This window comes from Aulonocara sp. 'chitande type north' Nkhata Bay, linkage group LG23, assembly GCF_057382095.1.
Source record: "Aulonocara sp. 'chitande type north' Nkhata Bay isolate Kocher_YH1m ecotype deep benthic linkage group LG23, A_spYH_male_GT1.1, whole genome shotgun sequence".
In the NCBI taxonomy this organism is placed as follows: domain Eukaryota; kingdom Metazoa; phylum Chordata; class Actinopteri; order Cichliformes; family Cichlidae; genus Aulonocara; species Aulonocara sp. 'chitande type north' Nkhata Bay.
Genome location: NC_141365.1, coordinates 12,860,530 through 13,002,059, shown reverse-complemented (window position 1 = coordinate 13,002,059; position 141,530 = coordinate 12,860,530). Strand labels below are relative to the sequence as shown.

General features: G+C 44.0%; 7 protein-coding genes across 19 annotated transcripts in view; 3 read left to right on the top strand and 4 right to left on the bottom strand.

The window, feature by feature from the left end:
• The window catches only part of slc35a3a (solute carrier family 35 member A3a), a 7,937-nt gene extending 7,618 nt beyond the window's left edge, over window positions 1-319 (bottom strand). For 2 of the 3 annotated variants that reach the window (XM_086284286.1, XM_086284287.1), the window contains exon 1: window positions 1-319. This exon is cut by the window's left edge. The gene's annotated coding sequence lies outside the window, so the exon portion shown is untranslated. The other variant, XM_086284285.1, reaches the window with a different exon arrangement.
• A 1,828-nt stretch (window positions 320-2,147) lies between these two features.
• Window positions 2,148-43,164, bottom strand: notch2 (notch receptor 2). Of its 2 annotated transcripts, none has more exons than XM_086284282.1 (35): window positions 42,575-43,164; window positions 31,672-31,753; window positions 19,296-19,570; window positions 18,417-18,624; window positions 18,144-18,277; window positions 17,656-17,778; window positions 16,980-17,213; window positions 16,349-16,504; window positions 16,078-16,266; window positions 15,725-15,838; window positions 15,486-15,599; window positions 15,167-15,400; window positions 13,638-13,748; window positions 13,325-13,517; window positions 12,938-13,083; window positions 12,598-12,711; window positions 12,359-12,478; window positions 12,091-12,243; window positions 11,632-11,860; window positions 11,291-11,492; window positions 10,776-10,929; window positions 10,407-10,591; window positions 10,166-10,298; window positions 9,682-9,933; window positions 9,471-9,583; window positions 8,008-8,528; window positions 7,587-7,919; window positions 7,339-7,481; window positions 7,031-7,238; window positions 6,746-6,830; window positions 6,507-6,660; window positions 6,119-6,432; window positions 5,891-6,038; window positions 5,574-5,671; window positions 2,148-5,275 (listed from the first exon to the last, which is right to left on the bottom strand). In XM_086284282.1, exons 1-35 carry the CDS (start codon window positions 42,645-42,647, stop codon window positions 3,824-3,826), a joined length of 7,497 nt encoding a protein of 2,498 aa, XP_086140408.1. In that variant the 5' UTR covers window positions 42,648-43,164; the 3' UTR covers window positions 2,148-3,823. The 2 variants fall into 2 exon arrangements, with proteins under 2 accessions (XP_086140408.1, XP_086140410.1); XM_086284284.1 differs by having other exon boundaries at window positions 16,078-16,263.
• An 8,836-nt stretch (window positions 43,165-52,000) lies between these two features.
• On the bottom strand, window positions 52,001-58,208 carry sec22bb (SEC22 homolog B, vesicle trafficking protein b). 2 transcript variants are annotated; one of them, XM_086283280.1, is made up of 6 exons: window positions 58,188-58,208; window positions 56,341-56,484; window positions 54,681-54,790; window positions 54,384-54,544; window positions 53,209-53,355; window positions 52,001-53,078 (listed from the first exon to the last, which is right to left on the bottom strand). In XM_086283280.1, the coding sequence occupies exons 2-6, from the start codon at window positions 56,413-56,415 to the stop codon at window positions 52,924-52,926; spliced, it is 648 nt and encodes a 215-aa protein (XP_086139406.1). In that variant the 5' UTR covers window positions 56,416-56,484; window positions 58,188-58,208; the 3' UTR covers window positions 52,001-52,923. The 2 variants fall into 2 exon arrangements, with proteins under 2 accessions (XP_086139406.1, XP_086139405.1); XM_086283279.1 differs by lacking the exon at window positions 58,188-58,208 and having other exon boundaries at window positions 56,341-56,544.
• A 4,313-nt stretch (window positions 58,209-62,521) lies between these two features.
• On the bottom strand, window positions 62,522-67,630 carry npl (N-acetylneuraminate pyruvate lyase (dihydrodipicolinate synthase)). 5 transcript variants are annotated; one of them, XM_086283116.1, is made up of 12 exons: window positions 67,493-67,630; window positions 67,194-67,276; window positions 66,954-67,027; window positions 65,709-65,796; window positions 65,478-65,535; window positions 64,567-64,642; window positions 64,382-64,474; window positions 64,124-64,269; window positions 63,989-64,035; window positions 63,814-63,898; window positions 63,680-63,719; window positions 62,522-63,590 (listed from the first exon to the last, which is right to left on the bottom strand). In XM_086283116.1, the coding sequence occupies exons 2-12, from the start codon at window positions 67,271-67,273 to the stop codon at window positions 63,448-63,450; spliced, it is 930 nt and encodes a 309-aa protein (XP_086139242.1). In that variant the 5' UTR covers window positions 67,274-67,276; window positions 67,493-67,630; the 3' UTR covers window positions 62,522-63,447. The 5 variants fall into 5 exon arrangements, with proteins under 5 accessions (XP_086139242.1, XP_086139244.1, XP_086139243.1 ...); XM_086283118.1 differs by having other exon boundaries at window positions 67,194-67,294; window positions 67,493-67,625; XM_086283117.1 differs by lacking the exon at window positions 67,493-67,630 and having other exon boundaries at window positions 67,194-67,484.
• Window positions 67,631-68,499: 869 nt separating this feature from the next.
• Window positions 68,500-79,681, top strand: edem3 (ER degradation enhancer, mannosidase alpha-like 3). Of its 2 annotated transcripts, XM_086281508.1 has the most exons (21): window positions 68,500-69,726; window positions 69,815-69,860; window positions 69,976-70,076; window positions 70,211-70,250; window positions 70,519-70,631; window positions 70,771-70,924; window positions 71,755-71,889; window positions 73,018-73,123; window positions 73,313-73,410; window positions 73,820-73,945; window positions 74,028-74,111; window positions 74,324-74,407; window positions 74,688-74,812; window positions 75,138-75,309; window positions 75,403-75,548; window positions 75,659-75,803; window positions 76,134-76,325; window positions 76,537-76,702; window positions 76,923-77,108; window positions 77,446-77,493; window positions 78,436-79,681. In XM_086281508.1, the coding sequence occupies exons 1-21, from the start codon at window positions 69,638-69,640 to the stop codon at window positions 78,792-78,794; spliced, it is 2,715 nt and encodes a 904-aa protein (XP_086137634.1). In that variant the 5' UTR covers window positions 68,500-69,637; the 3' UTR covers window positions 78,795-79,681. The 2 variants fall into 2 exon arrangements, with proteins under 2 accessions (XP_086137634.1, XP_086137635.1); XM_086281509.1 differs by lacking the exon at window positions 77,446-77,493 and having other exon boundaries at window positions 68,507-69,726.
• A 457-nt stretch (window positions 79,682-80,138) lies between these two features.
• LOC147301348 (uncharacterized protein C1orf21 homolog) lies at window positions 80,139-111,371 on the top strand. Of its 2 annotated transcripts, XM_086281511.1 has the most exons (7): window positions 80,139-80,416; window positions 93,727-93,802; window positions 95,000-95,129; window positions 106,317-106,399; window positions 107,428-107,495; window positions 108,366-108,426; window positions 109,811-111,371. In XM_086281511.1, the coding sequence occupies exons 3-7, from the start codon at window positions 95,039-95,041 to the stop codon at window positions 109,853-109,855; spliced, it is 348 nt and encodes a 115-aa protein (XP_086137637.1). In that variant the 5' UTR covers window positions 80,139-80,416; window positions 93,727-93,802; window positions 95,000-95,038; the 3' UTR covers window positions 109,856-111,371. The 2 variants fall into 2 exon arrangements, with proteins under 2 accessions (XP_086137637.1, XP_086137636.1); XM_086281510.1 differs by lacking the exon at window positions 93,727-93,802 and having other exon boundaries at window positions 80,149-80,416.
• Window positions 111,372-118,828: 7,457 nt separating this feature from the next.
• colgalt2b (collagen beta(1-O)galactosyltransferase 2b) lies at window positions 118,829-141,329 on the top strand. 3 transcript variants are annotated; one of them, XM_086282868.1, is made up of 13 exons: window positions 118,829-119,137; window positions 130,710-130,820; window positions 130,944-131,061; window positions 132,093-132,227; window positions 132,316-132,520; window positions 133,800-133,919; window positions 134,250-134,323; window positions 134,582-134,688; window positions 134,992-135,124; window positions 136,403-136,530; window positions 136,668-136,874; window positions 137,485-137,551; window positions 140,166-140,293. In XM_086282868.1, exons 1-13 carry the CDS (start codon window positions 118,902-118,904, stop codon window positions 140,169-140,171), a joined length of 1,647 nt encoding a protein of 548 aa, XP_086138994.1. In that variant the 5' UTR covers window positions 118,829-118,901; the 3' UTR covers window positions 140,172-140,293. The 3 variants fall into 3 exon arrangements, with proteins under 3 accessions (XP_086138994.1, XP_086138993.1, XP_086138991.1); XM_086282867.1 differs by lacking the exon at window positions 140,166-140,293 and having other exon boundaries at window positions 137,485-137,645; XM_086282865.1 differs by lacking the exon at window positions 137,485-137,551 and having other exon boundaries at window positions 118,830-119,137; window positions 140,166-141,329.
• The last annotated feature ends 201 nt before the right edge of the window (window positions 141,330-141,530 follow it).

Genomic DNA, 141,530 nt, shown 5'->3' with positions numbered 1-141,530 from the left:
CGCTCAGTTCGGTCTTGCGCTGTCCGCTCTCTGCGGCTCCTCACACGGACAGATGGACACGGTGCTGGCGGATCACCACAGCTGTCAAAACAGCAGCTCAGGTCCTGGCGTCCATTGACCCGCACCGGATATCAACCGCCCGTTAACTTTTCAGCACGCTCGCACCGACCAATGCATCACGACCCGCCATCCCGCTTAAAACGTCCACCAGAGGAAAGAGTAAATTGCACGGGGAAGAAAACTCCAGCCAGGTGAAGATAAGATCCCGGACGACTTCCGCGTTAGCAACTCTTCTTCGTGTTCTCGTCGTTTTCGGGTTCGTGTGAGACTCTGCCTCCTGCTGGGCTGACACGGAACAGCACCTCGGCAGGATAAACGGGAGAAAACTCCAAACAGAAAATATCTGACTCTATTATTATTATTATTATTATGCATTTAAACGATTTGCATTTTCAGTAAAGGTTTTAAACTTCTGAAGTTAATGAGATGGAACATTTTTCTCAATGCCTGACCATTTATAGTGCATTTCAGGGTCGCGGAGGTGGGCTGGAGCCTATCCCAGCTGCCATAGGGTGAGAGGCCAGGTACATCCTGGACAGGCTACCAATGAAATAAACTACAGTATATACATAGAAACACACTGAGGCATGTAATAGAATTTAATCTGTCTCCTTGGAAGGATTCTTACATTAGTAGGAAGCAAAAAGACTCCTGACAGTAATGTATCTCCTGGACGAGATTTGGTGCGTGTCTGTGTGTTTAAGTGTGGTAGGGTATGAGTTAGTGTGTGTGTCTGTAAGCCATAAAGGAACATGCAGAAAGCGAGTGCATTTCACATAACCTCCCGACTGCACGTCTGGACTGACATGCAGTTGGTCTGAGGAAGCCAGAGAACCCACACAGACATGCAAATGCCACACGGAGAGACAGACGTATAACACAGAGGAAAAGAAATACACACTTAATATCTTACAAGTTTTACTGTGACCTACAGACGTCCACAGACCTCTGCAGGCTCTCTAAATCTGTCTTTACACCAGTGATTATGTCACCACCACTGAGATCTTCTTATTTAAAAGCCTATTCTTGGTTTGCATTCAGCAGAGAAATGTTGGAAGTTACAAAGTCCCAGGATTCACTCATCTGTCCCAAAGGTTCGCACTGAATTCAGGTTTGCAGCGCCTTCCTCGAATAATCTGCAGTCAACTAAAACTTCAGGAATGTAAGGTGATTATAGATGACTTGGATGCAGTAACTTCAGGCCGTGTTAATATTTCTTTTGTTTAAGGTATTCATCCTTTATTGACAGTGCAGCTTACACATTTTGATTGTTTCTGTGTTTTATTTTCATATCTTGTACTTGTTGCATGGATTTGTGCATAAAGTCTTTTTGTTCTTCCTGGTTATATAAAATTCAAAATGCTGTATTTTGTGTTTATTATCTGATGTTTGGGGCCCTGTTTATGAGCATTTCACAAATGCCTCATTTACATGCAATCGTGTTTTCAATCGATCTGTGTAACTGTAAAAAGCAAAAGTATTATAACTTAATTATCTGTAGGCATTGCATGTCCACTTCCCTGCCTTTGACCTGCAGAGCAGTACCCAGAGACACTGCTGTAGTTTCAAATGCAGATTTAAAGGACAGAAATGACTCAGTTTGGCTTCTTTGGTGTATTTATGTAGTGATGCAACAGTACATAAATACATGTGAATTATATGAAAATACTCTATCCAAATCCCAGGCACTGTTCAAACCTTTGTGCTTTATTGGCAGTACAACGTCTGCACTGTGCGTCTGAGGAGGGATTAAAGAGCATCCATGTGTGCATAAAGAAAAGCACTGTATACACGTGGCTTTAAGTGCTCAGTAGGAGCAGAAATGTGTTATATGAATAGCATCCATTTACCGCTTACCAAGAGGATTCATGCAGATGAAGCCTGAATCGATTAGGACAAAACAATAAAGCCTCTGACTCAAGTTTAACCTTCAGAAATGGCAGATTTACCAGGCAGAGCGAAAAACACGATGCTACATCTACCAGGTCTAACATGGAGGCCCTAAAAAAAAAATCCACCTGCAAATGACACACCTGTAAAAACCTGCCGAGACACGAAGATGCTCCAGGACAAGACAGCACGTGCACTCGTGTGTGGAGATCTTGGCTTTATTTCAGTAAAGCATTCGTTCGATCATTTGTTTTGTTTTTTTAATCCAACAGATTTGATCAGTTTTAGTTCTACAACACACAAACACGGTAACAACTACTTCATATTGCAGGTATATTACGGGCTATTTGGTTAACAGAGAAGAGTACAGTAAACTTAAAAAAAACATTTTATATACAGAATATAGACATGACCTCATAACCTTGCATATGCACTGGAGCTGCTGTGATTCATACAAAAAAAAGTTATCTGATGCCTGAGCGCCCCTACATTCGTACAAACGTGGATTTGGGGAGTTTTCAGGCTGGGTCTACAAATACAACTCTGCAGAAAGGTGCAGCTTTTGTGTGTCTGACTTTTCAAACAAGAACAACAAATGACAAGTTTGGACACAGGTTTCATATTTTTGGCTGAATAAAACAAAATTTGGTATGTGAGATTTTTCTGAACGCTGAACGATTGTCCTTTTTTGTTTTAAACACAGCAGCCACATAAAAGCTCAACATCGACCTTAAGAAAGAAGACAAGTGACTTTCTCCTTCTACGCACGATTTACGACCGTTAGAGGTGCGGAGACGCAATGATTGTAGCTATGGTTATATAACTTTGGAAGAGACGCTATTTATAACAGAGGCACTTTAAAGACGTGGCGATTTGCCTCGGCGAGATTCAGAATTATACAGGAAGTGTGCACCGTATTCATATAAAAACAAAACAAAAGACATGCTAAGCTCAGATATAACGAGCAGAAGATGCTCGGAGTGTCTGTACATTTTCATATACAACATACTGAATCTGGTGACAAACTAATGTACGCTTTTCAGTATTAATTACTCAAATACAGCTGTACCACCTGCAGAGAGACAACCGCACACTCTCATTACACCACCCGAGGACTGCAGCGATAGCATGCAGGTGGAGCTCCATTTTCTGACCTTTTGAAGTGTGCAGGCAGATATTTGATGTTTAGCAGATGTTACTTTCATCAAACCTCTGAAATACTTTGAAAACTTTCACATGACAAGCGCAGACCCATGCAGCACCGCCCAGCAGGCCTCGCCGTGCGTTTGCTACATGCACTTGTTGTTTTTTCTGATCGTACAGCAGCCTCTCAGTGCCGCTCCCCTTTAACCCAGCGAAAGCACGAATGCAACAAACGTGGTTTTCCTTTGAGAGTAAAAATATCCACTGAATATGACCCATCGTATTAAAGTGAATGGTTTCAATGAGGTGTTAGTACTGGCAGGTTTATTACACTGAACAGAGACGGACGATCTCAATGCAGGAAGTGCCCAGTCTTTTCTCGCCGGTCTTTTTTTAATCCCGCACCAGCTGGTCAGAAGCTCCTCGATGATCAGTTTATGTGTTTGGTGCCAAAACATGAAAAGTCTTGATCCAGCCAGCAGAGAGCAAAGGCTGCCTCACTGGACTTAGAAGAACTCGATCAGAGAAAAACTCCAAAAGACTTTTACTCAAAAATGTTTAAGAAACTATACACAGTCTTCTGAAGTACAAAGAGAAGATAACATAAGAGGTGATTGATTATTATAGAAGAATAAGGGATTAAAGACAGACGTGAGAACGTACTGATTGTGTTACTATGAGTACACAGAAGCCCCAAAGTCAGTCGGTTTCTGCTTTCTTCCTCTTCCGCCTACGCAAACACCTGCATGTTTCCGAGCTGAGGCTGCTGAGACGCTTGCGGCATCTGCTGCGACTGCGGCTGCAGCTGCACCTGCTCTGGAATGTGTGTGTGGTGTGATGACGGCAGTGTGTGGTGGGAGTTCCCCAGAGGGGTGGGGCTGGTGGTGACGTCAGACCAGTCCGAGTTGGAGTGCGGGGAAGAGGAGGACCAGGGGTCGGGGGATTCCGGCGAGGGGGTGAGATACGGGTGCTCGCTGGGCGGGTGGGCAGAGTGGCTGGGCGTGGTGCCCTCCGAGCCCGCTGTGGTGTAGCTGTGCTGCGATGGAGGCGTTGGGTATTTATCCACCGGGCTCTGCATGGTCGGGTATGAGGGCAGAGCCCGAGACTGGCCCTCGATCCCTGCGTGGCCTCCGTGGCCGACAGTGTGTGGGTGCTGCAGGGTGTGAGGGAGCCCGTGAGCCATGGCCATCTGATCAGAGATCTGGTATATCATCCCCGGGGTGCAGTGGAGGTGCCCCGGAGCCTGCTGGGAGTGACTCTGAGTCTGGTTCTGACCCTGGGACTGCGTGACTTGCACCTGCCCCTGCTGAGGCTGCTTCAGCATGGTCTGGCCTGCTCCGGGAGTCATCATCTGGAAGGTGACGATGGGTGGCAGCTGCTCCCTGGTCACGGTGACGTTCATGGGGGTCAGCCCGACGCTGCAACCCTGGCCGTGGTGCTGGGCCATGCCGGGGTGGGATCCCGGAATCTGATGAGGAACCAGGCTGAACATGGGGCTGTATCCGTGTTTGTTCATGCTCACCCAGGTCTGCTGCTGTCCCAACATGTGGCTGACAGGGGGCAGCATCTGTCTGGAGGTGGGGCTGCTCAGCAGGGGCGGGGAGTTTGCCGTGGTGGAGACGGCAGTGGAAACGTCGCCTGCGTAGGAGTGAGGAGACTCCAAGGAGTCGACGGGCGACATGGTGACGGAGCTCTCTGGAAGGCCTCCTGCTGCCTTCACGCCATTGGTGCTTCCTGCTGCCGTGCCTCCTCCATTTCCTGCTCCCACCCCAGCACTTACAGCTGCCCCATCTCCTCCTGCAGGCTTCTTCCTTCTCTTAGCCTTCATGTCTTTCATTTCTTTGGGCCCTCCACCAACACCTCCTACTTTTGTGCCCCCGCCCCTCCTGCTCTTCTTCCCCTGTGGTCCAGGGCGCATGCCAATGTAGCCTGCTCCATTTGCTCCACACATAACAGATGAGTTTCCTCCTCCACCCATGTGATTAGGCCCATTGTGGGGACTGTGAACCAGATTGTACTGATCCAGGAGACGGACGATGTCGTGGTGCATGCGTTCTTGAGCCGTATCGCGGGGAAGCCGATCCAGATGATCAGTGATGTCGCGGTTGGAGTAGTGGTCGAGGAGAACCTGTGCCGCCTCGAAGCTGCCTTCCCGGGCTGCAAGAAACAACGGGGTCTCCTCCTGAAAGAAGCAAAGGGAGCGGTAAGCACAGCGTAAGGAGCTCCTATTTTAATACGAACAAACAGGAAAAGCAGGACCAGATCCACAGTTTGTTTACACGGTCAGTTTAACCCATACAGGGTGTGTCCCACAGCCGACACAACAAACACGGAGCAGCTTTTGAAATCTTTGACAGATAGTAGGGAGAAAATATGTTTCTGCAAATAAAGTCTGATATTTTTTCTTTACAGCTCTATTTCATAACTGTCCTTGTGTTTGTTGTGATTTATAATCAGCACATGAAAACAAAACATCTCACCTTATTGTCTTGCATGTCACGATTGGCTCCGTTCTTTAAAAGCACAAGTGTGGCCTCCACATTATTGACTGCAGCTGCCCAGTGCAGAGCAGATTTACCTAAAATGATGGGAAGATGAGAGAAGAACCAGAGCCGCATTAGCTAGAAAACTATTATTACTGCTAAAATTACAGCTAATAATGTAAACGCAGCAAGTCCCTGTGTTGGGATATGCTTGTCCTGCTAACATACTACATTAAAACTCACATCCTTTAATGAATTTATTCACACATTAAATACGAAAAGCTTCAGACAAAGAAGAGGATTAGTTTTCTGACCGTGGTCGTCCACAGCGTTGATGTCAGCGTGGCAGTGGATCAGCTCTTCCACCATGCCCTCCACAGCCAGCCTGGCCGCCAGGATCAGTGGAGTTGTGCCATCATTCATTCTGGCGTCCAGCTCCGTTGCACGGTTACGGATTAGAATCTGAAAGGGTGCAAAGACACAGTGAACAAAACGCGACTGGCCGTCACACTGATCTGCACCAGATCGCAGAGGCGTCTCACCTGAAAGACTCCCTGAGCGTCAGCCGCCACAGCAGCGTGCAGCGGTGTCCTCCCCATGTTGTCGTGGGCATTTGGATCTGCTCCGGCGTCCAGCAGCCTCTTAGCGGCGTCGGCCCTGGCGTAGCGGGCAGCCAGGTGAAGAGCGGTTTCTCCGGTACGATCGGTCTGAGCAATCAAAGACGCGCCCTGAGAGATCAGGTCCGAGATGACGCTCGGTCCCGGTTCATCTCCGCTCTCTTCCTCCTCTTCTCCATGCAGGCTGCAGTCCGGGGCGGCACTGCGCAGCGATGCCAGCATCAGCGGCGTGAAGCCGTCTGAAAGAGTGAAGATTCATTAGCGAGACAGATTTTTGAAAAATTATCAAATCTAAAGGTTTTTGTCCCCCTACCGGGTCCCTTCACATTAACGTCCAGACAATCAGTGTCCAGGTCGGCCTGAGGAGGAGTGAGGCTGATGTCAGCAGCTTTGCGATGCTGCAGGGTCCACTCTCTTCGATCTACACCTCCGTCCAGAGCGATGGGCAGCAAGGGCTTGTCTTCAGTCTATAAAAAGCAACAGATCTCAGAGTGAAACTCACAATGACCAAAGCCTTTCCGTATGCGCCAAACGTCTTTATTGTTCACTTACTCTCGGTTTCTTGGATGGAGCCTCGTCTTCCAGCCATCTCTGACTCTGACTTCCATCAATCATGCTTCCATCAGTCTTAAAATTCCTGATATAGAAACAAAAGCAGCTTTGAAGACAATGACTCTCATCCTGCTTGTATCTGTGTCATACTCTATGGTCCCCTGAAAGCTCATTGCGGTCATTTCAACAACAACCTTCTTGCATTACAGCATATATTTCACCTGAGCACACTCAACCTCTCCACCTTGTTTTACGCACACGGTGTTCATTTGTACGTGAACTCACTTCATATCAAAATCATCCTGTCCAACAGGCTCTCTCCTCTTGTCATTTGTAGCAGCCATGAAGCCGTCAGGCAGCCACAGGACGCCGTGTTTGTGTTTCCTTTTGGCTGCTAGCATCCCGAGCACCAGGATGAGCAGAATAACAACCACTGCCACTCCAATCAGAAACATCAGTGGTGGAGGTGGAGGTGGAGGTGGGGAAGAAATGCCTGAATGGTACAAAGACAAGTGTAAATACAGAGGTTTTAGTTTGAAAATGGATATAAAGCACTTATATTCCATTCATTTCTGAATGACAGATTTACTTACTGTCAACAGACACTAGAGGGTAAGGGAGGTCAGCCTTGATGTGGGCTGCTGCAATGAAGGAAGCGACTTCTTCTGTGCTTGAAAAACAGTGAGAGGGGCTCTGGGAACATTTGCGGTTATCTATTTCCAGGTGCACCTCGGAGCTGTGCAATTAAAAGTGAAATTCAGTCGCCGGTAAGCAAGAAATTTGTGATTCATTTGGCAAAGAAATGCACAGACAAGAAATTACGCGTCTGTCGTATCCTTACCCAATAACCTCCTTGTGCAGCTCCCGCTTGCTTCTCTGGGCATGTTGTCCCAGTCCCTTTGGTGCTCCGAAGTACGGCAGAACCATTGGTTCGTTGTTTTCGTTCAGCTTCACCTGAACGTTGGTGTGCAGCAGAGCTCCTAGGTAGCGCAAGAAGCCCCTCAGGTCTCCCAGCAGCTCCTTAGGCTGCAGGCGGACCACGAGAACCAGTGTGCCGCCCGCAAAATTGGCAGGAATGTCAGAACAGTCCAGGCCGTCCCAACTGCAAGCCTCCGTATTGCAGCTCGGGTCGCAGATTTTATTACCATAGTGGTCCGCGCAGTACCGGTCGTACCTTACATAGAAATCACAATCAAGAACAAGAGGTAAGGATTTGATTTTAAACACATGTTTACAGAAGAGTCAAGGGGAGAGTCACATACTTGCAGGAGGAGTTTGAGGTTATTTGGCACTCAAAGCTGTCAAAGAGGCAGCCGGGGTTGTCACACTCCTTATCGCAGCGCCCGTTCTTAAAGAGATCCCAGCAGGGAACAGAGGCCTTGCAGTTTGTCCACGGCTCCCTCTGAAGCGAGCAGTCCCCTCCGTCCCACCGACATTCATGGTTGTTACACAGATCGTCACAAACGTTGTCTCCTGCTTGCCTTTCACAGTCTTCGTACGGACAACTCCGGGGCGTCGGCGTAATCTGTCTGTTCTCGCAGTATCGTCCGGAAAAGTAGAGCGGGCAGTGGCAGCTCAACTGGAACGGGTATGCCTGGTCTTTCACGCAGGTTCCTCCATTTTGGCAGGGCAACGGACATCTCACCTCGCAGTGTGGCCCGCTGAAGCCCGACCTGCACTGACAATACAGATGGCCGGACGCTATCTTCACACACTGCCCGCCATTCTGGCATCCTTGTTTTGCACAGTCCTGCATTTCCCCACAGTCCAACCCGGTATAGCCCTATAAAACACAACATGCTGTTTAGGTGTGATAGTAAGGCAGTAGATATTACTTTATCAGGCAAACTTTTACAACAAGCATTTAGTTTCTCCTACAAGACTGTTGCTACTCTACTGTACCTGAGCCATGGTGTGGCCCTCTGAAGCAAGCATGAGAACAGACAGGGAGCAAGAGGTTAGTGCAGAGAAAAAGCACGCACTGACGTTCAGGCAGAAGAACGACAAACAGCCAACCTGCTGTTATGCTACACGCCACAGATGTGACAGTTGCCGTGGCCGTAGCTACACGGCAGCATAATCAAAGACAATCATTAACATTTATATGTTTTTATAGGCTTTTTTTTTTTTTTTAGACAAACTAGCTTATGAAATGTGACAGTGTCATCCCTCACCCTGCTCATCCAAGTACAGCAATACTTATATATGTGTAGAATAACTGATCTGTAGCCTGTGGTTACATTTCTGGAAAAACAGGCTGTATTATGTTCCTGCTGGTGTGTGAAATGAAGAGCATGTAGAGTGAAACATGAAGTTGAGTCATCTTTACAAACACAGCATCTCACCACTATCATGAGTAATTCATCCCATTATTCATTTTCTACACTGGATCAGTTTCAGAAGCTGAATGGAGGTAACCCCCTTTGCCTTTTACTGTTCCCTGCTGCTTTCTGCATAATCAAAGAAATATCTGGATTTCTTTATTAAAAACAAAGAAGGCTCGTCTTTCTCTAGCCTTATGGCTGCCTGCCATTTTCCATTTGCTGTTATCACCAGCACTTACAGGACAAACTCATGGAGGAGTGTTTAAGGAATAAGAATGAAACCAGTAGTTATTAAAAGCTGATGAGCACAACGGGCAAATAACAAGAGCTGCAAAGGCCGTATGAGGGATAAAGAGGAGATCGCTTACATTAGAAAACAGCCAGCTTTAAAGAGAACTTACACGAGGACAAGAACAGCTGTAGCCGTGCACCGAGCTCATGTTCATAGAGCAGACGCCTCCGTTGCGGCACGGACTGGACAGACAGAGATCCACCATGGATTCACAATGACGACCTGAGGAAACAAACACATTTCGTCCCCTTTTTAAAAAAAAACAGCAAAAATTACTTGTGGTGCTGTTGTGTTGTTTTCAGAGGTTAATGTGAAAATACCCGTGTAACCAAGGCGACAGCGGCACTGGTAGTTATCGACCAACTGGATGCAGTCAAGGCTGCCGTGACTGTGGCAGGGTCGAGTCTTGCATTCGTTCAGATCCCCCTCGCAGTGGTCACCAGTGAACCCCGCCGGGCAGTTGCACTTGTAACCGCCCACACCGTCTTCACATTGTCCTCCATTCTTACAGAGAGGCTCCAGAGAGCCAGGCTTGGGGGCACAGTCATCCACGTTAAATTCACACTGGAGTCCTACGACATACAGAACAGACAGCATTTAATTTGCACTCAGTTTTATTTTTAGATCCAACAAAAGAAACTTTTTTTGAAAAGTACAACATCCAATCAACATTTCCTTTCCCACGTCAAGAACAACTAGAGAAGCAGGAAAGGTTATCCTCAAACATTAGCATCACTTTCTGTCCATACTTTAAGTTTAAAGCTTCCTCAGCTGTTAAACTAATCTCCTATTATGTGCACGTACCGTGTGTTCCAGGTGGGCAAGCGCACTTAAAGTGATTGATGAGGTTGATGCATGTTCCTCCGTTTAGACAGGGCTTTGAGTGGCATTCGTCCACATCATACTCGCAGTTCACCCCCTGGTAGCCTGGTTTACACTGGGACAATGAAACAAAACACAGAGGTTAGCTCAGTTGTTTGCATATAGAACCTAAACATAAAACCTGCCAACACATGCACACATATCAAGCTGAGAGTGCACTTACTATGCATTCATACGTTCCCTGATAGTCCTTGCATGTAGCACCGTTGCGACAAGGGTTTGACTGACACTCGTCGACCATGTCTTCACAGTAGCTGCCTGTGTATCCTGGCTGGCAGTGGCACTTGTGGGCATTTCCCACATTCTCACACCGGCCAGCATTCTTGCATACATTCTCCAACTGCAGACCTGCAGCCAAACACATATGATGAGTTTACCGTGTACAGAGGCAGCCTACTACAGTGATTAAACTGTAAGCAGGAAGGTAACAAAATCCTCGGGCTACATTTAGTATTTTAAATTTTCCTTGCAATAATATAAACAGTAGGTCATTATCACTCTTGATATCTCTGCCAAAAAAATACTTCCTCACCTTTCCTGGCGGCAAAATCCTGGCACGACTGGTTGGGCACATCACAGTAACGTCCATACCATCCAGGCTGACAGTGGCAGGTCCAGGAAGTTGCTGTCTGTGAGCAGGAGCCACCATTATGGCAGCGCACCTGGCTGCACAGGTTCACATAGTTCTGCATACAAAAAGAAGGTTTTGAAAACATTTCATAAAAACAAACCAGCACAACTCACAGCCCCTTCGATGACATCGACTGTTTAAAACAAGACAGCAAATATGAGAGATCTGAGTGCACGAGGCCGCCTGTCGTGGCTCTACAGAAAGCAATGAAGCAGCCTCCAAGTAGATGCACCAATGGTATCAATTTGAAGCTCATAAGTAGCTTCGTTCTCAAGTTATCACATTCACAAACTTGGTGTCAACGCTGCACCCCAGCGGGGTAATGACAACACCCCATTAGCCTTTTAAAATGTGTCAACTCTCCTTGTACCTACAAAGGAATTACAGAATTATGCAGACCCACACTGCACACTTACCTGGCAGTTCTGTCCACTGTATGCCATGGGACAGGTGCAGCGGTAGGTACCCAGACCGTCAGTGCAAGTGCCTCCGTTCTTGCAGGGCTGAGAGTCGCACTCGTTCTTCTCATACTCGCAGAATTCACCGTAAAAACCCGGATGACAACGGCAGGTAAATTTACCGATGTCATCAATGCAAGACCCGTTATTGAGGCACGAGCTGGACGGAGGAAGAAAAAGAAAACAGGGCTTTAGGCGGGGAAAGTCTTTAAAATCTACTGATGCAGAAATATGTATGTATTCGTACTCAGGTCGCACATATTGGGAGACAGCATCTCTCGTGTCGACAGGGCGCTTACCTTTCAGTACACTCGGGGATGTTGTTTTCACACAGTATGCCGTTAAAGCCGGGTCGGCACTTGCATACAAAGCTGTTGACGTAATCCTCGCAGGAGGCGCCGTTTCTGCAGGGATGGCTGGCACACTCGTTAATCTCAACGTCACAGCGCTTTCCCTCAAAACCTGGGCGACAGTCACAGACGAAACTCCCGACTTCGTCCCTACAAGAGCCTCCATTCAGACACGGGTCTGCAGAACACAGACGAGAGGAGGAACAGGCTCACTAAACCAGTTACTGAATAAACAAGCACACATCTGAGCACGGCTCAAACTGTATGAGCACCTTTGGCTTTTATGAGCTATTATTAAATAACCGCTGATGGTTATTTATTTTAAACGTCATTAAATTAAATAAAAGACTGGTGGAAGTTACGATGATATTGGATCCAAAGACAATAAAGTGACCAAATTAAACTCACTCGGTGAGCAGTCGTCAATGTTTATCTGGCAGTTGTGTCCACTGTAGCCAGACAGACAGTTACACATGTAGCTCCCCAGGCTGTTTATGCACCAACCGCTGTTTCTGCAAGGGTTGTTCTTGCACTCGTTTACATCATCATTGCAAAGCGCACCTACGCAAGTGTGGACAAAAACACAAAAAGCAAAAACAATTGGAATGTAGTTCTAATATTACGGCTGACAGCCATCATCAAGCACACACACAAATGCATGCCGACGAACACATACCTTCCCAACCGCTAGGACATCGACAGGTGAAAGAGGTGTAATCTGGAGTTGGATGGCACACACCTCCCCTTTTACATGGATGGGAGGCACAGGGAACTTGTTCCACCTCACAGTGTTTACCTATTTTCACAGAGATTTGTAATAATCAAAACATGCATATGGAAATATTCTCCAAAGAGATATCTAGACAGCAGCTTAAAATTGTGACATTACAAGCGAGTAAATGTGCCATCACTGACCTGTGAACGGCAGACTACATTGACAGGTGTAGCCGTTGTCTAGATCTAAACAGACGCCTTGGTTCAGACACGGGCCAGATGCACATTCATCAATGTTCTTCTCACAGTTAATACCTGATCAAAGAGGAGTCAACAATAACGTGTCAGACTTGATGTTTCGCTGATATCGGCAAAGTTTCTCAACAGAAACAGAGTCTGCTGAAACTGGAAATTTCTCTGAGCACAGGCATTTGACACAGGCACGAAAATGAACCTCTGCACTGTGCATCAATTCAGAAAGGACTGGAGGAGATTTTTAAAATACTTCTTATATAAAACGAAAGATCGCGGTGGCGTTTACCTCCAAAGCCAAGTTTGCACTGACAGGTGTAGCCGTTGTGTCGATCCACACAGGAGCCACCATTCAGACATGGGTTTGACTGACACTCATTCTTCTCCAGCTCACAGTGCTGTCCTTCCCAGCCAGCCTGACACTCACAGCGGTACCTTCACACAAAGTAAAGATGTCACAGTAACAGCATTAGCGCCTGCATATATATATGTGAAGAGATGTTACATTTAAAAATGCTGACAAGCTGGAAAAAACAATGCCTGCATATCTATCTGAAGTAAGTGCAAATTATCAGTAGTGAGAAAATTAATTGGATGAAATTCCCACGATAATAAAAATGACTGTATCTTATCCCAATAATGTAAAACACAAAACACCAGTATAGACATAACTTACCCGTGTTGCTGTTCGACACAGTGACCGTGCTGACAAGGCTGATGAGCACAATGGTCTTTACCAGAGAGGCACAGAGGGCCGTGGGTGCCGGGTGGGCAAAGGCAGTGGAACCCGTTGATTTTGTCTTGGCAGGTTCCCCCGCTCAAACATGGATTTGACATGCACTCATTAATGTTGTCTTCACAGTTTAATCCTGTTAGAGAACAAGTTAAAGGTAATTAGTAGCATCAAAAGGGCACGTGATGATTTCAGGCCACTTTATTCTGCCTCAGCTTTGAGGCCTTTTATACATGTTCATGAGGCAAAAACGTACCTGAATATCCCGGGGTGCAAACACATTTGTACTTGTTGATGCCATCCTGGCACTTTCCATGAACGCAGGGGTTGCTGGCACAATCGTCCTCATTGATCTCACAGTTCACACCTGAGCAGAAAGTACACAAAGACAAATTCATGTCGTGTAACAACAGTCGGGTTTAAGAGTTTATCCTTTCACTAGAATATATAAAAGTGGCACAATAAAATAATCTGATGATTAATGCGAGTAAGGAGTTGCATTAGAGGAAAAGTCGATGAGCAGCTGTTATAAAATCTACGATCTTTGAACCAGCTGGCTGTTGTGACTTAGCCTGAGACCAGTTTTGGGACGTCCGGCACACCCAGAAGACTTCATGTTCTGTGGGGCAGCCTTTGATCACAAGTATATATGGATTTTAAAAAGCTAAACTGCTATCAGGTAAGTTTGTTTATCGTCCTTTTACTTGTGGTCTCTATATGCCCCTCACACTGTCTCTTCCGTGAAGCTCTTCTTCACCACAGTCACCGACTGCTTGCACGTAGAGGACAGACAAATTTTAAAACTAACTTGGACAATGCAATCATTTTGCTCTTCACAGATACTGTACTGGTCAGTACCAAAAACCTTGTTCCTTCCATTCAAATGCAGATAGACAGAATGTCAGTTACCACCAGAGGGGGTAAGAGACCAAAGAAAAAAAGGAATTTAGCAATATGTGAGAAAATATGACCACACACACACACACACACACACTATATATATATATATATATATATATATATATATATATATATATATATATATAAATAAAACTACACCACAGGAGTGCTTTAAAGTGTGACATCAGTGATTAGCATTAGAGCAATGATGATTAAATGTGAACAGAGCGAAGGAGAACAAAATAACATAAACACTTTGAGAAGAGGGGAAGTGACAGAATGAAGCCTGAATGCAAGACTTCAGTACCAAGCCTTGGGGTGGTAAAAACACAATGAAGATCTTACTAATCCAGAAAGCAACGTTGGTTTAACCGCCTGACCGAGACTTGTGACTGCTACACTGAAGAGTACTGTAGACTTCAAACTACACGAGAGGCTCTAGATGTGAGGGACCGGGATCTTTTCATTCAATTTAAACAAGTCACCAGAAGACTCAATTACACGACGTTGGACTTAAACAGCATTTGTGAAATTGATTATTTAGAAATGCTCAGAAGCACAGTTAGAGCTCATTTATACTTCTAAAAATGCTGTATGAGGAATGAGAACTAAAACTGTTCAGTGTGAACGGCTACTGCTGCAACTACAACTGCCATTAAGAGACTAACAACTATTTTAACCGTTCTAATGATTACATTCCTTTGTACTTTGGTGACCACACTATCGTGTTTCAGAATGACTTTTCATCACACTTGATTTTCTCTCAAGCTTTTCTCAATGAATAACGTCACAGTGTTTGTTCCACATATCACATGACACAATTTCTATCACATTGCACCATTAAATGAGATTCTGGAGAATCTTTGCAGCACACTCAGTACTGACCTGTGGTTCCAGGTAGACAGCGACAACTGTAGGTGTTAACGAGGTCAATGCATCGTCCTTGGTTCTGACAAGGGTTGCTGTGGCACTCGTTGAGCTGGATATTACAGATGGAGCCGGTGTATCCAGGATTGCACTTACAGGTGTAGGTGGCAATACCATCCTGACACACACCGTAGTGGCATGGATCTGGCTCGCAGTCATTGATGTTCTCCTCACACAGCAGACCGGTGAAGCCTGGGTAGAGGGGAATTTCTTACTCTCTCAACTGACTTTCAGCGACTACTTTCTGGGTCAAAAACATGTTGCAATTTCCGTTTACCTTCAGCACATTCACAATCGTATCCGTTAGGTCGGTCGATGCATTTGGCTCCATTTAAACAGGGCGTGCTGGAACACTCGTCTATGTCTATTTGACACATGTCCCCACTGAAGCCTAGAAACATAACAAACAAAATTAATATATTGATAAGATTCATTATAGATTTAGTTTTTAAAAACAGGTTCAGTCGGCAGAAATGAGTCAGGGGAATGCACTAACACAGCTGAAGGTGTACCAACCTGCTGGGCACTCGCAGATAAAGCCGCTGACCTGATCGAGACATTTGCCTCTGTTCAGGCAGGGCGAGCTCATACACTCATCCACCTCGAGCTGACAATGATTCCCCTCATATCCTGCACAAGTACACAGAAACAACTATACAATTTCGCAACAACAAAAACACTGAAGGTCATGGGTCAAGGACACAGAGCAAACTTTAAGTGGATGACACTGCTGTTATTTACTTTAAGTTTTGTGGTTAAATGCAAAATGACCCGTTTCTGACTATAAAACAGAATTTTCACGTGTGTCAATTTTCACATTTTGCTGTGTTAAAATATAACATTATTTTAAAAAATTACAAGAAATTTACCAGGCATGCAAATGCAGGTGTACTCTCCGATACGATCCAGACAAGTGCCGTCATTCTCGCAAGGGTTTGACGCGCACTCGTTTATGTCTTGTTCACAGCGTGGGCCCGCGTAGCCTCGAACACAGTTACAGGTGAAGGAACCATCAGTGTTCACACACTGCCCACCGTGCTCACAGGGGTTGGTGCCTGCTGGTAAACAGCAGAGGTATATAAATAACAGCAGAGAACAGAGGCTGACAGAGATTAAAGCTTATTTGCTGAGAAGACTCACCTATGCTGCACTCATCTCTGTCGTTGTTGCAGGTGGGCCCAATATATCCAGGTGGACAGTTACAGTTGAACATACCAGTAATGGGATTGGTGTCACACTGAGAGCCCTCTCTGCAGGGATTACTGATGCAGGCATCATCAAGATGGCAGAGCAGACCTGAGGGGAACATTACATCAAATCGAATGAGTGAAAAAAATAAAAGACTTTAATGCAAACTATGGTGAGACAAAATGTCCCTGGAGAGTCTCCTGCACATGGTTATATACCCGTTTCAGAGAAAAACAAAGTCAATGCAAATTTGCTACTTGGGGGAGGCTTACCTTGCTCTAACGCCAAAACCGTACTGACTAATCAGCAGGGTGAAAATGCAAAAACATATTCTATGGTATAATTAGACTGTTTTACAGAGTAACAGCTCAGTTTCATTTCCGTGTGAAATATTCTTTAACAACAACAGAGGCATCATGTGCTTAGAAAAACATCAGTTAAGGTTAGACGTGTTCCACAGAAAGCAGCATTTCTCTGAAGTACCAAAGAAAGGGTCAAGGACATCTATAGTTTCAGTACGAACTCATGGCACCATTATTTACACTAGAGTTAACGTTGTACAGGGTTTCGTATGAACGCCCACCTGTCTTTCCGTGAGGACACACGCAGATGAAGGATGCAACACGGTCTATGCATGTGGAGCCTTGGCTGCATGCAGCTGTTGCACAGTCATCAATGTTTTCAGAGCAGTCAGGTCCACTCCAACCATTGACGCATACACAGACGTAGCCGCCAGGCAGGTTGCTGCAGGTACCTCCGTTCTGACAGGTGTTTGGCTGCAGCCGGCACTCATCCACGTCCTCTGTGCAGTGCTGACCTGTGAGGGGGGGATTTAAAACGAACAGGTTAATCCTTTGCCTGCCACGTTACAACATGCTGAGCTTCTGACAGAGAACCAAAATACATAATTTTTCCTCATAGAGGGACTCAAATGTTGTAATTTTGAATCATTAAAGCACCATTGTTGCTACAAAACTCAGACAAGCCCTAGAAAGCTGCTGCCTGCATATTCACTTTGTAAACACAAGTGCTGTGGATGCCACGCAAAGGTGTTAGGAGAGTTAGCAGTCCTCAGAAGTGTGTAGAAAACAATCAAACATAGCCAAAATGTCAAAGAAATGTTTTTAAACAGTTCAAACAATCTGCTATGGATGGAGAGGTGACGTTCCAGACTTCAGGTCATCTTCAGCCACAGATAAGAGTGGCACATATGGAAAATGTTAGTCACACATAAATAACTGCACATGAAAGTGCCTTACCAGTCCACTCTGGAGGACACTGACAGTTGTAGGTATTGACCCCATCCATACAGGTTCCTCCATTGGCACACTGGTGATTGGGGCAGTCGTCGATGTTGTTCTCACAGTTAGTGCCATTGAAACCTGACGTACATGAAATAAATACATTTGATTATTAGTGGTTTTAATGAAGTGTTGATTTGGGAAGACAGTGAAGCATAATGCTCTAGTATGCCGTCCTCTAACAACGTCTGGTGCTATATAAACATCACGTGTGTGTATTTGTTGTATGTATCCGCTAACTGTAGCACTCTGACAGTGCTGCGTGTCAGATATGACAGAGCCAACAACATCAGACTATTTGCACCCAAAACACCATAGTGTAACAATTCAGAAACACTAACCTACTTTCATTTATACATAAATAACAGCTGTGGTAGCACTTTTTTTTTTTTATGATTTTATTTCATGCTTCTTCTTTTTTTAAATTTCGGAAACTGAAATCCTACCGGGAAGGCAGTGGCATGAGTAGGTCATGTCCAAGTTAAGCTGACAGGTGCCTCCGTTCAGGCACGGTGAAGGCGAGCAGGGGTAGTACGAGCTTTCACAATGTCGACCCGTATACCCAGGAGTGCATAAACACCTGCATCAAAGGCAGAGCAGGTAACATCTTAACATCATTTTCACAAATTTAAGCAGAAATTAGAGCGACATCATTTTGATCAGCGTTTCCTGTTGACGGTGAGCATTTTTGAATTTGGTATCAAAAACTAGGCTCTTACTTGTAGGAGCCGTGGGTGTTGACACACCGGCCTGCGTTCTGGCACAGGGAAGGCGTGTCTTCACATTCATCTGTGTCATTGAGGCAGCTAGGACCTTTGTAACCAGGAGGACAGGAACACGTGTATTTGCCGCTGGAGAGAGCGCTGCACTTTCCATCGTTGGCACATGGACTAGAGAGACAGCTGTCCTTGTACTCACAGCGTGCTCCTGAAAGACGCAAAAGTGCACAAAGAGCGGAGATTTAGTGGTCACTGATCAAGAAACGCAGCCTAAAAATCAGAAGAAAAGCAGCGTGCAAACTTTCCACGTTCTATGTTTAGTAACTAAGGTTCAGAATTTTATTGATATCGTTTGATTTCTTGAATATAAAAATAAATCACTGATAGATGATTTGGGGGTGTCGGGACTAACTTGTGTTGACATGTATTTTGGTTTGTACTTCTGGAGTAAAAAGAAAAAAGGAATTGAGAGTTAGATCTAATCATATATTTCACAGCAAAGTGTGACAGGTGGAATGTATAATGAAAAAATAATAACACATCTGTATTTGTGTGAGCAAAGATATAATGAATATAATTAAGGAAGCTTTGAAGTGGAAATGTGTAATAAATCTGTTGTTTTTCTTGAAACGAAGCATGATGTTGGATGTTCATGAATGCAGCATGGATGAACAACTAACATTTAGCTCTTTGGATCTCACTTCCTATTCAGCACAGCGGAGCTATGAAACTCATGACTCTCAGAGGGTGGTGACGTGATTAGAGATTATTAATATCTTTCAGAGACCCAAAAGTTATAACTGGTTATAACAGTCATACGGGCTGTTTAAAAATGCATCAGGCTCTTGAAAGAGCAGAGACGATCAAACGGGAGCTTACCTGCCCATCCTACTGGGCACTCACACTTGTACTCGTCAAGCGACAGCAGCGTACAGTGACCTTGGTTCTCACAGGGGTTGTGTGGGTAACACGTGGAGTTCTGGGTAGTTTGGCAGTGCGGTCCAGTAAAACCAAGAGGGCAGGAACAGGTGGCACTACCCGGTACAGGCACACCAAGTGACATGGTCACAGTGCAATTCCCGCCATTCTGGCAGAAGCCGGGTTGACAGGGATCCCTGTGCTGGCAGTACTCCCCCAGAAAGCCGGGAGCACACCTGGACACACATCAAAACACAAATCAGTGATGGAAGAGGTTAAACGCTCAAAACTAAAAGCTTATCGGCCTTCAATACAGATAATACAACAAACAGATGAGCTTAACAAGAAGACAAATAAGCATGTGAACCTGACAGCGCAAACAAACAAAACAAAAGGGCGAGTTTCACTCAGGTGGATGTAATCCACCACATCAGACGACTACTACTGAGAGTACTGATAGAGCGCTGAGGGTAACAGCTGTATAGGAGTCATGTAGCATGCATGCGCGCGCGCGCACACACACACACACACACACACACACACATCAAAGAAACAAATAAACCAGCACAAGTAAACACTACTGTCTAATACACTGTCTTTCCATTTCTGTATAATGATCTACATAACAGCATGCGGGAAACCACATCCCTTAGTAGGAGTATTAACAAAATGTGTGGCTGTACATAAAGAGAAAATAGCTTTTTAGATGCTTCAGACTTTTAAAACTTAGTATGCACCGTGCATGTTTAATGCCTTTAACCCAGGAGACATGTAAAGCCATTTTGAATGGGGTTTTTTTTGTGTCTTGACAGACTAACTCTAAGATAACTTAACTTAAGGAAGTGCTCTAGCCCCAGAGCTGTTTCCCCATAAACCCCACTCAGAAAAAAGGCAGAAGCTGGGTTTGGTCAAAGGGTTAAAGTGGGGTCATTCATGACAAAGGAGAAGTTCAGAAGCAGAAGGATGTGAGGTGGAGTTATCTGGAAGTTGTTGACTGCAGCATGGCAGAAACTGAAAACAACAAGTGGAAAGTGCTAGCAATAACCTGGACAAAGGGCTAAACGATACATAACAGACAAACAGGCAACAGTATGGGCAAGAATGCTTGACTTATTTAAATTACCACCACATTTGGTCTGCAAAATGTGTGTGTGTGTTTTTTCCTCTCTTCTTCACCACCCCTTTCTTTCGATTTCATGTTTTCTCCTTTTTTCAGTAAAGTGATTCAGCTGCATGCCGAGCAGCGAGGAGAAAAAATTACAGTGTTACGCAATAAGTCAGCTAGGCATGTTATCAAAGACAATGTTCCCTTCGTCACTTTCTATTCCTCTGTTTTTTTCAGTCCCACCCACTTTCACTTAGCACTTCTCCATGTGTGACAGTACTTGATCATAAGTGTTATTCTGTTGCTGAGAAGAAAAAAAAAGTCAGACAGTTTCCTGTGTATGCTATTTTTCATGTCATCTTCTTGCGTGTGACAGACACACCACCTGGGGACTGAGGGGAACAGAGCAACCCGCTGCCTCTTACTGAGGCCTCTAATCCTGCCTCCCCAGAGGGGCTCAGGTAACACAAAAAGGACAGCAGAGATACACCACCGAGTATCCAACACCACACATGCAGAAACGTGTTACTAGTTTTTTTCTTTTAAAAAGAGAAAGACTTAAACATCCTCGACAATTTCAACTTAAAGGATGATATATAAATGGAAGAACTACAGATTTGTGTTGTGACCCACATAAAGATCGGATGACAGTGTAGAGGGGAATTACTTGCACTTTAGTATCACAGTCTGACTTATTTATTGCTGGCCGCTCCACCCCAAGGCAGCTTGAAGATATTAGGTTGTGAGAGCATGGGAAAACAGGAGAGTCATGAATCATGCCACATAAAGTCTCACAAATCAATCGCATCTGTGAAACTTCTGGCTGGTATAACATGTGAATCATCCAAAGATGACAAACAACATCTGAGAAAACGTTCCCACTCAAACACTAAACGGTTCACAAATGCAGTGCACAATAAGTTCGCTGTGTACACAGATTTTAAAAATATACACTAAATTGAACATATCAAGCAAAACACTCATATATTTTTTTAACTGAACTAATCCCAAACTACACATAATATAAACACCTGAACTGTCCACCAGAATTATTAAAAACACATCAATGAGCCACATAGTGCTAATAATCACCCTGTACCTTCATTACAAAAATACCTGTGCACTCATGAGCCCAAAACATAAAACATTCACTCGATTTGAGACAAACTTTCAGTGGATTTGCTGAACAACAGCGTCAGAATAAAGCTGTGAGTATCATATGGTTATTACCGAAAGAGAGAGATGAACAAATTCCCCTTTTGTCTTTTGTTTGCACACACTCTGTTTTTTTATGTTTTATTAATTGGGCAGATGAGATAATAGATTAGCGTAGTAGTAGACAAATTAGGCATGGCCACCCTGTCCGTCTCTGCTGCAGTATCAGTGTGTTTGTACCGCGACCCCTACACGCTCCAAAACACATGCCTTCAAACAACACACACAAAAACACACAAACAAAGAGACGTCCCTCCCCGCGGCCTGCTCGCGATATCACAACAAGGCGGCCGTCCTGGGAATTAGGACTGCTCTTTCTTCTCCCAGACAACCTCTCCGCCCACCTCTCCCAAAGTAATGACACGGCCGTCTGCCCTCGGACATACATCACGTTAGCGGGCTGTCACACAAAGAAAAGCGTGTCCAGATTAATGCCAGGTTTATGTTTCACTCTGAACTTTTTACACATCTTTACTGTTAAAACTTGGGGGTGATACGAGGTCCAGGGAAATCCAACACTTCTCCTTTAATGTAATCGTAGCCCAGTTTGAGCTTTATTTAAACAACTTTGTTAACCACGGGTTTGTTTTATACACTGATGGTGGAAACAGCTTATTTTAAAATGATGTGAATTTGCCAATAAAAATTGTACCACCGTCTTTGGTGACATGTCATCACTACATATGTGTCAAATATGAATATTTTCACTAAGTATGCAGATTAACATGCCAATCATGACTACTTCATGACTTGTCATCATGGAGCTAATCAAAATGGTTTTAGATGGTTGAAAAAGCCAACTGATTGAACCACACAGGTTACCAAAGAGAACCACACACACAACCAGCGATTAAACAATATTTCCTGTTTTTCTGCTTTTCTTTCATTTATCCAGAATCACACAGCTTCTATATTGAGATACCAAAGTTATAGAGTGCTATGTAATTCCCAGCCCTGCCAGGTTTAAAGCTCTGGCCAAAGGCTGGTCTACAACTTCCACTCCAAACTCAAACAGGGTTGTGTGTAGATTGCGTACAGGCTTAAATATGACATAATGCACCACACATTTCAGCATCATGGAGGTTTCAAATGGCTCTTAGTTCAGTACACAAGCAATATTTGTTTGAAAATTTTTTAACCCCCACACAAGTGATTTGCCTTTTTTGTGAAAATTCCTAAACAGGGATGACGCATGGTGAGTTCTATTAAATTCAACTGGTGCTATCTAACCAGTGTTGATAGAACCAAATGCTATAGCGTCAGGAAATGTTACCCTGTCCTTCAGGTTTCACTGCCACAGAGTGCTCATTATTAGCCCCTGGCTGTTTCACTTGAGCCTGAGGCAAACAGACAAGGCTGTGCATGATTCCCATTATTGACAGGGAGTGGTGCCTCGCTGAGAAAAAGATAATAACGCACTGACAAACGGGTTCTGTCCCTAAAAACACAGACCGCAGTGTGAGCCTTTGACAAATTTCCATATGCACAACAGAACATAGTTAGGGATTAGGACACCTTTACTAACACGGCGAGCTCTGCTTTCATGAACAACACAGCAGCAGCTCATTAATGGATTCTTTGTTTTGCGCCACGAGGCCTCCGTCCCTCCTGTTTTCTCCAGCTTTCCCCCTACTCCTCCGAGTTTCCTGCAGCCCTTCTTTCCCTGTCTTTCTCACTCCTCCAGATCTCATTCTAACCCACTCTCGAGGTGTCAGGTTTCCACAGCTGGTTCACATTAGCACCCCCATCCTGTGCTCGCTCTCGCTCCCTCCACTCCTCTTCTTCGTATTCTTCCTCCTCCTCCTCCTCCTCCTCTACCTCACGCTGACCTCCGTAGCCGTGAGGACTTCAGTGAGCAATGAAGGCTGGACTGTTTCTCACAAACTCACGTAATATCCCCCACCTCCTTCGCTCCTAATCCCTATGTCCTGAAATCGCCCAGGCTCTAATTCTATTTTCTTTTGTGGTAATTCCCCTTCTCCTACCTCTCCACCTTCAAGTATACAACCTCACCACCCCCTCTTCTTCCAGACACTATTATAGTCCCAGCTACACTTAATAACTCCATCATGGTCCCCCCCCCGCGGCCATCGCAGAGAAGCTGTGTGAGAGAGAAAAATGGAGCACATAAACCAGCTCACATTTCAATCCCTGGATCACTCCCTGCTTTGGCAGAGTATAGGTGGCCTATTCACTGCACTTTATTCGTGTGTGTGCACGCATGGATGTCACAAGTAAAGTACAGAACATGTTACTGATCTCGCTGCTGCTTCTGTGCAAAAATACCTCAGCTCACAAAAGAAGCAGCGCTGCAAGATTGCTGAGGGATTAAAAAAAAGACAAGCTAGCTATGCAGACGCTTACAGAGGGTGTTTGTGGCACACAGATCAGACATTCAGACTAGAGCTGCAACTTTATCACAGTTTTGAAGGGAGGTGAATCCAAATGCTGAAACTACAGTCCAAGCTTCCCAGTGTATCTGATAACATTATCACAGTTTTCCTGTATCAACATGCATCACAATACAGTAAAAACTGAACTGATGAACTCTGCTGGTGATTAGAGCACAGCAAACGGTTTTTATTTAAACTTTATTCACGACCTTGACGAAGGTTACAAGCCGAAACACATCGGTTAAACATTAGAGTTGTTCTATACGCTGCAAGCGCTGCTGGAGCTCTGTGTACCTTGGAAGTAGGTGAAGTTATGCTGGAAGCCTCTACAGCTCTTCTACAGACACAGCCAGGAGTATAATGAGTAGTATACTGAGTGAGCTTCCAGCACATATGCTGGAGGGGCCATTTGCCCTCTAACTGAATGATAATGAGTCTTGTTAGGACTTCGTTTCCACTGGCACTCTGCAAATGCAGTGTGTGGACAGGTCTTTCCAGCAGAAACCTCTGCACATAGCAGAGAGCCTGTTGTTGAAGGGGAAATTAAAATGCGCTTAAAGATAGATATTAAGGTTGAAATATGAGGGGAGTAGAAACCATGAATAGCTCCAAAATTGTCTTTGCCACACGGGCGGGGGTGGGGAGGGGGTGAGGCAGATGTAAAAGTTAAAAAGAGGAAGCAGGATTAAACGAAGAGGCTGCACCGAGGTGGAAGTAAAAGACACAAAGGTAATGAGAGAGCTAGAAGGAGAAGGAGGCCATGCAGACGGACCAAAAAACATCGACGAGGACTGAGCAAAGGAGTGCGGTGCAGGGTGGAGTCATGTGGTAAAAATCGCAGGCTGTGTTTAGAAACATGTCCAAAAAGGCTCATCTGAGCAGCCGCGGTACACAGAACAGGACTCCCTCTGTCTCAGAGTGCTCCATTTACCGATCTCTCTATGTTGTTCTGTCATTATCCTGATTCTGCGGTCGTTTAAAGTGTATTCTCCGCCAATAGCTCTGCCGGCCTGAAAAAGGTCCATATTTAGATCTACGCTGCACACAGTCAGTTTAGAAATGAGAAGGGGAAAAGTAACTTCAGGTTAAAGCTGAGGGAATGAGTCTGTGCAACCCTACTTAACACAAATTATTTCATTTTATTGTTATTTAATAATAAATAAAAACCAAACATTTACTCAAATAAATGAAACCTCACCTAAAAAAAAAAAACCATAAAAAAAACCCCAAACTGGTTAAAAATATTTTATCACAATCCTGGTGATTTTCCTTTGGGGTAAAGCCAAACCTCTTTTTGGGGGGGACTTTTTGTACACAGGAAAAACCCAGGACATTTTCCAGATGAAGTCATCCCTTAATTGCTTCTCTAACAAAAGCACAGTATTTGTGATTTCTTAATTTCAGAAATCTGCTTCAAACTTCCCACTGGGACACAGGCCGGGAATAAAAAAAGTCAGAGGATTTCACTAACGCCTGTCAGTGATTGATGACCGCTGAACTAAAAGCAAAGTCAGATTGAATTTCGCCAGATGATAACGGCTGCTTTTCTTTGCTGACTGCTGTTTGTTTCCGCAATAACAAGTGAGGAAAGTCACGCCGGCTAGATCCTTTTCAACACATTGCGCGTATGGACAACGTGTAACCTTATGACAAAACTGAGGTAGTTTTGACCTCACGGTATTGCACGAATGCGCGACAGAGGGCCACTTGTCACCCTACTGTATGTGGGTTTATGGTCTGGTTGCTACATTCCCCGCTGCTTTGTAAGTCTTCCTTTTTCTGAGTGAGAGGTTTGAACCTCCTTACGGTTTGCAAGCAGCAGCAGTTTATATTTTACACTGATCACACTGACTGCACACTTTCTTGATTTGATTTCGGCGTCCCAAATCATGGGACTATCAGCTTTTTAAAGCCCACATCATAATCTGATTATCTACTCCCCCCACTTGCTCACACACCAGACGAAATAAAGGAAAATGTGATGACAGTGGTTCATACTCTGTGATAAGTTAAAACAATGCTTTGTTGAAGCCGTGAAGCACGTCTTGTGACATTTTTGGGCCTCTAAGCACACACTCAAGGGCTGCACTGAGCTTCATTTTGACTATCAAATATTAAATCTAAACTTCAGACCTTTCCATGGGTGCCAGCATGTGAACTTGCCCGGGGCTTAAGGTGCCCTAGACTTTTCTGAGACACACAGACAGAGTACGTGTACAAGCACACACACACACAAAGAAACTCTTATCACTATGGCTCCAGTCTCAACCACATCTACAGTGCTGTTAGCTCGGCTGTGGGAAGGAGATAAGTCCTGGGAGAGCGAGAGTGGGAAATCACTGCTGTGGGTTCCAATCTCCAGCTTGAGGGTTTGTTGATTTTAGTTTGGATCATATGCCTAACGCAGTTAAAATCTGTGTGCGCCTGATCGAGGAGCGTGGTTTGGAGGAGTGTAAGGGTGAATCAGAAAGGACTGAGTGGTTTTAAAACATTACTTATTTCCCACATTTTCTCTTTGTCTCTATTACCCAAAAAAAAGTTCATGTGAGGTAGCAAACATTAATAAAGCTCTCCAAGCCCACAGACACAAATGGGAGATGATGCAGGAATTACTAAATAAAGCCAGTGGGTGAAGAGCTCAACAATAACAATTCTGGAAAATAGTCTAAAAAAATATTCAGCACTGATGCCATGGAAAGATTAAGAGGCCAAATGCCATCTAGTAAATCCCTGAGGTAGTGGTAGGGACTTGGGATAAATGAGTGACAGTTTGATGAAGGAGGCATAGCAAGAGGGAAATTACACTCCCCTCTTCACTCTTCCCTTCCCCCCCTCTCATCATTAGTAAGAAGTTGTGCTCCGAGGTACTACTCCTCAAATTACCTGAAAAGAGACATCCTCTTTTGTTTAGGCCCTCTCGCTTCCTCCGTCTGCCCCGCGGGCTAATTCTACCTGTCAGATCAAAAAGGTAGCAGGTCTACACAACACACTAACGCTCCCCTCACCTTTAAGAAAAGGTTTGAAATGTAAAGGGGGAAGAACAAAAAACAGAGAGAAAAAAAGACTAAAAAGGAGGGAGAGTTCATCAGTTTGCAGCATGACCCAGCGGAAGACACGGATTATGTTGCGGATGTAAAATACCATAATAATGATGATCTGTGTCGTCTTGATCTTGCTTGAACCTCTCAGGTAATAACTCCACTGAGGCCCACAAACATGACCAAGGTTTCTGTTCTGTTACCAAATATACTTTCAGGTAACATCCATTTACAAATGCCTATCCGGGCACACTGGCATGCACGAATCTGCACAGAGAATTACTCATGGCTTTCACACCCAAGCTGATGGCTTGTAGTGTCACCGGTTAGACAGCTTCTGTGCTTTTTTGCACCCTGCCCTACATGCCAGCCAACGGGCCTCTCCCATCCACTTTGACTTACTCTCACAGCCATGTGCACGTTCAAGACTCATGATCCAAAGAGAGAGGGGGTAAAAAAAATAAAAATTTAATCCTAAGACTTTTCAGATGTTGCGTTCAGCAACTACCATTATTTTAAACTGTATTTCCTATAGTACAGCAAAAATAAAACTGTAGTTTTCTTTCTTTCTTTTATTTTTTCTCCACTTTTTTTTCTTCTTTAAAGCAAAAAATATTGGACAGAAGGAATTTCCATGACTGCAGCATTTCTATACTTTCCAGAATTAAGAGGATGTGCAGGATCTCAGCAGAAATGAAGCAAGCTGAAAAAGTACTGCACGTGCAGAGAGGAAGTGTGGAGGTTCAAGTATTACCGTTTCACTCCATGCACATTCACTCTTTCAAATAAGGTGAATGAAGTTAGTGTTGGGGAGTAATGGAATACCGGCATTACGTATTTAAAATACAAAATATGAGTAACTGTATTCCGTTACAGTTACCGTTTAAATAGGTGATATTCAGAATATAGTTACTTTATTGAAATGAACGGATTACACGATGGTCTTTTTCTGTTTCATATGTTAGGCTATGCACTCTGTATTTTCGGTAATTCCACGCTGGTGGAAACCCAAACAAAACACACATCAAGGGGCCCATGTCACTCCTACTTGTGGCCCGCAAAATGATGTGAAGAAATATTTTTTAAAATTATCATTCAAAAACGTATTTAATATGAAGGCAATAGGCAGAGTGTTACAGGCAAAGCCCTAAAGAATGTAGCCTCATGGGCAGTGTAGCCCGTGCTGCAGGGAGAATGGACTGCCATACCAGTTATATATGGCAAGGAAGGGAGAAAAAGGTGAGTGGAAAAGTACGAGTTGTCACTGACCAGAAACGCGAGATGGAAGCATGTAAATATAATAATAACCACTGAAGCCAAAAAGAGAGCCTGACGAGCCTAGTTGTAAGTAAGCTATTAAGACTCGACTGTACACTGTGTTTGTGTTTTCCTCCGAAACAATAAGTTCCGTTGGAGCAGCCTTTCAACGCCTTCCTCTGTCTCTCGCTAGCAAAGTCGACCCAGACAACAAAGTAAAGCTAGTTTTCGGCTACGAGCCCGACACGAACCCGGCGTATTAGCCAGAGGTCCCTTTACTACGGTTTGGAGCCGCGGACCTGTTTTATATACGCGCGGAATAGTTTTCTATATGGGATCGCGTCAAAAAGTGCAACTTTACCTAATATCCACCTTACTGTTACTCATTTTACATCAAGATTTTAAAATCTAGTTGGTATTGGTATGGTGAGTAACCTTCAATAATAGTAATAAATCACAGAGAGCAATAGTACATTCATGTAGTTGTAAAAAGCATATTAATATATTCAGTAATCCAAAGTATTCAGAATACATTACTCTCACTGAGTAACGTAACGGAATACGTTACATTTTGGGGAATGTATTCTGTCATCTGTAGTGGAATACATTTTAAAAGTAACCTTCCCAACACGGAATGAAGTTTATAGTTTCTCTCCTTCTGCAGTAAAAAACGATTAATCATGAGACCCTTTCAGAAACAGTTGAGAGCTTCGTTTGCCCAGTTTAACCAGAAGGGTTTTTCAAAGTTTCGTGTTATACCAAAGTACGTCTAGAAGCCAGTCTCCCGTAACAACCTCTTGACATGTATTCAGAGAAGTATTTTTAAGCCATAGTGTATGGGAAATAAATAAATAAATAACATGATGAAAACCACTAAGGACTTGCACATAATGTGTGCACAACGTTATAATCATGATGTAGGAAATGTAGAGTTGGTTTGCAATATGGATACAGTGAGGGAAATAAAACTATAACACTTAATTACCTACATCTTTACTACAACAATGAACAGATATGGCTGCTCCTACAATATTGAAACTCTTTTGAACCTCTACTGTATTCATGCAAAGACAGGACTGAGTCATTTGTATCAGGATTCTGCTTATAATTGGCTCTTTGGGAGCAAGTGCAGGCCAAATGTCCTCTTTGCCTTTAAGGAACTCACACACAGATTTCTATTCAGGATTGTTTGAGTGTTTCTCTCTTGTAATGTCTCTATATGTACTACCGCAGCAGTAATAAAGTTATGACAATTAAAGACAGGTTCACAGCTACCCTTTATGTCTCTTCTGTAGAAACTAACCAGATAAGAAATTTTACAATATCACAGCTAACACAGAGCATGAACTTAAAAGAACAGCTGAAAGGAAATGATCGGGTTTTTCATGAGCCACACACTCACACATCCATCCATTACTCGTCCATGCTGCTTGTGAAACTACAGGAAATGCATATTCCAAAAATGTTTTCATGCAGTGAAGAAACCAAAACAAATATTTCAAGTCCTTCAGCAGCACCCAGCATGAGTCTGTCACATTAATTATCTGTTGACCTCGGTCATGATCCATGTGACATAATTAAGCAGGTCCAAGCTAAATAGCCAGAGTGACTGTTTACTTACAACCAGCTGCCTTTAATACACTGAGGAGACTAATAGGGACATAATTAGATTTTTTGCACAATGAGCCTTTTGACTGACAATACAACACAATTGCGACCAGAAAGCCTGGACAGAGGAAAGTGTGTGCCTTTATGTGCACATAAGTGTGCGTGTTGTTCATGTTTGGCTTCAGACAGAAAAACTGTCTGACTACCTAATCAGTAGGCCTGTTCTCTGTCAGCTGACTTTCTAAACTGAGAGACTTCTCTCTTTGTCTCTACAGGGCAATGTTCCTCTCTCCAGTTTAATCTTATTGTCAGGATCACTCAAATCAGAGGAAAGAATACCAACTCTGTGGTCAGGAAAGGAGAAACTTAGCTGAGGAGGAATGGTGAATAAAGTTGTAGAAGTTGTAGAAGAAACGTAAAAATGCTAATATTATAACCTGCAACCACAGTTAAATAGCAGTAAAGTAATAAACAGTATCATAAAAATAAAACCTAAAAGGATGTGGTCAAGCCTTAAAAGGCTGCAAATGATTTAAGATACACATGCCAATGAAAGGCAGCAGAAAGGACAAATTAAATGAAGCCGTATTACCCTCTGTGCATATTAACGACAGTTCTGAAGTTGGTTGGTTTTGTTTTCTAAGCCTAGTTTGTAAAAATCCACTGATCACCACTATCTAGATGTTCTTCCTCCATCTGAGAAATAAACTAAAAACAGCCTGTCTTTAGATGTTAGATAATATTTCGATGTAGCAATATCTCCTCACATCCCCTCTGCATGCGTCTCTTTTCTCATTAACACAAAGCACTAACAAACTAGTGTACACAGAGATTGGCACCTGTGCAATAATTTGTATCTGTCCGTGAAGCAGACAGGAAAAAAAAGGTCAAACACATTAAGGAATGTTGCTTTTGTTGTCATCTCTTCTTGCACAAGTAGCAGTGTTTAAATTCCACAAACTCTGGGAACAGACGCACAGCAGGATTCTCATCACATTTAATGAAATATGATCAGCTTCAAGAACCAGCGATGGTGCATGTGTGTTTGGAATTTGGCTTGGGAGTGGCAATGCAATTAAAAAGACTACACAGTCTTAATTACAAACTACCCTATGCTGTCAGAAAGTGGAAGGCTTAGCTCAAGCGGCCCACTGGACTCCTTTACGTTGTGGGCCTTTCTCTGGTCTGATTACACCACGGCTACGAGGAGACTCATTCACAGGTCGTTTCAAGCTTCAGTTTAATTTTTTTGTCCTCGTTATTCTCCTGTAATAAAAATGTTACCAACCTTGACATCCCACTCAAATCAAAAAAAACAAAAAAACAAAAAGGTGCGCAGTAAAATGTGTTGGCAGAGCCTGGAGCGATCAATTCTACAGAAACACAAGAGAGAGTAACAAAACCCCTGAAATGTCCCAGAAATAAAATCTTGGAGGTGGAAATGTGTGTGTTGGTATTGTTCCCAGTACTTTGTCAGACAGAGCGGTCTTTTATTCCCCCAGTCGTGTCTGAGCAAAACCTCATGGTCCCATGAATAGGCTGGGGTTGATCTAAAACCCACTTTTTTCCTGCCTTTGCTTTCACATCCAACAGTCCCCCCTTATGAGGCATGTCTACTGCTGTGCTCACGCTTTTTGTTGAATGTTGTTAAAGTGTGTGCAGCATGACTTAAACTAAAGGTGTAGCTATGTTTGGTTGCAGGCCCGGCCAGTAGATCTTACCTGCAGTACTCAGTGCCATTGCTGAATTTCAGGCATGTAGCGTTGTTTACACAAGGTGCCTTATCATCCACACACTGCAGGGCTGCAAGAGACAAGAGCAGAGTTTTAAGACCAGAAAGGCACTTCATATCCACAACACTTTCTAAATAAATGCCAATGCTAAGCCAGACCATCCACTTATAAACCAATCTGTGTTGTCATCTATCATGCATGTGCAACATCTTCATATTATAAGAGTAAAGAGCATCAAACAGTTTTCTCAGTGAAATGCGAACTTTTGTATAGGCTGAAAATAAATGTTCTAAAATCTTGCCAGGTAAAGGAGAAACATGTCTAATCCTCAGTTTCCCCCAAACCCCAGTCATATCCCCAGATATGGTACTGGTACTCTAGGTCAGTGGTCCCCAACCCCTGGGCCATGGATCGGTACCGGTCCGTGAGTCGTTTTGTTCCGGGCCGCGAGAGTTGAGGCCCGGGTGCGAAATTTATGGTTTTCACATTTTTTATCGTTAACTCTGTTTCCCCTCAGTCTTTTCCTGTGTTGTAGTTGTGTGTCTTTTTTGAAAGAAATATTCACACGTTACCATAGCATCCAGAGAGCATTAAGGGGCAGAAAGGAGGATGTTACTCTCAATGTTGTTGGCGCATTTCAGGAGGACGTGGTGAATAAGGGTACACAATTTCACAGTGAATTCGCAATTATTATTATATTTACAAAATACCACAGTTTTTGTCTTGGTCGTATCATTTTATTTTGTTGTATTTATCTGCGACACCTTAAAGGCCGGTCCGTGAAAATATTGCCTGACATTAAACCGGGGCACAAAAAAAGGTTGGGGACCGCCGCTCCAGGCAGCATATGCACTCATAACTCTCCTTTGAGTCATTGATGAGAGAGTCAGAAATACTTTGTATGTGAGGGGATGGGGGAGACCGAGGAATAACCGGTTTGCAAAACAATGTGACTGTGGTTTTTTTGGACCATGGGAGGCAATTCTTCCAATTAAATGAAGCAAGGATCAACATAGAGGTTCCATTCAAAGAATTCAAATTGAGTAATTTCACAGTGAAAACATTAAAGTGTTATCCTGCTTATGTTATCATTTTGTTTGAGAAGGCTGGCACGGCTGCTGCTGTGAAATCACTTTTGTACCTTGGCCTAACATTAAACCTTTATACAAACATAATGTAACTGTAACATTAGCATACTACTCAGTAAGCATCCTAACATTTCAGTTTTTATCTTGACAACACAATATAATGTTACCGTTCTAAATAAATGACCTACCACCATGGCAGCGTTTTGGGGTTTTTTTGTTTTTTTTTTGGTTTGTTTATTTTTTTAATGACTTAATGTCTCTCTCTTTTTTTGAGGAAGGAATCACTCAAAAACATGACTGGGCGTTGGCAGGACTCACTGAGGTCGTCCCAGCGCCACCTCTTACCATAACCACCCACGTCTAATGGTTGAGGCAAACCCACTCCGTCGACGAATGTCCACTCCCCTTCTATGGGGGTATTTTTAAGGAGCTGACCCAGATGTACTCTAAAAGTGTCAAGAGTTTTCCATTAATACCATAACTATCACAACTTTGAGAAAAAACAAGTTAACAATTAGCTGTACTGCTATAACTCTGTCAAATGTGTTGGTACAATGATTGGATTGCTGTACATAATTTCATCCATGACTTCCTGTTTATGACTGTGTCTAAATACAGAAATAAATAAATGACGTGACAGCGAAAAATATTTTCGTACACATCAAAGAAGTAGCATTGTTAAATGACTCAAATGTTCCTCAAAGGTGGGGAGCCCCAGCTTCGCTTGCACTCTTTGAAATTCAAAAGTGAGTATTTAAAACTCGTTCAGGTTTCTCCCCATTAAATGGTAACACCACCACAGATGCACACTCTCCCCTGTGAGGGAAACCCTCCAAGCAGAACTGCAATTTTTTTCCTTCCTGCCCTGCTACAGAGACATAAGGCGGGGGGCTTGCAACTCATCTCTCCAGCTATGCGGAGGCAGTCTGAAATCAGGCAGTGGTCACAGGCACACAAAAATGAGCGTTGATGAAGACAACAAAGACCATCTCTCTTCACACTAGTGAGACACTCATAACCAGACACATCAGCCATTGTGCAGCCTTCGAGCCGCCAAAGACACATGGCTGAGGAGGTCTTCATGCACACCACGGCAGCCCATCATGCCAGACAGAAGTGTGGTGTTCTCTGCCTTTATTTGCAAATGTGATATGCTAGCTAAATCAAGGAGGTCATTGTTTAGCATCTGTAATTAATTAAGCAGAACTGTCATAAATTATTAGAAGCACTTGTATAAATGTTTCTTAGCACTTTGCTTCATTTATAGTCTCACATGTTTGGTGGTTATACGATGCATCCCCACTCTGCAGAACAGAGCTCTTTTTACAAAACTGAGGGTAGGTCAGCTGATTTAGAAGAAACGCCAACAATGTCTTCACAAAACAGTCATTGCATTACAGGAAGTGCGCTCAGCAGTGGTGTTATTTCCTGAGTCTAGATTAATCACAGTGTCACTCAAGTTAAAAAGCCACGAGGGCAATAATGACAGCTAATCCTGTTTACTATGATTATTTTATTGATAAATTTGCACACAGCTTATTTGAAAAGTGTTGTGCATTCACTGTCTGGTCCAGGAGACTTATGCTTCAGAGTGAGGCTGATGGACATAGCACATTAGACACGGGGATATCGTACATAAACCACAGTGAAATTTATAATCCCAGCAGGCATGCACACACACATGCTACCCACGATATGCACACTTGCACAGGCATCCACTGCACTTCAGTATGAGTTGATATCAGACTGCTGTTGCTGTATGACAGACCACAGACTATATCGTGCTATTTTGGGACCACTTCTGTTGACACACAGCGTCTGCGCTTGCCCTGGTTAAAAATCATGCATACATATTAACACAATGAAAATAATCCACACTTATGTGGTTAAGACATGTTAAGTCATGTTTTATCTGCTTTTATAGAAATGATTACAAAGATTTCCACTTTGCTAACACCGGATACTAGTCCTCTAGCAGATAGCTTTACTGTGTTTTGCTGGTTAGTTCTTTAGTTGAGTGAATAGAGGATGATGAGCTGAGAAGACGGGTGTATGAAGGCAGATGGAATGAAAGAATGGAAGTATGAGAGCAAAGACCGGAAAACTGTGCTCTCATCCCCCGACTGGTTTGACGAGCTTCCCATACAAGCTGTCGTAATGCCAGATGCAATGATCTTACCAGATTTGGGACAGCCTGCCTCTTATTACGCCATTTTAAAAAGCGCGCACACACACACAGCTGAATTACCCACTACACAGGTTACCAATTCCCGGACGGGAAGGTTGGAAAACAGTTTAGCAATCTGTTTTTCCAAAATAAAAACAATTGGTTCACACACATTCATATGACTGATGAGTGTATTGTAATCCAGACTGGTAACATTGTATCCCTTCCACCTAGTCGTTCTCACACTTTACTATCAATGATCCATGGACAGGAACATTTCCCAGGAATGAGAGCCTTGATAAGACTCGATCGACAAAGTCAACAGTGAAACTACCACCAGATGTGGTGAGCTGTGAAGGAACACACAAGTTACCTGACTGAATGCTCGTGATTATTTGGATCCTTGGAACAAAAGCCCTTGTTCATTTTCTCACTTGCTGCTACCTTATCTTCAAACTGTGTGATTTTGTGTGTGTGTGTGTGTGTGTGTGTGTGTGTGTGTGTGTGTGTGTGTGTGTGTGTGTGTGTGTGTGTGTGTGTGTGAGAGAGTGAGTGTTTAAAGAAGACGGCAAAGCATGAGTGAGTACAAAAGCAGATTTATAGACTGTGCAGTGTGATAAGACTGAAACAGAGCTGTGAGTGATCCCTGGTGATGGAAGCTGACTCTGTACAGGTGCCTTTGCGAAGATTATTCTTCAGACTGTCCTCATGCTTTTAGCATGTTAACATCATTGCACACTCAAAACTGTAGGAGGCTGCACAGAAATAAGTTGCATAGAGAACATTTAGTTTTTGGTGTTAGCCATTTCAAACATTTCAGCTTAAAGAACAAAGCTGATTTCTCAACAGCAGTGCCAGCTGTCTCAAAAAAGGGTAACGTGCACTCTGGATGTTGTTACTGTGAACTGAAACTTATTCAATTGAATTCTTTGAACAGACCTGGATTCTGGTCTGGTTTAGCTTTGCTAAATCTAAGTAATTCTTCCACTGGTTCAAAAAACACGATAACATAATTTACCTGTTGCCTTTTGCAAATCAATTATCATCTCTTGGTATTTTGTGCACACTCTAGTTGAGCACATGCAGTGCTGCAGCAAAAAAATTTGCATGTTGATCCAGGCATCCGGTTTTCATCAGTAACAGTCAAAAAAGAGGCTAATAAATACACACGGACTACTACAAATTCACTTAACCTGGGAAAAACAGCTACTTGTGCCCTTTCACGGGGTAGATAAAAGCCAGGTTTGTGGATTTTAGAGGCTTTTATCAACCATGAAAGGAGCTCATCCATAATTGAACCAGCTGTGATTATAGTGGTAAACAGGATGTAAAAAACCCCATTTCACAATTACCTGATGTCATGATGTAATATAACTCTGTCAGCTGTCAGGTTTTTTTAAAGTTGGCCCTGTACCAGTAAATCTGTGTGCTGCTATGTTCTAAAATAAGAAAACTCTTGCCTTTAAAACTGCACTTTTAGAGTTTTCAATGTACTTAGGGTGCTGAGAAAAGGCAAGCTCATCATTGCTGACACAGTCGTCTTTTAGTATTATTGTCACCTTCAGATGACACTAATTAGTCTGTTAGAAGCCTTTTTCAGGCACTGGCAGCATTCTGTCACGGTGACACCAGTCACGATGGTGAAGAGTCAGACATAAACACAACAGTGGCCAAGGGAGCAGTGATACAATCGGCGCTTATTACAGTGGCAGCAATCACCAGCATTGGTGACTCTGGCTTGACTCTGGTGGAAGTGTCACAAACTTTTTGAACATGAGAATGCCACTACGAGCTGTGGTCACACAATGTGTAACACAGCCTCCAAGAGAGAAATCTCACTTCTGGATTTGGAAATAGTGAAAATGTTTGAAACACAGAACAATGTCTCAAATATATTAGAAAAGTAGAAATGTAAGATAATAATATATTAATATACAGATATTAATGCCATCAGGACATTCTCCAAAACAACTGCTTTTGGATATTTTTTTTTAAGTGAGCTGAGCAACTCCCACAGCAGACAGTCGCAGTCGAAATCAAAATGCCCGTCTATTACTGTGACAGCATGTAGTTCAGGGGTGAAAGTGACACTCGCACTGGTGTGATGTGCGGTTGATACACTCTCCCCATATCACACCACACACTATGTGGCAACCTAACAGAGGAGCTTTGTAGACACACTGCTGCTGATAAGGAAAAGACAGAAAAGTAAGACAGACTGTACAAGCAGGACACTGAGCAATCACAATCAACCTTTATGCTCTGCACAGCTTATACCACACGTCTAAAACATGTTAAACAAGACATTTCTCAGTGGTTATGTCCAGCAGGCTGTCGAGTTCAGAATGCACTTGTGGAAATTCTCAAACCGATGTGTTCTTTTAAGCTTCCTATATTTTCATGTGAAAGCCCTAAAAGCTAAAAATGTTGAGACTTAAATGTAATAAAAATCTATGTAAAGAAAAGCCTGAAACCACAGTCCAAGTGGAGTCTGGCTAGTGGTGCTCACTTTATAAGTCACCATAAAAGGTCCCTAAAGAGCTCGTACGAGAAGAAGGAAGAAAAAGAAGACGAATAGGTAGTGAGACAGAGGGAGGGAGACGAGACGAGACGGAGTTTGAGCTAATAGCTGTGGATTGATATGGGGAAGTAATTATGAAACTGCAGACAAAGACACCACACGAACGAGTGTCCCAGAGTACGGGCAAATACCCATACAGCCGAGGGCAGGAAGTTGTTCGCGCTGAGTGAGGAAGTAACCCCATTTCCTGGAATTGCTGTACAAGCCTCCATATCCAGCAGGCCAAGCAGTTGTCATGGTAACGTGCAATAAAATACCCTTAGCTCAGCATGTGCGGTGGGAGACAAAGCACAAACTAAACACTGTTACCCTTAGGGAAGCTTTACTGGCCCACACAAACAGTGGCGATAGCGAGCACACAGACCAAGCACGGCCTTCAAGGCTCAAGTCTTCCAGGTCCCCTTTAGACTGAGGGTGGTGTCATACAGGAAGACACAGTAACATGCTTAACTGGGATGTCTGGAGCTGATCTTTAGTATTTTATCAGGAGAGATTAAACGCAAGGCTATCTGTAATAAACTACTGAGGACTACATCCAGAGCATTGTTTAATGCAACTCTGACCACACCAGCTGTCCCAAAACTTTCACTGCAGTCTGTTAAATCACTGAAAAGATTTCATGAATCCATTCATTAGAAACGCATGGGTGAACCACCGACTAGCACAAAGTATTTAAAGTAGTCATTTGCTTTAATTGATGAAAATTAGGTTAAGATGGAGGACAAAAATCCTGACTGAGGTCAAGATATAGGGGGAAAAAATGATTCAGTAATTATCCCACTGACCAACCAACTGCCTCGCTGCTTTTTACTGCCTGGAAAAGTTGGACGAGCCTCAACTGAGCATACGGAGCAGGGCCGAGGTGTTTTTGTACAGCTGGACAGCAGGATACAGTGCTGGATCGCTTTCTCAGCGTGTGTGTGTGTGTGTTTTGAAGGGAAAAGAGAAAGAAAGAAACAAGGAGAGTAATCCAGACAAGACAAATTTAGGGACTTTCCCTCGATCGTTCAGAATCTAATGGAAAACAATCTGACCTTGCTTCCCTACTTCTACCACTGTGTGCAAACTTAAAATATACATTTACTATATGATAAGTTATTTTAAAGCTCATCTTTAAATGAAAAAATTTGCATTTTGTTTAATTAGGTATTTTTCTAAAAATACGCTGCTTACTATGTGATTCCAGCAACCGGTTGAGAGAGTGCATAGTGAGCAGACTGATTTCTGAAGGTTTGAAAGCAAATGTTTCCCATACTTAAATCGCTCATCTGTTTGAGACATCCTTCGTTACTTTTGGTTTCCTGATGTACCAGATGTTTTCAATATGTGATGGGTCTGGACTACAGAGTAAAGCTCCTGGAAAACTCGAAGGATGTGATTTGGCACCGTCTCGCTGAAACACGCGAAGCTTTTCCTGAAAATAGATGCAGGCTGTGCGGTGAACCTGTACATCAATCAGCATTAATGGTGCCTTCACTAACGCACAAGTTACCCGTGCCATGTGTAGTAATGTGGTAAAGATGCTGGCTCTGTTTAATTAGTTATGAGCAGTTCTGCTGGTGCTGTTCCTTATGTCAGTTTTTTTTTTTTAAACTGTAGTGCATGTTTAGCTCAGACCGTGACCTAAACACTCCATTGGTGTTCAATAACTCGAGGTGAATTTTGGTTAACGCCGTCTCCCATTTCAGAAGTAAAACTGTTTTGTTTTTTTCATGTAATTAGTGCATAGGTGTAAAGATAACAGTTACCTGCGGTTGATGACTCGCTACAGCACTGCTAGACTATCAATCGTGCTGGTGGAGAATTCACAAACTGAACACTGGAAGCAATCACAGTAACAAGTTTCTGATTAACTGAATATTAAACACAGGACTGAAACTAATACTGTGGCCCGTTACGGCAAAGCATTTCTTTCTGAGCTTTTCCGTGTAGTTTCCGTCTGCCTCCGGTCTGATGTGCACCACTTGGTTCATTACTCCATGCGCCCTGCCTGCCTGTCTCCAGGATTACGGGGCCACATTGGCCAAGGAATGCAGGCCGCAATAATTCCCTGTTAATTTGCTAACCTGCTCAACAGTGCAGACACAACGCTTTGTAATCCCCTCGACTTTCAGAGCCACAAACTCTGCCTGCTATAGTAATGGTGCATGTGGTTCACGTAGGGCGTGCACAAAGCTTCATTCTGGTTTTTGCCTGAAGTGTATTTAATGTGCGTGGATCAAAGTCACTCAGACAAAACTGGTTTAGTAGGAATTGGTGGTTTGAGCAGTGCGCAGAACAATGGTGTCAAGCCCATTACTAGGACTTTCATCTTGACTGCTAACCAACTTCAAGACCATAACCACACCAAGTCTATAGATTTACATCTATTCTTTGGAAAGATAACTAGAGAGAGAGGCCACATTCACTGCATTCGTGCATGTAAATGCAAAACCAAATATATGCGGAAGACAGTGCCCTCAGAAGTTCCCACCGACATGTGTGTGGTTATCCAATTTTTTTTTACTACTACATTAAACAAATAACGTGGTGGCAAAACACACGAGGAAGAGCTGTGTAGCTACATGACTAACTTAACTGTATGCAATCTGAAATATGACCACAATAAAGCGATAGCAAATTTAGCTTACTGAGACTGTGTGAGAAAGTTGGATTGTGTCACCGACAGGATGCTTCAATTCACTTTATTAGTAACACGACTACAGTGAGTAGGTAGGGCAGGAGATTAGCAAATAATGAAAAGCTGTGGGCTGGTCAATAAACATCTTTGTCTTCCCTGCACTGGGCACAGGCTGCTGCAGATAAATCATATTTCACACCAGGCGGCAGCTTGGGTCAGATGCAAGTAAACCGCGGGTGGTACAATCGCTGCTCTTTGTCAGCGTGTATGTACAATACAATACAAACGCACACGCAAATAGATACGCACACGCATAGTAGCAGTCTGCCGTTTGCACTGGGCAAGCATTTGCAACCATCCACATGCCCGCAGCACAGGGGCAACACTGTGTCGTGTGCCACAACAACGGCACCTACGCTTCCTCGAGAATGAGAACTCTCTGGCCCCGACCGAGAATAAGGTCAAACCTTTGCGCCTTTCCCCAGACTGAGCTGTGATTCGTGCTCTCCCGCTTCTCATTAAAAGCTCTCAACCCACAAACGTTTGGCAGGCTTTCATTGTGAATTAACTAACCTGAAACCACCTTCGTGCTATCGAGACGATCAAAATCTTTTAACGTGTCATCCTGTCACATGAATAGCTGACTTACACGCATCAAAGGATGCGGCAAAGACAGCATCCAGACATTATGCAGCTTCATTACCAGCAAGAAACGAGATAAAAAACTAGGACGATTGACTGTGGTGCAAACAGCGTGTGAGAGAGAGGGAGGGAGAAACAGAGAGGGAGGGAGGAATGTCAAACACCAACAACATTCCTGTGCTTCTCCTTGCACTGCCTGCAGCACTTTTACATTGTCTGTCTTCCTTTTGTGTAACTTCACTGTTCACAAGTCACCTATAATCCATAAAAAACCGTGAGAGAGAAGAGCAGTGTTGGAGCTCTGGGCTGAAAGGTTAGAAAAACATGTGGGACAGAAATCAATTCCCCCGCCTTTGTACTCTCTTTATGTAAAGGATGTAAAAAGAGTACAAAGGCCAGCAGGTTATTTTGTATTTTCATGGCTCTCGGAGCCACCACTGAAACTAACTAAGCAAAGAAAGAAAAAGAAAAAAGAACACACACATCACAGTAAAAGCCCAGAAACAATCTCCAGTAATCACAAAACTTCATTCATTAAAAAAAGAAACACCAAAGGTCAAGGATCAGGGTCATCTATAGATGCAAAACATAACCACAGAAGAGCTCAGAATGAAGGTAAACCCATCTAACCCCAGCCACATCCCTGTGATGTTCACCAATGAGCTGCATCTTATCTTAACCAGACGATGCAGCTGTGTTTACATACACAAATCATTGTCAACAAACCTTATTTCAGTTATATTTAAAGCATTACTGTTTTCTAAAACAACAGTAAAATACATTTAAATATAACCTGAAAAAAACTGGGCGATGCCAATACTGTTATGTCGTTGTTACCTGGGTATCACTTTGACCAAACCAGCAGGTAATAAGTTCGGTAACTGCGTTTCAACCAAAATGGCATCACTGTCTGTTTTTGTGGTAGACCTCCAGCCAGAGTCATTTTGCTGCTTTAAGCCAAATAAAGAGAGACTTTAACTGCTTTTAAAGATAAGCGAGTGGCCAAAAAACAAGACGAATTTACTGGTTAGGAAAAACTGAATAAAAGACAGGTGTAGGGGATGCTGATATTACCATTTATACTGAAAAATGTACATCGATGTATTTTGCACGTACATTCCTGGGAACTTCATTAACATTTTCAGTTCTTACACACAACCGCACTGTACACTCACATGACATTTAACCCCCAAATGCTGAAAAGCGTATTACCGTCAGTGTGTGCTGACACAACTCTGTTAATTGAGCAGTCTAAACAAGATAAAGTGTCCATTTTGAATTCTTTCTCCAGCGCTCGGTGCTCAACATCTGGGCAGCGGTGCGACACAGCCGTGCGTTAGGCCGTAGTACCCGCATTAACTAAACCATAACGCCCTGAATTAGGCACAGGGGAAGAAGTTGGTCCACATGGAGGTGTGAAGCCGTTCTCTTTATTTTAAATCTAACGAATACAAAGTCAGCGACCATGAGCACAGGAGAGTCCACTCAAAGTAAAAGGTACCCAGCGTGTGTCTCAGAAGGCCACGAAGGAGCCCAGAAAACCCCCACCAAGTCACCTCAAACTTCGATTAAAACCTCTTCCATAGCTTACCTCCGATCTAAAGCTAGCCAAAGGAAAACTTTATTTTTGTTTGTTTATTTTTTTAAAGAGTTAACAGGTTAAAACTGACCTCACCTAACTAGCTAGTGTAAAGAGATGCTAAGTGTGTCCGCAGATGCAGAGGCAACGAAACGTGATGGCAAGCGGCCGGTGACTAAAACACACCACGGTTTCGCCACAGCGCCAAACTTACCTAAAGAGACCTGGATGAAGCAGAAGACAAAGGCCAGCGACTTCCCCGGGGAGAACACGGGTATCTGCTCCATTTTCTCTGTAAAATCCACATAAGGTCGCCAGCCCGAAGCTGAGCTGTCTCCCCGGAGGTTCGTCGCTTCTCAGAAAGTTTGGCAGGAGATGGCTCAGGCGGGAAAAAGCAGACTTTCCAGATCAGCCGCGGACTCTGAACATGTCACGTTTTTTCCCCTGTACGTGTTTAACGACCTGTCTCATTAAAACCGTTTAAAACTCACATAAAGTTAAAGTTCTGTTGTCGCACACGGCAGCGACTCGCTCCTCCACCTCTCTGCGCTTACTCGAGGCACGACCGCAGAAGAAGCGCACCACGTATCCTTCCGCCGGACGCCGCGAGGGTCTATCGCGGAGCTTTAAAAAGACACTAAAATACGTTGAAAACACGGGGCTTAAATCCAAATTTAGCTTCCTTATACCACAGGGAGAAAAACAGTGTCGCTTGATATTTGTTTTATCTCGGGAACGAGACGGGAGGAGGGTTTAGATGTTTTTCGCTCTCAGCGTCGCCGCGGCGGAGGAATTTTTTTTCTCATTTTTCTACTTCTCTCGAAGTCTGCTCTGACTCAAAATTAACCCGTTCAATGATTTCTTCTCTTTTCTTTCTCCTCCCCGGGTGCTGCACGTTTTTTCCAGGTACGTCTGTGAACGCCCACACTTAAGCAGCGCTCTTCGTTACCGTTGCGGTTCTGCCCGGGCTTAGCACCTCCGCGCTTTTCAGGTGTTTTTGGGGAACAGAAATGTCGACTTAAAAGGTAAAACATCGAAGACTGAATGTGGATCAACAGTGGCTTCTAGTGAGCTCCAAAAACACTTTTTGTTGCACGCCACCCTCCCTCATTTTAATAATGTGTGTCATAACATTTGAGGTGACTTTTAAAAAGAAATATACGAGCTTGTTTAAAATGATTTTAATTTTACAGCTCATTTAAAATCAATATCATTGGACAGAAAGAGCTGCATAAGAAGCTACAAGTTTTACAGGTACACAGATAGCCAGGCGCCTACATGTTTACCTACCACAAGGAAAACATTTGAAAGCCAATAAATGCTTTGGGGATTTCAAACTGTTGCTTTGTTTTTCTTGGAAGCTTCATCACTCCTCCGTGCTCAGACAGGCCCATCACACTTGCTTTATAACCTGTTAGTGATCACAGAAATCCCAGACTCATTATCCCCTATCAGGAGGAATGATCCAGGTGTAAATCACAGGCTCATCACAATAACAAAGCAGTGTCTCATCCCAATGATTTGTTTGTCTTTACACCCCATTAGAGAAATATTGCCAAGCCTCCTGCTGCCACCAGCGGCCCTTTGTCCTCTATTCAACTCTGCTGAAAGGCCTGGAACCAGAGGAGAGCAAATTGATCTCCTCAGGGGTCCGTACTGACAATGCCTTTGTTGCTGCGGCCAATGTCAAGCTCTTGCTCTCCATGCGTGGTTGGCTGTCAGGTGTTGGCACGACAACACGCCGTTTGGTCAGAAGCTGTTTTTATTGACAAACCCCGTCTCACGTTTGCTGGTTCTTCTGCATTCACATTTCTTTCATTATGTCACTAAAGGCCATTAGTGAAATCCAGAATTTCTTATAAATATCATATGTCACATTAAAGCTAGCAGTGATATAAATCACATGAAAGGTTCACTTTGTCTGCAGCTCTGTTGTCCTAATGACGTCACCCCAGATGTGGGCTTCTGTAATTTAGGAAGGATGGAGTGAGAAAGGGTGTGGCTGTGCCTCATAAGCAGAAAACACTGATTGGTTCCTCCTTGCCATTACTCTGAGAAAAGAATGCGTTAACACACAAGTTTGGCATGATTTCAGAGAAAGCAGTAAAAAGCGAAAGAAAGCTTAGCCACCCTGATGTTTTAAACCACATTTTCTGAAACTAATCAGCAGCTCCAGCCTCAGGTCGCTTGTTTATCAAGAGTTTACCAGGCAACAAAAGACTGTAGTTACTTCGCCAGCGCTTCAGCTTTCATGCAGCACATTTCGGACCAACTTTGTGAGTATTAGTCTTTTGAATTTTAACTACCCTTGGCCTGGCTCAGAGCCACGAGGCCCTGCCACATTGGTGAGAGACACTTTCATCAGTGTTTGGGCTCTTCACGCCGATTTGAAACTCATCCGTCAAGGGTGACTCCAGCTGTCGGCTTGTAAAGCTGTGCTGCAAACAGGGGACAGATAGTCATGACTGATTATTCCAGGGACAGCCTGTGCGTGATCTTGTCCACTCCCCTTAACCATAAACATGCCATCTTTCCCGAGCGTGACAGCCATGTGAAACCAAATCGGTGCCTGTTATTCAAGAAGAGTGTTACACTGCCTTTATGTTTGATGGTGGCAGATAGTATGAAGTGTGTATATGATGCCTTTCTATAATTAGTAGAGGCAGGCATCGATACGCTTTTCATTACTCGGCTGTGGCAGCTGATTTGCTTGCATCAACAGTTGTGCATAGCTGAAGTGGTTCCTGCATGTCAGTTCTGGATGCTTCTATATGCTTCATACTTACTGTGTAATTACATTATTGAGAACAGCACTCTTAAACCTCAGTGCAGTCTGTAAGCTCCGCTGAGAGTGTTGACAAGCTGGCATTTTGTGCAGGCTTTGATGAGATGAGCCTGAACGTAGGTATGAAGCTCTCGTGACCTCTGTGCCTTTGTTAAGACACATGCACATTTGCACAGGAAGCATCATTTATCTAATGTCATCTTCACAGTATAAGCAGATCTAGTGGACAAGAAGCTGAGGGGGTATATTTAAGGTTGATTATCACCTGACTGACCCACTTTGACTGCCATAAAAGAGACAGCCTGCAGACAGCTTTACGTGTGTGACATGCGTGCCTCCAGACGATAAAAGACCTGTGGATATATTGTCTTAAAGGTTACAATGAAATCGTCAGCCATGAGAGCGATCCTTCAGATTTCAGATCTCCTTGATGGAGATTGGCCACTCGTCGGGTCAACAAGATAAGACTCCACATGGTATCTTATTTACAGAGAGATATAAATCTGTTAGAAGGGTTTCAAAATATTTAAACATTGTAAATAATTTTACTGTGTGAACTTGAGGTTATATGATCGAAATGTCAACAAAGAGGCAGATAATGCCCACGTAAGTCGAAAAGGGTCTCAGATCAGCATGGAATCAGTGTAATCATTTACTTGGTGAGACATGGGATTGCCTAGAGAAAGTAAACATACCAGTGGAAGTTGTTTTTGTTTTTTTACTGGCTTCATTTTGTTGTAAAATTTTAAGATGGGGACATCTTGACAAGCTCAACATACTAAGTGTAATTTCACAAACACTCGTAATCACTCAAAACCGATTTATTCTGACTAAACCACTCATCAAGATAAAGCTGAGGCTTCATATTTTTTCTCATTGAGCTGATGAATCAGTTAGTGAGCACACGCAGCTTAGCTGTTAGCAGTCTTCAGCTTTGGTTTCGAAGAACAAGTTATACTAGTGCAGCGTTTGGCAGTGGCTGACCTGCTATTCTGTGATCAGCTCTGTGTGAGAAACTAAGATAGTGTGTATGATCAAATGTGTGCGTCACAGCGTTCCACGGCGGTCAAAGGTGGAGAGTCAGAGAGTGCGAAGTCACGATGTGGCCGAGCGTGATGTGGGCAGAAACTTCAGTTTCCGACGAGAGGAAGAGGGTGAGGAAACAGGTGATGAAGGAAAGGTGTGAGGAGGAAGGATGCATGCACGCGTATGAGAACACATCTTGTAAGTTGACCTGGGGCTCTGGCAGGATCAGGTGGACGGGAATGTGCTGTTGCGTGTGGATGGGATCCTCCCGTGAGCGTCCTAGCTCACCCCACACTAGCAGGCTATTTATATTGCACTGTGGGAAAATAACAGCCCCAGCAGTGTCATCTGGGCCCTGCAAGGTTTATATTGCCTGCCCAGAAGTACACGTATATAGCACCATTCTTCCCAACTCCCCAAGTCACAAAGAGCGGAGACAAACTGGCATATTAGCTCTATATGTAAGCATTATTGAGTTGATTTAACTCAACTCACGAAGGACAGTTTTTCTGTTTCTTTAATGCAGCGAAACAAGTTCACAAAGACGAGGGTTTGCAATGCATTTGAGAAATACTAGTAGGACACATATTTAGAGCACTTTGATAGGATTTTAAATACATCCCCGGACACACCGCACATGCACATGAATTCTCACTTGTGGAAAGCAAACAGCCCTCAGTCTTCTAAAACGGGGCTTCTGGGATGAATATAGTTTTACTGTCAGCTGCAGACAGTAAGAGTTAAACAAAAGCAGGCAATCACGGAGCAACTGCAAGGATCTAACACCTTAGCCACAAAGAAGCACAGATTGGAATAATATTTGAAACGTTAGTATTTGTGTAGGTTGGTGTTAATTTTGACGCCTCCTACAGTTTGCACTTCAGAAAGGCGACGGATGGAAGTACAACTGAAACGAATGTAATCTGCTGTGGAAAAAATATAAAAATGCTGTGTGACACTGCATTAAGCTCACGCTGAAGCACTGGGATTGAACCAAAATAATGATATCACCATATCACTTTTATGTAACATAACTGTGAAATCTTTATAAATGTAAAAGTATTTTAAACGTCAGAAACAAACCAAAAATAAAAGTTAAAGTTTGGACCTCTGCAACCAAGACTCTGTAACAACTGCACCCGTTATGCTGCTGATGATATGTTGATCTGAGAGAGGTCTCAGGGAGGGCAAACTGAGTCCGAGCAACTCCCACCCAAGGTCGCCTAATGCATTAACACGTAGCACACAGGGACACGCAGACACACACAGTAATGTCAGAAGGAACACATAGACACACAGGCACCTAAATCTCAAACCTCATCCGTCATGTCCCGGTCATCCAGGCCCAGGGGTGCGTGTGAGTCAAACTAATCTAACATCCAACTAACGGGCTGAAGTAACCAACTCATACTCTGCGACAGCATATGTTCACAAGAAACATGGGTTTTGTTTGTAGGGCATTTTCTCCACTCTGAGTGTACAAAATATGCACAGACCATATTATTTTTGAGTTGAAGTGGCATGCTGAAAGTTATAGTGAGTGCAAAACTGAGTGTGTGTGGAATATCTTCCAGTGTTCTGTGCATCATAAAGTCACAAGCCACTAAAAAGCAGGCTTTCTCACAGTCACAGCTCAGGACTGCATGCATGCGACAATAATATCCGAGAGATGAATGAGAGTCAAGAAGGGACTGAGATACCTGTGTACTTCACAGCACATCATCATAAATCATTTTTAATCGCTACAATAATTAATTGACATTAAATTTAACATGGCTGAGCTTCCTCTTTTTTAACCCCCCACTCCCGTCTTTGTTTAAGCCGCATTTTTATAAACCTAAAAGGCAGTTTTAACACTCAGGATAAATATTTTATGCTCTCAAAAGAGAATTTACGACTCATTTACAGGTTTGCGCTTTTTCTAAATGGACGTGGAGTATTATCGTTGGGAAGATGTGAGAGCTCGTCATTGGTCTACAATAAGGTGGTAAAGCATACACGGAGTGGAGAGTGGGCCCAGCAGGTCCACGCTGACCCCCTGTGAGAAGTTCCCGGTTCCCAGGACCCGGTGTGTACGTTTGTAGGGCAATAACTCATCAGGCCCCTTTACTTCCTCTTTCGGCCCTCTGCGTTTTATGACCCGCTCCTCTGCTGTACAGCTGCTCTCTCTGCAGCTTCCCTCTGGTCTGATTGGTTAAGACGGGAGTGTGAGGCAAGAGGATGATGGGGAAGAGACTGGGATGAGGTGGGAAGTTTGATGGAATATGTTTTATATTATGGCCTTTAGAGGTGACTAGCAGGCACGTTATGAGAGTGAATTCTGCTTTCACTTCATTACAAACTATTACTATTTGATTGACTGGAGAAATCAGATTTCCCAGTTCTTTTTAATTGTGAAGGACGAGCCTTTCTGTGTACTCTGAATGTACTGACTATATCTGAACAAATGTTCAACAGATCTCAGAGAAATTCTGTGCATGTATTTATAATAAATAATGAAGGCTGTAGCGTCACAGTAACATTTCATAATATAGCCTGTGACTAAGTGCTGAGAGGTGGGACACACCGTGACAGGTCATCAGCCTGGCGTTGGGCTAAAACAGAGACACAGACGACCGTTCACACTCACTATGGGGAATTTAGAATCACCAGTTGATCTAACCCCACTGATTGATTCTGGAATCTTCCCATCCTCCTGTTAGTGATCCTCCATCTATATGGAAGATAACAACCTTCTGAACAAATTAGTAGGTGGAGAAGGCCCCTACTGGCCCATATCTATGGGGCTGATTTCTGCCAACAAATGCCCGTTGTATGGACGGATAACATCTGAAGTGGGATCACTGAATGTGTTTGGATTGTGGAAGGAAGCTGCACAAACTTCTTCAAGCTCGGGACTCCCTCGCTGTGAGGCAGGAGTGCTAAGCACTGCGCTACCATGTGTAATTACAATGTAAATACGGTACTTAAAAGTAGGCAGGCTAGAATAAGGGAGTAACAAGTCAGGTTTTTACAAGAAATAATTATACTGGAAGTAAATGTAGGCAGTGGAATGTAATTTAAAGTAACATGTAAATAATGCTACATGGTGCAGAACCAGTTTTAAGATAAAATGAATGCATTTTGTGTTAAACCTTTGGTCAAAACAACCAACCAAGTAGATGGAAAACAGGAAGGAAACAATGATCATGAAATGACTATATACCTGTGCAAGAACTGGGTCACTGAAAGCAGAATGATGTCTGGATCCAGATTAGTTTTTGATGTTTCTTCAATAACATCAAGAAAACGTATCCTGTTTTTTCCCCCTATTTTCATAGGATATGTATTTCTGATGACATGACATAAAAATGTCAGAGTTTTTCCCCCTATTTTGCAATTTGTAAAGGAACCAAAAAACAAAAACAAAACAAAACAAAACAAAACAAAAAAAGATCCAAATCAATTGAGAAGTTATTCACTCAAAGCTGGGCTCAGCATCACTGCTAGTTATAGTTTTGTGTTACTCTGCTAATAACCAGCCAAACTAAACACAAAATATTTCCTTGGCAGAGATAGCGATCAGGTGTTTGCATCAGGTAAAATGATTAGGTTACTCTGTTAGAAACATGACTGAAACTTTGGCTGTCTCATTTTTCATACGCTACAATCTCTTTCATTCTGCACAACCCTTGAACAAACTAACTAAAGTTAAAGGTCACATTTCTTTAATGCCCTGTTTCTTTAAGATCACTAAAGTCTCGGGAGAAATCGAGAGTGGGTGGACGGTGTCTTAGTTCTATTTGTGTCTTTGACAGGAAATTTAATCAAGATAGGGCAATATGAGTCGACAAGAGAGCACAGAACTGATAAAAAAAAAGTCAGATCAGTTGAAAGAACTGATCTTTCAGCATGTCTCAGTTGTGTGTGTGTGTGCGTGTGTGTGGTAAAGTCAGACTATGTGTGTTCTGTACATGTGCCATTTTCCTGACCTCTGATCACACAAAGTATTTTAATCCAATCAGCTTCGTTTTCACATGACTGTCACACACTCACTGCTGCTATGGTAACCTGGAGAGGAAGGAGAGAAAGATAGAGCAATGGAGTGAAAGAAGAGAAGCTATTCTCTCTCTGAAAACTGTGAAAGGGACGCACCTGCAGAATAACACACACACCGTGTTTCGTAGTTCACCTGTCTGATGCTCGCCTTTAGGTGCATTTAAATAATAATTTATTAATTTTTTTAAAAAAGTCTTAATTCTGAAGAAAAAGAGTGAACGCAGAGGAAGCGAGAACGCATTTATGTTAACGTGGTGACAGAGTATCGGTGGCCAGCAAGACATTTCAGTTAGTGTAAGTGTGTGATGGGAATCCAGATGCAGTGCAAAAACCACGGCTGCATCGCTGCTCTGGCTTCTGGTGTGTTTTCGTGCTTGTTTTTTTTTTTTTTTTTTTTTGCAAGTTTGGCACATCTCAACTTTTAGATAAACTTTAATGTTCGATTATGCATTAAACACTGAATGTAGCTTGGGATTTCTGGCAGAGAAGATATGGTGACAATCACGAATAAACAGGACACGATGAAAACTGACAGGGCTGCAAAACCAACAGTCAGAGCAGCGTAGAGAAGCACTGAGACAAAAGGGCTGTGATCGTTAATAAAGAAAAAGGGAAGAGATACAAAACAAGCATCTTCAAGCAGTTTTAGTGGAACATGATTGCTAACAAAGATAAGTTAATGGCAACTGAGGCCAAACTCACAAATACCCACTTCCCTTGAGAGGTGAAAAGGTTAGTCTGTGCCCTGTGGTTTGTGTTTGGCACGCTACTCTGCTGCTTCTCTTTTTTCTCTTTCTGACATTTCCTGTTTTACCTCAAGCTCAAGATTCTGACTAATGCTCTGCTTACGCTGCTATACGTTGTTGCATTTTCAGGTCCGTGCAAGCATAGCTGTCGAGTTTTTTTCTTTTTCTTTCTTTTTTTCCACCCCAAAGGCGTAACCTGTATTTTCCCCTCAGTTTTGACAGTAACCCATGATTTAGAGCTCGACTAACAGGGGGACACCAGTCGCTGAAGTTTATTTCAGGACTGAACTCGGAACTGCATCAGCGAGCACAGCGCTCCACCTGCTGGCCATGGGTGGTATCGCCAGTCTTTGCTGGTGGTTGCAAACAGCTAAAAACTTTTGTAGGTGTGGAAATTTAAGGTTCTCCAATTGATAAAGAAAGAGAACGTTTGTCACATGCTTCATATACAGCAATGTCCAGTATCTAACCTTCAAAGTCACTTGATCGCCTTTCTTTCCCATTCTGATGCTCATTTTGAACTTCAGCAGGTCACCTTGAACACATCTACATGCCTAAATTCAGAGTTGCTGCCACGTGATTGGCTGATCAGACAGGTGTGCCTTATAAAGTGGCAGTCATGAGTACACAAACCACATGATCAAATCTCACGCCACTGTTGACTCCATGCATGCTGCTTTACCATGATGACGACGAGCTCAGCTCAGTGTTCTGACAGACCGAGCGCCTGAGTGTAAAAGACTTTATTCATAGAGAGAAGACAGAACAGGAAAAGAGGCGGGTTCCTTTCCAGCTGAGAGCGAACAGCGGCGACTCTCAGCTTTAAATGAAGTCTACAAATTTTACAAAACAAAAGGAGCCTGCTGAACTTCAAATGTCTCTGAACGCCTGCTTGCAGTCATGGTGGCGTCACGCGGCTGAGGGTTACCAGACTGTACAACAATTATTGGGATTAAATGTAATATTCCTCATCACCTGAAGTTACTCAGTATTTGAGATAGAGATTAATATATACCATATAATATTCAGAATCAAGACGCGCACACATGGAGCTTTCATTTATTGGAAATATTACAATTTTAAAGCCACTCTTAAAAAAAAAGGCAGTTCTAAGGGCTAAAGCTGAATATAATAAAGGCCACTTTTACATGACATGAAGACTTCCTCATCATTGGACCTACTCCTTATTTAACCATGCAAACATTAATAATAAGCTTTTAAATATTAACCTTCAGTGATCCACCGAGCACAGTTTGTATTTTACTCAATAATTATTGTACAGTCACTGATTGGCTCACCATCATCCCACACGTCTTGGCTAATTAAATCAGGTCAAACAGCGTCTGCAGGCTTCCACACAGTATTTAAAACAAACAAACAAAAAAAAACAGCTGACTTGGATATCTTTTCCTATTACGTTGCCGGGGTGATTTAACATCCTAAAAATATTAATGCTATGTCTTTGAAATCTCTTAGACTAATGGATATGCTGTGCATCACTGCCATGATTATTTTATTAAAGGAAGCGCAGGAAAAAATGAAATTAGGTGGACAATCAGCTGCTCCTGTTACAGCACAACACAGCTTTGAAAACTCACAAAACTTTTCATTTTTTTTTGCACGCACACACACACACACACACACACACACACACACACACACACACACACACACACACACACACACACACATTCGCACATCATCTGAAATCCCCGGCTACTACGAGAGCATTGTTGTGTAATTGTTATTAATAAAACTATGTACTATGACATCATTTATATTCAGAGCACACATCCATGGACAGGCGAGGACAAAATGGGCGGTGGCATGTTTGTAAAGTCTTATTAAGAGCAGGAATCCTGTGTTTTTAGTCGAAGTTGACAGCTTTTCTTAGTGTCTGCAGACTCTAAGCAGCCCATTTTCCCACTTCGGCACCTCCTCCTCCTTCTTCTTCTTCCCTTTCCTCTCTTAGAGCCACCAGAAGCGTACGTAGACAATGAGCATGATGAAAAAGACACCTCCAGCTGCCAGCTTGGCATAGGTGGAGCGGGTATTCAGATACTTGGCGTCGCTTCTGTACTTTTTCGACAGGCTGGACAAGTTGCTGGCCTTGGAGTCGAGTGCTGTGAGGAGGAGAAAGCAGAGGGAGAAAAAAGTAAAGGGGGGTTGGGAAGGAGCAGGATAAGCACAAGCGCGCAGAGAAAACTCCCATCACGGCTCCGTTTGACCCGAACACAGATGACAGACACTCACCGGAAAGCGCCTCTCCTCTCTGCAGCACCTCCTCGATGTTCGCCACCATGATCCTCTGTACGTCCTGCAGTTCTGTGTTGATGCTGCCCAGATTCCTCCTCGCTCGGCTGTCGATGTACGACTTCTTGGTTTTTTGAATGTAGGTGTCTGAAGAGAGAGACAGCCCACAGTTATTTCAAGCTCTGTGTGTTCAGTTACTTCACAGCCCTGCCTGTGACAAACACGCTGACTGCCAGGATCCACTTTCCCCGGAGGACTAAAGTGGATTTTTATTGAATTTCATAGAAAACACATTTCCCAGCTTTGAATGAGAGCAGAGAGACTGCTGATGCTGACCTATTAAACAGATCTAGTCGCACAAGAGCCGATCCTTTTCTTCCCTTTTAGTCCTCTGATAAATTCCTGTTATCAGTATTTTTCATTTAAATTTAAGTGATTCAGAAATGTTTCACACACAGACTCCTTATTAAAAACCCAGAGTTTTGTAAACACTTTTTTTGCTGCTCATATTTTGGATACTTTGTGGCGACCGACTTGTTTTTAGAGCCACAAACACATCAAGCGGCTCTTAAGAGGAGTCGCAGTTTCTGGCACCTCAGTGTATTCAGCCTGGAGGTTTCTGTGTGGTTTCACAATGATTTACACCCTGAGTTCATCTGCAGGGAGGAAATAAAAAAATCAGCCCCTAGCACCACAACTTCACTGAACATATAAAATATTAATAGTCACCAGCAGCAGAAGCACATAAGCATGTGTCAGCATCTTAGAAATAATCAGAGAACTCTCTGTTAGTCTGAAACTGCTTGGATGATTGGTTTTCAGGTTTCTGCTGCCTGCTCTGCTCAGTATGCAGCGTTGCATACTTACATGTAACCATCACAGCTAAGTGCCAAAACCCCCTAACCTAAACCTCGTTCTAAGTTTAGCCCTAAAACCAAGTCTCAATCCTCAAACCTGCCTCTGAAGGGGTACAGACGAAGGTGAGACTTTAAGTTCCACATAATCCGATCACTTTGATGGCTCTCACAAAGATAGCTGGACATGTTTTTATCGGATTTTTCTTATTTGTTGTTTGTGGCTTTATGACGAGCAGTCATAAGAGCACAGATCGAGTGTTTCCTGCACAGGTTTAACATGTAACCCGGTTTATACTACTACTACATGTCTTTTCTTACCAAACTCAATGAAGGAGTAAGGCCGGGATACTGTGGGGACCTTCTTTCCGTGCTGCTCATGAAACTCTGCCTGGAGGTCTTCTAGGTAAGCAAAGGCTAGCTTCTTGGGAAAGCTGGCTTCACAAAGCACCAGGTAGCACACTCCCTTCTCTATACAATAGCTGAAAAAAAGCAACATAAAAATGTACTTTGAGTGGAGCATGAGGAAATGCACTGAAAACATCTATCCGTGTGTGCTTAATTCCTCGCAAACCACGAAGAGACGATTATTTTGAGACAGTTTGGATTCTCACTCACTGAAACGCCATCGAACCAGCCTCTAAAGTGCAGCGTGTGGGGCTCTGCTCATTGAGTTTCCTGAAGAGCTGCTTAGCTTGACTCTGATACTGCTGAAGGTCCCGGCCCAGCTAAAGAGATGAAAAGCATAAGTGGTTTAAAAAAACTAAAAAAAACAAGTACTGATATCGAGCACAGAGAACACAGAAATTAATCAAAATCTGACTCGTATGCAGCAGAATTAGAAGCAAATGTGATTATTTTACCACCAAAAGAAATGAAGGCAACGTAGATTTGAGCACGTTATGTATCTGAGGGTTTTACAGACATACTCAGACAGCGGCGGGACGTTAAACGATGACACTAGTTTACAGATAGATAATGTGGTTGTTTGAGAAACACATGTGATGCTGAGGCACAGAGCGGAGACGCAACAAACCTTTTCACTTCCCTTCATGAAAGCAAACAAGAGAAGGAGGAAAAGATGTTAGAGTCAAGGCGAGCACAAGCATAAAGGTTTTAAAAGCAACAACTCATGTTACAAATGGCATCCATTTGAACATTTCAAGAAGTCCACCAACGTCATCAGGCATATTTCATCTACAGGTAATAATAAAATGTGGGGAGTGGATTCTACTTCACTGGAGTCACTTAGTGTTAACCAGTGTAATAATGAATGATAGGTATAAAGTGAGTCAGTCACTTACTAACTGACAAATAACCACGTCAGTTTCCAGCCTCCCCACCACCCTGAGCTAGATGGGCATATTAGCAAATAGATGAATGGATGGATGCTCGATCTTTCAGCCATACATCAGTACCAGCCTGGTGACGGTCTTATATTGTAAGACCCTACAATAATAGAGAGAAACCCCAGTAATCAGATGACCCACTATGACCAAGCGCTCGGCGACAGTGGGAAGGAAAAACTCCCTTTTAACAGGAAGAAATCTCCCACTGAACCGAGCTCAGGGAGGGAGACAGGACAGAAACACGCTGTGGAAGAGAGCCAGAGATTAATAATAATAACTAAAGATTAAATGCAGAGGGGTGTATAAAAACATAGTGAGTGAACTAAGAAGCACCAAGTGCATCATGGGAATCCCCCAGCAGCCTACACCTATTGTAACTAAGTGAGGATTCAGGGTCACCTGTTCCAGCCCTAACTATATGCTTTATCTTGAATCCAGGAGAGGGGCCTGAAAGCTGAAAGGCCTGCCTCCCATTCTACTTTTAAATACTCTAGAAACCAAACGTAACCCCCCAATGCGAGATCGAAGTGCACTAATGAGGTGATATGGTGCTGAGAGGTCAAAGTTTCATATCTCAGTCCTGAACTTATGCGATGCTGTAATGACGTGAAATAAAAAGCTGTGGCAGAAGCGGTCTGATGACTCAGTCGCTTCAGGCAGGTAAATAACGAGGTGGACAGGTGGACAGGCCTACAGCAGGACAGGCCTACAGCAGGACACCTATCAGCAAATCAAACGGCTCAATTAACTTTCACACGCCAAACCAGAAAGTCATGGTGGGGGTGGTGCCGGTGCCCCCTCAAACGACCCACATCTGGATGAAAACAAGCGCTCTAAAGGCGGACGTGACAGCTGGCAGCGGGTTAACGTTGGCTAGCGTGTCACTATAACATTAGTGCAGGATACAAGCATTCACTAATAATCCTCACCTGCTCGTCCTCCTGCATGGAGGCGGCCAGCGGCAGGCCGTCAGCCAGCCGAGCGATCATCGTCAGCAGCACCATCTCTGCGAAAAGCTCCGCTGCTCAGCACACACTGCAGGCTCCTCGAAGCTCCGTTTGACAGGCTGAAAACTGACAACACCGCAGCACTGACGCTGAGCTGGCCGGAAACGCTATAGCTTTGTGTCACAGCTAAATCCCGCCGCGGAACCAGGCGGACAGACACAAAGGTTCCGCGTCGCCGTCCCTGATACGAAACTTATTAATTTCAGGTATTTGTTAGAATATAATTACGACAATCTTATATGCGTTACATTAGATTTTGTTAAGTTCAAATTAAAATTTGCTGCTTTATCTTGTTTTTCTTCTTTTGGCTGCTTCCGCCACAGCGTGTGGTCTGCTTTCATCTCCTCCGTCACTACATCCATGAACCTCCTCGGAGGTCTTCCTTGTTTCCTCCTACCTGGCATGTAGCTCGCCATCACCAGTGTGTGAATGTGTGTGTGAATGGGTGGATGACTGGATATGTAAAGCGCTTTGGGGTCCTTAGGGACTAGTAAAGCGCTATATAAATACAGGCCATTTACCATTTACCATTCACCATTCACTCCTCCTCCCCTGCACATCCCCAACCCATCTCTAACTCATCTTCCATCACTATGTCTGCTCCCTGCACCCTCACCTATCTCCTTCACATTTACACACGCGTATTCTGTCTTACTTCAACCAGTGTTCATTCCTCTTCTCACCAGGGTATACTTCCACCTCTCCAGTCTCACCTCCACCTGCCCCCTACTCTCACTGCAGATCTCAATGTTGTCTGGAAACATCATAGTCCACACAGATTTCTGCCTCATAAAGAATGACATTTCATGAATAACAGTGGTGAGGTGTATGGTAGGAGTGACAGATGGGGTTAAGGTGGGGGTAGGATTATATATGGGATCTGCTTTGAGCTTCTTCTTGTATGCAGTGGCGATGAACAGGCTGACAGATGAGGTCAGGAGGAATCTCTGTGGACTCTGATGTTTGCAGATGACACTGTGATCTGTAGTGAGAGTAAGGAGCAGTTGGAGGAGAGCCGGGAGAGGTGGAGGTTTGCCATAGAGAGAGGAAGAAGAACCGAGAAGTAAGACAGAATACATGTGCGCGAAAGAGAGGGATGGTGGAAAAATGGGTATGCAAGGAACCGAGGTAATGAAGGTGGATGAGTTTAAATACTGTACAAGACAGGCGAAGCAGAGAGTGCAGGCAGGGTGGAGATGAGTGTCGGGGGTGATTTGTGACAGAAGGAGAGCAGCAAGAATGAAAGGGAAGGTTTCTGAGATGGTAGTGAGAACTGCTGTAATGTTTGGTTTGGTTTTAAATATCGTAGCTGTTGGTGGATGTCAGCTTGGCAGTTCTGTTCTTGTAAAAAATGAACATTTGTATTATAAAGCACTAATGCTCTTATAATGAGTATTAATCCAAGCAGTTTCCATGTGCCTTGGCTCGATACAAATGATTATTGGACAGAATGATGTCACATTTGCTCCGCTTGTATTTTACAACATTGACTCGGTGGACCTGACCTGTAGGTGCAGGTTTAGATAGCAAACAGCAAAAGCGACTTTTTATCATTATGAGTTAATTGCAAATGATATTATTATAATTTTAAATAAACTTTAAAGAGATAAGAATGACCACATTGCAGCATCACTCATTACACAGTATTCATTAGATAGATTGTTTTCGTCTGCAGTACATCCGTTCAAAGTATTTTTAGGACTGAATTTAAGTAATATTTCAAAACCAGCAGCAGTGACCGCGAGAGTTTATTTACATGTATCACTCACCAGTTTCATGACTTTAGTGCTCTCACTTGTGATGAGAGGGAGTCATGCTGCATGTACACAGGAAGTCTGTCACAGCCCTGAAATAACAGAGAAGCACAGAGTGACCACAGTTTTTTCCACAGAACAGTTTTTCATCTCTCCTCTTGTTTTATGGAGGTAAAACATCTCTGATAAGGTCATATATGAATCAGATAAAATACCACAAGTGTCTAGTATTACAGTTTAAACATGTTTGTCCTCTCTCCATTATTTTACATTCAGTTCTGTCTCTCATCTCTTTTCCCCTCACTTCCCAACCAGCTGCAGCAGATGGCTGCCCCTCCCTGGGTCCGCTGGGGTTCTTTCTGTCCCCCTCTGCCAAGTGCTTGCTCATAGAGGGTCCTCTGATGGCTGGGGTACTCTCTCAGAAATCTTAGGTGATTTTACATTATGGTTTAAAATGCTTTGAGTGAACAGTTATTATCAGCTGAACTGAATTTTCCATTTGAAGCAGGAAACAAGTTTACCAGTCCAGCCAGTATTCGCTACACACTTACTAATAAGTTCCCTGTCATGACAAGTAATCCAGAGACCACAATGAAAAGACAATGCTTAAAAGAAAGTGATGGCAAAAGGCCTCAAAACCATTTTAAACAGCATAAAACTCAAACTCTAGCCAGATGTGGTTAAATGACAAAAATTAGTCATGTTACTGATCCCGCACCACAGTTTCTCCTGTGACTAATCCAGTATTATATTCAGTCTTCTCTCAGCTGCTCCCTGTATGGGTCGCCAGATCAAATCACCTGCCTCCATCTCACCCTATCCCAGCATCCTCCCCGGTCACATCAATACTCTGCATGTCCTCCTGCAGCTGCATCTGCATCGTCATCATCTCCCTCTCAGCCTTGCCTCTCTGACTTTGAGCTGTCCCTCTGTCTCCAAACCAAACAGCAGGTCTTGCTGTCTGTTGCTTTGGATAGCTCAGGCTCACGTAATTCGATCTCATTCTTTATCATCCACATGTTCAATTTGGCCACAATGTTATGGATGCCCTTCCTAACACAATCCTCCCCCCTTTATATGGGCCTGGGACTAACGCTAGGAGTGTCTCGGTGGCGTGTGGCCCCCTTGTGGCTGGGTTTGGTTATTGTATACAATACTATTTACAATTTTGACCAAATACAAATTGACAGTTAATATTTAAGGCGTAAGCAATATTTTCCTGAAAGATCGGCTTTGAATGCAGTTTAAAACTTTAGTTTACATCAGCAGTTTAAAGGAGCAGAAGGCAAATCTGAGGGTTGGTGTGTAAGTTAAGAGAGGAAACTTTGTCAAAACTGTAAGCAGTCCAGATAGCTGAGATCTATAATGAGCCAAAGTCTAAAATGTTTCCAGTCAAATGTAGTCACTGATTTAGTCTCTAACGGTGTGTTTTAGCTGAATGGGCTTTACGTCACTTCACATCTCTCACAACACAGCTTAAGAGAGACAAGTCAAAGGAGCTTGCAAAGAAAAGCGTCTGGACTTCTTTAAGTTACTTGAAGACGTTTCACCGTGAAACGTCTTCAATTAACTTAAAGAAGTCCAGACGCTTTTCTTTGCAAGCTCCTTTGACTACGATGACCTGGATGACTGAGAACCTTCACAGACTTAAGAGAGACAAACACTGGATAAACACATACGTACTGTGTCACAATGACCTCATGAAGTCCTCCTTGTCTGATCTAGTTTTTCTTAGCACGCACACATTCCTCCCAAAGGACTAAAGAATGTGCTGACTGTGAAACACAAAAACCAGTCAGCGCACTTGTGCCTGATATTCTTAATGATTTGAAAGTACACAAATGAACACGCATAAGCATGCTGAGGATGAAAAAAATGCAAAATATTCCAAAATATCCTGGATGGGAGATGGTTAATTCAGCAGCTGAATCCACCGGCAATGTATTTCAGTCATTTGAAACAAAACTTTTAAAGTTAAACTAAGCGAAGAAAAAATTATTTTGTGTGTGTGTACTGGATTAAAAATAAAAACTAGACAGTTGGTCTGAGAATTGCAAGGTCTGCAGCGTCCGCTCCTGGCATTAAACCATCTGAACTGCCTTCACAGAAGTTCTCACACTTGATAATCATATTGCAGTGCATTTGATCAGCAGCACCAGGCCGATACCCTCTCGGGTCCTATGGACGTGGTGACCGTGTACTCAGTTTTCCACAGTTAGTCTCTACTAAGACTAAAAGAAACATGATCAGTGCTAATCAGCAAAGAGATAAACTCCTTTATTAGTAATAAATGCCTGACTGTTATAGTTACAGTACATTTCCCTTTTAAGACAGAAAGTAAACAATAATCAAAAATAATCAAGGCCTCATTCTTCTCATGTGTTCAATGCTCCCTTTCATCATTAGGATCTTTATAGTGTCCGACACCTTTTCATTCAACAGGTCATATTACTTAACTTCCGTCTTCATTATCCTGTCTCTCACGGATACAGCTCGTCATAACTGTCATTTTCAATTTTGTATTCAATTGAAGTCCATTTTGAACCTCACAATAAGTCGAGAAGTGAAGCAATGATGCCCACTTTTTAACTTTTGTACTATAAAGAGATCATTTCCAGTTGTTATTAAAATGTCATTCCATGCGTCTTAAATAGGAGCACTGACATGAGTCAAATCAGCTTCAGTCATGGTTTCAAACAGTAAGACCAGGATAACACTGCTGATTTGTGACGGTCTCCATTCTCACAAATGTAAAAACGGTGCTACATTTTCTACAGCATCATTTTTTCCATATTACATTAAAAGAGCAAACCTTTGAAGTCAGTGGAGAATGCCCAGAAAAATACATACGCTCGCTACAAACACATCATGTGGCTGTCAAAAAACAAAAAAGATTTTTACTTCTGCCCTGTTTCGCCTGCTTACACCTCGAACATTAAAGGTTTGGTAATGTGAAACATCTGGTTACAGAGCAGCTGAAAAACACTCCTACATGAGGGGAATAACTGATTTTTTTATGTTAGTGTGTTACAATGTGATGTTCTGCTGGTAAACCGCAGGTCCTAGTACACAAATATACTCCTAAAAAATGGCTAAAGATACATAAACAAAAAAAGCTTTCCAGGTGCCTGGAGCTTCTGATCGAGAATGTGGAGGATGTGTCAGAGCTGTTCCAATCCAACGAGGCTCGTCTCTGCAGCCCACTGCTGGCCAAGATCCAACAGCTCAGAGGGCTCCTGTTCACGCCTCACTGTGTTTTTCTGGCATAGGTTTAGCCCACTCAATATTCAGTCTATAATGTTGTAGTTAAACAGTGTATGACTGGAGTATTTTATTTTGAATTAAATTTTTATTTTACTCAGTACATGGCAAAAGTTTGGAGCCACCCCTTGTTTCTTCATATTTTGCTATGAAATTTTGAAACGGGTACAGCGATTGTTTCAAACATACATGGAAAAACAGCATATAAGGCAAAAACTGAGTTTGTATGTTTAGCACCTTTATCCTTTAGCATAGTCTGAACTCTGAGCAGCTCTCTGTCATCTCTGTGAGGATCTTCAGGAATCGTTCTCCAGGCTTCTTGGATGTTTCTACCTCTGAGCTTTGATTGAGAGCAATTGATTGTGGTGACACTCCTATAGTGCTTAAAATCTGGGACTCACCACCAATTGCTCTTAGAACTGAAGAAGCTTCTCGGATGAGAGGTGAACCGTCTTCAAGGAAACTTAAAGAAGTTCAGACACTTTTCTTTCCAAGCTTCTTAGACTACGATGACCTGGATGACTGAGAACCTTCACAGACATGACGAAGCACCATCTCGCTGGTGTACCTCTGTACTTATTGACAAAATAATGAACTAAACTGTCAAATTTGGATTCTTCACTCGATCAGACCTGTTTACACTGATTTTCAGTCCAGTTTCATACCTCCGCCATACCCTTGTTTCCCTTCATTAAGCACGGCTTCCTGACAGTCGCCCTTCCACTGAGACTAATAAGGCAGAGATCAGCTGGAGATCCAGATCATCTCTCAGGTTCTGTGTCAGGTCTTTGCTGGAGTATTTCATGTTTTTTTTAAGGACATGACTTTCAGATACTGTTCATCTGCAGCAGGTGAGACTTCTTCTGTCCACTTTGCTCAGATTAGTCGACTATCAAAATCGTCGATGACTAATTTAATAGTCAACGCGTCGTTTGAAGCTTTGTAGGATCCCAAAAGACGCAGGAATAAGTAATAGGATTTAAGTGTAATAACCGACCAAAACAGAAAATGCCAGCACTGCATGTATAAGGATGCCAGCTGCTGTTAAACCCGAAGAAGAAAAAACTGTGTCCCAGAATTCATAGCGCGGCCTTGCTCAGTTTCCAACATTGGTGGCAGCTAGTTAGTTTTAATACTACTCTTATTATTCTTTCTGGGTCACAAAATAAACGTTTAACATATTTTCAGTATTTTATTTGTTCCTGAGTAAATCGGTTTGGCTGAGATTAAAATTATAGTTTTAAGATAGCTGAATAAACCTCAAGCAGACAACTGATTATCAGAAGTGTGAGATGCTCGAGAGTATACTCCGGTGTCCTGTTATATTTTAGATAGCAAGGAGCAAGGAGTTTATTAAACTCCACTGAAACAATCTGCAAATTTCATTTAAATTCAATAAATTATCATCTTGTCTTTATTTTTTAGTTAGCACATACCTCAAACACTTAAAGCTGTAAGCTAATGATAGTTATATAAGAGCAGATGCATGCTGGTGCAATAAGCTGTACTTGTACGTCCAGTGGATGCATGATCTGATTAGTCGACTAATCGCAAAAATAATCGGTGACTAGTCGACTATCAAAATAATCATCTGTGGCAGCCCTAGATTCAGCTGAACAAATTATGTGCCTAAAGATCCAACTTAACATTTATTCTCTGTTGACACATCGCTGGTTCATTCCCTGAGTTAGGAACCTTTTCACACTTGAATCATTCACATTCCTCTGGAAATGCTCAGGTGCAAGGACTGGATCACAAGTGAGTGAATAAGCAGCTTTCTGAAAGCCTCGAGAACTTAAAGATTACAAGAAAGTCTGGCTCCTTGGAAGGAAAATATAAAGGAATGAAGGGTGGCTCAAGACTTTTGCACAGTCCTGTATAATGCCATGTTCACAGTTAACTAATACGAGGACACTTAACACAGTTGGGTAAAGACCTAACAATATGGAGAAACTCTTTGGAGAGAGTCTGTGTAATCTATTATTGGAATGAGGGATGTTCAAGCATGTTCAAGTTATTCAGGAAAGATACTGTCATATTTCTGTTTGATGGCCAGAGCACGAGCAGCTGGACATGTCATCACCGGGAGACGAGGGGGTCCCAGATCCAAGCCCGACAGCTCGTTCATCAACTGTTTATTTACTCCCACATCAAAACCTGTCAGCAACAACAGCACATTATAAAATGCAGGGAAAAAAAAAGACACCATTAGAGGATTACTATGTCAGTGCAAAGCTATCACTTACCAAGTTTGATGGCAAAACTCACAAGCTCCTGAATCTTGAACTGCTCGTAAAAATCAGATTAAAGATGTACAGATGTGAGCAAAGTGGTACAAATGATCAAGGACACACAGCAGCGGTAGAGAGATCAGCAGTACCTGTATCGTCCTGGCTTGGACGAGGTCGCCGGTCTCGAACGCCGATATGAGCTTGTTGACGTGACATCCTACGTAATTATATGTGCTGCGTGCAGAGAAATAAAACTACTGAGCATAGAGAAGGAATAAAGACAGAGCATCGTGCAAATGAAAAGTCACACACACACATACACACCTGCCAACTGCTCCATGGACTCCCATTACCAAAGCTCCTAGAAGTTGCTATTTTTTTAAACGAATTACATTTTTTAGGATAGTTCCATGGCTAAGGTTAAAGTGACAACATGCTACAAAAAGAGGAAAGACTGACCTCGTCTATGCCATAGAGGACTGACCAGTGAGGCGGAATGTAACTGATACACTGGCCCAAGTCCATCAGGTCACTCCCAGTGAACTTGACGCCTCTAAAGGAAGGGATGACCTTCTCAATACCTTCTATTAGTTCTCTCACGTTCACTGAAGAAATAAAACAAACAGGAAAAAAAAAAACCCCCAAAAAGACCCCACATTATAAAAGACATATAAAAATTTAAATGGTTAGAAATGTCCAAATCTCAGACTGCCTCACCGTTGACACCAGTGACTGATGGGACATGATAATAATAGAAGGGCAGAGTTGGAGCAGTTGAAGCCACTTCCTGGAGAAAGGTCCTCAAAACATCTGAAGCGGGGTGACAAGAAAAGAGATGCATGTTGTCATGTATGAAATGTGTTATTAATGCTGCAATATGCATGTCTAAAAACATCACACACCTGCACTGCTGGGCTTGAAGAAGGACGGAGCAATGACTGCTATACCATCGGCCTCAATCTGTGCTGCATGGTGAGCCTGGAAGAAGGACAATGAAAGATGGGAAATGAATGGATTATCAATTATCTAAAAAAGAAAAGAAACTCCATTAGATATTAATAACAAGGCAAATTATTACCTATGACATTTGGATATTCTGAATAGATTTATAATCCCCACAATAAACGCCATTGCCTGATAACATCTGACTGGTCACGTGATGTGTGACATCATGTGCTCTGGAGACTTTACACCAGGCCTCACAGTCTGCTCTCTCCTCTCCTCCTCACTGGCTGTTTTTTCCTCTTTGACACACTCGCTCAGACTTACTGTGCACTCAGGCCTTGCATGCACGCTCATGTGCTGACAGACACACACGCACATAAGTTTGATTTGTTGACCTCTTTGTCAGCCTCTTTTAAGCAGGGTTGTGACACAATGAACGGACCTCTAACCCGCACCAAACAACATGCTGTTCTTTAACTGACATGTGACTGTCACACAGGACGTCATGTGCCAGATTATTCGCTGACTGGGACCAGATATTTCCTGGACTCGGCCCCCTGCAACACAGTGACTGCCTCACATTTCAATAGCTTTACCATTTAAACTGAACACATTTAATATAAAGTAATATAGAAACAGTGTTTTATTTTTACTGCAGGCACATGTGGTGCCTGAACACACCGCTAATATTAAATCTGACTTATCTGATGGCCATGTTGTGTATACCTCAGGTTAAGGCAAGGCTAAGCCTGCAATACTGCCTGACTAGGTCAATGTGGCGGAAACTCCACTTTAACCCTGTGTTACTAAATTTAAACATATTTTCACACAGGAGCTCGACAGAAAATGGAATCATGACATAACTCACCAGTTCTTGGGTGTCTTTAAGACTCAGGCAGCCAACATGAACAATCACCTGATCCATCCTGTGGAGAGGAGAACATTTCCTCAATATCTATTTTTTAACTGTATACTTATCACTTTAAAGCCCATGGTGACTCTAGGGAATAGCTACAATGTGCATGTGCTTGTTCGATTGTTTCTTTGCGTAATTTTGGGGGGTTTTTGAGTAAAAATCCAATTGCCTGCGATGACTCACTTGCCCTTTGCTTTTCGACACCACTCCTCAGCCAGGAGCTTCCTCTCTTCCACACTGAGAGACATGCTCTCACCCGTGGTGCCATTCACTGCAAGCAAAGAAACGTCTGTCCAAGATCCACATCACTGAAACTTAAATCTCAAGATTCTCAGTCTTAAAAACCAAACAAGATCAAAAAGCATGTCAATAAATAGACATAAAAGGATGGCGTAGCCTATAATAGTCTAGCACAGCCCACTTGCCACCGCTTCAGTAAAGGATAGAAAAACTGTAAGAAATGAAGGAAACCGCCACGGCGAACCAGTCATCGTGGAACTTGTGCCACAGACTGCTGACTGTGCGATAATTCACAGCACAAAACTATTTCAAGTCTAGAAAGCAGTGGTGCAGACAATGATGGGGAAATTAAATAGAGCTGGAAGAGCATAAAAACACAATGAGGTACAAAGATCAGCACAAACATCCTCTGCTGACTAAGCACTCACAGAAAGTAGTGTGGAAATGAGACGTTAACACAGGAGAAGCTCAGGCTGAGCTATAGTGATTCAAAGGGCTTTTGGTGAAGTGGAAAATGAAGCGGTAAGCATTTCAGAGTCACGCCTGGCTCACGGGGAGAGCTGTGCAGAGGAAAGGGCAGGACCTTGACATTGTCTAAACTTTTCTCCATGTATGTGCCACCAAAAGAGCCGCAGATAACAGTCGGCACTCGAGACGTGGGAATCTACTTCAGCTTGTGCAGAAATTTCAAGGATGAGTGTCTGAACTGAAGAAGAATGCTTAAACTGCAAATAACAAGCGTAAAGACCAATGTGCCCTTTTTCCAGGAATATTATTACACGGGGAAGCAATGGTCTTCATTAACAGCTCACAGCAGCATTAAAAAGGCACCCTGTGGAGGTTGGTTTCCTCGAGGAACAATGGTGCAATAACGGCCTCACGGCACCTGGTTTTTAGTGTTTTGTGGACTGGACACAGCAGGAAAACTGCAGAATAATCCCACCAATCAGATTACACAAAGGGATATTCAAAGGTTGAGACTGAGTGGGGTTTCTTTGCATGTTTCACTCTTTTCTCTGGGCTATTTTGCCTCCAGCCACACGTCACTGCAAGTTCAACAAAAACATTGCATTCATAATCCAGAGTTGATTTTTGCGGTAATGAATCATGCAATATTAGAGTTGATTCAGGTGGGGATACAGAAAAAAAACACAAATATAAAAAGAAAGAATCCACAGGTAAACTTACCAAACACGTTATTTACACCTTGCTTCTCTTTCAAGTAGTCAATATAAGGTCCAATCACTGATAGGTTGATTTCACTGTTTTGGGAGAATGTGAAAAATATAGACCTACACATGTGGCAAATAACAATACCTGACAACAGGTGTGTAAGATGCCCGTCCCTGCGCCTCCCCAGTTTCAATACATCTCACACACTTTTACTGAACAGACACACAGGAGGAAAGAGGCTTCAGATCCCCTTACCCTTGACTGGTGATCGGAGTGAATGTGGCTGCAACAAGTCCGGTGAGCTTTTTGTCGGCGGCAGGAGCCATGATAGACATGTTCTGGCATAGAAAGGCACACTGGAGTGAAACAAAAGAAACACCGCAAAACAAACAGGCGAGACACAGCCTTTGACATCAGCACACTCACAAACTTTATAATACACCACAGAGCGCTGGGGCACGGTGTGTAAACAGAAGAATGGCTGTAAACTGATATACTATGAAAAGGAAATTATGGAGCATCAAAAGCAGTTCCAAAGACGATCTCCAGCTTACCTGCACGGTCTTTCCTTCTGGGAGGCGCTGGCATAGGTTTTAGTTTTAAGGGAAGTGGATCTCTGGTTATAACTTGTTTTTTTGGACAGGGATTTGCTGAAATGCTCGTCACGTGAACATCAAACAACTAAACGTCAATGGACATCGCAAAGATTCATGGGAAATGTAGTTAGTTGGGGGGGGGGGGATTGGATAACAAGTAAATATGAACTTTATCCGCTTTTATATTAAAATATTTCAAATTAAATACCTTCCTCACCTTCACGCACACACATATCGGACAGCAACTCTGTTGCTTGTGAAGCTCGCACACAAGAATTTCACTCACATGTGCTGTACCAATGTACCTGCACATGTGATGTGACAATAAAAGTGATTTGATTTGATTTGACTGTTTTTTTAATGTATTGATAGGACTGAATTTACTCAGCATTCATGGTGCATTCAATTTCCATCAGGATATTTCTTAATTGTAGCGCTACCAGCGCGTACAGAAAAGTAGTAAAAAGTTAGAATAGATTTTGTATGTGGCCATACAGTTACGGGACAGTCACATAAGTAAAATATCTAGTTTTACAGGCGGGGAGCAATAACGCTGTGCCATACAAGCAAAAGTTACTAATAGTAAACAAAGAAAACATAATAAAAGCAGGAATTCACATAAAATGACAGATATTTGGCTGAATTTGTTTCGTCTGCGGTATTGATAATTATTAGAATATTGTTGTGTTTTTTGCCTTAGATTAAACGCCGTGATTGCAAATTTAATCGCTGTGATTGTACTTTTTCTGAGCTTTCATGAACGACACAGAAGTGCAAATTTATTTTGTGTTCCTCATTTTTGACTGTCAGGTAGCTCTCCCGCCTCGTTGTGTAACCGTCATGTTACCGGGGGTGTAATGTGTGTAACTCCCATACAAACATCATCAGTATGCTATGTGTTTTCTGCCAGGCTGGTTACTGACTCGGAGTTACATTAAATCCCAACCGATAGCTCTTTAACTGCATCTCTGAGCCTGACCGAAAGTGCTGCAGGACAAATAAAACCTACGACCACACCGCCTACTCTTCCAGGAAGCGGATGTTGTTGACGTTTTCATCGTAACAGCATCCGGTTTTTTGACGGCAGCTAGCTTGGGGAAACACAGCCGTACAGCGAAATTATCAACTTAATCGCAAAAAACACGGAGAAGATACCCAGGAAAGGCCCGCTGTTCAGCGATGGAGAGGTGTTTTTTCGACCCATCTCGTATTCCCGGGTCGCCCGTTGTCACCTGCCCGGCTAGTTAGCGCCGCTCAGCTAATTAGAGACCGACAAGTGCTCGGCTTCTTCTGAGTAGCAGACGATAGAGAGCTGTCAAGAGGAGGAAATCATTAACTCTCCTGTAGTAAGCTTTTCATCTAACAGGCCGGGCGATAGCCGGAGGTGTTGCCTTAACTCTTTAATTTGTTCCAGGCTGTTTGAGGACATGAGTTATAAACACAGATAAGGCATGGACTGTTAACTCGGAACAGTCTGGTTTGGCTCACATTGAGTTATAAAGATCACCGGGAACCGTTATAACGTAAAAAAAGAGAAGCTTTCCCAACATTTCCCACTGGTGTGTTAGGCGAAAACATCTGGAAAACAGCGGTTTGGTTTCCAGCTGGATTGGTTTGGCACGGCGGGGTTTCGTCTTAATGGGGTTTTAAATGTAACGTCAGGGTTTTCCATGACAACGTGTCACACATCCTGTGTAGAATCAGCCCAGGGAAAGTAAACAGGTGTGACACGTACAGGGACCCGTTCCCAAGAGGTGGCGCACATTTCCACTACAACCAGTCGCTGGCACATACTGTCAGCTAGGCTTAAATATCTGGTTACTTGAACTCATTCCTGCTTAGATATTTACCTGTAGTTTCAGCTGTGGACGCACATTTTACCTAGTCACTCCTTGGGGTCTACACCGATAGAGTCGAAGTAGCCAAAACTAACTCTTCGTGCTGTTTTTGAGCATTGCTCATTAGACATTACCTCACAAGGAAAACTAAAAAAAAAAGAATGATTGGGATGGCATAAGTTAGTTTGTCAGGGTGGTCTCAAAGATTAGATAGTGTACTTTTAGGTTTGTATGCATTTAGCTGTAATCTTCCCAGCACACCGCAATGCCACTAGTACTGTTATTATTGATGCTGTTTGGAGCATTATGTAGCCCTGGACAGGCCATGTCCCGGGAGGAGAAGCAGAGATTGAAGTAAGTTGAAGAAAAAACACTCATGCTTTTTCCTCATCTGAGCAGATGTTATACCTGCTGACTTCTGTCCGTTCTGCTTTTGTTTAAGGAACCAAGTGGTTGAGATGTTTGATCATGCATATCAGAACTATATGGTGAGTAAACAGAAGAGCTGAGTGAGGTTCATTATTTATTTGTTCAAATCTGCGAACACACAGTCCGGTCAACAGCATCAGCACTTTGTCTAAAGTGTGTTTGTGTGTTTCCCAGGACCATGCGTACCCAGCTGATGAGCTGATGCCTCTAACGTGCAGAGGACGAGTCCGTGGGCTCGAGCCCAGTCGTGGAGACATAGATGATGCACTTGGCAAGTGAGTAGCAGGCTGCCTTTGTTATGACCACAGCAGTCCGAGGCGATTTACTTACCTTACTGCTTTGGAACTCGTCAGGAAGTTTTGTCTGTTTGTGTCACTCTTGATAAACTGCTACGATTTCCCCCTGAAAGGTTTTCGCTGACCCTCATCGATACTCTGGACACTTTGGTGGTGAGTAGGCTTTGTTTGCATCTGATGTTTATTTGTTTAATGAAAAATAGTAAATGAATAAGGATCACAGGCTGTGTAGAACAGATGATTCCATATGCTGTTTTGCTTAACAATTAGATCGGAGCACTGTGTCTAGAGTCCTTAATACTAAATATAAATTCCCAGTTAGGTATTTCTGGGATTATTTTTCTTTCCAGTGCATTTCATTTGATATTTAAACTATGTGTAATTGAGCCCAGTTTCACAGTCATCCGTTTCTGGCTTGCAGCTTTTAAATAAGACGACAGAGTTTGAAGACGCAGTGAGACGAGTCCTGTCAGACGTGCGGCTGGACAATGACATCGTCGTGTCCGTCTTTGAGACCAACATTCGAGTCCTCGGGTGAGATTGGATTAAATTGTCTTCAGATAGTTAAGGTCAACAAATACAAGCCCGTGCACTGTCCCACATTTAAAATGATAGGATTGCGTTGTACTAAATTCGCTGTATGTGGATGCTGTGTGTGCGTGCGTCTGATCAGAGGTCTGCTGGGAGGACACTCCATGGCCGTGATGTTGAAAGAAGGAGGTCAGCACATGCAGTGGTACCAGGATGAGCTCCTACACATGGCCAAAGACCTGGGGCTTCGACTGCTGCCCGCATTCAACACCAGCAGCGGCCTGCCTTATCCCAGGGTGAGACAGAAACACTTGGGCGGAATTACAGACTGTATGTAAGCTGATGTAGGCTTGACCCCTGCAGGTCGTAGAAGTGCAGGTATGCAGGGTCTCCCTAATTGAGGCAGTGTCCTGCTTCCTGCCTCTGGGCAGTTACATTTTTGTTTAACTTACATGCTGCATATATCCTGTTGAACTGTGGTTGATCTGGGTAGATTGGCTGTTTTTCTGCCTGGCAACAGATTGGGGGGGGTATGGCAGCAGGGTATGGATCCTTTGATGAAGTCCTCAGGACAACGCCATGAGTACCTTGTACTGACTGAATTCCTTCTTGCAAGAATAAAGCCAAAAGCCAACTCTAGCATTGTTACTTCTTTTATTAAATGCACTAAATGTCCACAGGAGGTTTCCAAATGTAGTTTAAAAAAAAAAAGGGGTGTTATTGATGTTCTGCGGCTTGGAGGATAGCAGCAGCTCGCTCCTTGTTCAGTAAGAAGAGTGCAGGTCATATGTGACGCAGTCATAGAGGCGATCCACGTTTGTGCGATGGAAAAAATAGAAGACTTGCAGAATCTTTAGTAAAGATGTTTTGTTTTATGTGTATTACAAAATAAATGTTTGAGTTTATTCACATACAGCAAACAGTTACCTGCGTTTGCTCGGGGCATTCTTTCACTTCACGGCTTCATGTTTCCATTTTCTGCTTCGCTGCTCCGCTCGCAGCTGTCACCGCTCCCCGATGCAGACGTTCTCTCGGCCGACTTGTTTTCATGCAAATCCTCTCGCAAGATCAAACGCGTCTCTCAAAGCAGAGTTTTAATGTTTTTCTTTTCCTTTCCGATTGACAGGTGAACCTGAAACATGGCGTCAGGGGGCCCGAGACGAGGACGGGCACAGAAACGGACACCTGCACAGCGTGCGCAGGAACCATCATCCTGGAGTTTGCCGCTTTAAGCCGTTTCACTGGGGACCCTGTGTTTGAGGTAACACGCGGCCGGTCGTATGATCACGTGGTGCAGCGGGGACATTAGCACTCAGCAAAGCATCACGAGCAACACATTTCAGCAGTAATTTAAAATCGGCTCATCTTTTTCCATTATCCGTTTTCTTCTGCTGATCTAGTTCAGATTGAGCTGTTAGTCTTTTTAACATTTGCAGTCACTTACACACCACATGTCTCTGTTTTAGTTGTATCGCCTCACCGTTTCTGCACCTTGAGGCACTTGATGGCTGTCTGAGAGCTCTTATTGTGTCTCAAGCAGCCACACCCAACATGCAGTTTAAGTTTCATTTGAGATCAGTTTGCAGATCCTTGCCTTTATGAAACCACCCTGTTATGTAATGATATGTAAATATTAAAATGCCACGTAGTGTCTCATATTTACAGGTGAGATGTCGTTCTGTTTTTTTCTTGTTTAACATGTACTTTTTTTACAGTGCTCGTATCTTAATGATGATACACCGTAACCACCTGTGTTTTACCCCCCGCCTGGGGCTGCACATATTTATAGTAACTGAGTAAACTCAGCTCAGTCACCTCTTTTTGAGAACAAAAACATCTTCCCAGTTCCCTTTTTGCTGTTACACAAGTGCACGCAGACTTGAAAATTGCTGTTTGTCATCATTTCTGTTCATTTCTGCGCTGATGTTAATCAGGAAGCACCTGATGGTGTTTCTGTTTCATTAGTTTGCCGTGCAGATTTTTGACCTCGCATAAAGTCACGTCATTTTAATGCCAAGTCTTGTTTCCTTTAACTATTCTAGTAAGCACATCGCCATGTTGTCATTCAGCTAAATATGCCTTTATTTATCCTCCGCACGTGTCATTTTCCTTTTTTAAAAAGCCGCTCGTGGAAATATAATAAAACGAGTCACATCAGGAAATATTTGCTCTGTGTTTAGTTGTTTTTTTGTTTTTTTTTAAATCAGCGTTATTCTGATTACAGGTATTTTTCTTTGGCTTTCTCTGTGCTCCACACTGTTTCAGTTCCTGGCAGCAGTAAACTGCTGAATAAGCACAGAGTCAGTTTCTGTAATCCTTCAAAGAGTGCAGAGCTGCTGCAGATAGATTTTTCCTGGTCAATCGATAAAGCACCCTTCCCTTATCACAGGCCCATGCCCGGAGAGCTCTGGACTTTCTTTGGGAGAAGAGGCAGAGAAACAGCAATCTGGTGGGAACCACCATCAACATCCACTCTGGAGAGTGGGTCCGAAGAGGTGAGAGAGCAGGTACAGGGAGGACTTGTGACTGAGGAAGAGAGAGAAAGACTGGGGCAGTGTTTGTTATTAAAGGAAGGAAATAGGAAAAGTGATTTGAAGTACGGTAGGATCTTGTGGGTGAACTAGAACTCTTGTGTGTCCTCTGACTCCTCTCGTCTTATAAAGTGATGATTTTGTGTGTTCCAGACAGCGGAGTCGGAGCGGGAATTGATTCGTATTATGAATACCTGCTAAAGGCCTACGTCCTCTTGGGAGACGACCTGTTTCTGGAACGGTTCAATATTGTAAGCGCGCGCGCGCACACACACACACACACACACACACACACTTTGGTGGAGTAATCTGATGCTTCACTGTGTGAATAATAGCATTTGTCACAATGGCATCTCCCTTATGAAGCAGCGTTACAGATTTAAGATTGCTCGCTTGAGCCGAGTCCTTGATCACAAAGGTCGCTGTTCGTGTGACGCTCCTAGAACATTTTGTTACCCAAGAAGAATAGTTTGAACTTTTTTATACATGACAGATTTCTGTATTTATCTTTTCTCTTCTCACTGACGGGACTGGAAACATGCACACACCTGCCAAGTCACACCAAAACTGGTCACAGTTTACAGTTAATAAGTAATAAAACAAAATGCAGTCTGTTCTGTTTATCTTAACGGTTGTATCTTCTTTGCGTGTCCCATTTAGCACTACGCATCTATCATGAAGTACATTAGCCAGCCTCCTCTGCTGCTGGACGTCCACATCCACAAACCTCTGCTTCCTGCTCGCACCTGGATGGACTCTCTGCTGGCCTTCTTCCCAGGGCTGCAGGTCAGATTAGATCACGTGAACTCGAACCATTTGCTGGTCGTTTAGCATTTCAGTAACACGACTAACATTTCTTATGTCCCAGGTGCTGAAGGGAGATATCCGGCCTGCCATCGAGACTCATGAGATGTTGTACCAAGTTACCAAAAAACACAACTTCCTGCCAGAGGTAGTCTGTCACTGTTGGCTTCATCTTCTCAGTGAAATTTAACCACTCGGTCAGATAACTTCACGTGACTTGTGCTGCCAACTAAAACAGTTTGAAACGAACAAGCTTGCATTTATTGCTACACTGCTGCATTTTCCCTTCATCTGTCTGTCCTATTTACACTGCTTAGCACGAGTGCGCTGACCCCTTTGTCCTTCTCCGGTTGTCCTCAGGCCTTCACTACTGATTTCAGGGTACACTGGGCCCAACATCCCTTGAGGCCTGAATTTGCAGAGAGCACCTATTTCCTTTACAAGGTAATTTATCAAGTAGTGTGACATAATGCAGGCATTCTCATTTCACAGTGCCGGATTAATATCATGCAGTAGTTTATGCTAAGCCTGCTTTTTCTACTATGTTTCTGACACATCTCAAGGTGCATGAGAATGTATCTAGTTTGTCAGAAATGTTGTAATAATTAAGCACCCTTCAACATACAGATCACTGATATGTGTTTCTAGATATGCAGTCTCATTAAAAATCCCTGATGTGCTCTCCTTGTGTTGTGATCACACTCCTGCCCTCTCGTTTTTCCAGGCCACAGGAGACCCTTACTACCTGGAGGCAGGTCGCACCATTATGGACAACCTCAATCGCTTTGCTCGTGTTCCCTGCGGCTTTGCAGCAATGAAGGATGTACGGACAGGCAGCCACGAGGATCGGTGGGAACGATAGACTCCTTATTTGAATGATGATTGTGAAATCAGGCACTGTGTTTAGATATGCTTACACCACATTAGATTTGCATACAGGAGATAATGCATGGGCAAAACAAAATGTTATCACATTCGATGGTGTGCCATCATTTAATCTTTGGATGGGGATTGTGGCAAAAGCATTTTATAAACTACACTGGGAGAAGATAGAAATCTGGTGAAGGTGTCTCCGATTGCTGAATCAAACATGTGCATCCATGTCGCTGTGCAGTAAGGAAACTTCTTTGCAGTTCCCAGAAATTAAAGAATTTATTTGGTCTTTTTTCCCCAGAATGGACTCGTTCTTCCTCGCTGAGATGTTTAAGTATCTGTTCCTGCTGTTTGCTGAACTGGACGACATACCGTTTGACGTGGAGGACTACGTCTTCACGACTGAGGCACACCTGCTGCCCCTGTCTCTCTCCATGGCCCCTCACTCCTCGCCTGCTCCCTCAAATCGAACGGTGACGAAAACGATTCCACTGTAACGAAACTTTTAGAAAGTGATGAAAGCATGGACACCTTTTGATTTAAACGTCTGGTTCCTGATGTTTCAGTCAGATGAGGAGCTGGACGACTCAAACTTTGACTGGACTTGTCCCAATACGCACCTCCTGTTTCCTGACCCTGCCTTCCCTCGCATCCTGAGAGAGCCGATCCGTAGTGCCGTTGATAAGAGCTGCCCGCGCCCTGCCCCTTACAGGTATGCACGCTAAACAGGTTAAACCGGGCTGCCAGTAATGATCTGTTTTCTATAGTCGCTCACCTCTTCTGTCTTTCATTTTCTCTGCTTCTTCCCATGCCTCCTGTCAGGGAACCTGGTATGGGCCGTCCTCCCCTCAGGGCTCAGGACTTCATGGCAAACAACCCTGAACATCTGGAGCTGCTGAGGAGGATGGGAGTCAGTCTCATCCACCTAAAGGATGGCAGGGTTCAGCTGGTCCAGCATGCTACACAGGTCAACACCACACAACCCAGATGAACAAACACAGTATCCATAGCTGAGATAAGTGGGTTTACTGCTGCTTCTCAGCTGTTTCACTCTGAGCATTAGAATCAGAATAACCAGGTTTAAGAAGCTCTTTACGAACCGCTCTGACCACACAGTCAGTCTCTGGAAGCAATGGGGGAAAAATATCTTTTAAAATCTGAAAATATTTCTTTATAATTTATAAGTAATAAATGCAGAAGAGCATGTGCGCATACAAGATATCCGACATTTTGGGCCAGATGACTTTCACAGGTCTTTTCATCCTTTAAACGCTCTCTCCCGCTCTGTCGCCCGCAGGCGGTGAGCGCAGTGGCAGCGGAGGACGGCGTGCGGTTCATGCAGGAGATGATGGAGCTGTCCAGTCAGCAGCAGAAAGAGCAGCTGCCTCCGAGAGCCATTCAAATCGTCTCTCATCCATTCTTTGGCAGGGTGGTGCTGACCGCCGGCCCGGCACAGTTTGGCACGGATCTGTCCAAAAGTTCCACAGGGGTGAGTGGGCTCGCCAAGCTTCGGGGTTACAAGTGGTCACTAAAGGGTCCTTCTGTTGTTTTTGTTTTTTGTAAGCGAGGCGCTCACGTTTCCTCTTCAGGATCACAGATGGAGAGACGAGTGCTTGCTCGCAGAGCTCTGAGATACGTGCTGTTAGTGTCGGTCTTTGTTCTTTCTGTAACTTCGCCTCTTTTCCGCCTCGTCTGTGCAGGTGCGGGGCTTTGTCACTGTAGCCGAGCCCTACAGCGGCTGCAGTGAGATCGTTAACGCCGAGTACATCCAGGGTCACATCGCTCTGCTCCAGAGGGGTCAGTGCATGTTTGCAGAGAAGGCCCGGCACATCCAGAAGGCTGGCGCCATTGGAGGCATAGTCGTTGGTGAGCGCGAGCAGCAGATGACTGCTCAGTGACTAGATTAGCGCTCGACAACCTAATTATCTCAAAGACAGCCAGCCCAGTAATTTCTGCTCACAGCATCGTGATTAAACAGCAAAGCAACACTTTTCTGACCAGATTGACGAACAATAAGTTCTTTTTATGTTTCATATAGAAAAACGAGCAGCTGTTTTAAAAAACAAAAAAACCCATATCATTGCAGACGATAACGAGGGCAGCAGCAGCGACACAGCTCCACTCTTTCAGATGGCGGGGGATGGCCGCAGCACCGATGACATCACCTTGCCTCTCCTCTTCCTGTTCCACAAGGAAGGCAACATCCTGCTGGAGGCGCTGAAGGAGTACAGAGAGGTGGAGGTGCTGCTGAGCGACAAAGCCAGAGACAGAGGTGTGACACTCTCCCTAATGGTTCCTCTTTGTTCCTCTCCACTCGGTTCGTGAGACTCATCACGTCAGTGTGCTTATTTATGCCTCCGCTGACTGAGCCTTAACGTGGCTTCATAAAATAAAGATGGGCTGCAGGGATTCGGGCATTATTTGAAGTCTCAGAGCTTGTGGCTTATTCCAAAACCACCCACTTGTTGTGGTTATAATGGGAAATGGGGGAGGTTTGCATCCTTATCGCTCTTTCCCTCCTTTTCTCTGTGCTGTGTAACGGTGCCTTTCTCTCTTCTCTGTCCTGCTTTCTTCTCTTTCTTGCATACTCTGTCCTTTTTGATGGGCAGCGGCCATATTCAAAGGTAAACCTCTTCCTGGAAGCCTGATCGAGGGCAGTAAGTATGCGCTTTTTTTTTTTTTTTTTTTCCTCTCTCTTCTTTAATCTCTGTTTTTCCTCTTTGTAGTAATGCTTGACGGTCTTCATCCTGTGCAGTCTGGCTCGTTGCCTCAGGTTTCTGTTTCTGACTTTCACAGAGAAGCTTGGTGCAATCACAGAAATGTGTCATTTGCTATTTCCTCCCTCGAAGAGTTTAAGTCATAGCAGCCTTTTCTGTCTTTGGTCATCATAGGTTTCACAGGAAGGCAGGACAGTGACAGGGTTTGACCACACTTATCTGCTTTTACTTTGATATAAACAGCTGTAAAAACAAATCTTTTTAACGAATCCTGAACAGTTTAAAGAGAGGCCGTTATTATGAGAATGACTTCCAGTTGTACATCTGCACCGTAGGAGCGGTTGGGTCTGAGCATCTGCTGTGCACTCTGCAGACCCTGGATCTCAGATCCTTTGATTAACGGCGAATCTGTGCCACCACAGAGCCACTGTGACATCATAATGACCAGATCGCCTGCACCCATCTGCATCTGAATCATGCAAGCCTCTGGGTTAGCGGCAGTCCTAAACGGGCGCACTCGTTCCTTAACTCGCTCACAATCTGCAGCTGAAAAAGCGGCTGCATTTTTAGAAGAGGTAACAGACTGAAAACGCTTTATCGCTGACCAGATCTGTGTCAAATTCACACTGCATCCGTCTGCCAGGTTCATTTTCGCAGCCGACTCTCAGTTTAGTTGTGGAGCTATGTGAGGAAGGTTTTATCTTCTGGGAAACATGACTCACATTCAGCATCATGCTGTTTTAGTTGTCAGCCTCTTGATGAAAACGGTTCTATTTTTGACTGAGAATGGTTACCAGGAGGCATCTATAGATTGCAGAGGAGGGAGGGGAGGAGTGTTTGTGTGTAAAGCTGTTTCGTCTCACGCCCCTGCTTCCTTTTCAGGTGCAGATGTGCAAGAAAGGGAGGAGGACTGCTTGACTGAGGCAACGACTCCCACCTCACACGAACCTATAGGCCAGTCGCAGATGAGCACGGTGGAGCTAGACGAGAGTGCTCCGGAGGAAGTCAGTCCAGTGGATGAAGATACTAGTCCTGCAGAGGAAGTTAGTGCACCAAAAGAGGAAGTCAAACCTGCAGAGGCGGAGCCGGCTGTGGCTCAGCCTCAAGAGGACAGAGACTCGGAGAAGGAGGAGAAGCCAGAGGAAGACACGGACTCAAGCAGCCAGTCGGTTGACGAACTGCTGGCTGATTGGCGAGAAGACTTGGAGGCCTTCAAGCAGATGGAAAAGGATGAGCTCTGACAGACGTTAGGTGCGTTCTGCCCTGTGACTGGTCTGATCCCGCTACGGGGAGCGACCGCGAGGTGTCACGTGTCACCGGCCTCAGTCTTATGAATCAAAAGGAAGCTGGGGATGATGCATTCTCTTGCCCTCGGCAAATGGTATCGCGAGCCAAGGCGACCCACGTACTGTCTCTGGGCCATAAGGGAGTTGTTTTTAGGTTCTTACACTTTCTGTTTTATTTGTCTGAGCAGATTCTATCTGATGGATTATGACCATGACATGGACCACACTGTTTCTAACTTTGTCTCACTTTCCACTTCACATTACTTCACTGTTGTTCTCTCTATGCATTTCTGACCACTTTAACTCAGTGGCTTTCTCACAAATTAACCCACTGACCAATCAGTTTTATTTAAACGTGTTCATAGGTTTACTTGTTTGGTGGTCTCGGGCCTTATTGTATGTACACGTTGACCACAGTTGATGAGGATTGGTGATGGATAAGCTGCGGGATCACCAGGCTTGATATTGCTGAAGGCTTTACTAAGTTGCGTGTCGGTGTAAATATGTATGTTGACTGAAATTACTACAGGGCTGTTTGCTCAGGTTCTGGTTCACACCACAACAGCCTCTGGACCATGTAGGGTGAAGCAGACACACCCTCAGCAGCACGACGGGATGGATAGCGGCGCCACAGGGGGGCACTGTGGGATCTGCAGTAATAAGCCAATAAGTTGACAGGGTGAGAATAAATAAAAACGAATGAGAGGAACTTGCTGTCTGAACACAGAGTGCTTGATTTAATAAAAAAAAAAAAAAAAAGTCAAACAGAAGGTTTAACAATGTCGCTTTCCTGTTTTACTGCACCGGACTGTTCTCATGTGATTAAAATGTTCCATTATTTTTATCTTGTTTGAGAGGAAATGATGAACACATGCTGGCTTTTGTGGAACAAAGAGGCAGGAGATGTGAAAATCACTTCTGTTCCGACAGAGGTTTCTGTGCAGTGGGCGGACACCCCCATCAAATCACTCGAGTCAATGTGACAGACGTGTAATTGGGAAATTGTCAGTATGCGCCATGGTATTACTGTCAGAGTGATTCAAACCCTGCTGCAAGAGTGCTCATCATATTTAGCAGAAATATGTATTTAAGTCTGTTTTTGTCACTTGAGTAGAAGTACAAGTATCTGCTGAACCGATCCCATGTTTACACTCGCTGGCGGTTATTTTAATCCGGTGCCAAGAAATGAAAACACAGTAAAAGTACACGACAGCGGTAGGTGAGTACTCGGTACATTTCCAGCACTTTTGTTTATGTGCACATTTACGTGCGTGTCTCATGAATGCGAGCGACTCTCCTGCTGTTCAGCGCCTTCGGAGCGTTTTTACGCAGCGGTGATGTGCAGCTCGGGCCCGGCGCTGATTGGTGGCTCGGTGGGGCACTCCTCAGCAAGATGGCTGCATTGCTGCGCGCAATAGTGGCATCCTGGTGAAATGACGCAAGCCACAGTTTACGTTCAGTCCTCGCGGCTCCGAGCCTGAGCTCTCCAGTCTCCATAGCGCAGATCCCGCCCGACACAGCCGGAAGACCGCCCGACTCTCCTCCTCCACCGGACCGAGTGGAACCGGTTCATTTGAGTAAGTAGCAGCGGGGATTGCCTGTTGATGTGTCCCAGAGGTGCGGTTTGTCCTGCTGTTCGTGGACTCTTTTGTTGTTGTTTCCCGAGTGTCCGTGATTACCGGGCGCTCTCCTTCCTGCACACTGTCGATGGTTTCTCGCTGGCGGGGCTGGCCGTGGGGCTAACGACGCTTTGTTTCTCTGTTTCTCTCGCTCGTTTTTAACTATCATTGTTGTTACTGGTGGTAAAATCCACGAGGAGCCCACACGGAGCTGTGTTCCTGTCTCGCGTTTGGACTGTGTGAATGCGCTCGCTCGCTCGCCTTGGACAGCGTTGGCTCGGCGCATTTCAAATTTTCCACACATCCTGGCGGCTGTGCCAGGCTGTCCCGCTGCTGGGAGCCCGTGTGTGTGTGTGCGGGGGGAAACACTCCTCACAGGGAAGAGCAGCTTTGGTCGAAGCTACAGGCCGTTAACCTTTGTGGAAATGAAACTATGAGCACACGCACACAGCACTGACTCCCCCTGTGGGGAACAAAGCTCCCAGTGTCTCCCTGTAGCACAGCTGGACACAGCTGTTAAGCGGCTCGAGCTCCAGGACAGAGCAGAGCTCTGTGGCCGGCCATGGGCTCACACCTCTGCTGCTGCTGCTGCTAAACCTGTGGTACAACTTCTGAGCTGCCTTCTGTCCACAGCAGCCTTTTGGCCTGCGGGGGAACGACCTGCTGATCGTCTTTGTTCCTCATGACTGCCTCAGAGGAAGACAGAAGCTGCTGGATTGTATGAACAAAGTCACAGCAGCCAGGATTACATCTGATACACAGACCATTTGCAGCTCATTAGCTCAAAGTTACCGAGTCTGTTTCAGATGGATCCTTCCTTCCTTCCTCAGACACTATGAAGCACACCGGATCGCCAAATGCACTTCAGAAGTTTCCAAACCGCCTTACTGGCTGCTGCCTTTAAATGTGCCATATGGTCATTAGCTACTGTAGACTACAGCGTGCCATCAGCAGCAGATCATTACACCCTTTGGTGGCTGTGCAGCTCTGGTGTAGCCAGACAGTTAAAGGGGACAGCATCCATCACCTGCAGCTCCCATCAGGGCCAGACCAGCAATCCTGTGGGTGGATGTTGTGGTGCCCCTCCTGACTTTAGCCTTGTTTTATCTCCATCTATTTGCCTCTCTCCTCCACACTCCCTCCCTCACTTGTTTATCTGTTACTGTGTGTGTGCTTGTTTCTCACATATGCCTTTCTGTTTCCGGTGGCTGAAATATAAACGTCTCACTCCTCCACACTCCTTCTCTTCCTCTCTATTCTGAGTCCTCCTGCTTCTTCCTTGTCCACCTGTGGCCTCCTCACCTTCAACTGATTAAAAGCGATCCAGGTGAACACACAGGCGCTCATAGGGTCATCCCGCAACACCTGTCGTGTCATCTTGTGGGGAAGTGGAGGGTTTCCATGGTTACCGCAGGATGTCTTCTCTGTCTGTGGGTGTGGGAGGGAGTTCCCGTGACTGTCTCTTCCATCCAGTTTGTGTTCGCTTTGCGGGCATTGTGTTCTGTGGGAGGTGCAGCTGAGTGCTGTCAGCTGTGATAAGGTAGTCTGTATTGCAGTGTGGAAAGCACAAGGTCAGCACAACTCAATCCTCCAGGTTCACTGTACCTGTCAGTTTGACTGAGGGCGTCGCAGGCTGATTAGGTTTTCTACCCGGCCGAATAAACAAAGTGCAAGAAGCAAATGTTGCAATACTAAGCCCAAAAAATCCGCACTTTGTCATTAGCCGCCGCTGTGCTCCTTCTGCTCCGTGCATTCCTGTTTATTTTGCATTCGGTGTGCAGATCGGTGGACGAGGGCTGTTTCTGCCACCGGTCTGTGTGTGAGTAGGGATTGGCTGAGTGGCCTGCACACATGCTTTCTGTCACACGACGAAGGGTCCTGTCTCTGTGTCCCTGCCTGCGTTTACAGTTCAGTTCGTGTTCAGAGTCCAGCTGGGATGGAGACATGGGGACAAACTACAGTATTGATTTTGCTTTCCGTTTCTTTTTCTTTTTATTCGCCTGTTTTCCAATCTCTACTCTAGTTAAAGGGTCGCTGCCGGGGTCTCAGCTGTGGAGCTGTTAATGCACAAGTAGGTGGTGGTGAAAAATTATATAAAAGGTCAGTGTTTTGGAGGAGGGGGGTTCCTGTTGGCTGTATACCAGTTCCATCTTCCCATACTATGACACCCTTGTGTGGCTGTTAATGCTCAGTTAGAGCACTCAGCTCTGTTATTAAGCATGTATGAACTGAGCCATGGTTGTTGGAGCCCAGCTTCCAGTACCACCAGCAGACATCAGGGCCAAGATTTCAGCGTCTGTCTTCCAGGCTTCACAAGATGGTAGCTGATGGTTATCTGATGGATTAGACTGTTTACCTGCGAGTTTACCTGTGCTCCGTAGCATTTGGACTACAAGCCGAACCCAGAAAGCTTTGTGTACTAAAAATATGGTCTCTCACCTACAAATTCTGCATATTGATGTTTGGAGTCTGTGCATAAAGATGAGAGTGCAGGTTGGTTTTACCTTTCAGCAAAACCCTAGTTCCTGTTTAGTCTAAGCATCTTGTGCACAAACATATCTGGAACTTGCTTGGTTGTTCAAATATAACAAATTCATCACAAGCAGAACTACGTGTGGCAAAACACTTATCCTTCACATGCATGTCGTCGGCATCACCGTATTGTAAATCATAATAATGTCTTTCTGGGTGTCTTTAGGGTAAACTGCTGGAAGGTTTTATAGCGTGTGTGTAGGATAATGGACCGACCAAAAGCACTGGTTTGCATCTGAAAGAATAACATTGCAGATGCGATACCAGCCATGTTGAGATTTTAAACACGGGCTCGTTTGCAGCCACCTGAAGAGGCGAAACATTCAGTGTGTTTTTATTCCCACACAAACAGTCGTCTGAAGGGTCTTGGCCAGTCGTCCTGCCAATTATGCAAAGATTCGTATGCGTAATTTCTTATGACTATTAATGCGGGCACGGTTTTAATTGTGTGCCTCGTGGGTTGGTTTGTTGGCAGTTCAGATGGATCTGGGTAAGAAAACATAAACACGTCTGACCTCGTGTGCCTGCTGTGTTGGAGGAGGCCGACACCATCAGCTGCGCAGCTGTCTGTCAGCAAACGTGATCAACAAGAAAATCGGTGATGTAAAAACATAAACCACCTGAATGTTCGGAAAGCTCCCGGCCCAGACGGCGTGTCTCCTGCCACCCTCAGACACTGTGCAAACGAGCTGGCCCCAGTGTTTTCTGGCATTTTCAACTCCTCACTGCAGGCATGTCATGTGCCTGCCTGCTTCAAGTCCTCCACCATAATCCCTGTCCCCAAGAAACCTAGGATCACTGGACTAAATGACTACAGACCCGTGGCTCTGACATCTGTGGTCATGAAGTCCTTTGAGCGCCTAGTTCTCTCCCATCTCAGGACCCTCACGGCCCCCCTCCTGGACCCCCTGCAGTTTGCATATAGAGCCAACAGGTCTGTAGACGACGCCATCAACATGGCCCTACACTTCATCCTGCAGCATCTGGACTCCCCAGGAACCTACGCCAGGATCCTGTTTGTGGACTTCAGCTCTGCCTTCAACACCATCCTTCCAGACCATCTCCGAGACAAGCTTTCCCAGATGAATGTGCCTGATCCCATCTGCCGGTGGATCACTGACTTCCTGACGGACAGGAAGCAGCATGTGAGGCTGGGAAAGAATGTCTCGGACTCCCGGACCATCAGCACCGGCTCCCCTCAGGGCTGTGTTCTTTCTCCTCTGCTCTTCTCCCTGTACACCAACTGCTGCACCTCCACCCACCAGTCTGTCAAGCTAATCAAGTTTGCAGATGACACCACCGTTATTGGGCTCATCTCTGACGGGGATGAGTCTGCCTACAGGAGGGAGGTTGAACGTCTGGTGTCCTGGTGCAGCCACAACAACCTGGTGCTGAATGCCCAGAAGACAGTGGAGATTATTGTGGACTTCAGGAAGCACACAGCCCCACTCCCCCCCATCATCCTGACTGACACCCCCATCACCTCTGTGGACTCATTCCGCTTCCTGGGTACCACCATCACCCAGGACCTGAAGTGGGAGCCCACCATCACCTCCGTCATCAAGAAAGCCCAGCAGAGGATGTACTTCCTGAGGCAGCTGAAGAAATTCAACCTGCCAACACGGACGATGATGCAGTTCTACACTGCAATCATCGAGTCCATCCTCACCTCCTCCATCACCGTGTGGTACGCTGGAGCCACTATCAGGGACAAACAGAGACTGCAGCGTGTTGTGCGCTCTGCTGAGAAGGTGATTGGCTGCAGACTCCCATCTCTGCAGGACCTGTACACCTCCAGGACACTGGGGCGTGCAGCTCGGATCTCAGCTGACCCTTCTCACCCTGGACACAGTCTGTTTGACCTGCTCCCCTCAGGCAGGAGGCTCCGGTCCATTCGCACCAGAACCTCTCGCCATAAGAACAGTTTCTTCCCCTCTGCTGTTGGACACATGAACAATAACCATATGACTGTTCCCACCACTAACACATGACCCTACGCTGTGTCACTGCATCATTCCATGTTTGGCACTGATCACCACCTGCACTCATGTATATATCTTTCTACGTAGCACTCTTAATTCTTATTCTCATGTATATATCTCATGTATAGCTCATGCACATATCTTTCTACGTAGCACTTTTAATTCTTATCCCTACTTTTATTTTTTCATGTCTATTTAAGTGCTATTTATGACACTGTTTGCACTGAAGCACCGCAGCAATTTCCTAATGTTGTAAACCTGCTCAACATTTGGCAATAAACCCCATTCTGATTCTAGAGCTCTACCCTTAATTAGCAGCAGTACTTTTACTTTGGAGAACCTGCACCCAGGATGGAAAATAATATTCAGCTATAGAGAAGTGCAAAAATTCACAAGTACAGCTTTTAAATACTGCATTTAAAAGGTTTACTTCATTACTTCCAAACCCCTCACGCTCCCTGGATGCTGTTAATTATATCGCCGTCATGTCGCCCAAGAATTTTCCCCCATTACTTTTCCATCTTTCTCCTGTTTCTGCTGTTTTGCTTTGAAATCTTGTCAGTCAGCCACCTTAGGCTCTGACCTGCTTTCGCCTCAGTCCCACAGAAATGACTACCTGCCTTTTGCTCTTTCAGGGAACTGAGTGCTACTAACGCCAGCCATTTGCAGGCCTCAGAGGAGACATTTTATCCTCTAGTCTAGCCTGCATTAGTTGAAATCATTCGTTTCTCTATGGCTTGATTATTTTTACCTGTACCGAGATACGGCTTAATGCAGCTCACGTTTCAATTAGAGTGCTTAACTGCTCTTTCTTTGCTCTCTCTCTGAGTGACAGCACTGAAAGGAAATGGTGAGAGCCGTGCAAACTTCTGTGGGCCTGTAGTAACAACACTGGCCTCTTCCCAAAAATACATAAAAGCTTGTCTACAGCTTACTCCAGCTTCTTCACCAGCACATGCCTCAGTTCTGCACAATATGCCTCTCATTGTCAGTCACAAGGCCGGGCTTAAGTTTCACTCAGCAGAACAGGGTCCCCTCTGTTTCCACGTCCACTCCTCCACCCATGGCTGCTTGTCATCCTCATTACTACAGTGAGAGGAAGAGGAAAGAGCCACTCAACGGCAGACGGTGAAAAAGAGAGAAGAGAGGCACACAAGCAGCAGCAGAACACTCATGATGGACCTTTACTGTCCACCGGCCTGTGTGTGTGTGTGTACGTGCGTGTGTGTTGGCATGACTTCCCAGGCTTGTCAGGCTGATGGAGTGCCTAAAGTGGGACAGGAGGAGAGGTGCAGCATTTGCTGCCTGGCTAGAGTAAATATTATGGCGCACTGGCCCACGAGTTGCCGGCACTGTGCTCTGTCACATAGAGATGCAAAGACACGCTCAACACGCCGCAGCTCGCGATTCGCCGTACGAGTCATTTGCAGTGACTCCAGGTGGAGCGTTTTGATTTTTGAGCCGAGTGTTTATTAGGTCAGCTGGTGCAGTGTGTTTGCGTTCTCACTATGAGTTATGCAACATGACTAGTACATACGAGATGATTTGTCAATCAGATTTTCTCACTTAGTCATAGATTTTATCACATAAGCTGAACTGAGGGGGTTGAGTATAAGATAAATAAGGATTTTTAAAGTGTTAATTATGCAGAGCAATATTTTTTCCCTCAGGGAGCTTTACTGTTTGCTTATTTTAGCTGTACATACTTTTTTCTGGAGTTGTCCTCTATCATCACATACAGAAGGATGAATAATTCAGAGAAAATTGTGAACTTGTGACCCCTACAGTGAGGGATCCAGTGGCTCTGATATGCTGTGAGGACTCTTTCCTGGCATGGATCGAGGCCCAGTTGTCCCGTGGTGTTCTCAAATTTTTGATGACAGAGTGCCAAGTTAGGGAGCCAGCATATGACCGAGTGCCGCAGAGAAAACATCCAAACCTCAAACACTTGCAGGTGTTTATTCCATATTCAGAGGATAGACTTGTGGTGGTTTATAGCTTCATGTGTTGCCATATTTCTTTGCACCGGCTGTATTTGGGGTGTTATGGGGTCTCTTGAGGACAGAGCAGAGCTGTGAGCGAATGAATGTCGCGTATTGTTATCTTGTCATGCTGCTGCGCTCCATGAAATTGCAGGGGAAGCCTATGATGAAGCACTTTTTTGATCTAAAAGATTATGCCTCAATCTACAGTGCACCAGGGGTCATTGGATTGTTTGAGTATGAAAATGATGTGAATCATGTTGCTGGCTTTACTCAACCAAGGGAAACAGTTACTGGCTCCATCTCACTGGAGTAAAAATAGGATGGCAACTTCCTTGTGACTAGGAAAAATTGGTGGGTGGTGACTACATTGAATTGCTTAAAGTCCAAGGAGTTACTCCAACCAACTGGTTACCGTTCAGCTGGTTGTATTCTGGCTATAATCATGTATAAAAGCAAGGCTGTCACCATCCTGCAGCACCTACGTCACTATTGGAGGACAAATTTCTAAATTTCTGTCTCAGCTCACGGAAGTTAGGCTGGATTCTGGATCTAAGTAGTTACTGTGAATTTGTGTGCATTTAGACGGAAACAGATTTGATCTGTTTATCACAGTTAAATGCTGCGTCATTGCAGACTACATATAATTGTAAACTTGACTCCATTCAGCCCCAAACAGATATCAGACTGACTCTATCTCATCCCTGTTTTATCAACGTCTTGATGCTCCAAGGTTGTTTTCAAGACGTTAACTGACACTGAGTGGTTGCAGATCTGGCGTCCACCTTTGAAACTGCAGTATCAGAGGCAGCGACGGTGACGCAGGTCACACAGGGCGCGCAGTCGCAGCTCCGGTTTGGATAAAGGGGGAGAGAGGCTAGTTGGCTGATGATATCAGTAGATGTTCCACCTGAGAAGGCACCATTAATGCTGAATGTTATACACATGCTGCATTCCAGATGAGCTTTTGTGTTTTCATGGAAGTCCTTAATTATGTCAGCCAAGACTGCATGTATTACATCATGACCGCTCTGAAAGTCCAGCTGCCCACGCTCGCTGCACGTCACCGAGGGAGATGTGCTCCTTGCAGTAAACTCAAAAAGAGCCTAATGATATGTTGTGTTTTGTACTATTTTCAATTAAATATAGGCTTTGAGCCGTTTCAAACCACTGAATTCTCTCTTCTTCTTCTTTTTTTTTGTTTTAGATTTAAAGCGCATCCAAACCTTTTTTGTGTTTTTGACATGCAGTTTCTAAAGCGTAGCTCAGCACTCAGCTGTGAAGATGATGAAGCAAAGATAGAAACTGTCGCTGTGTCGTCACAGGTGAGGCTGCCCTGAAGTCACTCTCCCTGAGGCTTAAATGGCTGCTGAGCGAGCACTTCCCCATCACAGCCGGGAGCTTTACGGTGGGAACTGATAAACGTACACGTCCAGTTCACGCACAGAAATAAACCCGTTAAACAAAAACTCTCTGCTATGCTTCAACCAGTTTTCCGCCTTTGTTTGGCCCGTTTTTCAGGCTCTGTGGTTGCTTGTGCTCCCTCTGGCACAATCTTGCATTTGAGAAACCCTTGCACTGCACACTACTCGGTCTGTGTGCACGACCTGTGTTTGTGCAAGCATTCACATCTTCCTCACAGCGCTTTCTGAGTTCCTCCTTTAACAAACTGACTTGTAAAGGAGGCTTGTTCACAGACCTGAGGGCAGGTCACGTCCCACACCAACATATGCAGGCATGGGCAGGCCTCTGTGTTTGCCAAATAATTTTCAGGGTCTGGTTATTTGCCATGTGTTAAATATACAACTTGGTCTGCATTTAAGAAGAGCTCTTTGTATCGCCTGGCTCAGGATTATTGTTTCAAACTGCTTACAATTGGTTACGAGGTGAAACAGCAACAGGAGGCTCTGCGCCAAATCTGGGGTAAGATCGGCTTGAATGACGCAAGAGCTGCTAGCTGACATCACAACTTCTTTATCTTTAAACTGGGTTGCCCCTCTGTTTTGGCCCATATGCTCATAATGAATCTTGAGCATCTGGATCCAGAGGCGGTCGTGTGCCAGTTGGTGTTAAGAACCTTTTATCCTTTTCACACACTGGATGTTTATCGGGCCATGTTGGCTCACAAGCTGAGCCAACATGGCCCGTGTGTGTATACACTGAGTTGCCAGGCTTGTCCCATTGACACACTTGAGCATCTACAGAGCAGCTCAGTCCTGCTGTCCTGTGGGTTAAATCAACACTGGAAAAAACAGAGCTCACACACTGCAGAACTCCCAGTTTTTACTTATTTATTTGTAACACGTCTTCAATAGGTAAAAATTGGCTGAGCACATTTTTTTTCCGTCTCAACAGCTGGCCCACACTGTGGTGTGGATTTTTTTCCCCGTATTTAAATCAAAGCTGAGCAACGCCCCACTGTGGTTTTGCACGTGGCACAGAATAGCGCATTGGGCAGAGCTCAGTACTAACTCGGGCTGATTCCTGCTGGAGTTGCCAGTCCTAAAAGTGTATGCACTGATCTCACTGTACAGTGGAACACGTGCAAACGTACAATGCCAGCGCGGCTCGTGCAGCAGCACAGTGGACGAGCCTTTGGTGGCTTTTTGTCGAAGCGTTTTATTGTAGTTTGTAAATTAAACTGTGCAGTTCCCTCAAAAAGCCATTTACCTGCACTTTGCTCTACATAAAGAGGTAAAAATTGACTTAATTAAAAAAAAAAAAAAGGTCAACCAAAAAACAATTTTCACATTTGCATTGTTAATACTGATGTGTTACAGTGGCGATTTAAGACATATTTTGAGCAAAATGCACGTGTTTAGAGGTGGAGGTTTAAAGCTGGAGAATCAATTCAGATTGGTATCTCCATATTTTGTGTGCAGATTATGAATTCTTTAAAGTATTATTATTATTATTATTATTATTATTATTATGAAGTTTGATTAAATGTGAAATTCTGTCCATGTAGGCAACAACAAATGTGTGATTTTTGATGACTTATCACAGCTAATTGGTGAATCATCAGCAAACAATGGAAATGACCCAGTTCAATGGCAGACTGTTGGTAGACTATTGGAAGTCTGTTGGCAGACTTGTAGCAGACTTCTGGCAGACTGTTGGCAGTCTGTTGGAAGACTGTTGGAAGACTGTTGGCAGACTTTTAGTAGATTGTTTGCAGACTTGTAGCAGACTTCTGGCAGACTGTTGGTAGACTATTAGTAGAGTTGTGGCAGACTGTTGGCAGTCTGTTGGAAGACTGTTGGCAGACTTTTAGTAGATTGTTTGCAGACTGATTCTGTCTTAGCAATATCTCAGTAGGTTTGGCAGCAAAAAATAACCGAAGTGAGATAACTACACCATAATAGATAAAACAAATACTGATAAAGTTGAACTTGAAGGACATAATATATATTGTTGGGTGTCTGGTGTTCAAACCTCTACATGTGTTTCTGATTGTGCAGCTCTGAAAATATATTATCTATGATGAAACCAACACTCAACCCTTCATGTAAGCATTCCTCATTAAAACCTGCCAAAGATTTTTGTGATGCTTGTGAGAAGACCAAGTGTTAAAATGAGCAGAAGTCTGATTTTGAAAGGATGTGACTTCTTGAATTATGCGCCACTGAAGAATGTCTGAGCCTTTGGCCTTGGTGTTATTTATTTATAGGTGTGTTTGGCTGTGTAATAGTCTGCCGTTCTGGCTGTAGCTTATATGCATAACCCGAGTAATAGCAGCTTGGCCTAAGGATCCACAGCCTAGCATTATCCCTGCACACAACAATAGCTCTGGGAGTGCTAGGTCTATTTTAAGCCTGCTCCTACTCACAATTTGATGTTTCAATACACACAAATCAAAGCCTTCAAACAGATGCTGCCCACACACTAGAGACCCTTTGAAACTTCACGTCTATCACGGCTGCTCACATTTCTCAGCGTACGTCCTCCGGTGGTTTTCGGAAAGGGAGTTTCTGTGCTTTGTTCATCTAATATTCACTTCAGTTGTACGCTAATAGTGAAGAGAGACTTGACTGCTCGCTCTTGGTGTCCTCTCTCCCGTTACCTTTGTTGGCATGTTCTTTTTCTATCTTTTTTTCTCCATCTCTGGCGTTTGATTCTCCACTTCACTGTGATGTAACTCTGACAGATAACATGGGCTCCTCCGGCAGCGTTTCCAGGTGCATGCCTCGTGCTTCTTCCCTCATTTATGTGCCAATGTCAAGAGACAGATAATGCGGGATGCGATTATTGCTGTGTCTTTACGACAGCGTGCCTCAGACTGCTGCATTAAGATCTCCCAGCTGTGTGTGAGGTGATGGTGGCTTTATGAGCACATGTGAGGCATAATTGAGTTGTTCCAGAGTGGTAGTTGTAGTAAGAGGTATCCCAGGCTGCCTGGGACGGGCTGATAAGCTGCTCTCTAGACCAGAACTCCTACTCAAGCCACAGGTGACCCTACACACTCATCCCGAGCTTGCATGTGTGTGTCTAAGTGTCTGGATTCTTGCCCGCAAGGTATTACTCCCTCTTGCCTGTAGGCCCTTAGAGAAATTCATGTGTAAGCTCTGCTCAGGCTCCAGAGATTAATGTCTTTTCTCCTGCAGAGCTGAGAAAGGGATTCATATATGAGTTCTCTCATCTTGCACTGAATATTCACACACCTCAGAGTCTCAAAGGAGCAACGAAAGATAATTAATTTCAGGATGCTTCTTTTTTTTGCTATGTATGGTTTGTTCCTGAGAATTGTTGCAGTCTCCTCGACACTCCTCTGCTGCCTCACCGAGTGACAACCTGCCAAGTGACAGTGAATGAAGCAGCCTGTGATAAAGGGAACAGCAGCAGCTTAGTTTGCTGATAATACTGGCCAGTAAATTCTGGGCTACATAGTACCTGCACACGCAGGTACTCGAGCGCTGTGCACCTGGTGCTTTGTGTCATATCCAGTGAGATGGAAGCTGGTGGGCCGCAACCTAAAGACGGCCTCCTGTCAACTTCAAACGCTCTGAAGGAGCAGCGAGGGCCAGGCAGCGTTCTTTTGAAGCTGTGCACTCGTCCTCCTCTCTGGACCCTTTCTGTCCCACCTATTGTAGACCTTTTCCTTCCACCTTGTCCCCCTTCAGCTCAACCCACCCTCCCTCTCTTTGTCTTTTTCTCTCTATTTTCAGTGTCTTCAAAAAGCCTCTTCCTCACCCTGCCTCTTATTATTTATGTACCGGCGGCACAGATTTAATCAGGTGTGTGTGTGTGTGTGTGTGCGTGCGTGCGTGCGTGCGTGCGCATTTTTGTAAGTGGCAGCAGTCAGATGGGCCTGTCAGAGACAGCATATGGCATGTGTGAGTGACACAAAAACTATCTACATACAGCGTGTGCAGCTTTGTGTTAGCTGTTCTGCAGGGTGGGAGGGTTTTCTTATTTTCTATAGAGTAACGATGAGTTCGATTTAGTTTGTTCATGCCCTCACGTTGTTCTCAAACAAAGCTCTGAGTTGCGTTGAAGTAATTACAGAGACTTAACGGCCGAGTCAGACTGGTTTACAGGTTACAGGTTTGCTGAAAGTGAAAATATTACTGTAATGCATAAAATCAGTCTGTTGGTGTCTTTGTCTGTAAACTCCTCCGAGACCATCTGCACTCAAACTTGAACTACAGGTGCTTTACTACTTATCTGATGGTTCTCATCTATATCAGGCATTAAAAATGCATCAAGTTGCCTAGCAACAGATGAAAACTATTCGTTTTTAGCATTTATGAACTTTCAACACCTCATAAAAAAAAATGTGTTTCAGGGGAGTGACATCAAACTCATATCCACAAAAGTTTCATTATGCATGGCTAGCAACCGCCTAGCAACAGGCCAAAATTACACTTTTTAGCATATATGCAATGTCTGTCTATCTAGAAATAAAATATTCATTTCAAATTTTAAGTATATCAGTTTATCAACAGCATGAACAGGCCAAACAGTATAATAGCACAGAGCCGTATTCGTATCGCCGATGTTCCAGGTAGATCAGATCACCAATCTGATATTTGGATTGGATATCCGGACTGGAAAAGGTCGATGCTGATGCGGTGAACGTGGCTCCCTGTTGCTCTGCGTTTGCTGTGTCACAGTCAGTAGCAGAGCAGCATTTGCTCATGTAGAGAGACTTTATTGTTCATTTTATGCATCGCAGTCCTGTTTACACTTTTGTTGTTGATCCTGATGATGTTAACAGTCCATATAAGAATAATCGCAGTGTCTTCCTCAGAGTAGGAACACCTCGCTCATTTAACACAGCTATTGGATTTTTACTCTGTGTCAAAAGATCAGTGCATCCGTATATCATGGTGCCCGATATGCAAAACAATTTTTTTTGTTTGTTTATTTTTAATGGATGGTAACACAAATTGGTGTAATCTAGGGAAGGGTTTATCTCTTCAGCAATGTTGGCTTCATGTAGCAGAGAAGCATCACTACTGAGCAGATAGTGGTGCAATAATCACATTAACTTGCTATGTAGTTCCCATAAAATCCCATCACTTCTCCTTTTCTGTGTAAATTCATAAATACAGCTAGTCAGACATTTACATTCATGAACTTTGGACAGACAGTTGAACAAATCAGGGAGGGGTCATCTGAAGTTGCCTTTTTCTCCTACATTTCAGATAACTCATGATATACATGCACTGTCACTACTGGAAACGCTTGGTGTAATTTTAGGTGAGGTTTCTAATGAGCTATTTATATATAGTAATATGTACCTATTCTTTTTATGTTGAATTTTTTGCAGGATATTAGAAGAAGGGGTAGTTTCAGCAGCTTTGGCAGATTTTGATGCCAGATGTTTGGACTCGTGACCCCCTGAGGTTGGTTTGTGTCTCCTCCCCTGTCCTTGAACTTGGTATTTTTCGTTTGCAGCCACTTATACTGGGGATAATATTTTAGTATTATCTTCTCACTAATAAAAATCAGCATTGCTATCTGGCACAAAATCTATGCGGGCTGTGCTGTAATTAGTTTTTAGTTTAACTCTGCAATTAATGACTGTGATAAGTGCAGAGTCATTAACTCTGTATTAATGAATCCAAAGACTAAATAACACCTGAACTGTGTCACTGATCAGCCCACCTGCAGCTCCTGTGATACTGGTAGAGTTCAGCTAATTATTTTTGGTTGTTTAGACCAACAGCTTCACTCTCTTAGCTCACCCGTTAATTTAGTTTTCACAGACACAGTGTATTTTACACTGGCAGTTTCACGGCCCACTGCAGACAGACGGCAAACATCTATCGGAGGAACATAGTTTGGCATTTTAGCAAAAGAGGGAACTGGACATTTAACAGCTGGAGACAAACAGAACTTTGAGGGTGGTGAATATTCACCAAGCAGCCAAAGGTACGGATGCTGATGTTGCTGCTTGCGCAGGCAACCAAGAGGTTTTCTATAAACATCACTTAGTAATGTTTTCAGATCAAAAGTCCAAATATTCAGGTGTGACTAGCTCTGTAAGTTTTCACATTTAAATACATTTGTGTTCAGTTTCACAAAACACATTTATTTATTTATGCATTTCTTTTAGTTTTTTTAGGTGTTTTGTATAACAAGAATAAAAAGCATAAAGCATATATCAGATGGGTTATGCTCTTTATTTACCCTGCACTGCACCCCTGCTGCTGCTGCTCCATGTATTTAATGGCAGTGGCTATTTTTAGCTCTGAAAGAAACTCTTATGAGGAAGTAATAACCTGCAGCATGCACTATAAATGTGCATTTCTCTTTCTACTGAGCCTCTTAATGCCAGGTGTGAATTCACACTTCTGTGAAGTGTGCTTTGGTTTCCTGATTCAGAGGGATGGAAAGGATGGGAAAATGAAGACAAGTCATCTCTGAGGGTTGTGCTGCATGGAAAAAAAACAACATAAACGACATTTTGCACCGATCGGGAGTCGCCATAAAAGCTCAAACCGTCGATCATGTTTGACAGAGCGCCGTAAAAACAACAGCGCTGTTCGTTTTATTGTGTCTGTCGTGAATACGAAGTCTTGTTTTCTCTCTCTGTGCAGGTGAGAGTGCGATGAGGAGAAGTTTCAGAGTGTGAGGCCATGGGCTGCACCTCGGCCAAGCAGGTGTCGGCCGTGCCCAGCGATGAGGAGGGACGCGGCAAGGCCTACAGCAACGGCGACGTCTTCACCGGTCAGTTCGCGAACGGATGTCAATAAAATCTTCACTGCTCCATTTCACTCAGTTGATTGCTCAGCGTGGACCCATTACCCCGCCTGCCCACACAATATACATCCTCATTGTTACAGCTCACGGTACTTCGGCGGAGTGTAAAGTTCTCCAATTCAGACAATAACTGTCAACACCGCCGCTTTTATTGGAGATGTCTGTGTTGACAGTTCGTGTAAGAGAGGAAGTAACCAGTTAGTGAGATGACGGCGTTGAGTCGTGTCCTTGGATGGGGCGTGTTCGTTCCATCTCCATATTGCTATTCTTGCGTTTTTATTAGAGTAGAACAACAGAGAAACGTCTTCTCGCTGACATCAAATGCTAAAAATGTAAAAAGTGAAGGTTTCTGAAACTGTAAATGGTAAACTGCTGTCACAAAGCAGACAAAGGCTATTTGATGGGCATCATGAGTCCATACTGCTTTGGTAACCAGCCAGAAAGGTTTGAAAACAGCTGGATTAGCTCAAAAGAACAACAGTTTTAACAATGCTCACTTTCTACAAATGTGTCTCCCAAACACGACCTAATTTTGTAGATTTGATTAATAAAAAATGCAGAGAGATTCATTAGTAATGAATATACTACAGTCCTTAGTTGCTCCCTTTGCTTTAGCAGCGTGTAGCCGGCTGTTGTGTAATGAGGGGCAGGAATAAAAGCTGGAGCCGGAGAGAGATGATGGGTGGCGAAGGGATTAACAGCGATTAAGAATTAGGAGCAACACTCTGGTATATCTGCAGGCGGGTGAATGGATGTGGCAGATGATGATCCACAGGAGGTCCCCTCTCTCTGTCTATCTGTCATCCCCCTCTCCCTCTGATCTTTCTAACTCCTCTCCAGCCTCTCACCTCCTCCCTGTAACCCCTCTCTAACTCTGCTCCTGCCCTGTTTCGTGCTCCTCTCTGTTCTCTTTTGCCCTCTCGTCTCCCGCTTTGTCTTCTGAGCAGCGCCAGAACACGGCAAGGAGACATGAAGGAGAGCAATGAGATGAACATTTTTTTCCTTGAGAGAGGAAGAGAGTGACGTATTTTGGCGCTGCAGGCCTTTTTTTTTCTTTCTTCAATCTATTCTCAACTTCTGTGTCTTCCCGTCCCCCCTTTCAAGGCCTCGCTCTTCTCTTCCTTTTTCTCTCTGTCACACTATTTTGGGTCTCTGCACCCCCTTCTCCTCCCTCCTCCTTCTCTTCCTGCCTTCATCTCCCAGTGTTTCTCCCAGCTCTTTTCCTCTCTTCTTTGGCACAACATTAGGTCAGAACCTTGTGTCCTTTCACATCCCCTCCTCCTTCCTCCCTCTTAGTCCCATCCTATCCCCTAGTCTCACTGTCAGTTGGTTAAAGGGAAATCTGGAATGGCAGTGCATGGGTTGGACTACTATTTGAGTGTGTGTGGGGATATCTTTGTGGGGACCAAAAATTGGACAATTACAATACTTGTGGGGGCCAACAGCCCTTATGGGGACCACACATTTTAAGGCATTTTTGAGGCTCAAAATGTGGTTTTAGCGTCAGGGTTACATTTGGGTTATAGTTATATTTAGGGTAAGGGCTAGGGTTAGGCATTCATTTTTGATGGTTAGGTTAAGGGTAAGGGGCCAGGGAAAGCATTATGTCAATTAGATGTCCCCACAAGATATGAATATCCGAGGTGTGTGTGTGTGTGTGTGTGTGTGTGTGTGTGTGTGTGTGTGTGTGTGTGAAGGTAGAGATGGAAGTGACCTGGATTGTGCGGATTAGAGTTATCCCAGGCCTCAAAACCCCAAAAGCATCTCCCTTCTTAATGCCCCCCTTCCTTATCTTCACCCGCTTCGCGTGCACATCTTTCTGCTGTCGCTGTCGTCACATACTGTGCAGTCATTCTTTCCCACTCGACTCGCCGCCCTTTACAACCGCTGCCAAACTGGCTCGCAGCATCCGGTTTACTTCTCATGACTTAGGCGGAAAACACTGGTCGGCTCTGGTCAGCCTACGCACACAAGTGTAACCCCAGCGGGCTGCGCGTCGGTGTGTTTGTATTCACGTATGCGCTGATGTTTTCATATCAGTGTGCTCAGTTAGACAGTAAGCCCTATTCATGCTCATGCAGATCTGCCTCCAACAGATTGTCTGGCAATCAGTCTGTCCTTGTGCCCTCTGTGTGCGTGAGTGTGTATTTGTATGTCCCAGATATTCAGACTCCGGCCGCTAACCCTAACCAACCCCCCAAATGCCCTGCCCTCCCCTCCCCAACCCTCTCTCAGTCGCTCTCACACAATAACCGGAAAAGGCTCAGCTCCATTACACAAACGCTGAGGGGACGACGAGGGAAAATAGCAACACTCTCCACAACATCGTGCTGCTGATGTCTGTAATAATTACAGTCAGAGGAGATTAGAGTGGAGATAGCAAGTATATCTGATTGTATATGTGGCAGCTCAACATTTATAGAAAACAAGGCGGTGTGCAGTTTCAGTGTTTATCTCAGTTTTTGTGCTGAAAGGTTCGACTGTCTCACTGAATGAACACGTTACTGTCCTTCTGTGCCACAAGCAGACAACGCTACAATCACTTCCTGGGAGTAAAACGGGATTGCTCAGAAATTATTGTTCAAAGAAACTCGGGGCTTTCTTTATCGGACTGCCGAATGAGAATCAGACCTTGGAAATATTATCGCAGATGAAAAAAACAAAACAGACCAGTTGCTTTCTTGAATTAAGCGATTGTGCCGTCGGTTCCCTGTTAAACTCGAGGAACACAAAACACAGCTGACAGCCCAAAGTCACAAAGGACATCGTTTCTGTGTACGTTGCGTGCCGAGTGAAAACGACTCCTCTCTGGGGCAGCGCACAGACCTGAAGGTCACCGGTTCAATCCCTGGGATGGAAAGATAGACTTGGAACCAGAGGTGAGAGCAGCATTAGAAATGAATCCATCAGAGGGGCAGCTCAGAGTCAGAGAGGCAGAAATGGGTTGCACATGTGCAGCAGAGGCAGAGAGGATGATGAAGAAGATTCATGGATGTAGTGAAGGAGGACATGCAGAGGGTCGGTGTGACAGAGGTGGATGCTGGGATGGGGGCAGACGGTCTGCTGTGACGACCACTTATGGAAAAGAAGGAGGAGAAGAAGGTTTTCAGTATTATGAAGGCAGTTCACTTCTTGCTGGTATACATCGCAATGTTAACTTCTGCTGCAGACACAACCTGCTGCAGAGCAGGCTGCGACCTGGAAAGATGCCTCAGACCTCAGTGTGCTGAGAGTAAGAGGAAGTTTTTAAAGTATTGTCTTTCCCTGACGCACATTAGTAGAAAAATAGATTTCTACTAATTTGAATTGTGCTTTTATACTTGTTCTGTACCTGCTCTCACACTCTCGGGGCTGCAGCTGAGAGATTTTAAAAACCGACACTGTCTTCCGCATATCTGAACACGGATTTCATCTGTCAGATTTTCCCGAGTCTCAGTGAACTCAGTGATGTAATACTAATCAGTTCAATTACACTCCTTCCTTTAAACTTTACAAATGCACCAGCTCTTTGTAGTGATGATCATCCGTACAGAGCTTTTAAACACTGCTCATCTGTCAGTTTTTTCAACTGGTCTGCTGACAATAGGCCTGTCGGTGGTTCTGGTGAATCATACAGCACCGCCTCCGTCATGTGAACGTGATCATTGAGAAACCAGAGGTTAACTTGGGTTGATAATGACCTTTGTGTGACCCCTGACAGCAGATGTTGGGTTAAATGGACCTTGATTTTAAAGGTATGTTGCGTTTTTAATAGAGGGCTCATCAGCAGCTCAGTGGTTAAGTGGAACTGTGTTCAGAGGGGAGGCAAAAAAAACCTGATTCATTCAGTGATCTTCAGAAGCCACAAGCTCCACAGCTGATTACAGAAGTTGAACTAAAGAGGAAGCTAACTCAGAGTCATGCACAGACAGCTCAAATACAGTCCAGCCCTGTGCTGACCTGTTGTTCCTTTCCTCATTTTCTACTGTTAAAATGGTGGATGGTCATACCGACCTTGGTACCAACCACCTGCGGCTGAAATCTTCTGTGAAAGGCAGCCAATCAGAAAGCAGGTTGGTTTAAAGTATGTCCTGAGGTCCAGTATAAGATAAATAAAGATTGTTTTAAGCAGAAAATCACAGGAAGCTACTCTGGAGTCCAACAACAAAATTTGTGGAGCTGGAAATGAGCATTTAAGTGTCTGTGTATGCATATCTGCTCCCATGCACTTCATCATCACGATCATCACTTTATTTCCAAAGCACTTAAAAACAACATAAGTGCTGTAGAAAAAAATGAGAGATCAAGTGTAAAACATTGAATCAGCTACAAGTTCATTCATAAATGCCAGATTTGAAATAGTACTACGCTAAAATCTGAGTTATGTGCTCTTGTTTGCTTTTCTGGCACAATTTCACCTACGTCCCAGGTGCATGGAGAAGTTATTAGGTTACCAGACCAACGCGTTTCGGCTTCATCATGACCCCGATGAAGGCCACAAGCCGACAGGGTCGTGAAAATCGTGCAGCAGCGTTTTTGTAACGGGTGTAGACGTGAGAGGGAGGCAGAGTAACAATAATCCAGACGAGAGGTGATGCCTTTAGGTGGGATCTAGACAGGATGGGCTTGATTTTTGACAGCTGCCTCAACTGAAAGCACTTAAAAACAGGGAGGACTCGACTTGCATGTGGCGGTTACGTTTTAGGCTGGGGTCCATTTTCACACCTAAATTAGTGATGCTGGATTTTTCATGTATGGCCAAGGAGGAAAAGTCAAAGGTAGGGATACAGCTGGAGCTACTGGATTTAAAAAGCATGACCCCAATCTTTTTTTTCCTTTAAAATTAAGGAAATTCGGTGCCATCCATCCCCTGATGTCACTGGGATAATCAAGGAGAGGCTCTAATGCACACAAGAAGTGTTTAAGCTCTTTATGCATACAGGAGGTCTCATCCGTATGTAAGAGTTCTCTGAAAGTCGTGTTTATGCAGTAAAGTTTACTTATTGAATCCATCAGCTCAGCTCGCAGATGAGCAGAGAGCCTGCGCTAATCTTCTCCGCTTGTAACTTTCTCGTTACGACAGATCAGACGAGAGCCTTCATCAAACAAAAGCATGATCTGTCTCAGTGTTGGATATTTCTGAGAAGCTGTCCCAACACTGCAAATTCCACTTAATGTTTTTATTTCTTTTTACGTGAAGTTTGACTGTTTTCACACAGATGACACTTTCCTCAGGTTCCTTTCATCTTGGAAGAGTTTTAGTGACAGTGAGAGACAAGCTGTAACTGACTTTCATTTGTGAGCAGCTGTGTCAGTCTCTGGAAACACATATCGGCACCCGGCGTGTCTCCTGCATCTCTTACTTACTTTACTGATTAATCATGAGTCAATAACTTTTATTAGTTGTGTTATCAGTTTGCTATTTCGGTGATAATGTGTGGGAGTATTACTCAGAGATGAGATATCAGAGTATCTTTTTGGCATTTTAATAAACACGTAAGGGCTCTGAGTCAGTCGTGACCTCTCAGTCTAATCTAATACGGACATCTAATTAGCCAATCACATGGCAGGAACTCAGGGCACTGAGGCGTGTAGACATTTTCAAGATGTCCTGAAGTTCAGACTAATTGCCAGGGTGGGGAAGGAAGGTGATTTTAAGTGACTGTAAATGTAGTTGTTGGTGTGAGTGCTTCAGATACTGTTGCTCTGCTGGGATTTTCCGACGTGGCCGTCTCCGCCGTCACAGAGATGATATGATTCGACTGGTTTGGCTGCTTTGAGCTGAAGGAAGGCAACAATAACTCAAATAACCACTCATTACAAACTAGGTGTGCAGAAGAACATCTCTGAATCCGTAGCATGTTGAAGCTTGAAGCACATGGGCTGCAACGGCTCCTGTGAGCTACATACAGGAAAGTGAAGCTGCAGTCTGCACCAGCTCACCCAGCTAACATTCACACATTCACACTTCAGTTGTTGCATGCAGACTGGAGTCAAACCACCAACTTTCCGATTAGTAGGCAACCTGCTCTACCACCTGAGCTAAAGCCACCCCAGGCTTTCTGACGCTGATGCTTTGAGTAGAAAAGCTCTATGTAAGAGCCAGTCCACACCGTACCCATCTTCCGATAGCTCAGATAGTCTCAAACTGGTTTGTTCGTGATGATGAATCTGATCCAATAGAGCAACTTTAGGATGCGGTAAACGTCATGGATGCAGCAGCTGTCAGGGATGTTTCCAGCAGTGTGCTGAATCTGTGCCATAAAGTATAAAGATGGTTCTGAAGCATTAGCAAGGTGTTGCCTAATGTGTTCCCACAGCCAGTGCTTTAGTTCAGTTGTAGTTAACTGTATAACCTTCCTCCGATAGTTCAGTGACTCCAGCTGAAATGTTAAACGGGCCTTGCAGTAATAAACTGTTTGAGATCGTTCTCTTCCTGCTTTTCATCATTTTATCCCTGCCGGCAAGATTTCTGTTCAAAATATCATAAACAATTTTTTTTCTCTCTTCTCCTTTCAAAGCTGATAGTCATTTCATTGGAGCGATGGTTGGTGTGTGTGCGCCTGTTTAGAGATGAGGGTTCGCGTTCAGGTGTGAGTGTCACGGCCAGACCGATGATGGCTTGTAGCCAGGCTGGCTGAGAGGGAGGACACACAGCAGGAAGGACAGAGTGACATAGCCACAGGACAGGCCAGCGAGAGCTATGAGAGCAGACACACACACACACACGCTTAAATAAGGCGATTTAAATGACTCATACCCAAACAAACACTGCACTCGCATGAAATGACAAATGTGCTGATTCAAAGACGTTTCCATTTCTATCTGCAATGAAACATGCTTGTGCACACACACACATGTGAACACACGCGCGCACACACTCTGACTGCTGGTATCTTAAGGTCAGCGCGGAGCGCCGCTCTGTAATCAGAGATGTGAACGACGTCCACATCACAAAATCGCGGCTTCTCAAAATAGTTCTTCCCTTTCATCTCTCCCCTCTCCGACGGGCTCCCTCCCTCTCACCCAAAGCGAGCCCAGCATCGATGTGACGAAACACCCATGTCATCTCTTGTGACACAGCGTGCCACGCGCACGCACGCACGCACGCTTCACATACAACTCGCGCAGCGTGACCACTTTCTTTGCTCCTATCTAAATCGAAGCAAAGTCTGTGATGTGATGACTCTTGATTGGTGCAAGCTGGGTCACTTTGATCTGTCTACCGTTTATCGTCGCGTTCAGCTGCCATCCTGTGACAGAAGCAGAACATTCAAACACTTTAACCTCTCAGGCTGCAGCTCACCCAAATTATAATGCCACATGCTCCTCAATGCTTGCTTTAAAATTCCAGTTTAGGCTGATTTAGTGTAAATCCAGCAGCTGCTGCTAATTTTACCCCCTCTGTTCGTTTGTCTCTGCCCTAAAAAAACAGATTATATAGCTTGAAATTGATGCTGTTGCCCCTCTGCCATCAGGAGAGCAGAGGAAATAGCTCTTAGTACTGTTTCCTACAGTAGCACCGTATGCACTTGTGTTTACAGAGCAGACCTGAGCTCGGTGAGCCTGTGCTGTGTTACAGCGCCGTATGTGTGTGTTTGTCGGCATGTTCAGACAGGAGCTGCTTTGCTCCGACTCGTTTACATTCCTGAGACAAACAGCAGAAAAGGAGCTGGCATTTGTTTCTCTCGTCTCTTTCTCTTCATCTCTGCCAGCGTTCTCTCTTTCTCTCGCTAATTATTTCGGCTCTAAAGACACACGTGCGCGATGTAAAAACACAGGTGATCGTGGGCTTAAGCACACATCAGGTGAGGAGTTGGGCGAACCCTTCAGCCGGGTACGCGGGGGCACAGATGGACGTCACGCCGACAGACACACTGCAGAGAGAGCGTGGGGGCAAAATACAAAGTGTGTAAGAGATAAAGCCACTGGTACTTATCGCCTTCTCAGCTGCTTTATCAGTTACGAGGTAGTCAGCAGAGCTTGTGTTGTTGCTCAAGGTTAGGCGGGGCTCGGGGTTACGCAAATGTGCCGTACATATCATTTCACGTTACGGTCACTCTTATTAAGAGCTTGTCTAAAGGTCCTAAAACCATTCCAATGCGTCCCACATCACTGATCATTAATAATCATCAATAAACATGATAAACACATGGCTGGCAGTAGGCCTCATCATACTGGAACTGTACAGTGTGTTCACTTTGGTCTTTAAAGGCTCATTAATGTCATCTAAAATACAACAAGAAGCAGCCAGAGAGCACAAACATCCGCCCAGGCAGCTCGCTCTCTGGGCACTGTGTACTTTTAAGGGAATAGTAGAGTATCTTCCATATATTCATGTGCATATAGTACACATGTAGCATTCACTCCATCGGTTACACATTTAGTAATTGTACATTTATTGAAACGGTTCTAATCTGTTACTGTTATGTGTCTAAAAAAAGTCATAATAAAGTAACACGATCCCTGTGTGACATTCCCTGTAAGCATGTTGTCAGTGCAACATTTAAATAACTCAGGTCCTGACCTTCAGATCAGTCTGTTCACCATAAAGGAGGGTCAGAGGTCAAATCTGACATTTGAAATCTTACTTTTTATATTTTGACCATACAGGGAGTGCAGAATTATTAGGCAAATGAGTATTTTGTCCACATCATCCTCTTCATGCATGTTGTCTTACTCCAAGCTGTATAGGCTCGAAAGCCTACTACCAATTAAGCATATTAGGTGATGTGCATCTCTGTAATGAGAAGGGGTGTGGTCTAATGACATCAACACCCTATATCAGGTGTGCATAATTATTAGGCAACTTCCTTTCCTTTGGCAAAATGGGTCAAAAGAAGGACTTGACAGGCTCAGAAAAGTCAAAAATAGTGAGATATCTTGCAGAGGGATGCAGCAGTCTCAAAATTGCAAAGCTTCTGAAGCGTGATCATCGAACAATCAAGCGTTTCATTCAAAATAGTCAACAGGGTCGCAAGAAGCGTGTGGAAAAACCAAGGCGCAAAATAACTGCCCATGAACTGAGGAAAGTCAAGCGTGCAGCTGCCAAGATGCCACTTGCCACCAGTTTGGCCATATTTCAGAGCTGCAACATCACTGGAGTGCCCAAAAGCACAAGGTGTGCAATACTCAGAGACATGGCCAAGGTAAGAAAGGCTGAAAGACGACCACCGCTGAACAAGACACACAAGCTGAAACGTCAAGACTGGGCCAAGAAATATCTCAAGACTGGTTTTTCTAAGGTTTTATGGACTGATGAAACGAGAGTGAGTCTTGATGGGCCAGATGGATGGGCCCGTGGCTGGATTGGTAAAGGGCAGAGAGCTCCAGTCCGACTCAGACGCCAGCAAGGTGGAGGTGGAGTACTGGTTTGGGCTGGTATCATCAAAGATGAGCTTGTGGGGCCTTTTCGGGTTGAGGATGGAGTCAAGCTCAACTCCCAGTCCTACTACCAGTTTCTGGAAGACACCTTCTTCAAGCAGTGGTACAGGAAGAAGTCTGCATCCTTCAAGAAAAACATGATTTTCATGCAGGACAATGCTCCATCACACGCGTCCAAGTACTCCACAGCGTGGCTGGCAAGAAAGGGTATAAAAGAAGAAAAACTAATGACATGGCCTCCTTGTTCACCTGATCTGAACCCCATTGAGAACCTGTGGTCCATCATCAAATGTGAGATTTACAAGGAGGGAAAACAGTACACCTCTCTGAACAGTGTCTGGGAGGCTGTGGTTGCTGCTGCACGCAATGTTGATGGTGAACAGATCAAAACACTGACAGAATCCATGGATGGCAGGCTTTTGAGTGTCCTTGCAAAGAAAGGTGGCTATATTGGTCGCTGATTTGTTTTTGTTTTGTTTTTGAATGTCAGAAATGTATATTTGTGAATGTGGAGATGTTATATTGGTTTCACTGGTAAAAATAAATAATTGAAATGGGTATATATTTGTTTTTTGTTAAGTTGCCTAATAATTATGCACAGTAATAGTCACCTGCACACACAGATATCCCCCTAAAATAGCTAAAACTAAAAACAAACTACAAACTACTTCCAAAAACATTCAGCTTTGATATTAATGAGTTTTTTGGGTTCATTGAGAACATGGTTGTTGTTCAATAACAAAATTATTCCTCAAAAATACAACTTTCCTAATAATTCTGCACTCCCTGTATGCACACGTTCTAAGGCTTTTTGTCAGTTTTCATGACAAAATCATGAAGTTGACCTTGAAGGCCTCGATGGACACGAGCCAGGTTGTAAACACGACCCCGCTCTACGCCCCCCACAAAGTTTGATCACATGGCATTCAAAACTCTTCAAGCGATCGCGTTCGTGGACACAGTGAAAACCAGAAACAGAACCACCCGAGTGGAAGTCATAAAGGACTGTGATATTTGTTTATGGACTTAATGATAAGATCCGTAATGAGTATCGGCTGTCGTTCGTTAGTTTGCACAGTTTGCACTTGTGTGGGTTGACTGTGTGCATCGCGATATCTTGGCTGTTCTTGGGCTAATCATCGGGGCTCGGACGGTATCGGGAAAATAACTTTGGATGATTTATTGCCCTGAGTCTGAGCTGTGGGCTTGATTGAGGCCGGACGTTCTGGGCGCGGTGGTTGAACCGTGCAGATGGTTGCGCCGTTTGGTGACGGCCAACGCTCTTGCTGCCTCTGAGTTTGTCTTAACTGTCTTAACCGTCTAAGCTGTCCATGAAGCCCAGAAGCTGTTTAACTGATCTTAAATCCCCTGCAGCTTACTCCTCCTTATCGCCTCTTTTTTCTTCCCCCCCCTTTTCGTCTCCTCTCATTTCACATACCCACTACTCACTTATTCTCCCTCGGTGTCTGCCCGTCGTTGCTTTCTCTCTCATCAGATGAATTGCTGTAGCTAAAATGGAAACTTGTGTCCTCCTGCTTATCCCTCAGCTGTCATCTCCACTTTTCAGTACACCCCATCAGGTCATAGTTATCAGATTACCTTGAACCAATTATAACAACAATCAATGGAATAGTCGCTGGCCATGTTGCTGTTGCAGCGAGGTTACAGTAAGGCTGACGAGCCGTTCTTAAACTTTTTCTGAAAGGAATTTGGTCCCTGTTTCTTCTGATAAATGCAACTTATTGTTCTTTCCTCCCTCCTTTAATCATCCCTCATTCTCTCTCTTTCCAGACGAATACAAGAAGGGAGTGGAGGAGGTGAAGTACATGAGAGGGGATGAAAACCGAGTGAATGCACGCAACCAGGAGAACCTGGTGAGACACACAAACACGCACACACCATCCGCTGACAGCCTGTCATCGGCTCACAGACTCGCAGACCTTTTCCTGACAGTCCATCAGATGAGGCGAACAGACTGCTGTTTGTGTCCAGAGGCGGCTCCATCAGCCTGACCAGCCTGCACGCACACACACATTGTCTTAGTGCAAAAAACACACACAAAACTTGCCTCGCATGCAGGTAGAAACAACATGAGGCGTGTGTGGAATGTGTGGGCTGATCGCTCGGTTGGTTTCACTCCCTCCTGCAAAACTTTTAGGTCTTCAGTGGTGCAAAGACGTACTATATCGTGACTGGGAAAGTCATTCTGCTTCAGAAATTTGCAGAACAGCTTCCCTGTTACATAATAATGTTTGGATGCATTATTCCTCAAAAGGTGAAACTTGCAAAAACAGGTTTTTATCCTCTCCAGATCACTAACTGACTGAAAAGAATGAGCGTCATGTAAATTAGGTCTGCCTTCATATTCAGGTTCACGTTATTTTATTTTACCTGTAGGTAGTTTTGGTCTGCAGTCATGAGTCATACTGTCTCACATGCGCATTTTCAGTACAGACACACACAACAGATAAGGACTGTATTCAATGCAGTTTTATTTATATAGCGCCAAATGAGTTGTTGTAAGACACAAGCTGCGTTTTTACATAGCCCGGTCCGTCTGCCGTTTGCGGTCTGACCAGCATCCGTGTAGCTGCTTGCTCTCACAAAGTAATCCTCACTCAGAGACTCAGAGGTGGAAAATGCATGATGCGGAAACACAGCAGGAAACGCATGCATGGTGATCAACCTTCATCAGAGCCGATAATCAGTTTTATTAGGCATACATACATTATGCCTCTTTCCCGTGTCCCACGCCCGTCACGCAGTGCCGTCTGGGTGAGGATTGTAATTTGATAATCCAGGTTTGATGTGACATTTGCTTCCAGTGATGTAGCTGTTTGTTTTAAACGTATCTATCAGCTGATAATGAAAACTAATGGTGTGCATGTGTGTGCGTTTTCAGGAGAAGAGTAATGTCCAGCACAAGGGCAAACAGCAGAAAGAGGTTCCTGCACCAAACATCAAATCCAAGTAAGTCATGAGTAGCGGGTTTAATCTCGTAAACATGCAGTGGGAATAAATAATAACATCTATTCTTTATGGGCAACTTCGGTAATTTGAATGACAAATGTCAAAGGTACAGTTTGCTCACATTACGTAATATATTTTCTTTTTGTTTTGTGACAGAGGAAGCCACAGTTTCTCTTTCTGTTTCCACGCTGATTTCGTCTGTTTTCAACGTTCAAAATGAACTGTTGAGCCGGAGGTTCTTAAACTGTGGCGGGGGCCCCCTCTCAGAGCCATGCAGCCAGTAGAAAGGGGACCTAGAAAAATGTGAAATAATCTTGCGAATGAAAAATAAGCCGAAGTTATCAGGCTGAACGTTATTTCACTCGAATTCAAGCCGGAGCCTTTTTATTCTGACGAGTTCTAATGAAAACAAACAGAAATGATTACTGAAGCGCGTCTGAATCTGGCTGAACTGATGCGTTCATAAGCGGCTGCTTCCATTAAGTTGTCACCTCAGTATGTTAATGTTATGACGTGAAGCGAGCGATATTTTGTGTCTGGCTTTTGTAATCCTGCCTCGTGGCCGGCCCCCGCTGCGTGCATGTTGATGAGCCTCTGCGTGCGTACATCACGGCTGCTGCCGGCTGCAGTCTTTAGTCTTTTGCTGCATTAATTCTTTATTAAATGATCTTTTAAAATCCTCCAAACAGAACTGTTTCTCACACTGCGGTGAGGGATGTGTGTGCGTGTCTGTGCTGTATGTGTGTGTGGGGGGGTTGTAATGGAAAATTCTCATGATGTATTTGTTGCCTCCCCCCTCCTCCTCATCTCCATCCTCCAACTTCCTCTCCCCCCCTCTCTAACTTTTCCATTTGTGTCTGTGTCTCTCAGCATTCACACGTCAGAAAGCCAGCAGGAATTTTTCAGGATGCTGGATGAGAAGATTGAGAAGGTGAGGAGGCCGGAAGTGGGGTTTGTTGGGGAGGGTTGCAGTGAAGGAGGGGCAGGGCATTTAAAATAACAGCTGGATCCTAAACCATTAAACATCTCCCCCACTGAGTGGGAGGAACAGGTGATCGCCACGGTGATGAGCGCTCGCTGCTCTTAGTCTGCCTCTTGAATTACGCTGCAAGCTCATAAACAGTCAGAAGCACCCAAAGTGAAATGAGAAATCCTCGATTCAGCTTCGCTATGACGGATTAAAATTTTCACCTCGGCCTTGAAACGTGGATGAGGAAATGTAGCTACAGCGTGAAGATAGTAAAATGTTGGTGTATTCGATATATTTCAAACATCTGGAGTTGATTCCAGGAGTTGCGAATAAAAGTTGCATCCTGGGACCTGTTTTGGTTGCAGCTGAAATCGGAGAGTACGTCCATGTAGGTTTTTGGTCACCGTGGTCTTTTTCAAAGGCGTTCCTTCTCATCCATCAGACCCCAAGGAGCCTCTTGGATGAGAGGTGGAACATTTTTTTAAATAACGTAAAGAAGTGCAGTCATCTTCGCTTTTAAACTGTTATGAAACTTGGAGAAGTTTGAATGTTCCCTGCAAATTATGAGTGACCAAATCACGGGGAGGTGCAACTGCCAGCAACCGCTCTGCAACCGGTCTCTAGGCCTGTGTGACGGGGACCTAAAATCAGACTGGATGTTGCCTCCAAACAGTCACAGCTATTATGGTCTGTGACTGCAGTGTGTGTAGTTAAAGCCGTGTTCCAGCCATGCCACAGATTTAATGCGATTCTATAAATCAGCTCTGTGACTTGTTTGACGTCAACAGAGAGCTACACAAATGAGAATGACGGCGAATGCTGGAGGAAAAAACAGATTTCCAGATGAATGATAGTGATACTTGCTGCAGAGTCTGATGGATAGGGTTACATGATGGATTTTTACTAGGCTGCTGTTTTCTTGTATAAATGCAATCGGGTCATAATATGTTAATGTGGCCCAAAAATAAAGCCCGTTAACAGAGCTTTAATTACTGTCTGGTGTTTTAATCAAAACATTATGAGTGCAATCTGCAAATCTGAAAAAAGAAAACATATCTGTCACATTAACGTTGAAGTAAAAGTCTTTTAATTTGAAAAGCATCATTACTATAAAGTAATACAGAGTGGAAATATTACAGTACTGCACTCGGCGTCCTTCTGAGGCATCCTGTGATTTCAGAGCTTTTTTGAGGAGAGTTGGAGAAGCTCTGCAGAGGAAAGGAGAGCAGCTAGTTTAGCCCACCTTTGAGCACTTTATCGGGTGCCTGCAGACTGATGGTGGTCTGTGTAAATGAGGTGGTGTAACAGGTGTCGGCTCTTCTCATAGTCATGCTTTTGTTTGCAGGGACGAGACTACTGTTCGGAGGAGGAGGAGGAAGATGGGACATAGCACAGAGGCCCCCAGGAGTCACCCCCACAGAGAGCCTCACCGTGTGTGTGTGTGTGTGTGTGTGTGTGTGTGCGTGTGTGTGTGTGTGTGTGTGTGTGCGTGTGCCTGAGAGAGCGCTAAATCAGTGTTTGACCAATGGGGTGTTGACAGGACACTTTATGTTGGTATGATTTTGTGAGTTGTTGAACATGTGGCAAAGATAATACTTTAAATACAAGCGAAAGAGTGGGGGATGCTTGAGACAGAGAGAGAGAATGGCATAAAGAAAACTTTCTTCAGAGACTATACACAGCCCTCCTTACTTAGCGCCTCACCCCTTCAGGCCCCGGGTGGACAGATGGAGGTGGCGAGGGATGAAGTGACAGGCAGATGAAAGGAGGGAGGGATGGAGGATGACGCGGTGACGGATGTGCACACATCGCGTGAACTCGCCTCTGACGGGTTGGGCACGGCCGTTTCCTCGAGCTGGATAAAGGCGGCTTCGCAGGCCTCCATCTGTCCTCCTGTCTGTCTGTCTGTCTGTCTGTCTATATTTAACCTCTGCAATTGGACAAAAGAACTTCCCAAATACGGAGGCCCAGGAAGGAGGAACATGTTGGTGGGTGTCTCGAGATGCACGAGTGGAGAAGAAAGAGCGCAGGGAAGGAGATATCTAACACTACCAGGATCCACACTGAACTCTTTGGCCTGCCTGGCTACAGTCAGGCTGGCCTGGGCCGCGGCAGCCTGAGAGAACGGGTGAGGGAGGAAGAGGGAAGGCGGAGAAAGGGGGGAATATTTTGGGGATATTTTAATAAGAGAGAATATGGAGCGAGCTGGTGATTTGAAACTCAACTCCTCCTGCCTTGAAGTCAAGGACCCTGTTTTTGTTTTTTGTTTTTGTTTTTTATTCTGTTCCAGCCAATCATTCACTCAAGCCCTTCCCTTCCATGATGTTCTTTTCTTCAGTTTGTTTTACTCTTGGCTTCCATCGTAGTGTATCCTCATCAAAGCCATTATCGCCCTCACCGCCACAGCAATCAGAGTGAAGCTGCATAATTCACCGCATCTGTGTCTCAACCCAATCCGTCCTCCACCTTTTACCAGAACCTGGCAGAGCCGTGCTAACGTGCACGTGCAGTCTATTCTTGTACATATGGTAGCACACACGCATTCCAGCACACGTTCGGCGTATCGATATGAGTCACTCAAACACATTAATGTGTTCTCCTCATTTCACCAGCAGACTGTCATGTGCATCAGTCAGAGGTGTTCCATGTAGCTCCACATTTCTGCTTTGGCTGAGTGTTCACACACACGCGCACACACACACACACACACTGGCACTGAAGCAGCAAACTGGGCTGAGCGTAAGGGGAGGATGCATGGTTGCCGTGGAGACACAGACCTAATCACTTTTTTTTCTTTTTCTTTGATTTGTTTTGTTTTGTTGCTGTTGTCATCTTTACTGGATACTTACTGTTGTATTATTTTAAATACTTTTTTCTATTAAAAATAGAAAGCGCAGAAGCTCTGATCCTGTGTGTACCATGTTAATGTGCGCGTGCGCGCCCCCGCTACTCGGAGCAGAGTAATGGAGCGCCATGATGCCGGCAGTGCACTGAGGAGGGAGAAGTCAGTCTATTTTTCTGTGGTCATGCTGCCTGAAGCCATGCAGTCAGAGCACATTCATTCATAACTGCAGCGCTGTGCTCTGCCACCTGCTGGCACAGACTCAGTACTGCAGTCTGCTCTGCAGGCGTTCTAATAAATACATATAAACATATTTTGGCCATGATCAGCAACTTCGTGGGCACTCACATTTTTTTTTCTAGGTCAAAATAAATCAGTTAGATGTCAGCAATTCTCCAATGAGTATTCAAATCACAGCTCTTGAAATTATTTATCTATATAAATGTGAGCCCTCCGGGTGCATGAGCTAATTCAGCCCAACTGTCAAGCGGAGGTCAGCGTGACATCTCTCAAGCACAAAGATTATTCAAAGAGCTTCAGGAGGCAACGAAATCCTGCTTAAAACAACACGATCTACAAGCTTAATTGTAAAACATGCAGGGGGACACGACCTCGTCTCACAAATCATATAAATATAAAATATATTTAAATCATATGCTCGTATATCCCCTCAGACTCGATGTAGGAGTGTGCTGCAGCAGGCACACAGCTGAATGAATATCATTCATGCTGGTAAAGATGAACAGGGGTCTGTTGAGGCTGTGGTGTTGGCCTTTACTTCGCTGAAATTTTACCTGGAATCCTTTTTGATAAAAATTGTTGGGTGGAGTGGGTGTCAGTTTTTAAGCTCTCTGAAGGATGGTTTGATGGGGAAAATGTGATATCAGCACTAAAGCGATGGAGAAGTAGTGGGTGGAGGTGGAGAGGCAGCCTACGTGGAGGTGAGCACAGCTAAACAGGTGAGTGTCAGCTGTTTCTGTGCTGAAAATAACAGTGACGATACACAAATGCAGCTGTTGGTGGGTTACTCTATGCTGTTGCTCACCTTGGCTTGTAATCACCTGATTCTAAGACCCGGTTAGGGAAACTTCTGCCAGAGATAGCGGGCCTGCTTTCTTCTTCACATGCCTGTAAACCCCAGAGTGCTCCTGAGCTCGGCCTAATGTGCACACTTGGGACTGCGCGTATGATGCCTTGAGTGGGTAACAGTGGTAGAGCCGATCTCCTGGTTATGAAGGGAACATTTGGTGGCCCCGCTGTGTCTTTAATAGCTGTCTCTCTGTAACACACACGAACTCCTTCTTTACCTTGCATGACTCACTTGCAGGGGCGCATGAGGTTACAATCAGCAGCCGCTGAGCACATCGGCAGCGTGAAAGGCTCCCTGTGGGACGGCGCTCGCGGCAAGGCTCTCCCACACAGAGAAATAAAAGTGTTGGAGGCAGACACGGAGAGGGGGAGAGCGGGAGCGAGAAATTAAAATGAGGGAGTCGGGGAGGTGAGAGTGTAGGAGGGAGAGAGTGAGGAGGAGACGGATGTTGCCCGTTAACCTCAGACAGGAATATGGGCAAGAAAATGTTCTTTCCACCCTGACGTAAGTACCAATAAAGAGCCCACTCCTCCCTGCTTCCAGTGCGTGTGTGTGTGTGTGTGTGAACAGCCCAAAGTGTGAAAGTCTTTTTAAGGTACAACATGTTCTTGGCTTTCTGAGTGATTTAAATCCAGATTCTTAAAAAATATTTGAGCTAAATTCACTTTCATGAATTAAAAGTGGAACGACACTGCAGTGACTTTAAACTCCCCCTAAAAGCCTTAAAACTTTAGCACCTCCTGAGAAACACCAATAACTGAGATTTAAACCCACTAATTAATCTGAGAGTGACTCCAGGTCTGCTTGTGTTGAGTTTTCTTGGTTGGATGATTTATGTTTTAATCCAGATTACAGATGTAGACTTAAAAATTCCACAAATTGTAAAACAAATGTTCAGATTTGGTCATCCTGGGATTATTAGCATCAAAGGAAAATAAACTGACAGGCAGAAATAAGATACTCTGATATTTGGATCGCCTGAAGGTGTCTGAGGAAGGCTAGATAGCTTTTAGAAGATCTATATCGATTAATTTTTAATAGGACAGAGAGCAGAGTGTAAAAAAGAATCAATTTAAATCATACGTTTTAAGACTGCCGCACTCCAACGGGCCTTAAATTTGAGATACTGTTATAGGGCAGAATAATTTTTATGTATTATAAAAATTTAACCTGGCTTAACTTCAGTTTTAACCACGTGTGTAGACAGTACTGCATTTTGGATAGAAAATAATCACCTCACACATGCAGGTGAACATGTCTACGCCTGCGTATGACAGCCACATGAACGTATAAATATTCCTTGCATGTGGGAGCATGGTGCATGTTTGTGTGTGTGTGTGTGTACATGCAGACGTTGCCCACGTAGACAGTATGAGTCACCTGTGAGAGGCAAACGGATGGCTTCCTGCCTGGATGCCCAGCAGGCCTCTGCTCAGTGTCTTAACTCTCTCCAGCACTTCCTGGCTGCCTAATACCCACTGTGGAGTAATCCTCTCTGTGAGCTCTAAACATACCTAAACACAATGTCAACCCCTGAACCTCCTCGTTCTCATTTTGTTTGGAGAAGCATACAGTTTCCATCCATCTACAGCGCGACTTAATGATATGTCCGTGTCTTTTAACCAGGCGTATGTAAAACCTCTAAGGATCCATGCTATGGATTACCCTGGAGAAGATGCAGCTCTCACGAGGGGGAGACCAAGGCTTACGAAAGGTGGAATTAGATGCATTTGCATTCACGCTGCACACCCACAAGAACTGACCTACTTAAATCTCAGGAAGCTAATTGTTGAGCGCATACACGCCCATGAGCAATTATGCAACCGCTTGGATGCGTCTACTTCATGTCAACATCAGATCTGATGATGGCTCAAGTGTGATGAAAAAGCACATTTTTTGCAAATTCCATGCATCACCGAAGTGACCAGCGGTGCAGGAAAGAGTGAAATGGATAGCCACACAGCCTGATTGGCTTCTGGTTCTGCACTTGTATTGTATTTTGCTGCAGTCTGCCAAATTCCCATCAGCTGAGTAAGCAGCCAGCGCTGGAGGAAAGGCTTCAGCCTTGAGTCTAGTGGTCCTGAGGAGGCTGTGTTTCAGGAATAGGAGCTGTTTTTAGTTGACAAGTGTGGGAAAAATTTGACCATTGGAAGTGGGGATGAGTGGTTTAGTCTCCATCTGAAGTCCTTCAAGATAAGACTGTATATGTGTGAGAAAGAGAAATCTAATTCAGCAAGGATAAACCGGCAGCACCATCTGCTGGTTTGGGATTTCCCCATGATGCTGACACATGCCCGTGCACACCCTGAAAAGGGCTCTCTGCATGATCAGGCACTATCTATTAGAGGTGTACATCACCCAGACAGCCTGGGTGGACGCCCACCTATGTACGAGTCCACACATATAAATCAGCTCGCTGGCATTGCAACTAGAGTGGATTGCAACCTCTCCTCTCCTGAAATCACTTGCTTACAGTGAGCCATAGCAAAACAGCTTTAAAAGACTGCTGTGTGCAGCTGTCGTTATATGTGCGGGGTTGGTAATGTTTCACACGACTATGCCTTTACTCTTGTATTTTCCATTTGAATCTACAGCAAAATAAAAGTAAGCATAACCTTTGCTTTGTTGTCAAAGGAAGCGCAATCCTTTCTTCAGCTGGTTTTATGAGCGTCCTGGTAGAGAAAATAGCAGTACATATTTATCCTCCAGCTTTCTCTGACACGGTTTTCTAGTTTTTCAGTTAGGAAGGATTTACCCTTCTATTTCAAGCCAGAGCAGAGAAAGCACGGTTATTTAAGCAACCACAGTTTAACAAACCCAGAACCTTGGCAGCTTTTAAAACACATTTCTTCCAAACATGAGGGGAAAAAAAGAGACAGTTCAGCTCTATCTGTCATCCACAGATCAGTTACAGCAAAGACAAATGGCTTCACGTCAAGTACGCAACCAAAATTACAAAGCAGATGTTTTGCTGTGACAGAAGAGCGAATTCAAGCCAGCGGTGCCTAAAACTGACGCTGGTCCAGCAGGGCGAGGTTGTTCTCCGAGAGCTGCAGAGAAAGTGCAGAGTACAGTGACTAACACGGGTTTATGAGCATTTTCTTCTTTTTTAGGCTGAAACCTGAAGACTCCCGGTCCAGATTGGCCAGAGTTTGGACCTAAATGTTGATGCTGTTTATGTGGCCCTGAGAAAGCTGCCATCATCCTCATCTCTGACCTTTTTTAAAACAGCTGTGTGTAGCAATAAAAAGGACAGGTCCAAAATCTGTAAGGGTGGGGTGTCAGGACTGTAATTCGGAATCGCTCTTCATGTCTTTGGGAAAGCACTAGAGGGAGCTGAGGCATCACGCAGACAGAGAGCATCCAGCAGCAGACAACATGGCAGAATACTCTCATTACCAGGTGGCAGAGATCCTAGCTTACATAAACACAACTGTGTCAAGACAGGGACAGCAGTAAGCCGGCTTTGTCTGTCTGTCTGTGTCTGTCTGCTATAATTAAAACAGGTTACCCGAGGGTTACTGTAATCATATAAGAGCAGAAGATATAATATCATAATAGGATGTAGAGATGGCTGTAGAGAGGCTGACTTTTGGAGTGCAAGGCGAAGCATTTTAGACACACTAAGCGAGTGGACTGTGACTTTCTGCCTCTGTATCTGAAATGTTCTCATATGAGTTTGACACATTTTCCTCATGTGATTGGATAGTTAGACACTTTGTTTTTATTCAAAGAAAAAAGGCCTCCAGTGTGGCTTTAAACACTTTTAAATGTCATCACAGACTTCAGTTTTAGACCTGCCATTTAACTTGTGTCTCCTCTTTGATTGGAGGAAACGGAATCTTTGTCTGATGATAATGTGTTTTACATTATTTTCCATTGTATGTATTGTTGTTTTTGGTTGGTTTGTCTTCTATATCTGTACAAAGGTTTTGCAGGGTAACATGTGGAGATAAATATTCTTGTGTAGAAGTTCTTTGAAAAACCTTCAGGTTTTAAAATGAAAAAGAAAAGACACCCAAGTTTTCAGTTAAGAATGTCAGTCCACAAAGAAACATTTATGGGAAATAGACTGCTTCTTATATAGCGCTTTTCTACTCTTCTGAGCACTCAAAGCACTTTACACAACTTGTGCATTCACCCATTCACACAAGCACATTTTCTAAGCGCTTTCTAACTAACATTCACACACACATTCATACTTTGATGGATGCATCGGAGAGCAATTTGGGGTTAGTTTCTTGTCCAAGGATATTTGGCATGCAGACTAGGGGAAGCCAGGAATCGAATCACCAACCTTCCGATCAACAGATGACCTGCTCTACCACCAGAGCTACAGAGCTACATCCCTTCACTTATCAGAATAAATTTAAATTTAAGGATGTCTACAAATATAAAGAATGATTGATCCTTTTCAGGGCCACAGGTGGGGCTGGAGCCTATCACAGCTGTTTTAGGGCAAGAGGCAGGGTACACCCTGTTTGTCACAAGGCTAACACATAGACACAGACAACCATTTGCACTCATATTCACACCTATAGGTAATTTAGATTTCCCATTTAACGTATCCACACTAACTGGATTTCTTTGGGAGGGCACTTGGAGAAAACCCATGCAAACACAGGGAGAACATGCAAACTCTGCACAGAAAGACCCCGGCCTGATGCAAGAACCTTCTTGCTATGAGGCAACGTTGCTAACCACCCTCATTCTTTATGTTTTTTCGTCTGAACAGCCAGACTTTCTTGTTTTTTTAAAACAGTTCTCCAGCTTTCTGAAGCTCTTTTCTTGAAACATTGACTGCTTTTGACTCTGCTTTCAGTCCTGGTACTTGTACCTGACCATTTTTGTTAAATGTAATGAATCATTCAAGCATAAAAATGGCACTTAACTCGAGGGATGAATCAATTTAATGTCTAGAGATAAACAGCAACTGTGGAAATAATCATTTTTAAATCGTATCTTCAGTGTTTGCACCAGTGAGATGATTCATTAACAAATGTGAGAAAAACTTCCAAGTCGAGGACAAAACAGAAGTGTGAGGCCTGAAAATATCTACAGCAGTGTGAGAATATCTGAAAGTCATGTCCTCAGGAAACAGAGAAAATCCAGGAAAGACCTGAGAGATGATCTGAACCTTCAGCTCATCCATTTACTGCTAATTGAAACCTGGAAACCTGGAGAGCAGTCCCTTCTTTCGAATGTTGGAACACTGAGCTACTACTCAAGAACTGGACTGAAAGTTGGTGGAAACAGGCCTGACAGACAGATGAATCCACATTTAAAAATTTTAGTTCAAACCATCATCAGTGCGAATGGAGAAAGTCAGGAGGGAGGTACAACAGTGAGTGTCTGCAGCCATCTGTACAACAGACCTCAGCATTACTGAAGCAATGTGGGGTCATTCTGACAGAGCACAGAGAAAAAGGCAAAAACATCCAAAGAAGAGCTTTAAATGTCCTTCAAGAAGACTGGAGAACTATTCCTGAAGACCCTCAGAGAGCTGGTAGAGAGCTGCTCACACCAAACATCACTGCTGCTCACTTTCAAGGGCTGCCTTTGTCTCATATACTATATTTCCGTTTACGTTTAAATGTTTGAGTAAATCAATGCTTCTATTTCCCATTTTTCTAACAAATGATAAAAGATTCGGGTTAGCTGCAGAGTTTTGCACCGTGCTGTAAGAATTTCAGAGGGAAAAAAGTGCAGCACTCTGCGAAGTGCAGCACTCTGATGTCAGAGTTGATGACTTCATGGTCTCCAACTCTGCGGCATCCAGAAGGCTGTCAAGGCTCCAGACGTGGAAAAGGAAAGAAACATTTAGGAAAACGTGCAGGAATGAGGAGAAATGAGGAGAAGTATAGCGAGCGGGGCTCACTTACCCCAGCTTACTAAATGGATATATAGCGCTTTTCTAGTTCCTAAGGACCCAAAAAGCGCTTTACATTATCCACCCATTCACACACAGGTGATGGCAAGCTGCATTGTAGCCACAGCCACCCTGGGGCGCACTGACAGAGGCGAGGCTGCCGGACACTGGCGCCCCCGGGCCCTCTGACCACCAGCAGTAGGCAACGGGTGAAGTGTCTTGTCCAAGGACACAACGACCGAGACTGTCCAAGCCTGGGCTCGAACCGACAACCTTCCGATTATAAGGCGAACTCCCAACTCTTGAGCCACGATCGCCCCTAAACACTGATAGAGATGATTTAAGAATCATCAGCTTACTGTAAGGAGGCAATTTATTAGAATCCAAGGTGTCCAGTGAGACTCTGGATAATAATGATTATTATGAGTAAATTGAGAAGTTTGATGAGGGCTCCACGGCAGCAGCAGCCCTCGGGGATGTAGGAGGAGTAAGGAGGTGTGGAGACCTACACCCACCCACACCTTCCTTCCTCTCTCCCTCCCTCCCTCCCTCCCAGTGGCAGCGTGGCTGATCCTCGGCTCACTCCTCTCTCTCTGCCTCACTCTCTGGACTCGCGGCGGATTTTGGAAGCGACGATGCGAGCTGCCCGGACTGCGGGAGCCGGTGTGCTGTGGGCGCTGCTGTGCGCTCTGGTGCCCGGCGGGGTGTCGGAGCTGGTGACGGCGGTGCAGGAGCAGGTCAAGCCCGAGTCCTCCCTGCTGAAGCCCAAGGTTATGATCGCCATCGTGGCTCGTAACGCGGCGCACAGCCTGCCATACTACCTGGGCTGCATCGAGAGGCTGGAGTACCCGAAAGAGCGCATAGCGATCTGGTGAGAGCCGCACTCACAGGCTGCAAACCCTGGTTTTATTTCGGGCAGTGGCCCGTAGATTCTCAGCGCACACCCAGGAGCTACATGATGCTGAGCATCTGTAACGAGAAGCAGCGGGTGTGCGCGTTAATTCTTGGAAACCTCCGAGACCTGTTGCAGAGTTTTATGATGTACTTAACTCGCGTGTCTGCCGGCATCCAAATTGCACACTGTGGGAGAAGATGAAAGGGCTGCTGTGCATGTTAGGTTCGACTTAACCCTTAATCACGGTTCCTTCTGTCTGATTCAGCACAAACCTGCGGAAACGGGGCTTTAAAGCAGCGGGGCTGCCGGGTATGAAGGGGCCTCACCCCAGGTGAGGTCCTGTGTTCCGTTTGGTCTCATAGAGCTGACTGTGATAATAAAAAGCAGGTGAAGGGGATAAAAGGAAACACTGAGCTGGTCTGACAGCAGGACGGGAAGTCATGCGTAAACTGTGTGTGTGTGTGTGTGTGTGTACCCAGGATGTGGGTTCTGCGGGCTGATGGATCATATCAAAGATGGGTGATTTCTGGCTTCCACAGGCTTAAATATCCAAGTGCAAAACATGTGAAATGGCAGATAGAAACAGCTCTGTGTTGAAGCTTTGCAATGTTGTTGGCATTGGTCTCCGGCTTTCGGTGTTTTCCTTTGTTTCCCAGCCTTCCCTTGCCGAATGTCTTGCTTTTCTTTGCAGAGAGACTAATTGAAAGACCCTCAGGAGAATACACAGAGGCACTAGAGGGACTCACAAAGAGGAGGGAGGCTTCATTACACAGCAAAGTGCCTGAGATGCCATGGCTTTGTGAGTGGTTTAGGGCCCCATCAGCTACGACAGGCATCTCTGTACCTTGCAGTCAAAGTAGAAGCACAAAAAAGCTTTACGTTCTTGAAACATAACAGCACCTAACACACGTCTGTTTTAGGTGCAGCTGATTAAAATATTTCCACTAACATCCATCTGGTGATGTAAGAGGATGTGAACAGTATAAGTATAACAGTATAACAGTATAATACTTTGAGCAACACCTCCAGAACACTGAGTCTGTAATATGTGGTGCTGCCTTATTGTAATTTGAAGGAGGAGTAATTGGAAACAGTGAAACAGTTTTAATGTTTATAAAGTTCTTATTTTTCTAAGTTAACAAAAAGTGTCTGTGTGGTTAAGTCGGTCCGGAAAATGACATGTTTCACTGCAGCTCTGTGCTTCTCTGCTGTCATCATTACTGTTACCCATTGTGTAAGCCAAACCGCCCAATGAATGCCCAATTGTAGTTCAGTTATCCCTAAACACATAAATACGCGTCAGAGCGTTTTACAGCATTTTTTACAAAACTCATTACTGCTGTGCGACAGCTTCAAACCCAAACATCAGAGTGTCCGAAGCTCCTCAGATAGATGGGTGATGCAAACACTTTGAGAATAAAACAGTAACACAAATTCCTTCTGATGACCTCAACATTACTGCATCTGAGCTGTTATTTTATATTATATGTTTGACTGTGGACTGCTTGGACAAATAGAGACATGAGTTTGGAGTTCCCATAAGGTAAGAGCCAAAGACTCTGTGGTTTAATGTTGCACAGCCATCCCGGAGCGTAGCTGGTGTGCTTTACTACCATCCTCAGCTTGTCTATGGGCCAAGTGATAAAACCTAAAGGGAAAGTTTGTGGCTGTGAAGCTTCACTTTTGTGAGGGGACACGGTGTTCCTCACTGTACTCGCTCTCGGAATCTTCATGCTTGAACACCACAGAGGACTGTTTTCTTTCTCCATACCCGTTTCATAAAATGCAGTCCAATAGGAACAGATCGGGAAAGGTGGTGAAGGATTCAGGTGATTTTTAGAGGGAGACACTGGAAAGACCAATGTTTTAAGTGAGAGTCCTCTCTAGTCTTCAGTAAAATAAGCTCACGGTACTTAAATTAAAAAAAAATCTAAAATTGTTTGTTCCTTAAATATTTTCCACTGGATCCACGGCTTTTTAATAACATAAAATATGATGTCAAATTGAGAAGCTTCTTTAGCTTTTAGAGTTTTGAATCCTTTGTCTTCAAGTATTTTTGTCCGCTTTAAATCATCTGGGTAAGGTCACACAGCTATTTCTAATGCAAGATTTTCTCCTGACAGGGCTGTGGATGTTGGGATGACCATTTCATTTTATTCCAGTTTCTATGGCAATCTGATCATCCGCTCAGATCTTCACCACTCTCTACCAGTTTTGGGAAGGTCAGACAAAACTGCCCGCCTGTAAAAGTTTTCCCCCTACAAGCGGGCACAGGTCTCACAGAGAAGTGGCAGTGGCTTGAAAAAAGCTCTCACACCGCTGCTAAAGAATGAAAGAATGCAGGGAATTAGCAAGAGAGGGGGCAGCTGTGCAGAGAGAAGGTGGTCAACAATGGTAGCAGGTTAGTTAATCCACATTCCCACACTAGCTCCACCAAATCTGCTCTCCTCGATCCTCTTGTTGTTTTTCTCCTTTCGGGCACTGAAAGAGAAATGTGCCGATGTTTAGAAAGGCTAACAATAAGGTCAGAGAAACTGGATTTAAGCGTCAAACTCAGTGACTCATCAAGGGCGTTGCCATCTCTGTGATTTATAGGCACGGACATGACGGGAAACAATGAAATTAGATTGCTTGTATTTCTTCTGATGCTTCTTGTAACAGTAGGAGGAAACAAGGTTGAGTTGAGATTACTTCATGCTTTATCTTTGGCCAGTTAAAAGTTTTAAGAGTTTCACCTTCAAAGGAGGCGATGGAGATTTCCCCGTACACTGAACTGTGTTTATGTTTGATGCACAATGCATGAAAAACCTCAAACTCAGCACAGCCTCCTATTAGTTTCCTGCTAATGCTGCTTTTCGCTGGCTGCCGGCTGTGTGTTGCCTGCAGGCTGTGTTCATCTGAAGCGCTTTCCCAGGTGCTCAGTTGGAGGTCGTGATGATTTGTGGACCCAATCTGGAAAATAGAGCGCCAGCATCGCTGCCTTTTCCCAGGGGAACTCTCTTTTTCACTTTCATAATGTCGTGTTGTTTATTATCCTGTAAAGCCACTTAACCCATATTTATGACCGTCACTGCACTTTATACTCAGACACAATGGGGAATGGTCCTTGTGGTATGTTTTTTATAGCGTTTAACATAATGAGCAGTTCTTGTCATTACATTTCATTGATAGAAATATTGCACAGCTGCAAAATAACAGGGAACGCTAAAAAGCCAACCACAGCTATTATTTTATTTTTTCTAAATAATGAGATAATTGCAAGTCCTCATGTACCCAAAAGCCTCAGGCACCATGAGTGTAAAAGTTCGCAATGTTCCACGGCTGTGTGAATACATGCTGAAGGCCTTGGTGAACAGTGTGCCGTGTACTCTGGAGATCCTGCCAGGTATGCCACGGTATCTTTGATCTATCATGTCATTATGACATCACGAAAAGATCCGATGTGCGTCACGTGACATAACGTGACATATGCAATCAGAGTTAGGTAGTAATAATACATCTCCCTCTCTGGTTTATTCACTACATTCATTTATTAGTTATTATTCATCTCTGGCGATATCTTCCCCAGTGCAGCTTTTGCCCATTCTCCATCCTCTCACCCCCAACAGGTCGCAGCAGAGGTTTCTTCCTGCTGAAAGCGTTTTCTTCCTTCCTTCTGTCGCCACGTGCCTGCTTATAGGCGTTGATTGTTAAAGTTCCTCTGTGTTATTGTTGGCTCAAACACACAAAATTCTCTTGCGAATGCAGTTCTTTGCATTCACAGTACAGAACTAGTTTTCTGTCATATTGTACAGTAAAAGCTGAGTGTAGCTGTGATGCTGTGCAGGATTATCAGTACATAGTTTCTTTCTTTTAGCCCTTTGCTCACCAGGCTTTTTATATTCCCTCTGACTGATACAGTGGAGGAAAGTGGAAAGAATAAAACGGGCTTAGACGTTTATCGGTTTTGGAGCGCGGAGCAGATTTGCCGTGCCAGGTGTGTTACCTCAGGGCTCATTCCTCTGTGGAATTGCACCAGTGAAGGAGAAATTGTTCTTGGTTTTGTTGGGACAGAGCGGGACTTTTCAGAAGAGCAGCTCCTCCGAGCGTATGGAATAAATTTTGAGGACGGGATAAACTGTTGTGAGTTAGTGCTGACAGCGTGGGCATTTGTGAATGATTAGAAAAGTGCTTTTTTATTTCCCAAGTTTTTTTTACTAAGGAAAAATATGAGTGTGTCTAATGATCTCCTTAGTTCTGCTACAAGTGGATTTTCAAGCATGTGCACAGCATCTCTTCTCACATCAACCCTGTGTGTTTGATGTGGACATGTGTGTGTTCTGTTAGACACATAATGATTGTGTGTTCCACTCTGCTCCTTTGGCTCTGCCCCAGTTTTCCATTTACTTCCCCTTTATAACCACCAGGCCCACAGTGAGCCAGAAACAGTCCATGATCATCTCTTACCTCCCACTCATTATCACTTGAAAACTGCAGTCACATCCAGTCCATGGGAAACTTTAAAATCTCTTCAAACATCTGCTCTGATTTTTTAAAATAAATTCCAGAAACACAAGGTGACATTTTCCAGATAAGCAGCTGGTAATGACACAAACTCAGTGGAGCAGACGAAACTCTTTTCTTCTCAGCTGCAGCACAGTTTGCTTTGCAAACGTGAAGTTATCCTAAACCGATTTGATCTGAGCACAAGATGCATGTTTAGCGTGGTCACATTTTTTCTTGCATCTTGAAAGCTTTCTGGAAACAGGGCTTTTATTTAACACCAGCCCATTAGGTGGTATTAGTAGAAGTTATTACAGTATGTGGCCCTCCGACTATTTTCTAAACGCAGTAACTTCGAAGGTTAATCTTTGCCAGCCCCGCGCTCAGCCTTACCATCCAACTCTCTGTGAAGTTGAAAGGACGCAGCCGATATTTTACCCGATAACAGACCGGCCCCGTAGCAACAGGCTCTTCATGGGAATGTCTTCTCTCTAGCATCGACATATTTGTTCAATCTAGTGAAATAAACAAAGATGATTTACTCTCCAATCCCTCAGCCTCTTCTTCAAGCTCTCTTTCTCGCTCTCTCTCCCCCCCCGGAGTGGAAATGATTGTTCCCGTGCTGGACTCCAGACGGTGAATTCTTGCTTAGATGCCCCATGTGCTCCGCAGCACCTCAGCAGCATGGTCAGACGTTGGCAGCACACCAGCAGTAGAATTTGCAAATACCTAAACACAATGGCAGCTTGGTATTGTCTATAGGATGAGGGAGGCCTGAGTATGAAATTAGATTAGTTGAAGTCGAGGGACATTCAGAGGGAGGCAAGAACGAATTAGTCGGGTAAAGAATTTAGAAAAACATTTTCATAACTAGTATGATATTCATTAGACTTAAGCGTCACTTTACTGACTTGTCTCCTGCCCCACTGTGTCCTTTCCACTCTTTCCCTGACATCCTTCTGGTCCTCCATCTCTTCTTCCATCTCAACGTTTTGCTGATTTTCTCTCTCTCTGTCTTTCTGTTCATTTTAACCTCCAACTTTTCTTTTTACAGTAAGAAAGTATTGATGTAATTCACCGGCCGAACGTACTTTACACGTTTACACATGTTAACTCTACATATCCGTAACATTAGAGCACATATTTAGGGTTTTGGTGCCAAAAAAAGCCAAAACTCACCTGAGATTAACTTGAAAAAACTGAGAATAGCTTCCTGTGAACACTGAGATGGTGTCCTGTGAGTTTAAAAAATAGATTCAGGGAGACATACGCAACCATACACAGTCATATCAACAGCATATAGAGCAGTATGTTGAGATAATTCTGTGAAACTGATCAGTTAAACTATGTCTTATGAGTTTTTTAAATCATGAAAATTTCATACTAGAGCCTGGGATTGCCACTTTTTAGTGTATCATCTTGTTGTAGTATATTTGCTGGTTGCTGCCGCTTTAAATGCATGTCTTACTTCTAGCTGCTCCCTTGTCAAAGCTCTTTCATACATGCATTCTTTTGAGTTATTCAGATTCAGAAGCTTCAGTCAGCAGCTTGATCCACAAGGACGACCAAAATAGGACAGATGCACACGCAAGAACTGTATTAGTTTATAATATATGATTATTAATTACATGTAAACAGGATCTAAAAGCAAAATTATGTACTTCACTTTAAACCATTTTGAGATAATTATATAATTATAAGTTTATTGAGTTGACTAAAATGTGAATGGATGTCTTTCTGTATATGTGGGCTCTGGCCTCTGTAACTGCCGTGGTAAGAAAACTCGTGTATCACATGTCACATGATTTCATGCGTAGAGGCAGATTGAATGATAGAATCCTTTGACCTTTACATGATATTAAAGCGAGAACCATATGAATTTCAAATCCTTCTTGTCGAGATCTCAGGTAGAGCGCTTTGCTCTCAGACTGCAGGCTTGTATGAGAGGGGCTCATTTCTTCTGTGCTTCAGTGCTGTCCTTCTCTAACATTTGATGACTATCTTTTTCGAGCCTTGAATATGAATGCCAGAAATTACACTACAGTGTGAGTCTGTTGGCCTTGGGTACTTTTGTTGACCCTGAAAGTCATGAGGAATTTCAGTCCAGACGTCTCAGCTCACCGCTCCCTACTCTTCTCTGTTCTTCCTCCATCTCTCTCTGACCATCCACCCCCACCCCTTTCCCCTTTGCCCCGCCGGGCCGTCAAGAAGCCGACAGCCACGTCAGCCTACGGACTGTATAGCAAAGTCAACCCAAAGAAGCACACCCTGTATCATAGTTATTATGTTTTAAAGGCATCAGTGTTCACGCCTGTAAGAGGTACTCTTACTCCCTAATTAAATGCAGCACCCAGTCATTATTGGCAGTGATATTAGATAGTTTATTGAATAAACAGTCAGCTGATACTAGCCTCCTGGGCCTTTCAGAACTGTGTTTACCTCAATGGGCCAATCTCAGAGTCAAGCCTCTGTGCTTAAAGTCAGAATATCTGGCTCACCTTTCTGGCTTGGATAACCATAAGGAAGAGTGTGTGAAATAATGTTGGTAATCATTTTTATGCAATGTTATTACAAAACATTGCCCAGAGTCTTTAAATTTTTGACTCCTTTATGAACATTTTTTAAAATGATTTGTTTTTGTCGTGCCTCACTCTGTTTGTCTCACGTGTAACACTGTGTGCACGTGCTACTTTGATTGCTTTATTTTACACTAATCCACTGCTCTTACACCAGCCCTGTGAAACATGAAATCTGGGGTCCGTATGAGATGGGAATGCAGCACGTGATTGGTCCAATGGGGATTAAAGTTTAAAAGGCAGATTGCTGAAAAGCTCTTATGGAAGAACAAATATCTTCCATAAAGTGATAGAGAGAAGGAGTGATGGGATGTGTAAGTGAGGCTTCAGGAAGCATGTGCTATCCAGATGCTGAGCCTAACCCCAAAGCTGCAGGCAACAGAATAATGAGGCTGCAGCTTACCCTAACCTTAAAAAACGGTGATGAGGGGACAGTATCGGGCAAGAGAGGAAAATAAAAAGGGTATGGAATGATGAAGAAGGGGGATATAAATCCAAGATCCTAAATTGTTGCATTTACCCAGTTATTGAATCGTGTTGCATCCCTGTGCATCAACGCCTGCACATCCATTTTTATCTTACTTCCCATAGCTAGAGGGACAAAAAGCTGCAGAGGTTTAAGTATCATCTCAGCACAGCTGAAGGATTTGAAAGAAACTGCAGGGGCTCTTTGAGGTCTCGCTGATCCAGCCTAAAGGTAGAGGAAATCCACCAGAAAGGATGATAGTTGCCTTGTAATAAAGAATGAATGCAGTAAGATCGAATGAGTTGGAGCCCCGGCTGTTCGGCAAACGTGATGAGGAGCAGAAAATGAGGTCGACTCTGGGTAAGTGTGTTTTCTGTGTCCCCATACACAGAAGCCTCGGTCTGTTTGTTTCACATGTGCACATTGTGTGCACATGGTGCTTGGATTCATACATTGCTAAGTTTCTCATGTTCAGAAATCATAAGGAACACTAAGATGCAATGTTGGTAATGGAAAATCACAGTGTGCTCGGAGCTCTTAGTGCTCAGAGGGGCTGGGCTGCAGGAGCGGCAGCCAAACAGGATGTGTTTCAGGGGGAAAGAGTCAGAAAGCAAACTTAATTCTAAAGCAGCTGCGGATCATTCTCAATAGCTTAATTTGTATTTATGTACCCAGACGGAAGCTGTGATGCTGCACACGGTTACTGTAAAAATACTATAAATGCTAATGTTTTATGTATCAGGACATTATAGAAATAATCCTTAGCAGGTCTAACATTAGGAAAATACAACCTCAGATAAATAGAAACACATAAATAGAAACACTGTCTTTTTATTTATTCAAGAAGAACAGCCAAGCTGCAGAATCAGTGTGTGAAACACAGGCAGGTGCTGCTAATCAACTGCACTTCATTAACTGATCTTCAGTCAGTGTGAGCACCCAGCAGTGCCAACAAAACTAATGAGGAACAACATTATCAATGATCCTAATCATAAGGCCAGCGACCTGAGCTGAAGGTCAGATGATGAAGGTCAGAAAAAAACCCCTCAAGATTTCCATCTCAGAGTCCACAGTTTGGGTCATACTATGTAAAACTGCAAGTTTTCTGGAACAATGTTCTTTGGATAGATCCAAGTGGAGATGCAAATACCTCGTATCAACTGTAAAGCCGGTGGTGGAGGGCGTGAGTTTGTCTCGCAGCCACAGGACCTGTGCACCTTACAGGCATCGAGTGGACCATGAAATCCTCTGTATATATCGAGTCAAGTGTGATGTCTGTCCCACGGTCAAAGCTGGGACCAAACTGGGTCATACAACTGGACAATGATCCTAAGCACAGCAGCAAATCTCCAGCAGAACAGATGAAAAAGAAAAGAATCAAGCTGCTGCAGCGGTCCAAAGTCCAGACCTCAAGCTGACAGTCAAAGAGCTGTGCATAAATTAATTCCCCAAAACTTCAATGAATGAACTGAAGCAACTTTGTAAAGATGAGTGGGCCAAAATTCCTCCACAGTGATGAGAGAGACTGATAAAGTCACACAGAAAACAGTTTCTTTGAGTTCTTACAGCCAAAGTTGTTTCTACCAGCTATTGAATAAGTAACATTCAACGTATGTATAGTATACTTTTAGGCTTTAGCTACAAATTCCTCTTAACAGAGGACAATTATTCTAAAATCGGTCATTCCCATATTTTCCAAACCATTTGTAAGAGGCTGCAGACTGTTTGCTGCTTATTTGAAGACACCCATCAACCTTCAGTTGGCCGGTTACCTGGACACAGCATCCTGCCAAAAAGAGCCTATAAAAATAAAATAGAACTCTGCAGAGATTTAGATCCTTGCAGATTGAACAAAAGCATCATTAGTATTTTAATATGGTGTGGGCAAAACAAAGCCAGGACAATCTTTGGTTTGGAAGTGATTTTAATGAGCTCTGTGAGGTATTCACTAAAGTGCTCAGTCTTAACTGAAAACAGTTTAAAATGATTTTTTACAGCATATGTTTACCAAACACAAAGCCACTTTTCTTCTCCTTTCACTTTCAGTCATTCGTTCCTCGCATCTCGCCCATCGTTCGTGTCCCATCCGTGCACGTGCTCCCTGTACGTTACGTCCCCGTTTCTCGTGCCTCGCATTGTTATTTTTGTCAAACTTTCGCCTGGAGCTGGATCTGTTCGTCAGAGCTGGCATGTGGGAACATATTCATGTCCTGGAGCGAAATGCTGTTTAGCAGATGAAAAAATGTGTAATGTGTGGGCACATCTGCTTATTACCAGGTGTTTCAGTGTGTTCAGCAGCTATTCATCAAGAGCTTCTTTCTGCCTTTGTTGCTCTCTTGCTTAGAATTGTGCACCTGCTTTTACTTACGTTTGACTTTCGACGCACTCGGGCAGACGGGTATATTTAAAATGTCCAAACACAGGCATGCTGCTGTAAAACACAGCTCTGAACATCCTCGTGGTCTGCCGCACACATCTACAAGTACTGACGTGCACACACCACACATGCTGTTAGAGTTATTGATCATATAGCTTGTGGTTCTCTCCAGCTGTTCATGTCGGACGGAGAGTTTATTGGCCCGATTGAAGTTGACTTAAAGCCCAAACATAAGCTCGCCCTGATGGTCGGACTAACCTCCGTGTACAATGCAAGACTGCACATCTGTTTTCTTCACGGATGTAATTTATTTACATGTAATTATATGAAGATAATGAGCATGTAAGCAAATGCTTATTGTACAGAGAGCAGGTGTGTGTGTGTGTGTGTGTGTGTGTGTGTGTGTGTGTGTGTGTGTGTGTGTGTGTGTGTGTGTGTGTGTGTGTGTGTGTGTGTGTGTGTGTGTGAAATATGGAAGGAGAAGACAAGTTTGGGCGTGTTGGTGTTTCTGTCTCTGTTCATCCAGACTAAAACTGGGTGTGATTTTGGAGACAGTACAGTAGGGAATATTACAGCAAGCAGTGGAAAACTCCATCTGTGTGTGTTTGTACACACACATTCAAATGGCTTCTGCTTCCAGATCTGTTGACCTCTCCTCCTTAAGTGACATTTTAAAAGTAAAGTGAGTTTGTGGCAGGTGACGTTTATTTTTCTGCTGCCCCAAAAAGTGAAGTGATCGCAAAAACTACAACGAGGGCATGTTTATGGTCTTAAGATCTCTCGCACAGATTTATATATCCACACAAGCTCCCGCTCACACATACAGTAGTCACACTGTCTCCTCTGAGTCAGCTGTTAGCTCAAGTGGAAATCTTTGCAAAGAAAGAGTGCAAACCACAGGGGTGACACCCCGATGCTTACAGGTATTTCTGCTGTTTTTCGGGGTCTAAATCTGTTTATGTATTCATATGGGATCATATCATAAACAGTTTTTCTTTAAGTTATAACTTTGGACATGTTTTAGGGTTAGGGTGAGGCTTGACAGAAGTAATTGCATTGTAACATTTTATTGTTTGCTCCAATAACATTGCATCAACATTCACAATTTAATGAAGCTAAAGACAGTTGTAGCTACAGTTATTCCTGCTTTTTTAAGTCTTTGTGCCCAAAGTTGGAGTGGTTTAATGATTCTCTTTGTCAGCGCTAATAATTGTTCAAAACCTAGCAGTCAGGCTTAAAGCAGGGTTATGGTAGGCTTGCAGTAACACTTCCCTGCATGGTGACTCATGAGACTTTGCCTGTTCTCCAGCACTGCAGTTAATTAGGCAGCAAAGAGGCTCTGCAACACTGAAACTGCCTGCTGTAACAACGGACAGTACTTAGGAAGAAACACTCTTCCCTTGACATGGAAGAGAGTACCTACCTCTTCCATGTTACATCAAGCTGACCACAGTCTGCAGTTCTGAGCGTTGTGTTCGACTCTTCTTCACTTCCTCTTGTTTCTGCACAGTGAAAACAGTCCTGGCGTGGTGTGCTCAGGAGAAGTGTTCAGCAGATGCGTGTGAACAAGCTGTGCTGTTGTTTCTCCAGTTGAACTTGTGGCTGTTCATTGAATGGAGTCCTGTGTTGTCTGCGTTGGTCATTTAGGGCAGCGACAGACCATAATGTGGACAACAGCACCGCCATGTTAAGAGAATGGCTGAAGAGAGCTCAGCACGTCTACCACTACGTGGAGTGGAGACCGATGGAGGAGCCGAGGTAAATCTACGAGAATTACTCATCAGACCTGTTTAGAGCAAGTCTAGTTCCTCCTCTCTTCATCAGTCATTTGTGCCCATTGATGGGATAGTGGACACTGAAAAAGTGTGTTTTTTCTCTCAGGTCCTACACAGACGAATGGGGCCCTAAACACTGGCCTCCTTCCAGATTCAACCATGTAATGAAGCTAAGGCAGGCTGCTCTGAAGGCCGCCCGGGAACGATGGGCTGACTACATCCTGGTAACCTCTTTAGTTTAAATTTAAATGTGCAGTAGGTATTTACCCTGAAGCTCTTTCCCCAGAATCTAGAAGCAGAGCCAGTATCCCGCTGAGTGCTTACAGCCATATTAAACCTCAGAACAAAATCAAATCAGCCAATGACATTTGCACCAGTGGATCATTCTGGTGGCTGGTTGTGTGCTGCTGTGATCCTTAAAGGCAGGGGTGTCAAACATAAGGCCCGTGAACCAGAATCAGCCCAGCAAGGACTCCAATCTGACCTGCTTGATAGCTTTTTTAGGATGTGAAAGAGGGCTCAAACTTAGGACTGATTTTTAATGGGGGTTTACAGCTTTACCGATAAAGGCGTTGTGTAGCTCATTTATGTGCACCAAAGTAAATAAGTAAAACAAAAGAAATTTCCATTTTTTACGATCAACTGTAGAAATGTCATTTTTTTTTGTTCGACAATGGGTCCAGAGAAAAAAGAAAGACATTTTCTGCGAATCAGCACAAACTTTTATTTCACAGACACATTAATTTCTTGCATTCTAAGCCCAAATAGTCGTGCTAACAGAGGCCTTTTGTTCACTACAGCAGCTTTTCTTTATCATGTAGAAAACCTGAGACGATATTTAAACATATCTCAGGGATTCAGTCTGTAGTTTAACTTCTTTACTCTGACAGAAACTTAATAACAAAGTGTGCCGTATGTGTAAAGCAGACGCCAAACAGCTAACGTTTATGTGATTTGTGTGTTTGAAGTGATATTATGTTTAGCTTTGTTTGCAGTGAGAGCATTAAATCATTTTTAGATGTGTACACAATGGTGTAAAATTACTTTTTATATTTAAATGGTTTGTTTTGTCTGATGTACAATGTAAAATATATCAGTTAAAGCTTTTTACATTTTGACGGTTAATGAATTTTTGAGTGCTGTTTTTTTGAAGAAGCTGTGACTGTGTTCAAGCTAACATCTGCGTATATGAAATCTCTGTAATTTCATGTTTCGTGTTCTTTGTTTGTAATTGCTCTCGCCTGCTCCTCTTCAGTTTGTGGACAGCGACAACCTGCTGACTAATCCTCGCGTGCTGAACCTGATGATGGCGGAGAACTTAACCTTGGTGGCTCCCATGTTAGAATCGCGCTCTCTTTACTCTAACTTCTGGTGTGGCATGACTCCACAGGTACAGTTAAATTCAACCCTCCGTCCATCCACTAATCCGGATTTATTAATTAGCCTGCCGTTTTTTTAAACTCCATCCTTCATGTCAGGGTTACTACAAGCGAACCCCAGACTACCAGCCAATCAGGGAGTGGAAGCGGCTCGGCTGCTTCCCTGTTCCCATGGTGCACAGCACCTTCCTATTGGACCTGCGTCGTGAATCCAGCAGGGACCTGGCTTTCTACCCCCCTCACCCAGACTACAGCTGGGCATTTGATGACATCATGGTTTTTGCCTTCTCGGCACGTCAAGCAGGTCAGTTTGAATCTCCCTGCTCGCAGCAGACGACAAAAGGAGAGAAATGCCTTATGGCAGCTTCACCGTGTTGAACTCTGAGCTATCTATGACTTCATTCATGCACCTGCATTTTTTTGCAAACTTTTTTATTGTGCAGATGTTTACTGTTGTATAACACAGAGCGTTTCATTGGTTTCATGCACATGCGTCAAATTAAGGTAAATGAGCAAGAGAGTAAGATAAATGGATCCATGTGTCTTCTTTGCTGAACATGGGGGAGGTTTGTAAGTGTGTGCAACCAAATCAGTGTTTGTGGATTTGCATAATCCGATATGGAACAAATGCGACTGTTAGGATTGATCTTCTGGAAGAAGGAAAAGCACTAACAGATGCAAACCCGAAGACACAGAAAGAAACAAAGACGTCTTCTTCAAAATTTGTTTCAGCTGTGCATTTAGGTGCCTGCAGTTGTGCATTATTTCACTGCACGTGTTAGACCGGAATCATTCACAAATGTAATACAATCTCAAACGTTCTGCAGCATTGAAACATGTTTGGGCATAAACAAGGCACCATCAACAGCTCATACACTGATAAGACCGATTATGTCCACCTGCCTAATACTGTGGTGGGGAATAGAGATGTTGCCCGTTGAAGCATGGACTCCAGTCGACCCGTGAAGCTGTGCTGTGGTATCTGCTTGTGCAGATACCAATGTTTGCAGCAGATCCTCTCGGTCCTGTTAGCTGTGAGCTGGAGATTCCATGGATCCTTGGGCTGCAACTGGGGAATTTGGGGGCGGAGTCAACATCTCAAACTTTTCTGATACCTTTCTATCAGCATGAACTGTTTCTGCAGTTTGAGCAACAGCAGCTCGTCTGCTGGTGGGCCGGCCTTCGCTCCCCACGTGATTCAGTGAGCCTTGGCCGCCCATGACCCTGTTGCTGGGTCGCCACTCTTCCTTCCCTGGACCTTTTTATAGATACTGACGGCTGCAGAGATAATCAGTGTTATTCACTTCACCTGTCAGTGGTAATAATGTCCTGCCCGATCAGTGTATTTATATGATTTCAAGCCTGTGCAGCCTCTCGCTCTCATTCAGGTTGTGATTGGGAAGAGTTTCTGTTTGGTTTCAGAGATTATTTACTGTGTGCACGTGAGAGGAGGGGCGAGGGCCCCAAGTAGTCTAATTTGGGTCAAGAGGTTATGTTTACATCCCTGTGTGTGTGTGTGTGTGTGTGTGTGTGTGTGTGTGTGTGTGTGTGTGTGTGTGTGTGTGTGTGTGTGTGTGTGTTAGGTGTGCAGATGTATGTGTGTAACAGAGAGCACTATGGCTTCCTGCCCGTCCCTCTCAAGGCACAGCAAAATGTTGAAGATGAAAGCGAGAGTTTCATACACACCATCACAGAGGCTCTGAGTGAGTACAAACACACTCTATTACACACTTATTGTGACTGCTATCTGTCATTCCTTGATTACTCCGCCTCTCAGCCTGGCTTCTTCTCTTTCTTGACCGCCATGACCTTCCATGATTGCGATCTTGCTGCCCTCCCCGCTCTGTTTATCCATGCCACCCCCATTTCTTCTTGTTTTCTTTCCCTTTGACTTCTGTTACTACTCCTCCCTCTGCTGAGCTTTCATATGAGCCTAATCAAATGAACCATCACAATCAAGAGGAAGTTCAGGCTTTTACTAATCCTGTTTATCCTGTTATAACCCTTCACCTCCCTCCTCTCTGTGTCAACAGTTGACCACGATATCGAGCCGTCCGAGTATTTGTACTCTCCACCATCCCCCCAGAGCAGGATGGGCTTTGATGAAGTGAGTTAAAAAATGCTTGTGCCCAGAATGCTGACTTAGAGTAATCTGATTACATGTAAATTAAGAGCAAAATGTTATATATAGTGTACATTAGTTTATACTGTCACATTTTAATGATTAAATCCTTCATGTTTATGGTTAAAAATCATTTTTTCTGTGAGTGCTGGCTCTGCCCAGAGGAACAAGAGTGCAACCAAAACTGTCTCTTTGCACTTTCACAGTTTTTTCTTATGTCTCTTATTTTCTTTGCTTGCTTAGATTTTCTTGATCAACCTCAAGCGCCGGCTGGACAGAAGCACCAGGATGTTGAAAACAATGGCCGCACTGGGGCTTCACTCCACGCTGATAGACGCAGTGGACGGGAAGTACGTTCCAGACAAACACCTATCCATGAATCCGATGATGATTAAATCCAAGCCATACATTCTTTAATTTAGTCACAAAAGCGTGTTTTTATGCTACAGATACTTTGCTTTTGTAGAAATACACTTGACTGGTTTTTCCTCCTCTGCTTATTTTAATCCACAAATGAGAATGTTCTAGTCCCTTTTCCTGTGTTTATTTGCACGGCACCGCGGCTGTTTTTACTGATGACTAACAAAGCAGTGAGTGTAAACTGTAGATATATGATGTTTTTCATCGTTTTTTCAATCTGTTCCCTCTCTCAGGGCTTTGAATACGTCCCAGCTGCAGAGGTTGGGAATAGAGATGTTGCCAGGCTATAAGGACCCGTACTCTGGTCGGGTACTGACCAGAGGGGAGATCGGCTGCTTCCTCAGCCATCACTCTATATGGACACAGGTGAGGCCAGGGAGAGCAAAAGCACTAAATCAGATAAAGAAGGTTCTGTAAAAGTGTTCAAACTTAAAAGCATCGATTCCACTTGCTTAAGTTTTGTTTTACTGAATACTTAATTCCTTCAGAGTAGCTGGTGTCTGACACTCTGATATTAAAATTAATATAATGATTTATTAATTAACAGAAAAAACTTTGAGATCATTTGATATATATTTATATTATATTATATCGAATATATTTGTAGTTGGATGCTGTCACTGCTGCTTAAAGTGGTGTTTCAAGTAAGATAACTCTTTATTGTCATTGCGCAGTCATTTCTATTACAATAGTACAATGAAACTGGAAAGTGCTGAATCCTCTAGTGTACTTGATTTTTCACAAGGCTTTATGTAGACCTGTGAAATCTCTTTTTCTCATGACTGAGTGGCTTTGATTAAATAAGTAACACTATGAAAAGGAGGTGCTTTGTAAGTTTGAGAAGAGCTCACAGAGGGAGCAGGAAACATAGGGAGCTATTTGATGTACAGAGACTGGTGCCTGACTTCATGACCTACATGAACAGATCAAGTCAAATCAAGTGCCTTTTTTGTCATTTCAACAATGTGCAGTGATACAGTACACAGTTGAAGTGAGACTACGTTCCTCCAAGACCTTGGTGCTACATATAACAGACAATCAACACAGGACTACATAAAGTGCAAGTGTGAACAAATTGCAAACATGCAGACACAAGACAGTGCAATACCAGACAGAACAAAATGATATGGAAACAAGACAGTGCACTAGTTATGTGCAAAAGACTGAGCATTGTGTAGAAGTAAACATGAACACCACTTGTTTTGGTGTCCATGTGGCTCAGAAGTCGCAATGAAAAGCACAAAAACTGCACAATTTTGGTCCAGAGTGGCCATTGCTGTGTCGCCACCCCCCATCTGAAATCTTAGAGCACGTGGCATTCCTAGGCAGTCTCCCATCTAAATACTAACCAGACCTGACGCCGCTTAGCTTCTGAGATCAGACACGTTCAGGTGTGCTCAGGGTGGTATGGCTGTAAGCTGTTAATCGCACTCATGACTGTCCAAAGAAGAGACAGACAGACACAGCATCGTTGATTGCTACAGTAAAACGAGGAAAAACCAACACTGAGTTAAGGTGACTCAGCTTTTCGGTTTTAAAAAAACAGTCACCGCAGAAAACGATGGCCAAAAATCAATCTAAGGAGAGCAGCACTCGTGGCATGCTTTCATTTTAACCCCAGTGTTTGTGTTTTGTCACCATCAGGTGGTGGAGCGTGACCTCCAGAAGGTTCTTGTCTTAGAGGATGACGTGAGGTTTGAGCCCAGGTTTAAGCGACGGCTGCAGGCTATAATGGATGACACAGACAACACCCAGCTGGACTGGGACCTGATGTGAGATCACCTGCTTGACATTAGCTATTTTCAGATCAGAAATCTTCTGGTTTTTCATTATTTTTATGAATGCGTGTCATTCAAGCACATTTAAACAAAGCCTGGTTAAAGCTGCATTTGTCTTGGTCTGTTTTCAGCTACGTGGGCCGTAAACGCATGCAGGTGCAGCAGCCAGAGCGGTCAGTGGAGGGTGTAAACAACCTAGTCGAGGCTGACTACTCCTACTGGACGCTCGGCTACGCACTGTCACACCGAGGGGCCAGAAAGCTGCTGGCTGCTCAGCCTTTGCCTAAGATGCTCCCTGTTGACGAGTTCCTGCCCATCATGTTCAACAAACACCCCAAGTCTGTCTTTACGACCCTCCTCTTTAATTTTAAATTACAGCGATTACGTGAAATGTGCTTAATCTGATACACTGTAAATAACATGGATGGGATGCAGAGGAAGAGGGTTTTATTTAAGGACTGCACAACGGTACAGGACACAACGCCTCTGTGTGATACTCAGACAAAGACCCTTTAGACGGTCTGGTTTCTGAACAGACAGGCAAATATTTACTGAGGACCACAAATAGATGATCGCAGGTGCACTGCACTCTTACCTAAGAGTAGATCAGGTGATCCACGTGGAGAGGATGACATAACCAAGGCTAAATTTAAAAGTGTATGGACTTTTGGCATGCGTGGATCCAGTTTATGCATAAAAAGTCATACTCAAAGGGCAATGAAGCAGCACAGAAATAAAGCAGTTTCTATGCAGTAATTATCTATACATAGACATGGACACGCGTGCGCATGTCTCTGTTGTGATTTTTAGACTGCACGGCAGTGTGCAGATTTCTAATTTGTGCTCTGGTGGTGAACCACAACATCTGTCTGTTATGTTCTTTGTAATGTCTCTGCTTCCATCATTTTTCACTTTCCCTTGTCCCGTTTTCTTTGCTTTTCTCACCAGCACCAGCTCATTCCCCCTCTCTGTGCTCCTCGCCCACAGGGCTGGGATTGTTCTGGGGTTTCACTGGGTACGGTGCCTTACATGAGACACAATGCTGGCTTTTCTCTTTCGTTTTTTTTTTTTCCTTGGGAATTCCTGCTCAGCCCCCCCCCACCCCCCCCCCCCCCCACCCCCGTTATTTTAGCGTAGCACCTTCATTGCCACGCTGTGGCGTCCACTCTTCTTGGCTCTCCTTTTTTTTCGCCATTCTTTGCACGTTCTCCTTAGCGCTTTATTACATTCTCCTCTGCAAAATTTACTTCTTTGTACACCTCCTGCGTCCCTGTGTCACCCACGTCTCCACCCCCTTCCTCCTCTCTCTTTGAGGAATGTAGACCAGCACGGCTTTTCCTGCTGGTTGTGGAAAGAGGGACAGGATTCCCATTGATAGAGTTCCCAGTGTGGGGGTGTGCATAAGATGAACACTGTGCAAGTGTGTGTGTTACTATATAAATATATGGCGATGTGTGTCCAGCGTGGAGTGTATAGATTACTACACAAATACGCTGTGTGTATTCAACAGTGAGCGAGTTTGTGAGGGAAATGTGGAAAAGTGTGCGGGGGAAAAAGTGCCATGTGTTGTACGATACTAGCGCGTAAACAGCAGGGGTTATCAGCTCCATTTTTCGTGTGGGATTTTGTTGTCTTCCATCCCCGTCTTTGCTCACAAATACACAAAAACAGGAGAAAGAGGAATATCTGACAGTGAAGCCAGAGTGAAAGACCTCATTGTGTGGAAGAGGCAGCAGCTCCTTTCAGCACTAATAAAGGTGTAGGGTTTCACTGTCCTTGTGGAGTGTTAACGGGCTTTTAACGTGTGATTAGAACTGCCTGGTCTGTTTCATGTAAGTGAGATTTTGAAAAAGATAAACACACCACAAACCAAATACAGGGAGTGCAGAATTATTAGGCAAGTTGTATTTTTGAGGAATAATTTTATTATTGAACAACAACCATGTTCTCAATGAACCCAAAAAACTCATTAATATCAAAGCTGAATGTTTTTGGAAGTAGTTTTTAGTTTGTTTTTAGTTTTAGCTATTTTAGGGGGATATCTGTGTGTGCAGGTGACTATTACTGTGCATAATTATTAGGCAACTTAACAAAAAACAAATATATACCCATTTCAATTATTTATTTTTACCAGTGACACCAATATAACATCTCCACATTCACAAACATACATTTCTGACAAAAACAAATCAGCGACCAATATAGCCACCTTTCTTTGCAAGGACACTCAAAAGCCTGCCATCCATGGATTCTGTCAGTGTTTTGATCTGTTCACCATCAACATTGCGTGCAGCAGCAACCACAGCCTCCCAGACACTGTTCAGAGAGGTGTACTGTTTTCCCTCCTTGTAAATCTCACATTTGATGATGGACCACAGGTTCTCAATGGGGTTCAGATCAGGTGAACAAGGAGGCCATGTCATTAGTTTTTCTTCTTTTATACCCTTTCTTGCCAGCCACGCTGTGGAGTACTTGGACGCGTGTGATGGAGCATTGTCCTGCATGAAAATCATGTTGTTCTTGAAGGATGCAGACTTCTTCCTGTACCACTGCTTGAAGAAGGTGTCTTCTAGAAACTGGCAGTAGGACTGGGAGTTGAGCTTGACTCCATCCTCAACCCGAAAAGGTCCCACAAGCTCATCTTTGATGATACCAGCCCAAACCAGTACTCCACCTCCACCTTGCTGGCGTCTGAGTCGGACTGGAGCTCTCTGCCCTTTACCAATCCAGCCACGGGCCCATCCATCTGGCCCATCAAGACTCACTCTCATTTCATCAGTCCATAAAACCTTAGAAAAACCAGTCTTGAGATATTTCTTGGCCCAGTCTTGACGTTTCAGCTTGTGTGTCTTGTTCAGTGGTGGTCGTCTTTCAGCCTTTCTTACCTTGGCCATGTCTCTGAGTATTGCACACCTTGTGCTTTTGGGCACTCCAGTGATGTTGCAGCTCTGAAATATGGCCAAACTGGTGGCAAGTGGCATCTTGGCAGCTGCACGCTTGACTTTTCTCAGTTCATGGGCAGTTATTTGGCGCCTTGGTTTTTCCACACGCTTCTTGCGACCCTGTTGACTATTTTGAATGAAACGCTTGATTGTTCGATGATCACGCTTCAGAAGCTTTGCAATTTTGAGACTGCTGCATCCCTCTGCAAGATATCTCACTATTTTTGACTTTTCTGAGCCTGTCAAGTCCTTCTTTTGACCCATTTTGCCAAAGGAAAGGACGTTGCCTAATAATTATGCACACCTGATATAGGGTGTTGATGTCATTAGACCACACCCCTTCTCATTACAGAGATGCACATCACCTAATATGCTTAATTGGTAGTAGGCTTTCGAGCCTATACAGCTTGGAGTAAGACAACATGCATGAAGAGGATGATGTGGACAAAATACTCATTTGCCTAATAATTCTGCACTCCCTGTATATTCACTTTTACTGTGCTTTATTTAAATATTAAGAGGTGTGGCGCAATATTTCTATCCATATAGCGTCTCCTCTGACTTCATGTACAAAGAATATGGGTTCTTGTCTGCAGCCAAAGTAAAACAAACTTGCTGTTATCATCATGAAGTTTGTTTCAACATTGTCTCTTATGCCCCTCCTCTTCCTCTCCTCTATATTCTCAGCGTTGAGTACATGTCTCACTTTGGGCCCCGAGACCTGAAGGCCTTCTCCGTGGAGCCGCTGCTCATCTATCCCACACACTACACCGGAGAGCCGGGGTACATCAGCGACACCGAGACCTCCACCATTTGGGACGATGATGCCGTGGCGACAGACTGGGACCGGCAGCACGCCCGCAAAACGGCCCAGCAGGGTCGCATCCGGCCCGTGGCGCAAAACAGCGTGACGGGAGACTCGCCGCCTCCTGCGGCCCGAGCGTCGCGTGATGAACTGTGATACGGAGACTCGAAGAGAAAGACTCGTGTTTAGAAAAAACACACAGTGAATGCCATGCGTACACACACTGAAAAGACAGTACAAGCAGACACTCTGTGCATGCATAGCACAGGTGTCCAAACGGATAAAGGCAGTATTGAGCTGTCAGCCTTGTCTGCTACCTGAGGAGGCACAGAGGACGCACAGAGGAAGAGGATGGGATGAAGAAACTGGGACGAGGGCCAGCAGGCGTTTGACAAAAGCTTTATTTATTTCCCACTTGCCTCCTCTCAGCATGTGGAGACCGTTGGGCCTGAAAAAAATCCAAGCGACACATGGAAGACAACTAGCATCATTTGCAGGGTGTGAAAAAAAAAATCACAATTGAAATTTATATTTTATTTAAAGAAAACAGATGTGTTTTAGTGGAAGAATAAAAGAAACTAAAAGCTTTCCTAAAACAACTCTGTAAGCTTTAAGCGTGAGAAACTGCCCATCAGCATCCCTTTGGTGTTATTGCGTGTGCGTGTGGACATATGCACGTGTTTATAGAGCTGAACATGTGTGGGAGGAGGGAGGCTGATGTATCGTACCCAAGAGTGTCACTGCTTCAAATGATGTCAGAAGCACACAAAGTAAATAAAAGTCCTTTTCTCGCCACGCGGGGGGGTAACAGACCCAAAGTCTCTGCTGTGCAGCAGGCTGGACCTGCTGGTTAGGAATTCAGAGCGCCAGTCTCACACGACATAACGCCTGAACGATGCGTGATATGCCGTTTCAGACACATGCTTTTGCAATTATGTGTGCTAAATATTTAGGAAAAACTGGATTATCAAAAGTTTTCATGTCCACATGGTCTTTGTTCAGTTGTGCTGCTGGGCTGAACTAATAAAACTTCTTCTCTATTTCTGTGTTTTCATTGACTCTGCAGGATAAACTGATGCAGATGTTATCTGTCTGTCTTCTTACAGAAATTAGGTTATTATTGTGTGTGTGTGTGAGAGTGAGTGTGTTATTCCTGTGGGACTAACAGAGCTTCCACTAAGTAATGCATATTATCGTGTATTCGGTTGAACAGCAAACATAAACGTTGCTACTTTGTTCCCATGATC

Bases quoted from the DNA above. Each gene is read 5' to 3' on its own strand.
- notch2 (XM_086284282.1), bottom strand. From the start codon at position 42,647: ATGGAGCAGATACCCGTGTTCTCCCCGGGGAAGTCGCTGGCCTTTGTC. The intron at 7,482-7,586 runs GTAAGGATACGA...TTAATTGCACAG, and splicing joins CTGCACAAGGAGGTTATTGG to CTCCGAGGTGCACCTGGAAA. The intron at 6,039-6,118 runs GTGAGACGCCTC...GCACCCTTTCAG, and splicing joins ACGCTCAGGGAGTCTTTCAG to ATTCTAATCCGTAACCGTGC.
- sec22bb (XM_086283280.1), bottom strand. From the start codon at position 56,415: ATGGTGCTGCTGACGATGATCGCTCGGCTGGCTGACGGCCTGCCGCTG. The intron at 53,356-54,383 runs GTAAGAAAAGAC...CTCTCTCTTCAG, and splicing joins TTACTCCTTCATTGAGTTTG to ACACCTACATTCAAAAAACC. The intron at 53,079-53,208 runs GTGAGTGTCTGT...TCCTCCTCACAG, and splicing joins GAGAGGAGAGGCGCTTTCCG to CACTCGACTCCAAGGCCAGC.
- npl (XM_086283116.1), bottom strand. From the start codon at position 67,273: ATGTCTATCATGGCTCCTGCCGCCGACAAAAAGCTCACCGGACTTGTT. The intron at 63,899-63,988 runs GTGTGTATGTGT...CTCTGCACGCAG, and splicing joins GTCCATGGAGCAGTTGGCAG to CACATATAATTACGTAGGAT. The intron at 63,720-63,813 runs GTACTGCTGATC...TTTTACGAGCAG, and splicing joins TCCAAGCCAGGACGATACAG to TTCAAGATTCAGGAGCTTGT.
- edem3 (XM_086281508.1), top strand. From the start codon at position 69,638: ATGCCACTAGTACTGTTATTATTGATGCTGTTTGGAGCATTATGTAGC. The intron at 70,077-70,210 runs GTGAGTAGCAGG...TCCCCCTGAAAG, and splicing joins ATAGATGATGCACTTGGCAA to GTTTTCGCTGACCCTCATCG. The intron at 73,124-73,312 runs GTGAGAGAGCAG...TGTGTGTTCCAG, and splicing joins TGGAGAGTGGGTCCGAAGAG to ACAGCGGAGTCGGAGCGGGA.
- LOC147301348 (XM_086281511.1), top strand. From the start codon at position 95,039: ATGGGCTGCACCTCGGCCAAGCAGGTGTCGGCCGTGCCCAGCGATGAG. The intron at 106,400-107,427 runs GTGAGACACACA...GTGCGTTTTCAG, and splicing joins CACGCAACCAGGAGAACCTG to GAGAAGAGTAATGTCCAGCA. The intron at 108,427-109,810 runs GTGAGGAGGCCG...TTTTGTTTGCAG, and splicing joins TGGATGAGAAGATTGAGAAG to GGACGAGACTACTGTTCGGA.
- colgalt2b (XM_086282865.1), top strand. From the start codon at position 118,902: ATGCGAGCTGCCCGGACTGCGGGAGCCGGTGTGCTGTGGGCGCTGCTG. The intron at 133,920-134,249 runs GTGAGTACAAAC...CTGTGTCAACAG, and splicing joins CACCATCACAGAGGCTCTGA to TTGACCACGATATCGAGCCG. The intron at 136,531-136,667 runs GTGAGATCACCT...GTCTGTTTTCAG, and splicing joins CAGCTGGACTGGGACCTGAT to CTACGTGGGCCGTAAACGCA.